The 144,179-nt window shown below is 40.8% G+C and overlaps 4 protein-coding genes, 4 long non-coding RNA genes, 1 other non-coding gene and 1 pseudogene across 9 annotated transcripts; 7 read left to right on the top strand and 3 right to left on the bottom strand.

The window, feature by feature from the left end:
* Window positions 1-1,577: 1,577 nt before the first annotated feature.
* On the top strand, window positions 1,578-2,269 carry LOC134227869 (uncharacterized). The gene is made up of 3 exons (XR_009983781.1): window positions 1,578-1,794; window positions 1,861-2,006; window positions 2,077-2,269. It is a non-coding gene; the product is annotated as an uncharacterized LOC134227869 (long non-coding RNA).
* Window positions 2,270-3,977: 1,708 nt separating this feature from the next.
* On the top strand, window positions 3,978-5,190 carry LOC134222393 (protein gustavus-like; annotated as a pseudogene).
* A 9,698-nt stretch (window positions 5,191-14,888) lies between these two features.
* On the top strand, window positions 14,889-15,446 carry LOC134222467 (uncharacterized). Its single transcript, XR_009982428.1, has 3 exons — window positions 14,889-14,941; window positions 15,006-15,255; window positions 15,320-15,446. It is a non-coding gene; the product is annotated as an uncharacterized LOC134222467 (long non-coding RNA).
* A 3,347-nt stretch (window positions 15,447-18,793) lies between these two features.
* On the bottom strand, window positions 18,794-21,895 carry LOC134227866 (uncharacterized). The gene is given in 5 exon segments (XM_062709552.1): window positions 18,794-19,644; window positions 19,647-19,857; window positions 20,436-20,712; window positions 21,464-21,627; window positions 21,743-21,895. Coding segments are annotated over 5 exon segments (1,251 nt in total). The 3' UTR covers window positions 18,794-19,198.
* A 1,277-nt stretch (window positions 21,896-23,172) lies between these two features.
* Window positions 23,173-23,798, top strand: LOC134227865 (uncharacterized). The gene is made up of 2 exons (XR_009983780.1): window positions 23,173-23,586; window positions 23,653-23,798. It is a non-coding gene; the product is annotated as an uncharacterized LOC134227865 (long non-coding RNA).
* A 5,940-nt stretch (window positions 23,799-29,738) lies between these two features.
* LOC134227864 (uncharacterized) lies at window positions 29,739-30,265 on the top strand. Its single transcript, XR_009983779.1, has 3 exons — window positions 29,739-29,881; window positions 29,991-30,073; window positions 30,149-30,265. It is a non-coding gene; the product is annotated as an uncharacterized LOC134227864 (long non-coding RNA).
* An 8,072-nt stretch (window positions 30,266-38,337) lies between these two features.
* Window positions 38,338-47,223, top strand: LOC134223319 (chromatin-remodeling complex ATPase chain Iswi-like). Its single transcript, XM_062702473.1, has 3 exons — window positions 38,338-38,596; window positions 44,859-45,358; window positions 45,494-47,223. The coding sequence occupies exons 1-3, from the start codon at window positions 38,516-38,518 to the stop codon at window positions 47,064-47,066; spliced, it is 2,154 nt and encodes a 717-aa protein (XP_062558457.1). The 5' UTR covers window positions 38,338-38,515; the 3' UTR covers window positions 47,067-47,223.
* Window positions 47,224-68,580: 21,357 nt separating this feature from the next.
* Window positions 68,581-71,009, bottom strand: LOC134223312 (WD repeat-containing protein 43). The gene is made up of 4 exons (XM_062702468.1): window positions 70,037-71,009; window positions 69,324-69,932; window positions 69,111-69,260; window positions 68,581-69,045 (listed from the first exon to the last, which is right to left on the bottom strand). Exons 1-4 carry the CDS (start codon window positions 70,858-70,860, stop codon window positions 68,667-68,669), a joined length of 1,962 nt encoding a protein of 653 aa, XP_062558452.1. The 5' UTR covers window positions 70,861-71,009; the 3' UTR covers window positions 68,581-68,666.
* An 18,340-nt stretch (window positions 71,010-89,349) lies between these two features.
* On the top strand, window positions 89,350-130,036 carry LOC134223311 (PHD and RING finger domain-containing protein 1-like). The gene is made up of 6 exons (XM_062702467.1): window positions 89,350-90,151; window positions 112,320-114,810; window positions 114,946-117,543; window positions 117,611-117,666; window positions 117,771-117,899; window positions 128,583-130,036. The coding sequence occupies exons 1-6, from the start codon at window positions 89,837-89,839 to the stop codon at window positions 128,748-128,750; spliced, it is 5,757 nt and encodes a 1,918-aa protein (XP_062558451.1). The 5' UTR covers window positions 89,350-89,836; the 3' UTR covers window positions 128,751-130,036.
* Window positions 130,037-131,366: 1,330 nt separating this feature from the next.
* Window positions 131,367-131,442, bottom strand: Trnaa-ugc (transfer RNA alanine (anticodon UGC)). The gene has a single exon. It is a non-coding gene; the product is annotated as a tRNA-Ala (tRNA).
* Window positions 131,443-144,179: the final 12,737 nt, after the last annotated feature.

The raw sequence follows: 144,179 nt of genomic DNA, 5'->3' as shown, positions 1-144,179 counted from the left end.
AATTGCGATGATATTTTTTAATGGTGAAAATCATTTTTTGCATCTCACAAGGAATGTAAATTTTCCCTGTTAATAAAATAAATTGTAAAACAAAAAATTGTACTGTTAAATGTATATAATTTAAAATTACTCAGTCCATAGTTGTAGAGTCCAAAATATTCACGATTTCTTGCCACGATGTGTCTCCATATTTCCTGTACTTATGCTGCTGGCGTTAAAATGGTCCACCAAAAGACGATGTAAGGTATGTAAGGAAGAGGTACCTCACGTAAAATTTACGGCTAGGCATTCATCACGCTCTTGGTCGGAACTACATCCAGTTCGCCATAATTCGATTCTCTGCGTCGATTTCATCCTCCAGTTTGGAACCTCTGGGCAATTTCAAATAAGAGTCCGCTTGAATCATCAACGAGCCGGCTTTCAAGATGGTGGATAGAACATTGGCTTGGAAGACGGATTTTTTTGCAGATAAGGAGTCTTGTCATGATACCTTGTCAATCGGTTGACCAACCCCCAGCTCTGAGCATCCGTGTAAACTCTGAAACGGTAAAAGAATTATAGAGTAAATCACACATACAGTACACTGTTTCTAACGAATTGAATGTGAAATAATCCGATTAACCGATTCGTAAATCGTCGTAAATCAGACTAACCAAAGTTTGCGTAATTCACTGCCATCCCTGACGCAATTCAATAAAAAAATGTTCATAACAGACTCACTGAGTATCAATCAGCCTGAATCCAGTCGAGCCACCGGTTAGCCAAATCCGAATTCAAACCAACTGAAACCAGCCGGCTTATCCACTCCGAAAGACAATTTGTTATTGTTGTTTTTAAACAGAGAGCTCAATAGCTGAAAATAGATTAAGTTGTTAACAAAAACGTTCTCACCTGCTTCGGTGGTGATAATTAAGAATCCTCCGAAAGGGATTTGAAATATCGGCATCAAAATCATCCGGTACATATTATATATGATGATAACACTCAACACTTATACACCATGCCACTTTTTTCGTTTTTTTTTTTCAAAATCATAAACAAACTGTACACGCTCAAATAAATTCACTCTTTCTCCGAGTAAAATGAAAGCAAAAGTTTTAGTTATTTTTTATTTAAAAAAATACGAATTATTCTTAACATGAACATTTCAAGACCCGCAATAAAAAATATAGGGAAAAATTGGAACAACTTTTTTTTCATTAATAATAAAAGCAATTGTTATTTTATTGTTGTCCATTGTTTTTTCATCAATATAATGAATCAATAAAATATTCTAAAATTGTGTTATTTTTTCCTTTATGAAGGATGTGTTTGATATTTCCCAGATAGAATATGTTTATGATTTGTTTAGTTTTTGGATACGCAATACAAAACATAAGCGATCAATGAAAATATAATAGGATGTATCGGTAACATTAAAATTTACTGTGCTTGTAAAGTAAGTACAATAAAGGTTTTTTTCAACCGTGAGAAATCTACAATAAACGTACAATAGATTGTATTATTTATTATACAATCTATTGTATTTTAATGGATTATGCCATACAAGGTACGGTAAATTTTTATCCGGGATCCCAGGCTGGCGAATAGTGTTAAAGTCAACCGAAATATGTGCGCGATAGTGACGTTGATTGTACCAACTTTATCAGAATAAATTGATTTCCGAACAGACGGCGATGTGACAGTTTTGGACTGAATGACGGAGCAGGCAAAATTCAACCAACAAAGTGTATTCCGCGGGACCCTGTATACACCAAGGCAGGCGATACCAGTTCCATGGGAAAAATAATAAATGTAAGTTCGATACCGAGATTCCTATATGTTAGCTTTTCTATTGCTGATAGATAAACATGTTTTTAGGAATGTTGACGGAAGGATGTCGTCAAACAATGTGGATTGCAATTGCAAAAAGAAACGGGACCACATGATGAGATGGTGGCGAGCCACAATAAGACTCCGGGATCAGTGCGACTCTTCTAGTGTTGTGGGCAACGCTATTGCGATCGGTCCGTGTTGCAGTGGAGTGAAAATCGGCTGCAGTATCTGACCAAAATGTTTAATGAATTTTTATTCCAGAACAAAATGATTCGTCCCTATTTAGCCGATAAATTTAATTAATAAAGAATCGTACCCCAAAGACAACATATGATGGATTCAAGATAAGAACAATTAAATGTCTGGATCCACAATTATTCAAGATTAATCTACCCCTATGAAGTAATACATTTAAGTTGGAAATAAAGAATAAAGAACATTATGAAATTAAAAGTAAAATCAGCAGTGATTCAAATCGTTCGGGGCTGTCAGTTTGAATATGAATCTGAAACATTGAATTTCCCAGCAGCTGTTCTAGATTCAGTTTTTATACCAGTCAACTGTCAAAAAAATAAAACTGATATAACGCTCCGTTCTATTTTCTGCAGATTTGAACCACGATTGAATCACGAGATTCAAATATTTTTCAATTGTTTTGGTGTATGGATGCGTCATTTTATCTACGGATCAATCCACTTTGCAATTCTGGCGCCTTTCTTGGCAGTAACATAATGATTTCAATTAATTGAAAATTTAAAAAACATGAATAGAACACTGCTGGGGAAACCAGCGAGTTTGTTCTATTTTGCTCCAGATGCAAACTAGAATAGTGGTCGAAAATTTAGAATCAAACTGAATCACTCCTGATTTCACCCTAACAATAATTATTTATTATAATTGTACACTCAAAGGAAAACGCACATTGCTCATATATGCCACGCACTTAAAAAGTGATCAGTTACTTTCACGCATGAAAACTATGTGCAAAGCTAATGCATTATAGTCGATTCAGTCATGATAAATTTTATGTGCAGTCGTTTTGGTTTATATGCTGCAGCTAATGATTTGTATTTTCTTCGGGCAAATGGATAACATTAATAAAAGTATTGAAAACTAGTATTATGTTCTCTGCTTTATTCGGATCAAGAACAGGAAAATTAGCTAGCAATGCAAATTTGGAAAGTAATTGAACAAATCAATCGTGCTCCGAAAGATACCTGTGTCATTATTTTATTATTTATCGTATTGGGGGGAAATTTTGGTATTATTTATAAATTAAATTAATGTAGGTTTTCCACTGGTATCGTTTATTTTCCCATCTGAAATAGGATCTGTTCGCTCCGTGAACACCTGTAGTTCTATTCAAGTTAAAAGAGTGACTATGATTGTAAACTCATCCCGGATATTTGCTAGCAATGGTCGATCGCTTCTCAGTCATTTTCTGTCCCTCCTTGGACGGCAACAACAGCAAAGCTATACATGTGGAATTACAATGGTTAACTGGAAGCATCGTGGCAGTCCAATGCTCTGCCCCTTTCTAGGACGGACCGAATGGAATCCTATTCAGCTGCAGGTAGTGGCACATATATGTAATAAGATTTAGTCTGCCATCGATTTCACACCAGAAAATAGATCAGGCATCCGGTTTTATATATGTCCTCAGCTAGATATTTAATATACCATCCTAAAATATTAAACATTAAATATTCTTATTTAGTTGACAAAAAATATCAACTATTCAAAAACTTACGGTTATTTTTCATCAGCAGGCAGATGATGCCCGGCAAAAGGGTGTGATTCCGCCGGACGTCCACCGATCGTCATAACGATTGCGCGCTATCGTTCAGTCTGCAAATTAAAAACTTAGAAATGTCTGATAAAACTGGTTGTAGATAATAGCACAAACATACTATACCTAGTTGGCGTTAATAGTTTAGCCGTTTAGCTAGCACGTTGCGTTGGAAACTAATTATGCTGAGAATAAAAGTTCCACCAAGAGTTCCAGCAGGAACTAATAACCGGGACATCGGAGTCCCGAAGAACCGATTTAAAATTCATGCAACCCAGATGAGCTGACGAGACCAGCACCGCCAGAGGCGCTAGTGTATTTTACTCACATTATGGTAAATTTATTTGAAAGTGTTTGCTGTGAGTTTTGACAGATTCCTCACGTCACGTTTTATTTACGTTTTCTGCGTTTTCTGTCCAAAGTAAAAACTGCAATCCATACGGCCATCTCAAGCAAGTATATCAACCTTTCTTAACCTGTGTGTTAATTTGTCTGACGATCTGCGATAGGATGGCAATATTTAAATTAGATCGCTAAAATTCCTACAAAGTTTTTTGTCATTATTTATTACTTTCACGCTAACAAAAATCACTAACAGCATTTCCGTTTTGTTCTCCTTGCAGATACAAAAGTAGCCGGGGTCCGGTGGTAAGGTCAAGCGATCGCCGCCGTCCACAGAGTATATTGTCATCCACCTCAACGTTACTGCCCCGCGTGGTCCTGAACCGCATCGATCCCCGTGAGTTTGAGCGCATTCGAGTTTCGTACAAGGTTGCCATCCGAAGCACCCGCAGCAGTCGTACTAATAGCGGGGCTCACCATGGCATGAACATTGGCCAAAAGATCAGTGGAGGTGTCAAAACGGTCAGCAACCGCGACCAACCATCGCCCTTTATCCCGAAGATCCCGTGGAACTGGCGGCGCACTTCCAGCGTCCGGCCCGACTTGATCTCCTGCTCGATATGCCACCGGCCGCTCGCGAAACGCAGATCAAATATTCCTGGAACTCGGAGGACCGCTCGCTCAATGTGTTTGTGAAGGAGGACGACAAGATGACATTCCACCGGCACCCGGTGGCACAGAGCACAGACTGCATACGGGGCAAGGTGGGCTTCACCAAGGGACTGCACGTGTGGGAAGTGTTCTGGTCGACGCGGCAGCGAGGTACACATGCTGTGATCGGTGTTGCCACATCCGAGGGACTCCGTAGGTTATCAAAGTCTGGTCGGTTCGAACGACCAGAGTTGGGGCTGGGACTTGGGACGCAATATGCTGTACCACAATTCGAAAACCTGCCCCGGTGTCACGTACCCCGCGATACTTAAGCCAGACGAGACCTTCCTAGTGCCGGACAAATTCCTAGTAGCGTTAGACATGGACGAGGGAACGCTCAGTTTCATCGTCGACGGTCAATATGGTGGCATTCCGGGGGCTCAAGGTACGAAAGCTCTACCCGATCGTGTCCGCCGTCTGGGGGCACTGCGAAATCACCATGAAGTACATCGGTGACCTCGATCGTAAGTATCCATTCCCTTTTTATTCAATTGCCGTTGGAAATTTGAAACGACGCGCCATTCGCAGGCTGATGTCAAACCCAAACAACCAACGCGATCCGGCGGAGCGCAGCAGTTTTTCCATTTGTTTTTTTTAATTGAGAGCCGGACTGAACCTTAGCCTTCGCGTCATCCAAGGTTAAGCTTTTGTGGGTAATTGATTTTGCCGATATCGATCAAAACCGAAAACAATCGATACCTTTATGAGCATGTTTACAATCACTTTTTTGCTGCTTCAACGAAAGGGTTTCATTTTGGCGGTCAAGCAACTTTTGGGCGTCGGATAACTTTCTGATTTTTGTTTTTATTTTGTGTTGACCGATCGCAATGTAAACGAATAGGTGGAATAGTTAGGTGGCGTCGTCGGTTGGAATGGTTTGCACGAACGAGTTGTAATCCTTGCGCGGATTTGGGAAAGTGATGCGGATATTTTGGTGAACGGTTACCATTGCTATTGTAATGCATCAATGTCAGCTAAATATATCTCAAATTCTGGTAGTCTGGTAAGTCCTTCAGAAACCGAGTTTTGAAAGTTGTTTTCCGTAACTATAGTTCTGATTGGATATTTCGAATAGTTGGAAAATTTAAATGCGACTTTGAGATTCTTAACGTTTGGAGTGAAAATAAAAAACAATCGAATCCAAATGCATACCATATCAGCTCATAATTAAATAAAATCGGTATAAGGCTCGTGCCGATTTGAGCTGGCCACCGAGTTGTGGATAAGGCGGAACCAAACGGACGAACATCTGCGGTGATGGGAAATTACCGGAGCTACCCGAGAAGATGAGTCTCAATTTCTCCAAATATCAAGAATCCTCGGTTGATGTTTTTGCTTTAGGGATTGCAACGGGAATTTTTTAGGGGTTCCAACGGGGATCCTTTAGGGATTCCAATAGGAATTCTTTTGGGGATTGCAACGGAAATCTTTTAGGGATTCCAAAGGGAATCGTTTAGGGATTCCAACTGAAATTGTTTAAGGGTTCCAATGTGAATCGTTTAGGGGTTCCAACGGGAATCCTTTTAGTACGGGAATTCTGTGGGTTCTTTAGTAAAACCAACGGGAATCCTTTAGGGATTCCAACGGGAATCGTTTAGGGTTTCCAACGGAAATCCTTTTAGTATTGCAACGGGAATCCTTTAGATTCCAACGGGTATTGTTAAGGGATTCCAACGGGAATTCTGTGGGGATTGGAACGGGAATCCTTTAGGGTTTTCAACGGGAATACTTTAGTAAAACCAACGGGAATCCGTTAAGGACTCCAACGGGAATCCTTTAGGAATTCCAACGGGAATAGTTTAAGGATTTCAACGGGAATCGTTTAGGGATTCCAACATCCCCGTTGAATTGCATCCCCTTTAGGGATTGCAACGGGATTCCTTCAGGGATTGTAACAGGTATACCTGTGGGTATACTTTAGGGATTCCAACGGGATTCGTTTAGTGATTTCAACAGGAATTCTGTAGGGATTCCAACGGGAATCGTTTAGGGATTCCAACGGGGATCCTTTAGGGATTGTAACGGGATTCCTTCAGATATTGTAACAGGTATATTTTTGGGATTCCCTATGAGAATCGTTTAGTGATTTCAACGGGAATTCTTTAGGGATTCCAATGGTAATCTTCTAGGGATTCCAACGGGAATCCTTTAGGGATTGCAACGGGAATCCTTTAGGGATTTCAACGGGAATTATGTGGGGATTGTATTGGGAATCCTTTAGGGATTGCAACGGGAATACTTTAGTAAAACCAACGGGAATCCTTTAAGGATTCTGTGGAGAATACGATGAAAAGATTATATCGGTCACCACAGATTCAAACGGGAATCCTTTAGGGATTCCAACGGGAATAGTTTAAAGATTTCAACGGGAATCGTTTAGGGATTCCAACATCCCCGTTGGATTGCATCCCCTTTAGGGATTGCAACGGGATTCCTTCAGATATTGTAACAGGTATACTCTAGGGACTCCAACGGGAATCGTTTAGTGATTTCAACGGAAATTCTTCAGGGATTCCAACGGGGATCCTTTAGGGATTCCAACGGGAATCGTTGAAGGATTTCAACGAGAATCGTTTAAGGATTCCAAAGGGAATCCTTTTGGGATTCCAATGGGAATACTTTAGTGATACCAACAAGAATCCTTTAGTGATACCATCGGGAATCCTTTAGGGATTCCAAAGGGAATCGTTCAGGGATGCCAACGGGAATCGTTTGGGGATTCCAACGGGAAGTGTTTACTGTTTAGGGATTCCAACGGGAGTATTATATTTGGAATCACAGTATCACCACAGGATTACCTTCGAAATCTCGGCAGGATTTCCTTTGAGTTCTCTTTAGAAACTGCGCAGGATTTTTTTCTGAATCTTGGCTGGATTCTGAAAATCCTGTAGGATTCCCTCTAGTAACTCGGACTTTTTCAAGTTCTCGAAGGATTTACTTCGAAATCACGTAAATATTTCCTTTGGAACCCCAGAATGATTTTATTAGGAATCCTGAAAGGATTCTTGTCGGAATCTCGGAAGGATTTCCGTCGGAATCCTGGAAGGATTTGCATTGGAATCTTGGAGGGATTTCCATCGGAGTCTCGAAAGTATTCCCATCGAAGCTCCGCTAAAGTCCTGGAAGATTTCCCTCCGATTTCCCGAAAGGATTCTGTTCAATCTTCCGAAAGAATTCTCTTCGGTCTCTTAGAAGAATTCTCTCCGACCTCTCGGAAGGAAACTTTCCGATATCCTGGACACAGACAGAGAAACAGACGTATCACTCAACACATGTTACGTCGTTCACCTTTTTAACGGTTGATTTAATTTTTCCGGAAGGATTTCCCCTGGAATCTTTAAAACGACTTTGTGAAATCTTCGAAATCCCTTTCGGAATATCGGAAGGATTTCCCGGGAGGATTCCCATAGAAGTCCCAAAAGCTTTCCTATTGTATTCGCAAAAGCATTTTCGTCGGAATTCCGGAAGAATTCTCGTTGGAACCCCGAAAGTATTCCCGTCGAGGGCTGTAAAGATTTTCCTTCGAAAATCGGAAAAATCTCCTCTCGGAACTCCGTGGTTATCTTTGGATACCCAAAAGGATTTCTCTTGGATCCCTAACAAGCGTTTCCAAAGGTTTTTCTCTCAGATATCAAACCAACGCCTCTGGAATTACTCACGTAACCACTCTTCAATCCCAAACGGCATCTAAAACCCTAGACGGATTCCCTTTGACATCCTAGGATTCCTTTTGAAATTCTTGATGCCTTACCTATAACTAACTCTCAGAATGATTCCCTTTGGAATTCCTCTTAAATTTCCTTACGAATTTGGGGACATTTTACTAAACATTTTACATTTGGGGCCAAAATACGGCGGAAAAAAAACCCGAGGTGTGAGGCTACCTTGAGCCAGGAAATCGTTGAAGGATCTTTCAGTGGATCTCATAAGCATCTCCATAGTATCCTAGAATGATTCCATAATTCCAAAATTTCCTTAGGACCTCTTGGACTCCATGTGAAATTCCAGAACAATTTCTTCCAAAGTGCCGGGGTTCTCTACAAGAGACCACAAAGATTCCTTCCGAACGCCTTAAAGATTCTCTGCGAAATCCCCTAGCAATTTCCTTCATAATCGACGAACGATGTTCTGCGAGATACCCGTAAGTAAAATGCATTACGGAAACTCAGTTTCATTTTAAGATCCAAGAAGTTTTTTTGAGAATTCCAGACGAAAACGGTTCTCGAATTTTAGAATGACTGCCTACACCTTCAGAATCCATGGGAAATTCCCTTTTTTTCCAGAAAGATGGCTTTTGGAATCTCGAAAGCTTTACTTTCAGGATCTTAACAAGGTGCGTTCCTAAATTCCAGAAAAAAACAAATTTTGAAAGCCTTAAAGTGATTTCTTTTGTATTCCTTAACAGAAATTCTTACAGCTGGAATCCCACAAAGATTTCAACCTAAACTCAGGAAAATTTCTATCAGAATTCTGAGGAAATTCACATTAGAAACCTAGAAGATTTTCAATTATCAGAGCGAATCCCTTCAGAATTCCATTGGATACCATTCGGAATTTTATAGAAACTCTTTTCAGAGTCAAGTGATTTCCCTAAATATCTATAAGATTTCCTTCAATATCTTTCTTAGTGCATTTAAATAATCCAGAAAATATTTCATAGAAGCATTCTTTTCGGAATCTCCGAATGGAATCCTTCTAGGTGACCTTATTACTGTTTGTAAAGTGTTTGTATTCCAAAGCAGTATTTTGAAAGAATTTCTTGAAAAAAAAATCCTTAAGGAAATTCTTCTTTCTCCGCAAAATCTTTTTAAGAGTTCATGGCATCTCCTAAAATCTTGTGGATTATGGGAAATCCTCTGTTGTGTTCTAGATATTCTCTTGGATCATCTTGGAACTGTTGACCGGAGAAGGGAACCCCCTCACAAAGAATAAACAAATAGAGTTCCCTCTCTACACCACGGCAGGCTACTGACTGATACTTCTGCCAGCAGCTGCAGTTCTCTTTATTCAACAATAGGTATATACAATAATCCATAACAAATTTCCTTAATCTATACCAAAGAGCAACTACAACTAACCGGCGCCCGCTTCTTACCCAAGCAACCAGAAGTTCAGATTTTACTTAAATTTACTCTTAACCGAACTAATTGGTTCACTATGGTTCACATCAAGTTCCAAGCATCCTTAACGGAACTTTAAAGTTCACTTTTACGCTCCCACCATACAAACAATTACTTAAAATGAGAGCTGATTAAGCCGAAATAGCCCTTCTTATCCGAACTTCTGGTTGCTTGGGTATCCATCTTCGATCTACAGCGAAGCGTCGCACACTACCTGATATTCCAACAGGAACAATACGTATTTCAATGAATCATCTTAAAAATCGTTTCTTACCAGCTCAACTAGACTTTTTTTTGTATTTCAGCATCTAATAGACCACCGACCTCCACTTAGTAAAGTTGTTTCTACGGTGGCAACTCATCTAGAATTAATCTGGGTGTTCTAATAAGTAAGAAGCTGCTCACCTTTCGACATGCCATTTCACCGAACAGGAGTTCGTGTTCACGTTAACTTGCGTCCCCCGTCATTACAGCTGGTTGTTCCAGAAAGACCGATAAGGGCAATGAATCCTACGGACCGACTGTGGCTACTCCCAATAACAATCCCTGCCTAGCCTTCCAGTTGACGAACAATGCCACCAGTCTGTAACTGCCAACCATCAGTAGTGAAATTTATTCTAAGAATCTGCCGAATGGCACACTATTACCGCACCTGTGTGGTAATAACCCGATCTGTGGGCATACAATAAATATTCTATGTACTTTCAATATAACAGAGAGAAAAAAAATGATCACAAATAAATATTGTATGTGCAATAACAATAAAAATAAAGTTAATAAGTGATTAATAAGCCGAAAATACCAGTATTGAGAACCTATATGCTCGGACGCTTTTCCATCGTTTCGATTTAGTTTTATTTTTTACATCGATCGAAATTACATCGCCTCCTTTCATTACACAGCAAGCACTCTAGTACATCGCGCAGTGTAATATTCAACAGCCGATGGATTCTACGGGTTGAAGCGATTTCGATGTAATATTCAACAACTATTTTTGCTGTGTGGGAATCCTGGAGGATTTTCTCAAGAATCCTGAAGGTATTTTTTTTGGAAATCGACCGAGAAATAATTTCAAATTTTATAGAGCAATTTTAGAAAATTTCAATTTTTTTTACTATTATACAAGTAATAATAATCTCACACTCATCATATTTTCCATAAATGATGTCTATGCGCGCTTGTTTTGTTGTTGGTGTTACGGATGCGGAATTTGAAGATGCATGGAGTTCAAAAACTGATGGAATGTGAAGTCGGCGAGCAACGAGAGGTGTTAATCATCAGTGTGAGTTCCGGGGTGGTGTCTGACCCAACACTAACAGCCAAAGAGGCAAAAGTCAGCTGCACGTAATCGAACCCCGTCTCCACCACCTGCCAGAAAAGTATCCATCGCTCAAAAGGCATCACCTTCCAGGGCGGCAAAGCGGACATCCCTAGCGAGAAAAGACATCTTCGGCGTAAAAAGTATCAGCTGCGCCACAGCCTCCAACCCGTAAAGTATCTGCTTCAACAGACGCTTCTCCTTCCAGAACGCCGCAGAACAAGAGACCCGCTCGATATTTTGGACGACTAGGCTGCCTCAAGAGAAACTCACTAGAACACCATGCCGAACACGACAGGTCGGAGCCGTATCAGTAGGTCATGGTCTATTAGTGTGGCCAATATGGTCCTTTCGACGTACTTCAACTGTCAAATCGGAAACATATTTCTTCTCCACCTGGGAAATCGCTCAGAATTAGCACTCCCAGTTGGTAAGGCTGTCAAAATAGTTGATTTGTGAGCGGTCAGCAAAGTTACATCTACACCAGATTGTAGTGCGCTGTATTTATGGGACTGGCAGTCTTCGTCGCTGAATACTGCTATGAGAACCCTGCAATCTCAACCAGCAGCAACGGCTATAATCAGCTTTTGGTGATTAGTTAGGTATACGTTCGCAACTGCAGCACTGCCTTTCTTCAAATCTATTTTACGTACCACAAGTAAACAGGAATCCATACGGTGTCTTGAAGTCCGGATGTGTTTAATCAGACTTATTCATCGAACGTGGAATCAATTTTTTTTTATCTCAATTTGATCCACTTTCACATCTTAGGCTGCTCTTCAACTTCATTGTGTAAATTAATTTTCCCAGCTTTTCCTGCAGAACAGCAGGAACTATCGCTTTAAAAAAAACATCACCTGACGCATTCATTCGACATGGCAGAACGAACGATTTCCCTAGCAGCACAATTCTGACATAATAGGTTGCATCAACTTCTACATGACCTTATCTTATCCAGTAGAAGTCAAGGACACTTGTTTGTGACAATTGTATTGCTCGGGTTGGCACTCTGCTGCTGTGCTGCCATAATCTGACAAAGTGTTACAAATGGTGTTAACGAGTAATACGACCTTTTTAACAAGAAAAATGGAAATCATGTTCCTATTCACTTTGACCCGGCTGCCCAAGTGCATTGCCGCCTACAAGTTGGCGGACGTTCTAGTGTGGGAGTGGGAGCTAGCCTTGATTACTGTCATAGTTCCCGAGCGCATGTAAACAATCAGCATAACGCAAATGGCTGCCAGCTAAAAACGTTTACGTTAAATCAACCGAATTAAAAGAAAGCTTCAACGCGCAGATCTTTCATCGATTCCGCAACATCCAGATAACAATCCCCAGCCTCTTCCACATTGATGTTAATAAAAATGTTCTCCACAATCATATCGTAATCGTACAGATGTTCGCAATTCAGGTGAACCAGAACCACGGTCAATTGTGTACGGAAGTCCAGTACCATGTTATTCGGAATGATCACAGAATAAATCGCTTTGTTGGCACTGGAATCATTCTCTTCTACCTCGTTGACCATCTCATGAACCTCTACGTTGGTGTGCGCCATTAGAACATCTAATGCTTTTCGAAAGCATCCGGTTGATCAGTAATTCCAACAATAAATTGATGTCTTCCACACACAACTACGGAAGTGTTCCATAAGCGCGATCCATGGCGTCAATAGCTACTCTTCGTGAAACTTTTTGGCCAGTCTCTTGGCCGTTTCCACCAAAAACTCTCCCCTTCGCTCCTTCGAAATGGACGGCAGCATAGCAAAAAGCATTTGAAAGCTTGCTTCTCTTCACCCTTCTTTTCCAACAACTGAACACGTTTCATTCGTAGATCAAAATTTTTCGGATCCTATTTGATGGTCCGGGCGTAGCACATCAACGCCCGGCTAAGATTACCTAGATTCTCGGATATCTCCGTAATGCGAACCCACTGTTGGATGTTGAAGGTTGCAATGGCCGCGATTAACGAAAACTGTAGGAAATTTTTCGGATCTTTCGTTTCATATATTTAAGCTAACGTGACGAACGGCTCGTGCACTAACGGCATTTGTCGCACAATCTCCAAACATAACTTTTTTAGCCACCTCGGCGTGTCCACGGGAGTAGCAAAAAATGGCTTGTCCCATCGATCCTTGCAAAGCCGGTGGCAAAAACCTTCGGTGTCGTTTCATCGGAGTTTTGCCGTCAACCTTCACCTTGCAAATTTCCCCTCAACGCATCAATCCGCTTTAAAATCTTTTTCGAATCAGGAAGACTTCTTGGCCAACTTGCCGTGTCGCCCATTTTTCTTCTTCCAAGTCCATTTCTCCGCCCTGCTGCATACGGGCTTGATATTCCGCATAGCTGATCTCACCGGCGACAAATTTCTTGATCAATATTTCGTTCCGCTGTGGGTTTTCATCGTCCGTTTCCGACTCCGGGAGGGCTGACGACTGTCGTGTTCGGGCCGTCTCCTCCGTCTCAATCCCTACAACGACGTCGACGCGACCGTGGACCTGCGTGTTCTTCGGGGAGTGGCAGCCATATTTTGGATGTACTCGGTTCACCCGGCAGGGGAATTTCATTGGCTTCGACGAATTGGGCTAGTTCCTGCGGGTCCAGCTGTAACTCGTCCAGTTCCTCAACGACACTTTCCGCCTCGCACTGATCGGTATGCAGCAGATGATATTATTATGAGAAACTAGAGATGTCGCAAATTAATCGATTACTTCGATTAATCGATTCATCGTTGTGATAATCGATTAATTTTGAATCGATTATTACCCAACGATTAATCGATTCAATAATCGAGAGGAATCGTGAGTAATCGATTAGTTACTAATCGATTAATCAGAATTTTACGACATCATAAGGATGTCGAAAATTAATTGATTATTTCGATTAATCGATTCATCGTTGTGATAATCGAATAATTTTGAATCGATTACTGTACAATGATTAATCGATTCAATAATCGACAAGAATCAAGAGTAATCGGTTAGTAACTAATCGATTAATCGGGATTTTACGACATCTCTATGAGAAACGAGAATGACAAGCGAAAAACAAAAACATCAATGCTGTCAGTAAATAATGCACGGTGAGAAAAACATATGGGGAAAACTGATAACTGACAGCGTCTTTAGTGTCTTTTCAGTTGTATACCTAGGACTCCTACACACCGATTTAAGGCTGGTTTACAGTTCGGAAAACGTATCCCGGGATTTGGTCCCCCATGTATTTTCAATGGAGCTCGGGATTTGAAATCCCGAGGCGGAAAACGAGTTCGCAAGAAAATAACTTTTTTCCCGAGGTGTAAACCCAACCGCGGGATTTTATCTGGAAAACAAAAAAAACTCTACACACATTTTTTCCTGCGGGAACAATTCATCTGGAATTGTTTCCGTACGGGTTTTCAAGTTTGAATCGTGGTTCGCTAAGTTGGCATGAAAGAAAATTTAAAAAATGTCTTCCGAAAATAAATATAATCAGGTTTTTCTGGATGTGGACTATTTAGAAGACTTCGGTGATGATGATGTGCAAAATTTTGAGCTATACTCAGAAATAGACGAAGAATATTCGCAAGAGTTGGAAGAACCCAGCGAAGAGCCCCAGGGCAAGAAGAGAAAACGCGCAGCCAAAAAAAAATCAAAACGTGACCAAGAAATTGACATTAAACTGTCTATTTGCGAGGAAATAAAAAAATATGCTTGCGTATACCAGATAACCAACAAAGATTATTCGAATAAAACGCCAAGGATGCCGCTTGGCATCAAATAAGCTCGAATGTGTCAGCCCGTATGGGCAGATCTGTCAAGGTGCACGAGTGCCGGAAGTACTGGGACGCATTGAAAGAATCGACCAGGTAAATATATAAATAAAATTAGCTCTATTTAACAAAATTCAGTAAGTTTTATTCGTATATATAGAATTTATTTGGATAAGGAAAAAGTACGAAAAATATCCGAAAAATCCGGTGCGCCGGCCGACATGCTAGACATGTATACGGAAGACGGATCGCAGCGTTTTGACATTTACCAAGAGCGGTGGCCTTTGTCAGATGCAATGAGCTTCTTTTTACCCTCTTGTGCACGGACCGCGTACACAGTGTCAATTGGAAATCGTTCGGCAGCGACTGCACTTAAAAGACACGGAGATGAGGAAGAGTGCTTGGAAGAGGTAACTGCCTAAAAGTTTGGCATTTTGTCTCATTTTATAATTAAATTTTAAAATCACATTCCAGAGCTTCATAGTTCCGGCGACACCATCAACCTCTCGAAAACGTATGCGTTCTAATGAGCTTTTAGACGAAACGTTGTCTTCTGTGGCTACATCTTTGTCTAATTTGGTGAATGCTCGAACAAATGAAGATCCTATTGAACTTAAGTTCAAAGAGTTCCACGTGGAATTGGACAAAACATTGCGTAAAATGCCATTTTTGCAAGGAATGCAATTTTGTATCGACATGATTAAGCAGGCTAACGAGGTTTTGGAATGCTCGGAAAACTGAATTGAAGGATAGTTGATCATGTCAGTTTTCGCAATTTAGCATAGATAAGTAATTATTTTAACATTAAAAATTACTAGCCACTCGGCATACTTTCAAAAGTGCCTTTAAATGTGCCGAAATGTTCCGAAATTAAAATAATGTTGTTTTTGGCTGCACTGGATTTAATAAATAACATATAATAAATAAATGGCAACACGGTTTATTTGTTTGTCTTTATGCAAAACATTCACGACGGTTTATTATCATCTTCGACAATATCGCACCCATCGCACTGTTTTCGTCGGAAATTGTGGACCACCATCCGGACCTGCAGGAATCACTATACAGGCCCTTTTCTTTCCAATGTAAGTTTCACTAAATCAATTTTCCGTAGAGTGAATATGACTATAATCATCTCCATCCTCCAGGGATTATCATAAATGTATTACCTCTGATCGGAGATGCCGCGCCATGAATGCAAGTCTAAACGGTAGCAAGATCAACGAACCAGCTATCCAGGTCTACAGGAAGTACTGGCGTTCAGTCGCCGGCAAGCCAAAGATATTCAGGTTGAAACGGTCAAATACAAAAGAGAAAACAGTGGAAATCTGTGAACATTTCCTTCGTTCCCACAAGAAGTTGTCAGCAGCTGGACGTGATGGGGAGCGCTCTCGATGACATCGTTTCTGCAGGGATGGCAGCTCTTAAAAGTGGTATCAGCACTACGGAAACTTGGTACGTCCCAGGCAATGTCCCAGTGGGGAATGTAATTCCAATAAGAAGAAGAAGAAGAATTACACCTTAATGATTACTGATGTAATGAAAAACAGGCGTGATTCTATTAGATTAACGAAAGAATGCATCTACCTCAGGAATTGCGATGGCCCTGTTAATTGAAATTAGTGTGGAAGAAAGAGCATTCGTTGATGACATGTCTACTCGTTGATTTCAATGCGTCGCGATGAAGCGGTCGCATTTAACAGGTGCTTCTATCATACAATAATAATAAATTTTCACCACAAATGCCACAAAATTGACGATTTCCATCTAATTGTACAAGAGACGAGATTCGTGCAAGGGAAGTTTTTCACCATTTTTTTTACAAAACATGCACGCACGATTGTCTTTGATAACTGGTGTCTCGTAGAAATAGTCATCGATCGCATCCTGTGGATTATCGATGATGCTTGGTACTCGTTGATCCGGTTCTATGGTCATACCTGCAACATGGTCATACATGCTCATTTCTTCTCCATACCGTTATAGTTACAATGTAGTTCACCAGCCCTGTGTAGTGAGGACACATAATAAGAGGAGAAAGGATCCGCACGGTTATCGGAGCTTGGCGTGCGGTGTTCATTAGTCCAAATGCAGCTGGTTTAACCGTAAAACAAGTTTGAAGAATTGTGACACTTCTTTTCTACTGCTCGATTCCTCATTCATCATGATGTTGCTCTATTTTTGGTAGCCTGACTGCTACGTAAAGATAAAATCAAGAGCTAAGAGTAAAGTGTAAGTGTTTTCCAAGAATGGTTTCTGGTTTATATTTCTCGTATCGGTTAAAAAAAATGAGATTGAGGTGCATCGGTGGAACTATTTCCATTATCCAAATGTACATTACCGCGGGTAATCCGTTCGTTAACATTGACGTGGTGCCATTATAGTCAAGTAGAGTATATTGTATATATTCATTGAATATGTTGAGGACCGACGCCAAAGCCGCCGAGTTGTGATGTTTTCAATAAGTATAGCATAGTGCCGTCTTGTTACCAGACGAACATGACGATCTCTTCTGCCGGCCAAAGTTGTAATCAATGCCGAGATACCGATTTACCTTCCTTGAATTATGAGATATTCCACATGTCACATACGTTTAGGATCGCTGATCTTCTTTCTATAGTAGAAGTAGCTGTAAAATTCTCTGAAACGCCATAAATATATAAAAGTAAGTACACTATCATAGCTTAACAATATATACATTCATGTCCCATCGAAACAGTTTTGTTAAAGCTCCCTGGTTATACGCAATAGCTCTTCTGTTGATAATATTTATCATTGTCAACTCTTCAATTAAATGCAGTTGCATAGGGAGTAGAATTACGAGTATTATTTTGGACTTTTTTTATTCGCGTTTCAACAATGAAAACATATATTCACCATTAGTACATTTTGAAAAATATCAGATCGTTTCCGTGACGATGATTCTGCTTGCATTTTGTTCTAAGTGAGACGTTTGATTCTGTGTTTTTAGTTTTCCAAATTGCTATGGAGTTGAGGTCATTTGATCTACCAGGTCAACTAAGCCTGGTACCTATCCGAAAGCAACCCAACATGCCCATGTAAATCCATAGAGTTCTTGCCAATGTGCCGATATTTAAATAAGTCCAGAGTCGACATTCTAAGTTCTCCAAATTGTTCGTGAGTTGAGGTCAAATGGTCCGGTTATTTAGATACGCTGATTTGCTATCCGTTTGATACTATTTAACACTATTGAGGTCCAGAATCTCCCTAACAACCCTGTCGCTACTTTTACGATGATGTTCCTGTTACATTAAAAATGAGTTGAATAGCTTCCGGATACACCCACAAGGTGAGCGGAACAAAACATGTACAAGTTTGAGAAGATCAAACAATGTTGGAAAATGCTTAGTTCTTCCACTATTAGGTATCATTTACCCAAATAAAGAAATGAATTAAAACGGTACTGCGATCCAATGACGATTGCGAATCGCCGCTTCTTGCTTTTGACTCCTTCCATGTGGTTTTGCACAGCCTTAACAGAATTTGCTAATTTCTGCTACTAGGGGGTTCACTATTGGTCATTTCGGCACCAACGTTTCAAAAAGGCGTAACTTATTTCTATGGCAGTAGCTTCTCACGTTGCTGGTGGGCTAATGTGTGTTCACCCACGCGACCCAGCGCCATTTAACAAAAGATGAGGCTTCGCTGCCATCAGTGGTGTTGGATGGGGTGGTTGGACACAAAATCGCTGGTGGGCTCAGCGATGTGAGAAGCTATTGCCATAAAAAGCAGCTACGCCCTTATGAAATGTTGGTGCCGATTTTACCCTAACCAAATTTTAAAATGAACGTATATGAACTCTATGGACTTGCATGAACGTTAACCGGTATGTACCAGCCTGGTACTACCAGGTGTTGTTACAATACACGTGTGAAAAGAATTGAGAGAATTTTGTTTCCAGAAAAGTGAGTTTTCCATAAAATCCAATATATTATAATAAACAATATATTATCCAATAAATTATAATAAACAGTTCAATTATTCAAGGCCAATTTTTTAGGGTTTTTTTACTAGCACAGTAATGGAGATGAGTTAATTTTGGCTAATCTCGTGTTAGTAATTTATGTGAGCATACGACTATTGGCAATACTCATGTTACTCTTTCGTAAAAAGGCTAATTTATTTTTTTTAAGAACCAAATATTGAAAGCATTGATGAATGGATTAATATCTTAACTACCGACTAACAGAAACTAACACGAACCATATCGTGGTAGTGAGTTAACTTCAAACTTAAGTAAAACCAAATCTCGCGCCTCTAATATGTAGTTGAAAAAAATCGCTGGGTGAATCAGTGCTTCACGTGGAATAACTGTTACTTTGAATTTTGATTTTAAACGCAATTAGCACGTTCAAATTGATAAGGAAGAATGTCGAATTTGTTAAAGTATTCGGTTAATTTGCCCCGAATGAAGCTGCCAGATTCTTGTGGACGTCCTCGTCGTTGCCCATTAATTTGATCCATTTGCTGCATCGTACGCCATTCCCCTTCGATAACTCGTCCGTCTTTTTCATATCGGTCTGCTGCCTTGGCATACGATACATTACGATTTAATAAAAAATTGTGGAGAGCACAACATGCGGCAACTATAATTTTGACCTTATCTGGTCCACACAGAAACTCGGATCTGAGGCATCCCCAGCGCATCGTTAGGATTCCAAAGGCATTTTCAACGGTGCGACGTGCCCGTGACAGTCGGTAATTAAAAATACGCTGATCATTTGTAAAATCGTTGCAGGTTCCATAAGGCTTCATAATTCTGCTTGACAGAGGAAAGCGTCATCTGCTATGAAGAAGAACGGCGTATCGTCACCATTGATTGGAGCGTCATGTGGGAAATCCAAAGATGAGTTGTTTTCTAAAATATTTCTTCCGAATTCGGTCCTTGAGAAAACGTTAACATCACCATCTGCTCCCGGAGACCCAACATCGATGAAAGTAAAACGGTAACTAGCATCACTTGCTGCCATTAATATGATACTATGGTAACGCTGCAATTAAAGAAATATAATATTTCTATAATAAGGAGAAAGAAAATAAATAAGTCTGTACTGGCAGATTAAGAATTTTCCGTAGGATTTCTGAAGAATTTTGCTTGCAAGAATTGTATATGAGTTAATTTCGAAAAATTTCCCGTTCCAACAAACTTTCCGACAAAAAATAAAAAAAAAATCCCGATGAAGATTCAAAGAATTTATAAATTTCCTAAAAATCCTGAGAAAATTCCAGAGGATTAAAAAAAATCAGAAAAATTTGCCGAGGAAAAAGAAATCAAAATTCCTAAGCATTTCACGAGGGAATTCCTAACAATTTTATTTCTCGAGGAAATTCTGAATAATTTTCCGAGGAACTCCGAATAATTTCCCTAGGAAATCCAGACATATTTCCTAGGTAGCTGAACAGGATGAACAATAATGCTACGTTTTGACAGGGCAAGTGAATTGAACAACTCAGTTGAATTCAATTGACTTGCCAAAAGTTGAACATGTTCAACGTCTAAACGGTCTGAACACCAACTCACAACAAACGTAGCATTACCGTTGTGCGATAGAGTACATAGTTCAATTACCTTGTAGTTGTAATATAAGGAACCCGCATTCGCCGGGCACTTGATGCGCACATGTTTACCATCCAACGACCCTAGACAATTAGGCATGTTCCACTTCTTTTCAAATTCATTCGCCACCGCTAACCAGTTTTGTTTCGAATATTCCATGAATTCCGTTTTTGCCAGCTGTTCGTAAATTATTTGGCATGTCTCCTTGATAATGATTGAACTTGACGCCTTGCTGATACGATAGTTACTAGCCGCATATCTTTCAAAAAAGGGTCCACCAGCAAGATATCTAGAAATAAAATAAAATATTTCAAGCTCTATCTGGAATAAGGGCGAATGTCGCAAGAGAGAATTCTCTTCGCCGACTTCCCCTCTTTTAAATTAAAGTGACAAGCAGATGATTTCGTTGCGGTTTTTCCCCTCAGAATGAAAGAAAACAATCAAAACTTGCATTCTGAGGTGATAAACCGCGAAGAAATCCACTGCTTGTCACTTTTATTTAAAAGAGGGGAAGTCGACGAAGAGAATCCTCTCTTGCGACATTCGCCCTTTTACCAGATAGAGCTTGATTTGATTTATTTCAAAATGTACATCTGTTATGCATCATCCATAGACTACGCCAAGAAAAAATATAGTTTTTATTCGTTATATCATATGAAAATAAAATGAGTAAAATAAAATAAAACTTTTAACAATCTAAGCGAAATGCTATCGATAATACGAGCTTTATAACTTATTAAACAGTATTTCAGTATCAATGTTTACAAGAATGTTTATACATACATATTTTTCACGTAATATATCATGTAATAAATATCGTGATTTGAACAAGCTATTTCGTTCGTATACGCTTTCGAACGGAAGTTGGTGCGCAATATCGACTTCGTTTAGCAAAATATAATGGGAAAACAATTTAAGTGAATCGAATTCGTTCGGAAGTTTCTTCCGAAACAATAACAAGAGTATAAGTAGGTAATTCTTAACTTTCGTGACGGTATTTATTGATGAAATTTATTGTGAAACATAAATTAAATACTTACTCTAAAGTGTACACCAATCGTTGTTTCGCGCTGATACCATCTGGACGAGTATTCCTTTTCGGCTCCAAATGAGGTCGTACTATTTCATACAATATATCAAATTCCTTCTGCTCCATGTGGAAATTTTGGCAGAATTCGTCATTCCACTCACGCATATCGTAAAACTAAAATTTTATATTTGAACTTGTATTAATCGAATCATCAAAAATTTAAATAATCAACTAGTGGAAGTTTTGTTTACGAGTTTCTTCCATCTTTTATTAGAGAAATAATACTTACATCTTCTACAAATCTTCCCTTGCTATTCCTCTGTCGCAAGTACGGATTAACCCAGAAACTTCTTTTACTCCGTACATAACGTTTTTTCTTCATTATTAACCCAATGGTCAAAACCGATGCAGCTATTAGAATCAAATCTTCAAAACCAGCCATTTTTTATTTGTTTTTATTTGTTTTACATCATAGAATTGGAAACGTCAAATTAGGGTGTGGAGAAATGTGGAGACAAATTTATCGTGACTTTTTCCGAACCAAATCCCGAAGCAATTTTTTGTGCCAAATCCCGGGGACACGTTTTCCGAACTGTAAACCAGCCTTTAGAATTAAGCGCAACACCGAAAAATTCCGAGTGTCGGGTCCCGGTTATTAGTTCCTGGTTCCAGTTCCACTTAAATATATTATTCCCTCGATTATTCCCCTATATGAAGATTGTTTTTAAAACATATGTGGTTGCACTCCAAATCTATTTTACGCATAATGTAGTTCAAAAACACCATTAATAAACTTTATTATTCGCACATATTTTTTATAACACGCACATAAAATGAGATTTCATCATCATGATCATGTTCTATGCGGCTTGTGCACATAGAATATATCAGTATTTTGGTTTGAGTGTAGAAAATATATTAGGATAAAGCAAAGCAATGTCAAATGCTTGCCTCTCTGTATTGAAAACGTGTTTTCGGATTGTGTGGCATGATTTCAATTTCACAGCTCTACAATTAATTTTGGAAGTTCGAACTTTTCATTTTAGAAGTAGATAATGGGTGACTTTTAAATCGACAGTGAATTGATTTTTTTACTCTTTACTAGATAGTATCAATGGAACTTTTTATTTTGGGAAAATACTGAGTTACTTGCTCTAGTCTGCCATCATATAGGTATGTAAAAGCTAATGACATGATTTTAATAGCATTACCCATTGATTCTTGTTCGGGGACAATGAGCTTCATACAAATCAAAATCAATTGAATTTGTAATTCTTTAAATATTTCACGTTTGATGTCTTTATGTGAATCGATAACTCGATTCATATTGGAACAGAATAGAAAATGACAAACTGACAACAGCTGGCAGGCGGATGACATTTGGCGTGAAAGATTGGTTTGACGCTAGAAGTTTTGCGGCAAATTACCGCTTGTCGTGTGCATTCATAGGGCCGATGTCCACGTAGCGGTTTTGAACTTGCGTGCACGCGGCGTCCACGCATTTGCGGTAGGAAGTACCCAACATCACATACAATCATGCACACGCACATGCGTTAACGCGGCGTCGACTCGCGTCTCATTTGCGGCGAAAGCTACCGCAAAGGCACCGCTTTTCCCCACAGGAACGCAGCGTGCACGCGAGTATTTTTTTGACATTTCTCTATTCTTTTTCTTTCCAACAAGATTTCTAATGGGAAAATCAGGGTTGTCAGAGCGAAATCAAAACAAACAAAAATACTTCGCAAATCAGTTCATTTGGATTTCGCAAATTAGTTTGCAAATAACAAAACGTTTCAAATCTAACTTCATTAAATAATAGTGCTAGTAATAGTTCGGAGCAGCAAGTGTTTCTTTCGCTCCTATGTTAATACCAGCCGTGATCAACACACCTTTGGAAAGAAGTGACAAGCAAACATCCCAGGCTGGTAAATAGTGTTAAAGTCAACCGAAATATGTGCGCGATAGTGACGTTGATTGTACCAACTTTATCAGAATAAATTGATTTCCGAACAGACAGCGATGTGACAGTTTTGGACTGAATGACGGAGCAGGCAAAATTCAACCAACAAAGTGTATTCCGCGGGACCCTACACCAAGGCAGGCGATACCAGTTCCATGGGAAAAATAATAAATGTAAGTTCGATACCGAGATTCCTATATGTTAGCTTTTCTATTGCTGATAGATAAACATGTTTTTAGGAATGTTGACGGAAGGATGTCGTCAAACAATGTGGATTGCAATTGCAAAAAGAAACGGGACCACATGATGAGATGGTGGCGAGCCACAATAAGACTCCGGGATCAGTGCGACTCTTCTAGTGTTGTGGGCAACGCTATTGCGATCGGTCCGTGTTGCAGTGGAGTGAAAATCGGCTGCAGTATCTGACCAAAATGTTTAATGAATTTTTATTCCAGAACAAAATAATGATTCGTCCCTATCTAGCCGATAAATTAAATTAATAAAGAATCGTATCCCAAAGACAACATATAATGGATTCAAGATAAGAACAATTAAATGTCTGGATCCACAATTATTCAAGATTGATCTACCCCTATGAAGTAATAAATTTAAGTTGGAAATAAAGAATAAAGAACATTATGAAATTATAACAATAATTATTTATTATAATTGTAGAAAATACATTGGGATAAAGCAAAGCAATGCCAAATTTTTGCCTCTCTGTATTGAAAACGTGTTTTCGGATTGTGTGGCATGATTTCAATTTCACAGCTCTACAATTAATTTAGGAAGTTCGAACTTTTCATTTTAGAAGTAGATAATGGGTGACTTTTGAATCGACAGTTAATTGATTGTTCTACTCTCTACCAGTGGCGTAGCCAGAAAATTGGTCTGGGTTTCTGAACATTTTTTTTTTCGAAAAAAAAATTTTCTTCCAAAAATGTTGTCTTTGGGGGGGGGTTTTATACCCAAAACCACCCCCGTGGCTACGCCCCAAAACCACCACCCACCAAACCACTGCTCTCTACTATATAGTATCAATGGAACTTTTTATTTTGGGATGATACTGAGTTACTTGCTCTAGTCTGCCATCATATAGGTATGTAAAAGCTAATGACATGATTTTAATAGCATTACCCATTGATTCTTGTTCGGGGGCAATGAGCTTCATACAAATCAAAATCAAACTTTTAAATTTGTAATTCTTTACATATTTCACGTTTGATGTCTTTATGTGAATCGATAACTCGATTCATATTGGAACAGAATGGAAAATGACAAACTGACAACAGCTGGCAGGCGGATGACATTTGGCGTGACAGATTGGTTTGACGTTAGAAGTTTTGCGGCAAATTACCGCTTGTCGTGTGCATTCATAGCCTGATTCAACGCCGAGTAACGCTGCGTCAACGCAGCTTGAAAAACCGCTACGTGGACATCGGCCCATAGCCTGATTCAACGCCGAGTAACGCTGCGTCAACGCAGCTTGAAAAACCGCTACGTGGACATCGGCCCTTATTATTCATTTTTGTTACGCATAATATGCCAGCTGCAGCACCTCCCGCCACACGGTGGACACTTTTTTGTGTTTCTGCAGGATCCAGCCCGTGTCGATGATAAATGTGCGCATCGTAGCCATCTGTAGGCATTGCAGAATAATCCTGCTGGCGGTTATCTATAAAAATAGAAGAGAAAATCTCAATGAGTTTCTGCTAATAACCAACTCCGGTCGAGACTCCGGTACTTCGACGCCTAATTTTGCTCACGCCATTAAAGCATCGGAGCGAGGAACTATGTGAGCTCCAGTATTGGCAATTTTTATATTATTTGTTGAACAATATGACGTACCTGTGTATTCCGGGATGATCGGTGCCAGTTGCCGCTGCCTCGACACCGATTCAGACTGCAAAGACACCGTTCCTTGCACCGCCCGCATAATCATGAACCATAATTGGACCATAACTCAAAACGTTCATAACAATAGAAAACGTTATCCCTACCATTCTGATGTTTGTTCATACTTAAGATAAACTACCCAAGTAACCATGAAGCTATATATGCATGTAAAAAACACAGCACTAAAAGTTGACTTGAAGTGGAAAAGGGCAATTATAAGATCGAATTAATGGTTCATTACTTTGGCATGTTGAAATAAAGCACCAGTAATGCATCGCTGCATTCGTACTGCTGATTTAGAGTATCGTTGTCTGACAGTTGATAAATAAATGCAACAACACATCGTTAAAACAGATCTAATGCAATTAGCATTTAGCATGCCGATTTGTGATTGATATATGTGCAATATTGTAATGCTTGGTGTTACTTGGGTAACCTCATGGTGAATGGTTTTCGCAGTATGGTATACTGTTTTCGACCAATCGACTATATGGGTAATAGGCGGTTAAGTATAATTAACATATAAAAAATGAATTTTTCCAGTACATTATTTTCGGCTCACAGTATGTGGTACGGTCCAGTTACAATCCTTGTTTTAGCTGAGAACAATAAGGGGTGTAATATACGAACCGTAGAATGATATTAAAGAAAAAATCGACATACCGTATCCTTTATCTTCTACTGGAAGGAAGAGCAATTAGCATATTTTTCTATTTATTTTATAAAACACGATCTTTATGTATTATTATTTTTTTACGATTTATTGTTAACATAATGTGAACTTAATGTGACGTCTGCAAACCAAAATCCATATTATGGGTTGTATGGTCTCCAGGAAGGTGCCCCCATTGTGAGGATGTAGTATGAACTGCAAGAAATAGTGGAGAGGAATGCCTATGTCATAAATTTGCAGGCGTTATTACGTATTTACAAAACTTGACTTACCAATTAATTAATAAAAATGATTAAAATTATTCCGAACCAAGTCCTTCCGAGATTGCGATCATCTCGATTATCCTACTCAGGACCTGTTTGGGAACAAAAGCAAAACCAGTCAATAGCATTTTATTTATTAATTCACAATAATAATTATTATTCATTATAATATTTATTATTGTATGAATTCCGATCACTTACCTGTTTTTTTCGTTGCGAGAGAATGCACACGACAACTTTTACGGAAAAATCTGGTTCCATCGCACAGTATTTTTCTGACTATAAACATACACGGAAAATTAATATTTCAGTCCATCAAAAACCAAACGCATACTCAATGCAGAACTTCAACGGTTATTGTGAATTTATCATGAAATGATGCGGTTCTCAAAGTATGTGTGGAAGCGCAACAACTTAAGAAGATACATAATTATTTTATAACCACGTGCTGTATTATTGCAATACCCGAGGCTATACCAGTTATAATTCATTCACAATTTATTACAATTTTGTTTGAAAAGAATGAACGATATGAAATTATGAAAGAATAATAAAGTGTACAATCATTGCAAACGGTATAGTAGATTTAAAATGCTGTACAATACTAGTTTTAGATCAACCTGTAGTTATATTGTAAAACGATTATAATCCAAGTAGTAACAATACTCCTTAATAAATATTATTAGTAACAACAACAGGGCAAACCGTTTTCAACTATGCGGGCGCTCTTATCGGAGATGTAATTATGGAGGCCAACTGGCTAAAAAACATAACTGTGAGAGACATTGACAGCGATAGCAACGTTGAGAGCTTGAGAGGCACTATGATTTTTTTTTCTGAATTAATGGGCAAAAAAGCTTTTTATATGTTTGTTACAACCTATCCAGATTACGCCATTTATTATATGACAAAAAGTAACTTGATACACATAATAATAATACTTGTAACAATATAATTTTTTTTTCGCTACTTTAATCCGTAAGCATATAAGGCATAATATGAATAGGCTATTAAACATAATTTAGGTAAATATAAAAAAATAATATTTTTAAATGTTGTATTTACATATGTTAATTTTAATGTGCATGCGAATGCAGGTCATCTACATTTTAAATAAGGCAATATTGCGCTTTTTGCACTTCATAAGAGTTTTGCGAGATTTTTTTTCTCACAGTCATCTTTTTCTCACACTCAACACGGTTACTGGCTAGAACCCATTAATGGGTACTATGGCACCCATTTTCTCCAAAACCGCCACTACTCATTTAATGAGTAAAACCGGTTTACCCATTAATGGGTAAGTCACGTTTCTGTCAAAAGATGCGTATTATTTTACCCATCAAATCGAAGCGATTTTCCTGCAAAATGGGTAAATAAATACCCATTTTTACCAAAATAATTTTGATTTGCTTTAATACCGATTTTAATGCAGATATTTTGGAAAATAAAAAATCAATTAGACTATACATTTTTTATTGGAAAACATAACTATTATGAACATTGAACATAATGAAAATTATTGCTCCGCATACGAATAATCCATCATGCCCGCCTCCTGAATGGCAATATGGTTCGTCTCAGGATGATTGCTTCCAATGGTGGCCCGCGGCCCGCATTTCAGGTGGTCTTTGAGTTTATCCATACCTGGTCCTTCTTCGTATTAATTAGTCGTGGAATAACCTGTAGTTTAACGAAATTCTAATGAATCTAAAGCAAAGCAGAAGATTTAATTTAAAAAATTACCGTTTCTTGTAATCGTCAGGCAGAAATGCAAAATGGTAGCCTCTATTTTCCTCTGAAATTTTACAAGTGAAGAACTAGAAACAAAATCCTAGCAAATACAAATTTAGCAGTAATGGTAGATATTATTGAGAAAATCGTAACCGTTTACTTACATTTTACGTGAGTTAGTTGATTTCAATTCCCTTTCAATCAAAATAAACGGGTAACAGTTCGAAAATGTTCACAACTATTTTTTCACCCATTAATGGGTAAAAAAATATATTTTTTTTTTCTCCAAATAAAATTTGAACATGGGTACTTTTTCACCCATTTGACAGTTTTTAAAATTACCCCTTTTTTGACAGATCAATGGACCATCAAAAAATGTATACTTTTTTACACATTAATGGGTTTTAGCCAGTAACCGTGAATACACTCAAAAAAGTTTGATTTTCCGTGTATAATATTTGTGTGTGAGTGTTCAATCTGAAAACAAATAGACGTCAAATCATGGCGGGAATCGATTTAGTGTACACGCTTACATGTGACTAACGAGTAATGGGTTATAATTGGGTAAATTTCAGTAACAAAAATCGATCAACCCGAAATGAGAGTGCGTGTGAGAAAAAGAAGCGGGCAGATCACAATCTACACTCTGGAAAAAATCTATACTAAATAGATTAAAAGTCATTCTAAAAGGCTATTCGCCTGGTTGACCCCAAGCTTGTATTAAATCCAAGTATACCATGTTAGTATAACTTTAATAAAATCGTTCGCTAGTATAAATCTAGAGTGCTTTGAGAATAGGTCGTATGTGCAAAAGAGAGTCTCTCTTTGCCTCCATTTTCTTTAGATTATTACAGATCTATAATAAAGTTTACTTCAGATTTCTTGGCAGACATCAGAAGATTTTAGCTTTCTCTAGCGTTCTGAAGTGGAAATGTGGCAAAATATGCAAAACTAGCTTATGTACAAGCAAAAGAGAGCGTAAACAAAGAGAGCCTCTCTTTTTCACATACGACCTATTCTCAAAGCAATCTAGAAATAAGCTTAATGCTTATTTAGCTTATTTTCGATTGGCTTATGATTTATAGGTTATGATTGTTATTGTTTTGTTTTTATAATGCATTAAAGGAAAATCAAAATAAAAGTCTCACTATTTTTATTGAATGCTAACATACAATCGCTTATATTGAATTGGCAGACTTCGATAATATAAAACTTTCAAGGTGAATCGCAACGAATCAAACTCGACCCAGGCCTGGCTTTGGGGTACATTTTCAGCATTCCGTCGTTCTCCTGAGCGGTAGTGGTCGCTAATGCTTGTGATGTTCCGATTTCGTGCGTGCGTTTTCTTGATCCTTTGTTTGGTGGTTCTCACGCAAGGATGACCCGCATAGTTGAAAACGGTTTGCCCTGTTGTTGTTACTAATAATATTTATTAAGGAGTATTGTTACTACTTGGATTATAATCGTTTTACAATATAACTACAGGTTGATCTAAAACTAGTATTGTACAGCATTTTAAATCTACTATACCGTTTGCAATGATTGTACACTTTATTATTCTTTCATAATTTCATATCGTTCATTCTTTTCAAACAAAATTGTAATAAATTGTGAATGAATTATAACTGGTATAGCCTCGGGTATTGCAATAATACAGCACGTGGTTATAAAATAATTATGTATCTTCTTAAGGTGTTGCGCTTCCACACATACTTTGAGAACCGCATCATTTCATGATAAATTCACAATAACCGTTGAAGTTCTGCATTGAGTATGCGTTTGGTTTTTGATGGACTGAAATATTAATTTTCCGTGTTTGTTTATAGTCAGAAAAATACTGTTGCGATGGAACCAGATTTTTCCGTAAAAGTTTTCGTATGCAGTTTCTCGCACCGAAAAAAACAGGTAAGTGATCGGAATTCATATAATAATAAATATTATAATGAATAATAATTATTATTGTGAATTAATAAATATAATGCTCTTTAATGATTTTTCTTTTGTTCCCAAACAGGTCCTGAGTAGGAGAATCGAGATGATCGCAATCTCGAGAGGACTTGGTTCGGAATATTTTTAATCATTTTTATAAATTAATTGGTAAGTCATGTTTCGTAAATTAAATAACGCCTGCAGATTTATGACATAGGAATTTCTCTCCGCTATTTCTTGCAGTCCATACTACATCCTCACAATGGGGGCAGCTTCCTGGAGACCATACATCCCATAATATGGATTTTTGTTTGCAGACGTCACATTAAGTTCACATTATGTTAACAATAAATCGTAAAAAAATAATAATACATAAAGATCGTGTTTTATTAAATAAATAGAAAAATATGCTAATTGCTCTTCCTTCCAGTAGAAGATAAAGGATACGGTATGTCGATTTTTTCTTTAATATCATTCTACGGTTCGTATATTACACCCCTTATTGTTCTCAGCTAAAACAAGGATTGTAACTGGACCGTACCACATACTGTGAGCCGAAAATAATGTACTGGAAAAATTCATTTTTTATATGTTAATTATACTTAACCGCCTATTACCCATATAGTCGATTGGTCGAAAACAGTATACCATACTGCGAAAACCATTCACCATGAGGTTAGTTTATCTTAAGTATGAACAAACATCAGAATGGTAGGGATAACGTTTTCTATTGTTATGAACGTTTTGAGTTATGGTCCAATTATGGTTCATGATTATGCGGGGAGGACTATCTATTTTTTTTCGGGACGTAACACCATGAGAATTATTGTTCCGCACGTAGGATGCCGGTGCTGAATGCTGCAAAGTCTGATGCTCTATAGGTGAGGCATCGGATCCAGTGCTGCGACCCGTCCCCGAATGGACAACGGTAGCGGCAAATAAATTCCTTTGCTCAGAATTTTCCATTTGCGACCGAATGTGCGCCGTGGGCTGTTTGGGACTGAGGCCATGATCTTGGCCGACCTGACTAGTCTGGACGTGTCCACAACTCCGTTTGTGGTGACATTGTTTGTCACGATTTTTTCTTCAAATCTTCTGCGTCTCGCTGAATAGATCGGGATGGAGCTACAAAAAGAATGAATAGTTGGAATAATTGACATCTTGTTTAACATTAATCTTAACCGTTGCTTACATTTTTATCGATGCTGATAGTGAAATTTATTCAATGTTTAGGATGATTATCGGCAGGTATTTGAAAAACGCGGAAACTTAACACAAATGATAAAAAATGGCAAGAACAAGTTTTACCATAGACCAATACATTCGTCATTGGTTTTACTGAAGACAGAATACTAACACAAATATTTTCGCGTTATTCTGTCCAAGTATAATTTATAATTTCGGATAGTATACTTTTTATACTATGTAAAGTATAACTTTCAAAAATGACAAAAAAGGTTAATTTCAAACCCTTCACGGATTTATTTTATTTCTGAGTGTACACATAACTCTTCAAATTGGTGAAATCGGCAATAGATTTAATTTATTTTTTACCATCTAATATTCCATAGTGTCCATGCGAAACGAAGAAAATAATTCTTGGTTTTCATTTTTCTTTTTGCTCAAAGTTAATCGTTGAGTGATTTGGCAGTTCCAAAATTTTGATGTTAAATGGAAGAACTTTTAATTTTTACACTGGAAACACGAAAAAAAACTTTCAAATAAAAAAAATAAATTTGACTTCGAGCAATTAAACTTTTATTTTTAAGAAAACGGAGCACTTTTCAATTGGAAAGTGCAAAACATTCCGTAAAACCATGTTTGTTTTTTGTGTGTATGTGACTAATGCGATGTATAAGTTTTTTCTGATACATATATCATTAAGCGGCTCCCTTAGCAAAAAAAGTATTAGAAGTCTAAATAATAAATAACATTATTTTTTTTTACGTGCGCTGCTAAAGACAACTATACTGCCCTCATACGCATATTTGTCCCATGTTTGCTGAGATTTCCTATGTACATGGGACAATAATTGCATAATTATTATGCGTAGAACGGCAGTATATATTGCCTGATTTTCTCACGGTGTTGAACTTAATCTAGAATTAAAAAAACACCTAAATAAAGAATTAAAAATATAAAAAACGGATTTTCTCAAAATTTCACGCGGCGTACCCTTCAGGAAAGGTACCGCGCAGTGTATCATGTTCAGAAAATCTGACAATATACACTGGATTTTGTTTTTACGCGATTTACATTTTCTCAATTTTCCACTCATCCTAAATGTTTGACGCATATTAATTATCATGTGATTTTTTTTCGATTTATTCTGGATTTTTTGAAACATGTTGCGAAGAGTTTGGTGGTAAATTGAAGTCACACGATCAAAAATACGAGCGAAAAAAAATCGTGTAAAAACAAAATCCTGTGTACTGCCAAAAATAACTATATACAGTATACCCCCTCTGATCCGACAAATGTATGGCCGGACTTCCAGGGTTTCTCTCGTTAATCCGACTGTCAAATCCATACAAATAAATCAAAACAAAATCACAGCACAAATTTGAAAACTGACAGCATAATGTGTTTAAACGGGTGTTAATACTTTTTAATCCGGAAAAAGTCCGAATTAGCGAGATCCGGACTAACGAGTCGTCGGATTAGCGAGGTCCGGATAAGCGGGGGGATACTGTATCTGGGTGCTGCGAATAGTTAGGCTGTGAACCATTCCACCGACTCGTTTAACTTTTGGTTAAAATTTGACAGTTAGATGGTTATTTTCCCATCGTGGTTAAAATTTTACTCCGAAGCCGACCCATTCGAGTTTTGACAGATTGATGGTTATTTTGAGCGAAATGGATTTGGCGCCAATTTCCCCGCGAACAAAGTTTAACTCTAGAGTGCTTTGGAAATAGGTCGTATGTGCAAAAGAGAGTCTCTCTTTGGATCTATTCTCTTTCGATTATTACAAAACTATACAAAAGTTTACTTCGAATTTCTTGGCAGATATTTGAAGATAATAGCTTTGTCTATCATGCTGATGTGAAAATGTAGCAAAACATGCAAAACTAACCGATATATTAGCGAAAGAGAGCGTGATCAAAGAGAATCTCTCGTTTGCACATACGACCTATTCTCAAAGCAATCTAGAACTATCGAACTGTCAAATCTAACCATGCTCCGGAGCAGGGTTATTTTTAACCACGGCGAAATAACCATCGAACTGTCAAATTCTAACAAAAAGTTATACGAATCGGTGGAATGGTTCACAGCCTTAGTAATATAATATTTTGAAAGAAACTTAAAATGGAGTTCTTGCGTAAATTCATTTGTTGTTGAATAATATTGATGTTGAATAAACACAATGGAAGTCATACACTCAGCGAACTGTACTATCGAAATTCATAACTGGCGCCTTATGGATCCTCGACTGATTATTCCACCAACAATGGTTCTTATACCCAGTTACCTTCTTGAGTATTCAAGCGTCGATGGGCGTGTGGTCTACATACCGGCCTCCCGACCTCGACGTCCATGGTTCGAACCCAGTCTGCCGCACTTTCCTTTTTTCTATGAAAATCATCATTCATAAGAGCACCTCCACGGGAGTCCCCATCTGGGTCCCTATCGCTATCTCCGGGCCCTTTATAGGGACTCACTTGTACACCGGAGATATCTAAACGGGAATGTAAAATAAGAACGCAACTCAAAATTAGCCGTGAGTTTCCAAATTTAGCGCCCCATACTGGGTTGCTAAATTTCCATACAGGGTTGCTATTTTGTGAAACGTCACTTTGGTATTGATAAAAAATTGCAGAAAATTTGTTTTTCTTTTTCAGAATCAACTATAAAGAGAAGCGTTTCGCACCAGCGCCCGCCAGAGCCCGAAATATTCATAGATTTTCCTTCTAGGATTCTTCCAGGATTCATAGATTTTCCTTCCAGGAAGACCAGGAGGTCTTCCAGGATTCCATCAGAAAATTCCTTTAGTAATTGTTCTGTATGTCCTTCAAGAAGAAGTAGCTCCTCCAGAAATCTCCAGAAAGTTTTTTTTTGCTGTAGTTCGTTTAAAAATTATTGTATTGGAAATTCATCATTGGATCTCTAGAAGATTTTTCCGGGAGTTCCGCAGCAATCTTTGTGTTCTTTCAAGAATCTTTAGCAGTTCTCCCAGAATAGTTTTAGGCTTAGGCTTTCTTCCAGATTCTTTCGGTTTTTTTTTGGTATTGGAATTGCCCTATAATTTTTGACGTAGGACTTACGTCTTTCTTTACTATACTGGGTGTCATTTAGATTTTTGGAAATCGAGAGCGTTACGCTGGAAGGGAAGATTTCGAACGTTACTAGCGCCTTTATCTTTCGGTGAATTTTGAAGATTTATATATCAATTGACTCGGACACTCTCCAGCAATTTGTTAATTTCATTGAAACTTTGAATTATTAACAATTAGCCATTGAAATTTTCAATTTTTGTCAAAGCCTATAACAATTTCATATATAACCAATCCCGTGCATTCCTAACACGGACATCAGAATGCAGTATCCCACGGGCGTTCAGGTCCACCGCAATAATTGTTTTGTGTATAAAAGAAGCTGTGCCTGCCATGTGTGAGTCATTTCAGTTTGTGACAGCAGCACGTACTGACGAGCTATTTGTCGTGCAATTTTTCTTTTCGCTCGTTCGCTGTGTTTGCATACACTCGCCAGCGGGAGAGCTGCCCTGCTGCTCGGTGTGTCTTCCAGTATTATTTTTGCTCGTTCGTTCGCTGTGTTTACGTACACAGCATGCAGTTGCCAGCAGGAGAATATGCATGAAAGAAGTGGACATACTTTTTTTGTCATTCTATGCTTGATGATGGTCGGATGCAGTGGTGTCGGTTGCGATTGATGCGATCGTTCATCGGAGTTCACAGCTATATATATCTGATACCGTTTTTATTTATTAGTTTTATTTCCTGAAGTTTTGAATACACAAATTGCTAATAATTCTACACAGCTTGTTGTTACCAAAATCAATACCTATTATCAAACCCCAGAAATTCAAAAGTTGAATGTAAATACATTACGTTTATATAAGTCCTACGTATACTCGCGGTTATGTTCAAAACATTACCCATTGCTCGTTTTTTCTCCGGATTCTTCCGGATGCTGTTACAAATGTTTTCCTTCAAAAACTCTGGATGACTTCCTGCAGGTTTTGTCAAGAGAATCCTGTAGGAAAACTGGTGGAAATTTCAGAAGGACTTTTTTTGACTGGAAGTATAAATTCCCGAAATTTTTCAGGATGAAGGAAATCCAGAAGGAATAATAATGAAAAAAAATACGATGACGGGTCTCCAGTTGGCCTTGCGAGCAAAAGCGTAGAATTGCCCTCGGGAGATGGCGAGCTCTATTCTCGATTTGGCCAAAGATGTTTTCGAGTGGTCTCCTTGGGCATAGTTGTTACACAAAATACATACTCAGGCAATTGCGGACTCACGAAAGCTTTCAATTAATAACTAAGGAAATGCTAATATAATACTAAGTTGAGCAGCTAGCCAAGTTCCAGTTGGAATATAGAGCCATTGAAGAAGATGATGACTATACTTTTAGCAACGCCCGGTGAGAACTTGATATGTTTACGAAGTCGCTATACCTAAAACAGAAATCACCGGTGGGAAGATGGGGCGCTATCCTAAAATAGCACTCGAGAAGGAGCGCTATTATAAGATTAGCGATGAGGCCTCCCGTGGAGGTGCTCTAAGGCAACATATTGAAATTCATACCGATTCCTTGTGGCAATTTTTTATAAGGCGTTTGATTGAAAATCATACGTCCATTTTCGTCAGTGTAGGCAGCGTTTGCTTGAACAGAAATTTCAGTTCAGTGTCGGGAAGCAGTTCTTGTCAAATTATTTATAGCATCTGCCATTATGGCAAGCGTCGTCGAGCGAATCTACACTCAACTTATCTTGAATGTAAATTTTACTGGATAATACATATATGTGATATCCAAATTTGTTTATGTATGGAGCATTTGATAAAAATACATCATCTGAAGCAAATCTAGAATGATTAATCTTTGTATTTTCTATTTTCAATGAGAAATATCTTTATTCTATATAAGGTTTAAAAAAAAGATTCACCCAAAAATCCAATAATATTCATATGAAAATCAAGTAAATTCTACGTTGATCATGTACGGTAAATGTTACGTGAAAATCCGGAACATTTTACCTGAATCATATGAACCAAGATTGACATTCTGATTCACGTAGAATTTACCTGAAAAACAGGTGGAAAATATCCTTGTGTCTTTTCAGGTAAATGCTACGTGAATTTTATTTGCAGTGTAATCATTCGTGAAAAATACAATATAGAACTGTGAAAATAATTACCGAACAACAGAACCCTGGCTAAGAGTGAAATCCGTACACTGTTACTTTCAATTATAATTATACCGAAGTCGGTAAATTTTTACTGAGTTTTTGAACAGCTGACTAAAGTCAGTAAAGTTTTCCATTACTGAAAAACTCGGTAACTCGAAATGATCATAAAATGTCAAAATGTACCGATCAATTCAGTAATTTTTTTACTGATTATTTCGGTAAACTTTTTGTTTACTTTTTTATTGCTGAGTTTTTCAGTAAAAATTATAATACAAAAATAGGAAACTAAAATGTTAAATTTTTTTAATCCAAACTTCTTCTCGAATTTCTTATAGTAAGAGATGAGAAAACAATATCATGTCCCTATCACTTAACGTTGCCGTCGTTAAGTTAGTGATGTTTAGTGTTGTGAAATTGGTTGTTCTTGGCCCCAATCAGTAGCCCCGGGTTATGGCTCAACTCCCCCAAAATTCGCTGATTTTTTTTCTAGTGCGCTGTTCTGCCCGAGGTTTTATCCTTAACATGCACTTTATTCTCTGGCTGGTTGGCGGAAATCTAAAATCAGATGAGTTCCGAAATTTATTTGCTCCAACAGCATTGGAAGGATACTGGATTTGAAAAAACTGGAGCACGATGTCAGAATGATAAATTTAATAACCGCGCTAAAAATGATGATCATTTTATTTTGATGAAAACTCAGTAATAACACTGTGAATACTGGAAACTCGGTAACAGCGTTTACTGACTTTTTGTTTAATTTCAGTGAACGCCACATATTACTGAAAAGTCGGTGTTAAACAATACTGTAAACAGTAAATTATGAAAACGTTCACAGCAAATCGGTTATTTCCAATGGAATAACTGACTTTCTCGGTAGTTTTCATGATTTACGGAGCAAAATCGTAAAAAAATTTACCGAACAAGAGAATCGAGAATAAGTGTGTAGTGATTCAGTTTCATCCTAAATTTTCGAATTTGGAGAAAAATAGAACAAACTCGCTGCGATTTCTCCAGCAGTGTTCCATTCATAATTTTTAAATTTTCAATTAAATGAAATCATTATGTTGCTGTCAAGAAAGGCACCGCAATTGCAAAGTGGATTGATCCGTAGATAAAATGAGACATTCATACACTGAGGAAAATGGACGTATGGTTTTCAATCAAACGCCTTATGAAAATTTGCCACAAGGAATCGGTATGAATTTCAATATGTTGCCTTATGAATGATGATTTTCATTTGAAAAAAGTGAAGTGCGGCAGACTGGGTTCGAACCATGGACGTCGGGGTCGGGAGGCCGGTATGTAGACCACACGCCCATCGACGCTTGATTACTCGGGAAGGTAACTGCGTATAAGAAGCACTGTTGGTGGAATATTCAGTCGAAGATTCATAAGGCGCCAATTATGAATTTTGATAGTCAAGTTCGCTGAGTGTACACCAAAACAATAGAAAAATATTTGAATCTAGTGATTCATTCGTGGTTCAAATCTCCAGAAAATAGAACGGAGTGTTATACCAGTTTTATTTTTTTGACAGTTGACTAGTATAAAAAATGAATCTAGGGTTCTGTCTCAATTGGATAATTAAACTGAAATTAAACTTAAAAGTGACATTTCAATAATTATCAAATAACCCTGCTCGCAGAGCAAGATTACTTTTGACAGATATCGAATCATTTTCCATCGATGTCCTGTTGGAATTTCTGGGTAGCACCAGCCATTCTTATAACGGGGTGATTTCTTAATTTTCGAACTGTCACTTTTAAGTTTAATTCTCCAAATGAGACAGACCCAAGAGCTGCTGGAAAAATTAATGGTTCAGATTCATATTCAAACTGACAGCTCCGAACGATTTGAATCACTGCTGATTTTACTCTAACGGTGTGGATGATTTGTTTCAGTGCAGCTATTTAGAAAACTCTACACATCAGAATCAGCGGCACAACCCTATCCGTTGTCATGACAGCATCATCACATCTGATTGCGATGCATGATGATGAATAACGGCGCGCGAGGTGCGGCGAGAAAAAGGAGAACTGCACGAAAACGCCAGTTCGGGTGCTGATCGTGCTCGACGCGCGCGAAGTTCACCGCCGAACCGGGATTTATAAAGCGTGTGTTTTCGCGTTTTTCGATTGTCTGCCGTCTACAGGAATTTTCAAGTCGCAAGTTGATTATGTTTAAATTTTGTTAAAAATCCCGAAAAATACGAATTATACCTCTATAAACAACATAAAATAGTAATGAGTGAATCCGCGGGTGTTATCAGTTCCGATGTACAGCGGACAGTTAATTTGGACATTAAGGAGTCTAACGAAAGAAAGGTAGGCCTACTTACAAGATATACAAATCAAATAATTTAGAATTAATTTTGGTAGGTATTGGCATTGTTTTCTTATATTTTATAATGCTCAATATATTTGGAGAACCAGTCTCTACGTCGTATTATTTTTTAATGGAAATTGCATGAATTAAAAATAAATTCGTCCGGCAGGATTCGTGTTTGGCTGGTGGTGCTACGCCACCCAGCAACTTTTTTTTAAATATGTACTGAACCTGCTGCTGTGAACGCTTTTTGGGGTAACTTCCTGGACCTAAGTTAAAGGTCCTGTAACTGGTAAGGCTAACGTTATAAATACATAACAGAACCCAGTGGTCTTAGACACTAGTCTTTGTTGTCAGATTCAAGGACATCACTACGTACACCAGCGGTTGGAGAAAATGCTTATTGGCATCGCATCTCACAACTGGGATATTGCTGTCCTTGACGTTATTCAAAAAGTTCTTTGACATTCTATTACTTTTCACATTTGCCACGGTCTACTTTGTAGCCTCAATTAAGACTGTCAAGAACAAAAATATCCTAAAAATTATATATATATACACCAAATCAATTTGAATGAGTTATACTCATTTATTTGATTAGAAACTTAACATAGTATTTGATCTACTAATGAAGCAGAACTACACTGCGACGCATCTTCTTAACAATGAGCCTGAGCCGGTATCACGTTCATCACTTGATTGCCACTTAAGCTTCTCCATGCCGGTCTCATCTTCTTATTCAAAGGCTCTACATTCCAACTGGAACTTGGTCTACTTAGCCCAGAGAATCGAGAATGTTTCCAACCCGAAAACATCCTAGACCGGATCGAGAATCTAACTCGCTTTCTCCGGATTTCCATATGCCGAAAATAGTGCAGGATATTTCCTTTGCAATTTTGATTTAAAAGTTGCGTATAATGGGCCCTCCTTAGCGTAAAACGCGCGGCTACAAAGCAAGACCATGCTGAGGGTGGCTGGGTTTGATTCCCGGTGCCGGAAAATCTTTTTGACTTCCCTTGGCATAAAGTTATCATCGTGTACGTGTTAGCATCATGATTTACGAATGCAAAAATGGTAACTTGGCTTCAAAACCTAGCAGTTAATAACTGTAGAAGTGCTTAATGAACACTAAGCTGCGAGGCGGCTCTGTCCCTGTGTGGGGATGTAATGCCAATAAGAAGAAGAAGAAGTATAATGAATCCAATGCGAATCTTTGCGAATAAATGGAAGTTCCTCAAAGATATTTTTCTTAGTTATAAATTGTAACAAAGATTTTTAGAAAGATTTACTAACTACTTCTGTATTACTAAAGCAAGGATTCGGTCGGCAAAAACACAACATTTTCAATTAGTTAAACACCAATTCAAGCAAAATTTTTCATAACGACGTATGTAACAAAAGTAAACAAAACGGGGTTTTCAATACAACGTGACAATCACACGCGGCTTTATATAATACGCATCGATTTTACTGATTTTAGATCTTAAAATTCTTTAATTCGATCTTTTTGCGAATCGACGTATGTAAAAATTTCTATTTTTGAAGTCTCACTGTTACATACGTCGCTTTAACATATGGGAACTGAGAGCGACCTATGTAACAAAAAAAGCAAAACAAAACAAAACTGCAGTTGCGTCAATCGTGCAACTATTGTCGTTTTCGGTTATTGCTGGGTCGAACCTAGTTCTGCCCCGGATCCGCTCTAACAGCTGTCAAAACGTTCGGTTATTCGTTCAGGTTGGATCGCGATCCGCACCAGATCCGACCCAAAACGAACGAGGTTCGCCCTGCCGATTTATCGAGATCGAACCTAGGTTCACCAATACAGTCCAACACAAACTGCCAAACAGGTGTTTATGTTTACGCTAAAGGAAAATGAAAACATGAAAGACACGGAAGGGTGCGGATGGGTATTTGACTTTTAATCGTTTTTGTTTCATTTGTTGAATTTATCAATTTTGTTGCTGTCTTGCACGTAAAAATGGATTATTTTAATTGTGTGTTGTCTTCAAGTTTCTCTGATGGTGAAATGGATTCAGATACCGACATATTTTTTGCTGATTATACTTCAGACGGTAGCTCCGTTATAAACAAAATGATGGTTAAAAATTTTGATGAAAATGTGATTGATAAATGCAATGACGAGAAGGTAGCTGTAGCTGCTATTTATTCACTATTACGTTGTGTATTCGATTATTTTAGGTATAATTGCTCTCTCAATGGGAAAATAGCGTACCGCAGTATCGGATTATTATTTATACCAAAATGTTCATACCATTATTTTATTCGTTATTGCAGGTCTATGAATAATTTGTTTAAGGTTACGGATTTGAAGAATATAAACATAATGTATTAACCCTTTATAAGGCAGTGATAACTATATTGCCATCAACAAATGATACGTTTTTCTGATTATTTACAATAGTTTTATTAATTATTCACCTTGCAGAGGGTATATTTGCTACCTAGTAACACTCCAGATGATACTTGGCCAGAAAATAAATTCAAATGTAAATTTAGGAACAGTTTTATACAAATTGAGCATAATTTTAAAGTCAAAGAAGGATTTTTAGTTGTAATTCGTTAAAAAACCGACAAAGACATATTTTACCCCGTTGATATTTATTATGTTGAATCTCCTGTTATGTAGTGGAAAATTATGTAGAGAAAAATTATTCGCCTTTCTTGTATATTTGGTTTTTGCAGTTTTGGCGAAATCGCGGTTTATCCCAAAGGATCCCCTCTTGGGAGGAAAATACAAAAATGTTAGTCAACTCTTGTGCGATTTGATTCTTTATTTTAAAATAAAAGGCCCCAAATCTCAATAAATTTTCTATTGGATTTTTTGGAAGTGTTTCCATATTTTCTTGTTCTATTACATTTGAATGGCATAATTGATAATTCAAATGTAACACAATCACTGTTATCCAGAACGCCACTTAGAACCAGTATAACAGTTTATCGGGAAACACGGATTGGCATAATTACCGGAAATGTTCCAGAGCGCCAAAATTCCTTCACGGCAATCCACATTGCCGTCGCCATTCATCACAAGCTTCTAATCACATAAATTTATTGATGGATTAACTGTCATTTTTAAAATAAACAAATAACAGAAGAAAAATCTGAATTCCCCATTCAATTTATATAATAAGAAACAAAATAACACTAATAACAAAATTCAAAAGATAAAATCTGTATGAAATCTGATAAAATATTTATATTTCTGCCTATCAGCTGGTAGTGCGAACTGAAAACAAAACAGATGATAGGGCTTGAGATCTCACTAACACCATCATACTGACTCGATCCCGATTCGTTTTTCGTTCGGTTATTCAGAGTCGGGGTCGGACCTGACCCAGGTCTAAAACCGAAAACGACATTAGTTTTAAAACAGTTTTAGAAAAAGTTTTGCCAACTTTCTGCAAAGGATTTCTCGAATCCTCATAATTGTCATTGACGTGTAGCATACCGGTGTATGTATAATTCTATCGTTGTTCACAGTGAATTTGAATGAACTGAGCTTTGATGTGAAGCACACTTATTACGTGTCATGTAATGATGCATGCCAGCTGAAAAAAGTATTGAAAAAAGATTTATGTCGTTTTCGGTTATTGCTGGGTCGAACCTAGTTCTGCCCCGGATCCGCTCTAACAGCTGTCAAAACGTTCGGTTATTCGTTCAGGTTGGATCGCGATCCGCACCAGATCCGACCCAAAACGAATGAGGTTCGCTCTGCCGATTTATCGAGATCGAACCTAGGTTCACCAATACATTCGAACACAAACTGTCAAACAGGTGTTTATGTTTACGCTAAAGGAAAATGAAAACATGAAAGACACGGAAGGGTGCGGATGGGTATTTGACTTTTAATCGTTTTTATTTCATTTGTTGAATTTATCAATTTTGTTGCTATCTTCCACGTAAAAATGGATTATTTTAATAGGAGATCGTCAGTTGCATTCTAGCAAAAATTCCGCTTGAGGCCCTTCCTAAATATTTTAACAACAGCCACTACACCTGACGGTATAATTGCAATATTTCCATTATCAGGCGACAGGTGGTGTTGCTGTGTGTTTGTATCAATGTAATATTGCATATACACTAGTGACATCTGCTGTTCGATATCGTAAGCTTTCAATGTTCCTTCCACACACACGAGGTGGAGAACAGTCTTGAAGAAATTGAAAGTATACAGCTAGAATTTAGTATGGAGGTACAATGAAATCTCTTTTATTGTTTAGAACTGTAAAACAAGTCGTGGGAACAAAAAATCTAAAAATTATTTGTTGCTTTTTGACCTAGGTTTCATATTGATGCGATGCGTAGTTAATGAGAACGGATGATTTGTCCATACAAGGAAATTCATTTTACTTTAAATGTTGTGGCGCCATCTCGTTCAAACAGCACCTTTGTCTTTGCCTTATTGTGTGTTGCCTTCAAGTTTCTCTGATGGTGAAATGGATTCAGATACCGACATATTTTTTGCTGATTACTTCAAACGGTAGCTCCGTTATAAACAAAATGATGGTTAAAAATTTTGATGAAAATGTGATTGATAAATGCAGTGACGAGAAGTTAGCTGTAGCTGCTATTTATTCACTATTACGTTGTGTATTCAATGATATGCTTTAAGTATAATTGCTCTCTCAATGGGAAAATAGCGTACCGGAGTATCGGATTATTATTTATACCAAAATGTTCATACTATTATTTTATTCGTTATTGCAGCTCTGTGAATAATTTGTTTAAGGTGATTATAGAATGAAGTCCGTGGTGAATTTCAAATTCACCACACGTTTATCTCCATACATTTCCTAAAGCCCAAATCTGGCGTAATAGTTTTCGTACAGTGCCGAAAAACAAATTATGATTGTTCAGCATAACTAAGCAAACGATCTACCATAATTTCAGCCCCATACGCGTTATGGTTCTTTCATCTCGTGCTCTTGAAAAAAATATTGGAAAAGCACGTGGTTTACAAAATGGCCGATTTCTGGCTTCATTCTATAATCACCTTAAGGTTACGGATTTAAAGAATATAAACATAATGTATTAACCCTTTATAAGGCAGTGATAACTATATTGCCATCAACAAATGATACGTTTTTCTGATTATTTACAATAGTTTTATTAATTATTCACCTTGTAGAGGGTATATTTGCTACTTAGTAACACTCCAGATGATACTTGGCCAGAAAAAAAATTCAAATGTAAATTTAGAAACAGTTTTATACGAATTGAGCATAATTTTAGAGTGGAAGAAAGATTTTTAGTTGAAATTCGTTAAAAAAACGACAAAGACATATTTTACCTCGTTGATATTTATTATGTTGAATCTCCTGTTATTTAGTGGAAAATTATGTAGAGAAAAATTATTTGCCTTTCTTGTATATTTGGTTTTTGCAGTTTTGACGAAATCGCGGTTTATCCCAAAGGTTCCCCTCTTGGGAGGAAAATACAAAAATGTTAGTCAACTCTTGTGCGATTTGATTCTTTGTTTTAAAATAAAAGGCCCCAAATCTCAATAAATTTTCTATTGGATTTCTTACAAAGTGTTTCCATATTTTCTTGTTCTATTACATTTGAATGGTATAATTGATAATTCAAATGTAACAGAATCACTGTTATCCAGAACGCCACATAGAACCAGTATAACAGTTTATCGGGAAACACGGATTGGCATAATTAACGGAAATGTTCCAGAGCGCCAAAATTGCTTCACGGAAATCCACATTGCCGTCGCCATTCATCACAGCTTCTAATCACATAAATTTATTGATGGATTAACTGTCATTTTTTAAATAAACAATTAACAGAAGAAAAATCTGACTTCCCCATTCAATTTATATAATAAGAAACAAAATAACACTAATAACAAAATTCAAAAGATAAAATCTGTATAAAATCTGATAAAATATTTATATTTCTGCCAGCTGATAAAAGTGCGAACTAAAAACAAAACAGATGATAGGGCTTGCGTTCTCACTAACACCATCATACTGACTCGATCCCGATTCGTTTTTCGTTCGGTTATTCAGAGTCGGGGTCGGACCTGACCCAGGTCTAAAACCGAAAACGACATTAGTTTTAAAACAGTTTTAGAAAAAGTTTTGCCAACTTTCTGCAAAGGATTTCTCTAATCCTCATAATTGTTACATACGTCGTTATGAAAAATTATGCTTGAATTGTGTTTCTGTTTGGATACGTGATTCTTTCGTACAATACGTTGCACAACTCCATAATTTTGTTCATTTTTAGCGCCGTCATTCGTCGACTCCGAGCGATGTTCTCGAAAGTGATGAATCCATCAACCAGTCCTCGGTTGGAATGAGTTCCCTATCAACAGCCGATAGTGAATTTCATGAAGCCATATCTCGCGATCGATTACGGCGACTGGAGTTCCTGGAGAGCCAGTTTTCGACCTTCGCCAAATTCATTGAACAAAGGACTGAGCATCGTTCTCCCACCGAAGCCACAGATGCCAAGGACTCGAATAACAACCGGGCACCAGGGAGGCTGCGGACTCGAAAACTGGAATGGACCGAGTGTAAATCGGACGAAGAACAACAGCCCCAGCTGATGCAGTTCGGCGAGTCGCCAAAGTTTATCTGTGGGCAGCTGCGTGACTACCAGGTCGAGGGCTTGAATTGGTTGATCAAGCTTTTCGAAAACGGTATCAACGGAATCCTGGCGGATGAGATGGGCTTGGGAAAGACATTGCAGGCAATTGCGATTATCGGATATTTGAAGCATTACAAGTGAGTAAGGTCCCTTTATACTTTTCTTTTTCAGCATAGCACGACTTACAATGTTTTAAACTTTGCTTTTGATGCGTAGTTAACAACATTGAAATTGTTCAATAAAAATATGCCGGACAATATTCTCTTCCACAGGCGAATGACCGGACCTCACGTTGTGATAGTTCCATTGTCGACGATCGAAAACTGGAAACGGGAGTTCGAGCGCTTTTTGCCAGGAGTTCGAGTTTTACATGGCCATTGTCGCGGCGATAAAAGACATCTCCATGAAAAGATAACTGCATCGCGCCGTAGTTGGGACGTTGTGGTGACTTCGTACCAGTTTTTCGTAACAGAGCATACGTTCTTCAAGCGCCTGAACTATCAGTACGTAGTGCTGGATGAAGCGCAACGCTGCAAAAATGAAAATTCGCTACTACCGAAGGTGCTTCGCCAGACGAATTTCCGTAATCTGCTATTCATGACCGGAACGCCAATAAACAACAATCTGCACGAATTATGGGCACTGTTGAATCTCCTCCTGCCGGATTTGTTCCGCAATTCCGATGATTTCGATGAATGGTTCAAAGTGGAAGACTGCATTGACCCAAATCACGAACGAGCGGTCAGATTAAAGAACATCCTGCAACCGATCATGTTACGACGCATCAAAGCCGATGTCGAGGCAACCATTCCGCCCAAAATTAAGACGACCTTCTTCATCCCACCGACGAGGCAGATGAACTACTGGTCAAAAAAGGTATTTTGCAAAAATATTGATGTCATGAAGGGAAACGGTAGTTACAGCAAGTTCGCTATGAGAAATATGTTTCCGTATTTGCGTGAGGTAACTTTGCACCCTTACCTGATCCCTGGGGGCGAGAAAGAAGAGACACTTTACGTCACTCAAGACATTGTTGATGTATGTTCCCGAATGATTGTGTTGGACAAATTGCTCACGACGCTGCGCAACCGAGGCGCTCGCATCCTACTGTTCTCCCAGATGGTCATAATGTTGGACATTCTGCAGGATTATTTCGAATGGAAGGGATACAAGTACCATAAAATGACGGGAACTACCAGACAAGAAGAGCGACAAGTAATGATCGACGAGTTCAACGCACCCGGATCGGAAACATTTATCTTCATGATCACGACTCGAACGGGTGGTATCGGAATCAACCTTCAAACCGCCGATACGGTCATATTCTACGATCTCGATTGGAACCCCCAGGCGGATTTCCAAGCGGAGGATCGCGCTCATCGCATTGGACAAACGAAGCAAGTTCACGTGATACGGTTCACAGTGGCTGGTACCGTGGACGAGTACGTGCATAAGACTTCGAATCGCAAACAAGCCCTGGATAAGGCCATCGTTCGGAAGAGTCTGGGAGATAGCACCGAAGATGCTGCGATCATCCACCACCGGAAAAATCTCGAAAAGGTGAACACAATCGACGAGGCGGCCGTTGACGAGCAGTTGGCCGAAATGTTTGCCGAAATCGATCGAGGCGAGAGGAACGCCAAGGACGGTACGCTGCTGAAGAACATCCGCTTCAGGAGCAGGATGACGCGATCGCCGTCGGAGGAGCGAGAACTTGAGAGCATCAAACCAACCCCCAGGGAGTACGTTCCCGAGTTCGATATTAACAGAGTAGGGCCTAAGTTGCGTCCTCGCCCGGCAAAAAGAGTTTGCGTTGATCCAGTGTTTGATTTATATGAGGAATGAGTTTGTTCATGTTTTTATGTGTGTGTTATGTTTTAATCATTCCAGTTACCGTTCTTTATTATAACAAACCGAGCTCATAGAGACTCAGTTAAAACGATATTTTACGTACCTGCTTATGTCAACTGAATTAAATGTTTCACTTTTATGTTTCTCGTAATTTTAACTAGTTTATTTATTCCTGCAACCGGCACTTCACCGGCTCGTACTACGATGCATATACTCATTTTATCACATTAGGCGTTAGGTTTTAGGTATGTAGAAATCCAAGTAGAAATCCTTTCTATTGGTGCTGCACAGGGTTTGCAGAAATCGCTTTTAATAGATAACAAACAACGATAAAAGAGAGGCAAAAACATCTTCAAATCTTAACAAGTTTAACGAACTTGTATACTCAGGGTGGACACTCACCCGGGAATCCGGGAAAACAGGGGAATTTGAAATCACCGGAAAAAACCGGGATTTTTTCCGAATCCATATTCAAATTTATATTCCAAAAGTATATGTTAATTCTTTATGTAAAAACAGCAGATCTGGTAATAACTTTATTTCGAGGCTGCATATTTTAAATGAATTAAAAGACATTTGATTAGACAAATATTGATTTGATTACATTTTTAGTAGTAAAATAATATCAGTATTCCTTTAATGACTTTCTTATCATGCCGCAAGGTATGCATAGATAACCATGGCATCAATAAGGTGACTACACCACCAGGATTAGACAGCAGCCGCAAGGTGGACCCAACAGGAATGATTCTCTCAATTAAACCGAAAAAAGTAGATGGAGGAGCGGTGTCTAGCGGTAAGGAGGACCCTTTCGCTAGACGAAGTGGCCTCAATCGGTCACCCCAAATGTCGCCGGGGGGGGGGGGGGGGCTGCGAAGGTGATGGCCGTAATAGGTCAGACGAGGTGCCGGTTGATTGAGTGAGTGCAGCAAATGGAGCGGAGCAGGCCACTGTCTTGGGGGCAGCAGGGACTTTGTCCAAGGGCTTGACGACCCCTCCCCATGGCCACTGCGAGTTAGACCGGGACCATCGTCCCTAACCCCTAATCCCAAGGCGTCAAGCGACCCGTGCCGAGGGGATGCATGGCCAGGGGGGTGAAATAATAAGCTAGGCCTTTAACGGAGCCTGTGGGGTACCTGGGCACCCTCCACAGTAATTGTCCCTTACCGCGTTATGCTGGGCTCTGGCGTGGTGGACCTCTTTTCCCGAGCAACTCGTGGGACCAAAATGGAAAACCAAGTCAATTCTTCAATGGTAGTAGTGTAGGCGACAACCCCTTCGCAAGAGGTGGGTTGTTCAGGTCTCCGCCTAGGAGGCCAGAGGCAATAGTCGGCAGCTCAGTGCGCAGCGCCAGCGTGGGTCACTCAACATTCCTCTCGGCTATAAAAACGCCGGAAGGGGTTATTGACGGCCCATGGCTTGTGAAGGCGATGAACCGCAAACGCGGTGGGCTTTCGGCCTTCGAGGTGGCGACGGAACAGCTGGACGCCATCATCGACTTTGCGTCATCGAAGCATAATATCAGCAAGGACCTCAAGAGGAGCTTGCAGAAACTTCGAAAGTCGATGCTGGACGCCAAGCTGGAGAGGGCGGTCGGGACGGCCAAGTGTAAACCCGTGAAATCGGTGGAGTCGAGGTCTACCCAGACTGAGGCCCAAGGATTCGCGGACTCGGGCAAGGTCGAGTCGACCGAAGGCGTGCCAGCTAAGACGGTGGTGCCAAAGTCTACCCAGACTGAGGCTCAAGTATTTGCGGGTACGTCGGGGGTGACTACTCCAACGGAGCAGACACAAAAACGGGGGAGACAGTCTCCAGGGGATGAGCTCCCTGGGGGCCGCTCCAAAACGCGGATGGTTACCAGAGCGTTAATGAATAAAGCTTCCAATGAATTATTTAATTTGGTTATGATTAAATCATTTAACTTTATGATTAAAGATTATGATTAATGATTTATTCATTTTTGACAATGATTAATGATTATGATTAACGATTAAACTATTTTTTGACAATGAATAAAGATTATGAATAATGAATAAAACGTTTGAAGTATGATTAATGATTAACGATCGATATGATTAATGAATAATGATTATGAATAATCAAATTGAATGATTTGAATAGTTATCAATAGTCAAGAAACCTTTTTTCCAAATTGAGTTATTAAAAGGTATAAAATTATATGATTATGATTAAAGATTAATGAATAAAAGCGATGTATGCAATGATTAAAATTGATGATTAATGAATAAACTCAAAACAATTATGAATATGATTAGTGATTAATGATTGAATGTAGAATTATATGATTAATGATTAGTGGTTAATGATTAAATCATATTTTTTGTATGATTATGATTAATGAATAATGATTAAATAACCCATTATTCATTAATCATGATTAAATCTATGATTAATCATTAATGCTCTGATGGTTACTACCCCGAACAAGGGTAGTGGGGCTGGGAAGCTGAACCCCGGTCAGGTACCTCCAAAACCGGGGGAGGAAGGACCTGGAAAGGTCCGTCCACTCAGGCAAGACGGTGGTAAGGGGTTACGGCAGGCTGAAAGTTCTCAGCCGCACCAGACCAGGGAAATAGAGGGGAATGACGCCTCCTGGACCCTGGTCAAGAACAAGAGGAAACCGAAGACGTCAAGGGCCGAAAAGAAGGCCCAGGCGAATGAGGGTAGCAAGAAGTCTAGGGTAGGCGCCAATCGCTCCAGGGGCGATGCCCTAGTCATCACGGCGGACGAGGCTAAGTACTCGGATGTTTTGAAGGCGATGAGGAGTGACGTCAAGCTCGGTGAACTCGGCGCCGACGTACGTCGAATAAGACGTACCCGGATGGGCGAGATGATACTCGAGCTGAAGCGGGGCGTCTCGCAAAAGGGCGCCGCCTACAAGAAGTTGGCGGAGGAGGTCCTAGGCGAGACGGTCAAGGTGAGGGCACTCACGACGGAGGTGAATCTAAGGGTTTAAGACCTGGACGAGATCACTGAAGTCGAAGAGCTCGTCACGGCACTGCGGCGACAGTGTGAAGTGGAGACGCCCACCGCAGCCGTTCGGCTACGGAAAGGTCCGGCAGGGACGCAGGTAGCATTGGTTCGGCTATCTGCAGCGGACGCCTCCAAGGTAGTCAAGTTAGGGAGCGTCAAGGTGGGATGGTCGGTATGCCCTGTGCGCATATACGAGCAACCCGAAGTTTCCTTCAAGTGCCTGGAACCGGGGCACAAGCAATGGGACTGCAAAGGCCCTGACAGAAGCAATCTCTGCCGACGCTGCGGATTGGAGGGACATAAGGCACAATGCTGCACGAACCCTCCCAATTGTTTGATTTGTCCCAGCAAAGCTGTGAACAGCAAGCACCCCATGGGGGGCTCGATGTGCCCGGCGTTTAAGCGTGCTGCAAAATCAAAGTGCAGGTAAAGCAGCTGGCTTGCTCGGCTTCGCCCGAGTGTTTGGTGTGCGCAGGTTTAGAGGAAACGGCGGAACACGTGTTGTTCGTGTGCTCACGTTTTCGCGCAATGCGTGACCACATGCTTGCCACATGTGGTCTGGACACTACCCTGACAACCTAGGTTGGAGGATGTGTAAAGACGAAGTTGGCTGGAACGCCGTTTTATCGGCTATCGCCCAAATCGTCTCGGAGCTACACAGAAGGTGGCGAGTGGACTCAAGGATGGCTAGTTCAGGCGCAAATAAGAGGTGGCCCAAGGGATCGGAGTCGGCTTCATGGGTCATACCGGTGGTCATGCTCTGTGGTCGAACTCGATCCTTTTATCGAACAAGTGGCCGCGCGAAGAACAACATGGTATCGTCGCTTTCGCGGCGTCGGTCAACCGGGCGGGTTCCGAGCCCGAGGACGGAAAGGGGTCCTCGTCAAGGCTGGGGCAGGCGTAGGCCTCGCGTCGGCAAGTCCCTCTGTGTGCTGGCGAATAGGCCCTATCGCAGAAAGGTCAATTTGGGGTGCACGCGGCATCATCATTCTTGATACCAGTCGTGCAGAGGGAAGCAGGCGCGAAGTCGACCCTTCCCATCTTCCGTGGACATAGGGCGTGGTAAGGCCACCTGGAAAGCCGGCAACGCGCTGGCACGATACCATGGTGTTCTTCTAAAAAAGCGAGTTACGATGTTCGGTGCTGCAAGGACACGCAGCTAACCTCGAGGGTGCGTCATGCACTGGCCCCCCTTTGAAGCATTACTTTCTGGTTGTACCGAAGGGACGATGGGCTTGGCGGCAATGGAAACGGTTTAGCTGCAGCCCTGCCTCCCTCATTGGAGGTGGCCCCTAACCCAGCACTTCCTGGTCAACCCAGGATGTCTGTTGAGCAGATTCCCCCTCCATTGTTTAGGAAGGAAAAAAAAAAAAAGGCCACTGCTAAGAAGGGTAGAGCCCGTGAGAAAAAGGGTGCGCCTTCCAATGGCAGTGGCAAACGAATAGATAGAGATGAGGCGATTAACGTCAATACTGACGATAAAACCACGCCGACGTCTTGAAGACTATGAGATGCAACGAAAAGCCCTCTAATCTAGGAGGAGATGTTAACTGTATCCGTCGAACGCGGAAAGGCGAGATGATTCTCTTCTTGAAGCGGGATGCTGCTCAGAAGAGTTCTGAGTATAAAAAGTTGACGGAGGTCCTGGGAAATGGGGTTTAAGTTAGAGCCCTATGCCCAGTTTCGAACATGCAGTGCAAGGGCCTGGATGAGATAACCGAGGCCGGAGACAAGGTAGACGTACTGAGAGATCAGTGCAGTGTCGAGATTCAGGAATCCGCGATTCGGTTACGCAAAGGCTATTCGAGAATGCAGGTTGCCTCATTCCAAGTACCTGTGGCTAAAGCCAAGAAGGTGCTGGATAAGGCAAAACTGAAGGTGGGCTGATCGGTGTGTTTGTTGAGCACAAGCCAACCAATTCAGGCCTGTTACAGGTGCCTTGGCCACGATCATAAATCCTATGACTGCAAGGGGCCTGACCGCAGTAAGTTATGTCGTAGGTGTGGAGCTGAAAACCACCAAGCTTGCACCTGTCAGGCTCCACCAAGATGTCTGATCTGTCCTCCGGGCACAGACAACAGGCATCTTGCTGGTGCTCAGGCCTGTCCGTTCTCTAGAACAGCGGTTCTCAACCTTTTTCTTAAGAGGTACCCCTTCGAACTTTTGCAATTATTGAGGTACCCCCTTTTTGCCTTTCTCGTACAACTAAGTTGTACCGAAAGGCTATCATTTCACTCCAAATTCGAACTTTTGATAGAAGTCCCGGAGATCCATAGTGTTATATACCATTCGACTCAGCTCGATGAGCTGAACAAATGTCTGTCTGTCCGTGTGTGCGTGTGTGTGTGTGTATGTGTGTGCGTGTGTGTGTGCACAAAATGCCATAAAAACATTAGCCAAATTTTCACATAGAAACTCTTGACCGATTTTCTTGCAACAAGTTGCATCCGACAGAGACTAAAACGCTGTTGATCACTATTGAATTTCATAATAATTGCAAATTGCAAAAAATATATAATATTAAAATAGTGATGAGACATAGTCACATAGAACAATAATGTGTTATGAAAAATGCCTTGCATCTATGAATATTTTATCCGTGGCTTCCCATTAAGAGTTTCATCGCACTATAAAGATGCTCGTGTTGCACGCATTTAGGCGTAAGTATGCTCTTCGTTCAGTTTCATAGTACTATGAAATTGTCCGAAAGTCAAACTTCGAACATAGGAAATTCGAGAAACTTTTGGCAGCGCCATCTGTCGTCTAGTAGTGTAAATTTTCTATCATAACATTAGACGGTGTAACTGTTTTGCCTTTCTTGTACATCATCGAGGTGTAAGCGTAAAGGCTACATTTATTACCTTTTTGCGCGAGAAAGGCGCCATCACCGTTAGGTGGATTAATCTGGGTTTTTTGGTGTTAATGAAATTAGCCGTGGATAAGATATATGAAAATCGGACTCAAAAATAACGGGATCTATGGCTCTTCATAAAGTTGGCTGAAATTTTCGTGATAAAATTTACGTGAAATTAATTTAATTAATTAAATCAATCAGCATAAATCAAGCTTTCTACAGGATTTATGAATGCGGTTTTGGAGCCACTTAAAAAAGACTTCTGAGTCTCTTGAAAAAAGAACTCTTTCGAGCCTTTTGAAAGGAGACTTACGAGCCTTTTGAAAGGAACCTCTCGAGTCTCTTGAAAGGAACTCTCTGAGCCTCTTGAAAGAGCCTTCCGAGCCACTTAAAAGGAGACTTCTGAGCATTGTAAAAGGACACCTCTTGAAAACAGAACCTTTTGAAGGGTGGATTCCGAGCTTCTTGAATTGAGGCTTCCAAGCCTCTTAAAAAGGGGCTTTCGAGACATATAAAAAGGCCTCTGAGCATCGTGAAACTATTCTGAGCCACTTGAAGAAAAGCTTCTGAGCCTCTTGAAAGGAAACTTCCAAGCCTCTAGAAAGGAAACTTCCAAGCCTCTAGAAAGGAAACGTTCGAGCTTTTTGGGAAGAGCCTTCCGATCCTCTTGAAAGGAGTCTTCCGAGCCTCTTAAAATAGCCTTCTGAGCCTCTTGAAAGGAGGCTTCGGGGTCTCTTGAAAGAAGGCTTCCGGTCATTTCGAAAGGAGTCTTCCGAGTAGGCTTACCAGATGGTATCCTTTGGGAGAACATGTCCTCCTTTTTCAGACAATGTCCTCCTTTTGACGGGAGGACCTCACACATTTATTATGTTTCACAAACGGCTGCTGCAAAACAATCTTCAAATCTTTAGAGTGAACGCATTTATCAGTTTTAGATTCTTGAGGCATTCTGAAACCCATATCTTACAAGTCAACGGATTGCTCAGTTGTATTGACGAGACATTTATTTCAGGACAGCAAGATTGCTAAAAACTTGAGGTGAATCACAACGAAATTCGCCAGAATTTCACAGAGTTTATTATTTTTATTATTTTGTTTCGTTCTCATGAGTTAAAAAATGAAATAAAACGACAATCCGCGGAGTTCCGAAGTAAATTTTAGCCATTACTCCAATTGGTCGTCTGAATGGTTCCGAGTTTGCAATTGTACATTGATTAGACTATTTTAAAATCGCATTGTAAAAGCAAAACCAGTACCGCACCATGCTTTGACTATTTTTTCGCCCATAAAATCAATTGAATTCGTCCTAGAGACTCGCGGCTTCATCCAGGCTATTTACGTCATTCGGAGGGACACGTGGGGACCTTCCGGAGCTAATTTCTAGTCACCTCACAGGCTCTGATCTAGCTCATAGATTTCTGTACTAATGGTTCAAAAAAGGTAGCTTTCTAGGGCCAATAAAAAAAGACACTTTTATGGATGTTCAAGAGCTTCCGGAGGATCAGTTACTGCGTACCTTGGGTCAAATAATGGTCCTTGCGTTGTTCAAAAATATATCGACATTTTGTTTGGTTTTGTTTTCAATCAGCATTCGACATGAAAAAAGTTTGATATTGTGTACCGTTATTGAAGAATACTTTCCAGAAAATCTGACAAATATTGTAAGAAATGGGAAAATATAATGTTGCGACATTTACATAAAATCACACAGTAAAAATCATACTTTTTTATATGTCCTCCTTTTTAACCATCCGTAGAACCAAATGTCCTCTTCCTTGAACCAAATGTCCTCTTCCTTGAACCAAATGTCCTCCTCCTAAAAAGAAGGCTTCCGGGTATCTTGAAAGGAGGCTTCCGAATCTCTCCAATGGAGTTTTCCGAACAACTTGATAGGAATCCTCCGAGCCTCTTGAAAGAAATCCTTTGTGCCTTTTGGAAGAAACCTTCCGAGTCTTTTGAAAAGAAACTTTCGATCTTCTCAAAAGCGCCTTCTGAGCCTTTTTATGGGGAACCTTGAAAGAAGGCTTTCGTCTCTTGAAAGGAGGCTTCCGAATCTCTTCAAAGGAGGTTTCCGAACTTCTTGATAGAAGTCCTCCAAGCCTCTTGAAAGAAATCCTTCGAGCCTCTTGGCAGGAGGCTCACGAGCCTTTTAAAAATAAACTTCCGATCCTCTTGAAAAGAGGCTACCGTGCCTGAATCGTCGAGCTGGCCCGCTACACCGTACGAGTCAGTCGACGTGGTACCGCTAGTGACTAGCGAGAAGCTTATCGTAGCTGCAAGAACATTTAAGCTCAATAAGATACCAGGCCCAGATGGTATTCCAAATTTGGTCCTTAAACACGCCATTCTTGCTGATCCAGATATCTTTTGGAGCTGCCTCCAACGATGCCTGGATGAAGAGAACTTCCCAGACCATTGGAAACGGCAGAAATTGATGCTAGCGCGTGATTTGAATAGGCGAGGTATTAGGTACTGCGCATTGATTACACTTGATGTAAAGAATGCGTTTAACAATGCTAGCTGGAGAGCTATACTTACTGCCGTCATACGCATATTTGTCCCATGTTTGCTGGGATTCCCTATAAACATGGGACAGTTATGTGTATAACGGCAGTATAGCTGACTCCTTGTATTGCTTGAGGATTCCGGATTATCTGTGCAGGATACTAAAAAGTTATTTTCAGAATAGGGTGTTGATATACGACACCGACACCGGTCAGCAGTTGCTAGAAGTGTCAGCGGGTGTTCCACAGGGATCGATGCTCGGACCGGTTCTGTGGAATACATGATACGATGGAGTATTACGCTTGAGTCTCTCGGCCGGTGTATAAATAGAAAGCTTCGCGGATGACGTAATGCTAGAGGTGACGGGTGAAAAGCTGAGCAGAATGGATACGCTTGCGTACGATTTGACAGTTTTCCCGTGGTAAAACTGTCAAAACGCACGCAAACGTATCCATTCTGCTCAGCTCTTGACACTCTCGTTGAAGTCGAACTGAAGGCTTCGTATGCGATTGGCAGAATAGAGGAATGGCTCAACTCGAGGAGGTTATCCCTTGCACATCACAAGACCGAGGTCGTTGAAGTGCATAATCGTCCTTGGTAGGGACCTGCACGCACAGTCAACTCCGTGAGGTCATTAAAGCATCTGGGTGTGATGATCGACAATAAGCTCAATTTCACGAGCCACGTCGATTATGCATGCCAACGAGCATAATTGGCGATAAAGTCGAGCATAATTGGCGATATCATATGGGGCGGTGTGTGTTCTAGCTGGGATGATGCCGATTGACATACTCCTAGAGGAAGATGTGGAGTGCTTTAACGAAAGGAACTCAGTGCAAGTGCGACGTGTCAAGAGAGCAGCCTCGTTGCAGCATGGGACACCGCAGTCAAAGGTCGTTGGACCACCATACTAATTCCGGATGTGTCGAATTGGGTTAGTAGGAAGCATGGTCAGGTCAACTTCCACGTATCACAGGTGTTGTCTGAATATGGCTGCTTTAAAAAAAATCCTGCATAGGTTCGGGTTTGCTGATTCTGCGGAGTGCCCGGAATGTGTAGGTGAGGTAGAATCGACAGAGCATTAGTTGGTCGGGTAAGCCCATCCCCACACTACCTGAGTTAACCTCCTCAGGTGTCTGTTTGCAGATTTCCGTTTCCGCGGTTCAACTCAAGTTGATTACCCTACCACGTGCTCTGGAGTCTCCTCTACGTTGACACACGCCGGGCAGAATGGTGATGACGCATGGCCACACCGCACATAGGAGTAAATAAGCCAATTCTTGGACAAAACTATTTTTTGCGGTTATTTGGGCATGATATTCCTAGAACGAAGTAATAATTGCCAATTATGCAGGAAAATGCAATTTTTCTGATAAATCTATCCACCTAACAGTGTAAAACCAGATAAAAATGTCAAAATACATATGTTTTCAAATAAAACCTCGTGTTTTATGTAAAATATTTTGCTTTCGCTACGCGAACGATTCTAAAATGGCTATATTCCACAAAGTAGCAAGAAACCCGTAGTTAAAGCTCTATCCTTAAATGGATTTTCTAACATTTACAAAGGAAAAAAACATCTAACTTTTTTAAACCCATGTCCAAGATCCCAAAAGAAAAATGGTTGTAGAAATTCGCATGCACAGAAGTAAACACTGTTCTTGCTTGAACACTCTTTTCTCCTTAACTTAAACCTTACTCTTAAAAATTAGGGTCTGAAAAGGTGAAGCCTGTAGTAAAACATATAAATCACCTGCATTCTATATACCATGGCTTGAAACAACAACGATTACCATGTCCGAGTTGAAGCCCACAAGATATCATAGCTAGCCATGACGAAACTATCATAATAAGGCACCGTTCATAAATTATGATCACTTCAATGAAAACGGGTTCATCCTAAATCAAGGTAGTACCAGACTTCTCTACAATGCAGAATTTATAGATAAGCGATTTCAATATAAGGTTTTCAAAAAGATATCAACCAAACTCATGGGAGACCCATTATTCTATTTGTGTCTTGACAAAATGCATACTAAATAGCATGCTTTTTACTTTTTTTTTTCCTGGATTCGTTATATGTGGTAATTTATGAACAAATGTTAAAATTTTGTTTTAAAATTATGAAAAATCGCATTTTATTCATATAGCTTAGAATCTAATTTGCGGACGTTTGCGGACGAGTTTTCACGTGGAATGCTTAGTCCATATCTTGAAGTTACACCCAAGTGATTTACCTTTGCCGGATCTTGCCGTATAGATTAACTTTTTCTCTGAAGAAAAACATAAAAAATGGGAAAAATAGTGATTTTCAAGTGGTCATCACCTGAAACATAAAATTTATAATTTGACCATAAACATGAACAAAATGGAGACATACAACTATAATCTACTCATTGTGTACTAATAATAGCTTGTTGATAACATTTATGTTGTGTAAAAATCAGATTTTCCAAATACTCCACAAATAAAGTAGATAAAATCCTATCCAATACCTCATTTTTGAGGCCTAATTATATTTTTTTATAAAATTTTGGGTCATTTCTGAAATAGCCATAGTACGCAGAATGTTTTTAAGTATCTAAAAAAAATATAAGAATGTATAAATGTTGAAAATTTTTTTTTGGGTTTTGTCCACGAATTTGTTCTAGTTACTCTTCTGTGCACCGGTGCAAATATTGGCGGAAACAACCGTGTCCGGACAGGAACTGAGTGAAGTGAAAGTTCCCCTCACCATGCTTCCTGTTCACCCACGTCGACACATTGGGGATGAGCCGGACCGCATTGTCCCACTCCTGCTGACACTTCACCATAGAGTCCAGGCTCACTATCTTCCTCACATTTCTGGTATCTCTCCGTTGGTAGCACTCGATATCCTCTGCTACACTGCTAAAAAAGTTTACACATAGCATACAGTCGGGATTCGCTGGTTGGGATTTTAATACTTGGGTCACTTTTTAGTTGGGCCATGGCCCAACTAAAAAGCAACCGTACGTCAAAATTCAATGTAAACACGGAAAACGGGATTGGGCGTCACTGGACATCATTTGTGATGTTCAAGTCGAAATACACGTGTTCAAATGGCTGTCAGTTGACCCAACTAAAAAACCGAATTCGTTAGTTGGGCCGAGGTCGTGGCCCAACCAGCGAATCGCGACTGTACTTTAATGTATGCTCTTTTGAATATAAAGTATTCAAATATGACTTCAAAGTACGCTCTTTCGTGGGAGAATGGGACTACACACAAAAAGGAATCAAATCTAGACCAACATTTGAAAAGGGCGTAACAGCCAAAATTTATTCCTTCGGATTCCTCATATACATACATAGCTATATACATAGACAAAATACTGGAGAGATCAAATTTTGGCTGTTACGCCCTTTTCAAATGTTGGACTAGAAATATTATGCACAATTATGACTATGTTTTATTCACAAATGATGTACTTTTATGCATAAAAATAGGAAAATGTGTAAAACTTATGCCTTTTATGCATCAAATTTTACTCCTTTTGTGGGTAGTTCTATTCTCCCGCAAAAGAGCATACTTTCAGCACACTTTTGCGTGTAGGGTTATGCAGATTGGAATCATCCCTGCGATAACGAAAACTGCCTCCGACGAAATGATTCGGTACGCACTCGCGACTCGGATGGCCAATAGATGAAACACGCTATTCAGCTTCCTCCGGTTACGTTTCGTCTTGAGCGCCGCTCCCCAGGCTGGAACTCCGTCCCTTAGTATCGAGAAAGTATCGCTACTGCTGCCTTTCGCTAACGCACTGATCATTTTAACCGCCTTTTCACAGGAATAGTCCACGTGGGTGTTGAAGTTCAACCGGTCTTCAATCATCACACCTAGATGTCTCAGAGTTCGCACTGCTGGATTACTTTGCAGTTGCTGACCAGCATCACTTCCGTTTTGTGGTGATTCAGCTGCAACTTGACTCCATTCATCCAGGTTTCTACTGCGTCGGTCGCTTCCGCCACCAGAATTTACACCTCCTCCAGTGACTCACCGGTTATCGTCAGGACAACATCATCCTCAAATCCGTAAATCTTTACACCTTTGGGCAACTTCAGCATCAGCACCCCGTTGTACATCACATTCCATAATGTCGGGCCTAGTATGGACCCTTGTGGAACGTCCGCCGTAACCCTGATCGATTTCTGCCCCGAGTTCGTGTCGTAAACCAGAATCCGGTTCAGAAGGTAGCTCCTAAGGATCTTACACAGGAAGTCGGGAATTCGCATTCCATGCAGCGCTACGGCGATGGCCTACCAGCTCGCACTATTGAACGCGTTTTTGACGTCAATCGTCACTACCGCGCAGAACCGATGGCCGTTCATCTTCTTCTTGGACACCCTCTCTGCATCTTCAATGACTGTTCTGATTGCATCCACAGTCGATCTGCCTTTTCTGAATCCAAACTGTTTTACCGATAAGCCAGTCTCACCCTCCGTGAACTGTGTAAGCCTATTAAGGATAACCCTTTCCAGAAGCTTCCCCAGTGTATCCAGCAGACATATGGGCCTATACGATGCTGGATTCTCCGGCGGTTTTCCTGGTTTCGGCAGCAGCACCAGTTTCTGGATCTTCCACGTATCCGGAAAATTACCATCTACTAAACACTTCTGCAGCACCATCCTGAACAGGTCCGGAAACGCCAAAATCGCGATTTTAGAGCCACATTTGGAATTCCATCCGGACCCAGAGCTTTCTTCATCTCGTCATTGGAGACTTGCATACCTGCGGCGGTCACTCGGTCTTCATCTTCTTACGGCGTACGCGGTCACGTCGTAGAACCATGCTGCGGGGAAAGACCGTCCACGATGATCTTCAGCTTGTCCGGACACATTTCGGCTGGCGTCGCTGAACCCTTGATCTTCTTTGTTACGACTCGTTATTGCCCCAAGGATCAGCGTCAGCTTCTCGGCACAACTCCTTGAAGCAGTTGGACTTGCTGATTTGGATCGCCCGTTTGAAAGCCGCTCTAGTTTCACGGAAAACTATCTTTCGCTCCTCTCTGACCATTTCAGACCTTGCCCTCTGAAAGTGGCTCCTAGCTCTAAGACAGACAGCGCAAAGGTTGGCAAGATTTTCGTTTCACCAGTAACTTGGCCGTCGGCTGTTCGTTGGCTCTAATTTCCTCGGCATCGTCGCATCGCAAGCCCTAGCTAGCGTTTCCGTCAGCTGGTCTGCGTCAAGGTTTGCAGCTTCGCTGTCCGCTCGAAACTCTCCAGTTTATGTTCCTCGTCATCGACGGACTGCAGAATGTGACATCGATGATGGACTCCCTGCCATCTCTGCGAAATGTACTAACGGTACCTTCGTTGCCAAATCTTATTTCCAGCTTAGCCAGCGCCTCCAGCAAACTGCAACCTCTGGCGTTAGTCAGTCTGCTTCCCCAATCCACTGCCCAAGCATTAAAATCGCCTCCGATGATCACCAGTTTTTGGCCGATCAGCTTCTCCGTGAGTGAGTCCAGCATCCGGTTATACTGTTCCAAAGTCCACCTTGGGGGTGCGTAACAGCTACACACAAAGATCCTGTTAATTTTGGCGATTACGAAACCCTCGCTTGAGCTGTTTACCACTTCTTGGATAGGGAACTGTCCATCACTTGGATAGCCGCAATCCCTGTAGCATCTGCCACCCAGTTGCCGTAGTCAGAAGGTATCCGATACGGTTCAGCAATAATTGCCAGGTCACACATTGCTTCTGTTGTTGACTGCCACAACAGTTGTTGTGCAGTCCCGCAATGATTGAGCTTTAACTGAATGATCTCCATTAATCTCGGCGCGTCATCGCCTTCTTGTAGGCCGGGCATTGGAAGCTACCCGTCATAAGGTCGTTTTGCAGAGAAGGCATCTTGGTTGCTTCATGCAGTCCCTTGCAACATGTCCTTCCCCACTAAATTTCCTACATAGACATGATCTGTCCGGGCCACTGCAGTTTCACTTATAATGGAACTCGGCAACGTTTTTCTTCTATCAGAAGATAGGGCCGTATGACCCAAAAGCCGCGCCCAGGCTTATGTCCCAGTGGGGATAGACAGATTCTTACCGTCAAGTAAACTCCTCGTGGTCGGTAAAGCAAGACGTGCGTGTATGCAAACTGCTGGTTATTTTGTAGGCCAGCGCTTACGTTCATGCGGTCTAGTCGAGATTGTGCGTTCCGATTGACGTATCTTTTCCCACGCATCATGCAACTGTAGTTGTTGGATGGCTGTTTTAAGAGACGGGCTTGTGTTTGGGCTGGATGAGTTACATGACCACAGTATTGAATTCAATTGAAATCACCAGCAAGGATGACGTTTCCGGTGGGGTGACAAAGGTATTAGGCCAGCGTGCCGCTTCTCTTGTTGCTCTCTGCTCAGTGCCGGAGGGAGCGTAGACATTGCAGACGGTCGTGTCATGCACTCTCAGCCGGCTGTCCAGACTTCACTCGACGTGAGCTAGGACGTGAGTAACCTGAATGTGTTCCTTCATTGCAACAGCTCTTCTCGTGTGGTCACTGATGTGGCTACTGATTAAGTTCGGAGTGCGTTCAGTTTTAGTCATTGGCGTAAATAAGGGGGGGCTAGGGGGGGCTTAGCCCTCCCTAGAAAAAAATAGCCCCCCTAGGATTTGATAAGTTAGTTAGCAGTGATATCAGTTTTCAACATATAGCATAATGAATTACCGAAAAGGTTTGAAAACTAAAGAGTTATCTCTCATATTCATTCTATCATACTTAATGAAATGAGTGGAAGAAAAATTAGCTTGTTTCTGAATTCTGAGAAAGATTCCCTTCAGCATCCGAGAACGATTCTCATCAGAATCCGATAAGAATTCTCACTTCAATCTCTAAAGAATTCTTTTCGGATTCATCGAAGTATTCCAATCGTAATCCAGAAGAATTCCTACTGGATTCTTTGCAATATTGTTAAGCAATACCTTTGGGAATCTGTGAAAAATACCCTTTAAAATCCATAGAAGATTTGCTTTAGAATCTCTCGTTGATTTGCTCCGGAATATCTACAGATTCGTTTTAAGATTGGTTTAGGAATTCCTTGACAAATCAGAACCCTTCGGCGATTTGCTTCGTAATCCTTTGAAGATTTAATTCGGAGTCTTTCGACGTTTTGCAAATGATCTGCAAATGATCCGGCTGACGATTAGCTTCGGAATCCCGCGAAGAATTGCTTCAGAATCATTCGACGTTTTGTTTCGGAATACATCGACGCACACTGGGGATTTTCAAAAGCAAAAGGCTCGAAATTCAATTACTCCAGCTGACGCTGCAAAATTTCCAGAAAGTACATGTTTCCTGAAGGAAAAAAGTGCGATGAATCGATTGCGCGGGGTTTCGTGCTGGGCAGACCATTTTGCCCCTATTCCCCTAAAAATCACAATATTTCTACTATGCCTCAGACTGACGCTGATATTTCTTCAATAAATATATGTTTTCTGAAGGGAAAAAGTGCGATGAATCGTTTGCGTAGGGTTTCGTGATGGGCAGACCCTTTTAAAGTGACCATTTTGCCCCAATTCCCCTGAAATCACAAATTGTTTGCTATGCCTCGAGCTGACGCTGATATTTCTTCAATAATTTTAAGTTTGCTGAAAGGAAAAAGTATGATTGATCGATTGCGCGGCGTTCCATGCTGGGCAGACCACTTTAAAGTGCTCATTTTGCCCCAGCTCCACTGAAATCACAATATTTCTGCTATGCCTCGAGCTGACGCTGATATTTTTTCAATAAATATATGTTTCCTGAAGGGGGAAAATGCGATGAATCAATTGCGCGGGGTTTCGTGCTGGACAGACCACTTTGAAGTGACCATTTTGCCCCAATTCCCCTAAAATCACAATATTTCTGCTATGCCTCGAGCAGCCGCTGATATTTCTTCAATAATTTTAAGTTTGTTGAAAGGAAAAAGTACGATTAATCGATTGCGCGGGGTTACATGTTGGGCAGACCACTTTAAAGTGACCATTTTGCCCCAATCTCCCCAAATTCACAATATTTCTGTAATGCCTTGAGCTGACGCTGATATCTCTTCAATAAATATATGTTTCCAGAAGGGAAAAGTGCGATGAATCAATTTTGCAGAGTTTCGTGCTGGACAGACCACTTTAAAGCGACCATTTCGCCCCAATTCCCCTAAAATCACAATATGTCTGCTATGCCTCGAGCTGACGCTGATATTTGTTCAATAATTTTAAGATTGCTGAAAGAAAAAAGTACTATTAATCGATTGCGTGGGGTTTCATGTTGGGCAGACCACTTTAAAGTGACCATTTTCCCCAATCCCCCCAAATTCACAATATTTCTGTAATGCCTCGAGCTGACGCTGATATTTCTTCAATAAATATAAGGTAAAAAGTCTGATGAATCAATTTCGCGAACTTTCATGCTGGACGGGCCACTTTAAAGTGACCAATTCGCCTCAACTCCCCCAAATTCACAATGCCTCGAGCTGACGATGATTTTTCTTCAATAAATATATGTTTCCTGAAGGGAAAAATGGTGATGAACCGATTGCGCAGGGTTTCGTGCTAGTAGTATATATCAATTGAAAGAAGGAATCAAAGTGATTAACTTGTTTGAAATAAATACTTTAATGAAGTGTTTGATAAAAAGGGATTCATATCTTCCTTTTCCATATCGCACTTTTTTGATTGAGGCAAATTGGGGTGAATTGGGGCAAAATGGTCACTTTCAAGTGGTCTGCCCAACATGAAACCCCGTGCAATCGATGATTCGTACTTTTTCTATTCAGCAAACTTCAAATTATTGAAGAAATATTTGCGTCAGCTCGAGGCATTACAGAAATATTGTAATTTAAGGGGAATTGAGTCAAAATGGTAACTTTAAAATAGTCTGTCCAGCACGAAACCCCGCGGAATCGATTCGTCGCACTTTTTACTTTTAGGAAACTTATAATTATTGAAGAAATATCAGCGTCAGCTCGAGGCATAGCAAAACATTTGTGATTTCAAGGGAATTGGGGCAAAATGGTCATTTTAAAAGGATCTGCTTATCACGAAACCCCACGCAAATGATTCATCGCACTTTTTCCCTTCTGGAAACATATTTTAATTGAAGATATATCAGCGTAAGCTCGAGGCATTAGAGAAATATGGTGATTTTAGGGGAATTGGGGCAAAATGGGCACTTTAAAGTAGACTTCCCAGCACGAAACCCCGCGCAATCGATTCATCGCACTTTTTCCCTTCAGGAAACTTATAATTATTGAAGAAATATCAGCGTCAGCTCGAAGCATAGCAAAAAATTTGTGATTCCAGGGGAATTGGGGCAAAATGGTCACTTTAAAGTGGCCTGCCCAGCACGAAACCCCGCGCAATCGTTTAAACGGATTTTTTCGTTTCAGCAAACTTACAATTATTGAAGAAGCACAGCTCGAGGCAAAGCAGAAATATTGTGATCAGGGGAATCGGGGCAAAATGGTCACTTCAAAGTGGACTGTCCAGCACGAAACTCCGCGCAATTGATTCGTCGCACTTTTTCTCTCCAGGAAACTTATTGTTATTGGAGAAATATCAGCGTCAGCTCGAGGCATAACAGAAATATTGTGATATCAGGGGAATTGAAGCAAAATGAGCACTTCAAAGTGGTCTGACCAGCACGAAACCACGCGCAATCGATTCATCGCACTTTTATCTTCATGTAACCTATAATTGTTGAAGAAATATCAGCGTCAGCTCGAGGCATAGCAAACATTTTGTGATTTCAGGGGAATTGGGGCGAAATGGTCACTTTAAACGGGTCTGCCCATCACAAAACCCTACGCAAACGATTCATCGCACTTTTTCCCTTCAGAAAACATATATTTATTGAAGAAATATCAGCGTCAGTCTGAGGCATAGTAGAAATATTGTGATTTTTAGGGGAATTGGGGCAACTTTAAAGTAATCTGCCCAGCACGAAACCTCGCGCAATCGATTCATCGCACTTTTTCCTTCAGGAAACATGTACTTTCTGGAAATTTTGCAGCGTCAGCTGCAGTAATTGAATTTCGAGCCTTTTGCTTTTGAAAATCCCCAGTGTGCGACGGTTTGCTTCAGAATTTCTCATAGATTTTGTTCAGAGTCCCTTAACGAAATTTTTTTTGGAATCATTCGACGATTTGCTTCGGAATCCTTTAATGATTTACATCGGAATCCCTCAACGATTTGCTTCAACATCCTTGGAGGATTCCCTTCAGGATCGCTGGAGGATTCTTTTCAAAATAACTGAAGGATTAATTCGGAGTCGCTCGACGATTTGCTTCGAAGTCCTTCGACGGATTGCTTCGGAATCCTTCGACGATATACGTCTTCATCCCTGGAACATTGCTCATGAAATACCTGGAACCATCATATTGGAATTCCTGGAGGGTTTTCGACGAAATCCCTGAAATATTCCCGTCGAAATTCCTGAAGGGTGAAGGATCCCTGGTACATTCTCGTCGAAATCCTTGATATTTTTCCGTTAGAATTCCTGAAACATTCCCTCCGAAATCTCTGGTCCCTGGAACATTCCAGTCAGGATCACTAAAGGATTCTCATCAGAATTCTTGGAAGATTCTCGGCGGAATCCATGGAAAGTTGCACTATTTTTTTTCATTTGAGATAGATAGAATATTTATGAAGTATGCAAATATATCCACTGCCTGACGCTACTCGAGCGCAATTCTTGGCTACTTATTCAAAAGGACGTATGTGATTTTGTAAACAAAGATTCAAACGTCGATTTGTCCAATCTGATGGCACTCCCACGCAAACCAATACCACCAACAGGTAGCCGAAGGCTTCCCCTACCTGTATGTGGTGATGATTTGCGTGAGAGTGCTATCAGATTGGACAAATTGACGTTTGAATCTTTGTTTACAAAATCACATACGTCCTTTTGAATAAGTACCCGAGAATTAAACATAGACTGTGAGTTGTTGCCCACACGTGCACACGTGCACGTGCTTGAGAAAAGAGAATAATATGAATGAGTGTGATGGATCCGCAATTGCCTTAGGTGGTTGGACTGCATTTGTCACATTACCGCTGATAACTTGATGAGATGTTAAGATGTTCGAGAATTTTCAAAAAGAGGGTCAATTTCGAAAAAAAATATAAAGGGGCTATAGCCCCCCTAGGCATCGGAGGTAGTTACGCCAATGGTTTTAGTTTGATTCGTGATACATAGTTCCGATGTTTATCGACGCGAGGTTGTATAACGTGAGAGCCATTTGGGCTCATTCACAAATTACATAACGCAACAAGGGGTGGGTGGGTACACAATATTGCGTTACACAATGTTACGGTTTGTCCAGGGGGTGGGTGGGTTTGTTCAGTTCTGTTACGGGTAACGTTTATAATAATTAAATAATATGAAACACGAAATTACTTAATTAATTCAAAGTTGAAAGCATTATTATGTACTATGCAGAGTATGATAGAGATCACTAAAAAATACCAATCCAGCTTTCCACGCTCGGTAATGGCGGCTTGTCGGTGTGAAAAAATCAATCGGTCACTGTAGCATTTGACACTAGCTGGAGGAAAGCTCATTGGCGTTCCTGGGAGAGGGGAAGGGAAAAAAGGCCTTTTCGCAGGTGAGTTTTCCTCCAGCTAGTGTCAAACGCTACAGTGACCGATTGATTTTTTTACACCGACAAGCCGCCATTACCGAGCGTGGAAAGCTGGATTTATCATTTTTGTGAAATTTTGGTAAGACGTTATGCGTCACAGATGGGGGTGGGTGGGTATAAAGGAAATGTTACAAACAAGTCACAGAGGGGTGGGTGGGGGTTCAAATTTGTGTTTTTTTGCGTTATGTAATTTGTGAATGAGCCCTTTATGGATTGTCGTTCTCGTCTCGCTCGTTGTCGCATCGTTGTTTCTTTCCCGGCGGGTGGTCTCGGCTTCGGCTACTTCTAGTCGATGTTGACGAATCGTCCGTGTAGTTGCATGGTCCAATGCACCGAATGAACACAATGACGTTTGAGACGGGCGCTGTTTACTAAAAATGAACACTTGCATGAACTCGATGAATGAAAAAGTATTCATTCTTAGTAAACAGCGCCCGTCTCAAACGTCAATGATGAACTCGGTGCATTGGACCATGGCGGCGGTTTGACTCTGCGATCGCATCGCATTTGCAGGGTTTTTTTTTTGAAGATGTCAACCAAGACCACTTTAGCGCTCTGTGGTTGCGTGCGTGACAATGGAACTGCGCGCACTTTGTTTTTGCAACGGGCTGTGGGACACCGGTCGTGTGATGCTCACGGTCGGTTGGCGTGTTGTTTGATTTAGTGAGCCACGCGGTTTGATCTGACACGCCGGCTGTGGCAGCTCGGGAAAAGCATCTAGCTTTTTAGACCAGCAGCTTCTTGTTCTGCACACAAGAAATTCCAGTGTGATTCTGCAGGAAGCAATCTATCCCTTGTATATACGCTTGCTGACTATCGATTGTGACCCTCGAATCGAAGCTGCGTTTTATCAGCATACGAGCCGACCAAATCCCGAGTGGAATTCCACCAAACTTGAATCCTTCGCTCCACGTCATATTTCGCTCAGCGAGATCACTTCCTCGAACGCACAGAGGAACTCGACGATCTTCTCTTCGGAAACGTTTTCCGGCAAATCGTGCACCTTCACTTCAACACTTCCATCTTTCATAATTATTCGCAACTTGTGCTTCTTCCCCGCAATATTTACTTCATGTTTTGTCGTGCTCGTTCGATCATTGACGAACGCACATTGTTCACTGCGGCGGCACTGGAGTCTCACAACATCCGGCCAAGAACTGTGCGGCAAAAGTCATGCACCTTTTCGAAAAACGGCTCAACCGGGAAGTGCGAGTACTTTATACAAAAAGTGTGCGATGCGGCACGAGCGGATGAAAAATAAACCACCGAATTTAATTCGCTTGACTTTCGGAGAGCGCAATCAAAAATACGTCTGCTCTTCTCATAAGCAGAGGTGTGAATCTTTTTTTACCAGGCTATTTTCCGACATTCTGGCCACGTGGCTGGCCCATCATGTTTTCGTGGTCTGGACAACAGATGTGTCTCCCAATAACTCCTGATGCAACTCGTGTTTCATTCGCCTCTTCCATCTGCCCCACCACTTTTCCATGCTAATAGTTCACTCAAATAAAATATATACAGATCGATTTACGTCTACTAAAGTTGTATATTGTAAGTAGAAATACAATAACCATTCTATGACATAACAAAAAAAACTAATCTGAATCCTACACTAATCCGAAATGTCCATTTCTTCGTCGCTCTCGTCTTCCTCATCCTCCTCACCATCGTTGAACTTTTCTTCCTTTACTTTCAGCCTCAACAAGCTCCCGTCGGCCTGTTTTGCTGATCCATTCCGCATTCGGACAAAGCTTCCAGCCATAGCGTCCTGGTCATCCTCGTCGTCGTCGTTGTCTACTTCGTCTTCCAAGCCATCGTCGTACTCTTCACCGGATGAACCTTCCTGGTCCTTACCGATAACCGAATCCACATCCGAGTCGTCTTCCTCTTGATGAATCAGCACCTGCGCGTTCGAAATTTGATTTGAACTCTTATCCAATCGTTCCGTCCGATCGATTTGACTGACTAGCAATTCCAGACGACCACTGAGCCTAAAAACATATACCATATGATGAGTAGCATCAATAGTTTGAAACTGCGGCGCTTTCAAAATTACTTCGATAGGGAGTTGGCGTGGTCCACTCGGTATTCAATTATTCCCAGGCAGGTTCCAAAGTTAGACAACAGATTCTCTGATCCCAGTGCCATTAACTGACTGGTGTGATTGTGTATCAATGCCTTCAGCCAACATACGGCAGTTGCAACACTATAATAGACAAATTATGATTAAACCGTTCGCCCAAATCCTCTTTCAACCGAAGATACTCACTGAACAGTTTTCTTCTGCATCAGACTAGACAGTTCGTTCAATAGGATGCTGACATACTGCGCTGGAAGTCGTTCCGCCGTTCGCTGTATCAGTTCCAAATCGTTCTTACTGAACACACTGCGCAGGATTTCGGCATCCTTACTGTGGAGGCCTTGCACCAACAAGTGCACCATGTTCTTCTGATTGATTCGGCCGGACTTGGAATCACCATCCGAGGTCAGGGCCAAATTCTCCAAACGAGCTTCCATCGGAATTTCAATTGTTTTCAGCGACTTTTTGCTGGCATTGACCGGATTCAAAAACTCGGCCGTGGATATATCGACGGAGGGAGTTTTCATCTTCAAGTTCTTCTCACTCTTATCTTTGTGCAGACCTTTCGTTTGTTCGCGGATGATGACATTTTGCTTGACGTCCTTATCAATGGTGATTTGTTCGAATTTGAGACTCAACTCGGATCCGTAGCCTACCAGAATTTGTTCCTGGTTTGCGGAAAATTCCACACTGGCGGTTACAATTGGTAACCGATCAACGGCTTTCGAACCTGTCCCAGCCACATCCAGCGCCACTTCGTATGTGTAGTTCGCTTTGAGTGGTTTGTTGATGGTGATTCTGAATTCAAAACAGATAAATTAGAATTTTAATTTCTATGGCACTTTATTAATTTGTTTTTGGGGTTTCACACCAAAGTATTTTTTCCACAGATAGCTACTTACTTGTCCAAACTTTTTACAAAGTAATGTGCTACACCGGTCCTGGAAACTGCTACCAGATGCAGCTTATTGCCCACCACTCGGGCAGATAAATACTCTGGAGCGTCATCCAGTGTGAACAATCCAATGGGTGCCCTTTCATCCCCTTCGGTTGACCACAATGAAACATTCCGATCGTTCACCGATCCTGTTAGCACATAAACCTGACCGTCCTCGCTGACTATTTTCCTCGTCAGAATCGTATTCGAAGTATGGCCTACGAATGTTTTTACCGCATGACCATCTTCCAAATCCCATAGCTTCAACTGCTTGGACCCGGACAAAACCGTGGATCCTGCTTCGATCACTGCCAAACAGCTCAATTTTTCTACCCCCAAATTGTGAACCTTCCTTTGCTCGCATTCGCGCAGATTCCATTCGATCACCTTTCCGTCGGAACCGGCTGTGAACAGGCAATCACCCTCGCCGACGCAAATGGCTGCTATCGGGCCCGAATGTCCAGAGCCTTTGAACACCTTCTCGATGTTGGCCGAAGCCAAACCGTAGAGTGCCACTCCTCCCTTACTTGTTCCGAAAACCACACAAGTCTGAGATGGAGTGCCCACTCCTGCTCCACTGCTTCTTTTCTTCTTTTTCTTGGCACTGCTCTGACCACCGATTTCAACCCAAGCGAAGCAGGTGCACGGAACATTCAGGTGCAGGTTCGGAGTATAAATCTGATTCACGTTGCTCGTTTCAACGTCGTAAACGACCAGCTTTCCCTGGCTGTTGATGAAAGCGAAATACTTCCCATCCCGGGAGTACTCACGGGCACACGTTGTAGACATGTCACAAAACTACAGGAACCACTTTTAAAACGGAAAGTAGAATCAAAACCCTTTGAGAAATTATCCGACGGACATCCACCTCAAAAACAGCGTGTTTCACGTTGAAGACGTCTCGCTCGAACACAAACAACCCGCCGCAGTGAAGAAACGTCAAACGCAGCTTTGTTTTGAATAATGAAGTGGTATAAAATAATGACGTTTCGGAATGTGCACGTTCACGTTATATACACTGAAACAAATTCAATATAAATTTTAATTAGGAATATTGCTGTTTCAGAGATAAATTTCCTCTCTCCGGTTCAATTTTCAAACTACCGAAGCTGTCAATTCATACTTTTTCTCTGCTGTTCTCATGGCATCCTGCGATGAAAACGGCAAATATCAGATTTTTGTTTCAGTGTATTGCAGATTTTTAGGCTTGCGGTAGAACTTTCACAGCTGCGGAAGAACTTTGCGGAATCCGCAAAATGGAATAGGGTAGAGAACCATTTGGGCAGCACCCCCTATTCCCGTCAGCAACGTTCATTACTCGAGCGCATTACACCCAAATTACTTGTTTTTTAGTACATGGTAAGTTTCTGTCGATATGTACACAGCAAAAAATAATGTAATGTGCATCGACGTAATCATAACGATTTACTAAAAATCGCGATGTAACCAAAAATATGTTATGCAAAATAATGTTGTTTCAATGTGATATTACATCACTCTTTGAATTACACAGAATCTAAATCATCATTTCTCTTTACGTATAATTTGTGTAATATTAAATGCCGAAATAAATTAAAATTACATACAAACAAATGCAACCCATCGGTTCTATATGTATTTGTGTTATATCACACAGAATTGATGTAATTTCACATTCTTTAAAATTGTAATTTTCAATCTCGCAACACTGCCGAGACTGACGTGCATGCATGCATCAGATAGTTTCTGGCGGTGGTACGCCATGTTTGTTTTCGAGCTCTTTGAGCAAAAGGTTTCTTTTGGTTTTTTCGGTGTCGAATATAAATCGTAAGTATTTATTGCTAAAAAAAATATCATGCGCCAGTTAATCCGTAAACAATATTCTAGATGAATCGTCGAATACATCAACCGTTCCAATTCTGTCTCCATGCAACTCGGCGCCGATGAGTTCGACATCCATTCCGGCTCGTTTACCAACGGCCCGTTCAACAATGCCAACTACATCTACGCCCGAGTCTACGCCATCACGCAGTTTATCGCCACTCGCTCTCGGTCTTCGTCCTCAAACTGTACGGACTGGACCACTTCCTCCAGAGCTACATAATGCAGATAGCCGACGAGCCTTTCACCATTCCAATTTTGTTGTGCTCACCGAAGTGCTCAGCCTGATAATGGATCTGGCCGTGGACAAGGATCTCAATGTGTTCAAGCTGGACAGCTTGGAGGAGGTCGCGCTCAAGCTGGCGAAAATAGCCGAAACACTGGCGATTCGATGTTTCCAAATTGTAGCCGGTTGTTTTGCAGGGATTGAGCAAATCGTGCTGCTGAAAACGGTCCTGGAGATTATATCCGGACCGATGCCGAGGTTGCGAGCGCTCCAAGGAGAATGTAAGTAAATAATCGCGTTGAATTTTTAATCCTTTCTGCTTCCTGACTGGAATCCATCCGGGATTCTGACGAGAATCCATTCGGGATTTTGACAAGATTTCAATGGGAATCCTTTCGAAATTTCGACGGGAATCTTTTCGGGATTCCGATGGGAATGCAATTCCGATTAATAATGCAATTTGAAACTGGAAAAATATCAAATAACCAGCGACAGAGAAAAGAAAAAATATGAGAAAAATATTAAAAAGAATTCCAAGGTAAATTAAATAGAACAATAATCCTTTCCGGAATTCCAATGGGAATCATTTCAGAGCACGAAGGGATTCCTTTCAGGAGTCCGACGGGAAACCTATCAAAAATTCCGACAAACATCCTTACGGGGTCTCTACAGGAATTCTTTCATGATTCCTACGGGAGTCCTTTCAAGATTCCTACGAGAATCCTTTCAAGATTTCGACGGGAAACCTTTCATGATTCCGACGGGAATCCTATCGGGATTCTAACAGGAAACCTTTCGGGATTCCGATGGGAATCCTCTCAGGATTGCGACGGGAATACTTTCGGTATACCGACGAGAATTTTTACGGGACTCCGAAGGGAATTTACGGGATTCTGAATGGAATTCTTTCAGGATTCCGTCGGGAATCCTTTTGGGATTCCGACGGGCATCCTTGGGAGATAATGACGGAATTCCTTTCGGTATTCTGACGGGAATCCTTTCAGGAATATGGGAATATTTTTGGGATTCCTTCGGACATTCTTTCGAAAATATATAGGAAATCGTTTCGAGATATTGACGGGAATCCTGTCGTGTTTCCGACGGGAGTCCTGTCCTGTCAGAAAGGAATCATTTCGGGATTCCCACGGGAATACTTTCAGGATTTTAACGGGAATCCTTTCGAGATTCCGACGAGAGTACTTTCGGGATTCCGACGGGAATCCTTTCGGAATTCCGACGGGAATCCTTTCGGGATTCAATCGGGAATCCTTCCGGGATTCCGATGGAAATTCTTTCGGGATTTCAACGGGAATCCTTTTGGAATTCCGACGGAAATCCTCTTGGGATTCCGACGGGAATCCTCTCGGGATTCCGAAGGGAATACTTTCAGGAATCCGAAGGGAATACTTTCAGAATTCAGATGGGAATTCTTTCAGGATTTCGATGGGAATCATTTCGGTATCCCGACGGGATTTCTTTCTGAATGCCGACGGGAATCCTTTCGGGATTCCGACGGGAATCCTTTCGGGATTCCGACGGGAATCCTTTCGGGATTCCGACGGGAATCCTATCGGGATTCGACGGAATCCTTTCGATTCCGACGGAATCCTTTCGACGGAATCTTTCGATTCCGACGGAATCCTTTCGGGATTCCGACGGGAATCCTTTCGGGATTCCGACGGGAATCTTTTCGGGGTTCCGACGGAGATCGTTTCGAGATTTCGACGGGAATCCATTCGGGATTCCGACGAGAATCTTTTCGATTCCGACGGAATCTTTCGATTCCGACGGAATCTTTTCGGGATTCCGACGGAATCCTTTCGGGATTCCGACGGGAATCCTTTCGATTCCGACGGAATCTTTCGATTCCGACGGGAATCCTTTCGGGATTCCGACGGGAATCCTTTCGGGATTCCGACGGAATCCTTTCGATTCCGACGGAATCCTTTCGGATTCGACGGAATCCTTTCGAGGATTCCGACGGAATCCTTTCGATTCCGACGGAATCCTTTCGGGATTCCGACGGAATCCTTTCGGGATTCCGACGGAATCCTTTCGATTCCGACGGAAATTTTCGGGATTCCGACGGGAATCCTTTCGGGATTCCGACGGAATCCTTTCAATTCCGACGGAATCCTTTCGGGATTCCGACGGGAATCCTTTCGGGATTCCGACGGGAATCCTTTCAGGATTCCGACGGAATCTTTCGGGATTCCGACGGAATCCTTTCGATTCGACGGGAACTTTCGATTCGACGGAATCCTTTCGGGATTCCGACGGGAATCCTTTCGATTCCGACGGGAATCCTTTCGGGATTCCGACGGGAATCCTTTCGGGATTCCGACGGGAATCCTTTCGGGATTCCGACGGAATCCTTTCAGGATTCCGACGGAATCCTTTCGGGATTCCGACGGGAATCCTTTCGGGATTCCGACGGGAATCCTTTCGGGATTCCGACGGAATCCTTTCGGGATTCCGACGGAATCCTTTCGGGATTCCGACGGGAATCCTTTCGGGATTCCGACGGAATCCTTTCGGGATTCCGACGGAATCCTTTCAGGATTCCGACGGGAATCCTTTCGGGATTCCGACGGAATCCTTTCGGGATTCCGACGGAATCCTTTCGGGATTCCGACGGGAATCCTTTCGGGATTCCGACGGGAATCCTTTCGGGATTCCGACGGAATCCTTTCGATTCCGACGGGAATCCTTTCGGGATTCCGACGGAATCCTTTCGGGATTCCGACGGGAATCCTTTCGGGATTCCGACGGAATCCTTTCGGGATTCCGACGGAATCCTTTCGGGATTCCGACGGGAATCGCTTTCCGAGATTCGACGACGGGAATCCTTTCGGGATTCCGACGGGAATCCTTTCGGGATTCCGACGGAATCCTTTCGGGATTCCGACAGGAATCCTTTCGATTCCGACGGAATCCTTTCGATTCCGACGGAATCCTTTCGGGATTCCGACGGGAATCGCTCGGGATTCCGACGGAATCCTTCGGGATTCCGACGGGAATCCTTTCGGGATTCCGACGGGAATCCTTTCGATTCCGACGGGAATCCTTTCGGGATTCCGACGGGAATCCTTTCGGGATTCCGACGGGAATCCTTTCGGGATTCCGACGGGAATCCTTTCGGGATTCCGACGGGAATCCTTTCGGGATTCCGACGGGAATCCTTTCGGGATTCCGACGGGAATACTTTCGGGATTCCGACGGGAATCCTTTCGGGATTCCGACGGGAATCCTTTCGGGATTCCGACGGGAATCCTTTCGGGATTCCGACGGGAATCCTTTCGGGATTCCGACGGGAATCCTTCCGAGATTCCGACGGGAATCCTTTTGGGATTCCGACGGGAATCCTTTCGGGATTCCGACTAGAATCTTTTCGGGATTCCAACGGGAATCCTTTCGGGATTCCGACGGGTATCCTTTCGGGATACCGACGGGTATCCTTTCGGGTTTCCGACTGGCATCCTTCCGGGATTCCGACGGGAATCCTTTCGGGATTCCGACGGGAATCCTTTCGGGATTCCAAGGGGAACCTTTCGGGATTCCTACGGGAATGCTTTTGGGAAGAGAATTCTTTTGGGGTTCTGAAAGAATCCCTCCCGAATTCTGAAGCGAATCCTTTCGGGGTGCTGAAGAGAATTCTTTTGGGGTTCTGAATAGTATCCTTTCGGGATTCTGAAGAGAATCCTTTCGGGATTCTGAAGCGAATCCTTTCGGGGTGCTGAAGAGAATCCTTTTGGGGTTCTGAATAGCATCCTTTCGGGATTCTGAAGCGAATCCTTTCGGGATTCTGAAGAGAATTCTTTTGGGGTTCTGAATAGTATCCTTTCGGGATTCTGAACTGAATTCTTTCGGGATTCCCGGAAGGATGCCCTTTGGAATCCCGGAAAGATTTCCTTTGGAATCCCGGAAGGATTCCCTTTGGAATCCCGGAAGGATTCCCTTTGGAATCCCGGAAGGATTCCCTTTGGAATCCCGGAAGGATTCCCTTTGGAATCCCGGAAGGATTCCCTTTGGAATCCCGGAAGGATTCCCTTTGGAATCGGAAGGATTCCCTTTGGAATCGGAAGGATTCCCTTTGGAATCGGGAAGGATTCCTTTGAATCGGAAGGATTCCTTTGGAATCCCGGAAGGATTCCCTTTGGAATCGGAAGGATTCCCTTTGGAATCCCGGAAGGATTCCTTTGGAATCGGAAGGATTCCTTTGGAATCCCGTAAGGATTCCCTTTGGAATTCCGGAAGGATTCCCTTTGGAATCCCGGAGGGATTCCCTTTGGAATCCCGGAAGGATTCCCTTTGAATCGAAAGGATCCTCGGAAGGATTCCCTGGAATCGGAAGGATTCCCTTTGAATCGGAAGGATTCCTTTGGAATCCCGGAAGGATTCCTTTTGGAATCGGAAGGATTCCTTTGGAATCGGAAGGATTCCTTTGGAATCCCGGAAGGATTCCCTTTGGAATCCCGGAAGGATTCCTTTGGAATCCCGGAAGGATTCCTTTGGAATCCCGGAAGGATTCCTTTGGAATCGGAAGGATTCCTTTGGAATCCGGAAGGATTCCTTTGGAATCCCGGAAGGATTCCTTTGGAATCCCGGAAGGATTCCTTTGGAATCCCGGAAGGATTCCTTTGGAATCCGGAAGGATTCCCTTTGGAATCGGAAGGATTCCTTTGGAATCCCGGAAGGATTCCCTTTGGAATCCCGGAAGGATTCCTTTGGAATCCCGGAAGGATTCCTTTGGAATCGGAAGGATTCCTTTGGAATCCCGGAAGGATTCCTTTGGAATCCCGGAAGGATTCCTTTGGAATCCCGGAAGGATTCCTTTGGAATCCGGAAGGATTCCTTTGGAATCCCGGAAGGATTCCTTTGGAATCCCGGAAGGATTCCTTTGGAATCGGAAGGATTCCTTTGGAATCCCGGAAGGATTCCCTTTGGAATCCCGGAAGGATTCCCTTTGGAATCCGGAAGGATTCCCTTTGGAATCGGAAGGATTCCTTTGGAATCCCGGAAGGATTCCTTTGGAATCCCGGAAGGATTCCTTTGGAATCGGAAGGATTCCTTGAGGAATCCCGGGAGGATTCCATTTGGAATCCCGGGAGGATTCCTTGTGGAATCCCGGGAGGATTCCTTGTGGAATCCCGGGAGGATTCCTTGTGGAATCCCGGGAGGATTCCTTGTGGAATCCCGGGAGGATTCCTTGTGGAATCCCGGGAGGATTCCTTGTGGAATCCCGGGAGGATTCCTTGTGGAATCCCGGGAGGATTCCTTGTGGAATCCCGGGAGGATTCCTATTGGAATCGGAAGGATTCCCTTTGGAATCCCGGAAGGATTCCTTTGGAATCGGAAGGATTCCTTTGGAATCCCGGAAGGATTCCTTTGGAATCGGAAGGATTCCTTTGGAATCCCGGAAGGATTCCTTTGGAATCGGAAGGATTCCCTTTGGAATCCCGGAAGGATTCCTTTGGAATCCGGAAGGATTCCCTTTGGAATCCCGGAAGGATTCCTTTGGAATCCCGGAAGGATTCCTTTGGAATCCCGGAAGGATTCCCTTTGGAATCCGGAAGGATTCCTTTGGAATCCCGGAAGGATTCCTTTGGAATCGGAAGGATTCCTTTGGAATCCCGGAAGGATTCCTTTGGAATCGGAAGGATTCCTTTGGAATCCCGGAAGGATTCCTTTGGAATCCCGGAAGGATTCCTTTGGAATCGGAAGGATTCCTTTGGAATCCCGGAAGGATTCCTTTGGAATCCCGGAAGGATTCCTTTGAATCCGGAAGGATTCCCAATCGGAAGGATTCCCTTTGGAATCCCGGAAGGAATCCTGGAAGGATTCCCTTTGGAATCCTGGAAGGATTCCCTTTGGAATCCCGGAAGGATTCCCTTTGGAATCCCGGAAGGATTCCCTTTGGAATCCCCGAAGGATTCCCTTTGGAATCCCCGAAGGATTCCCTTTGGAATCCCGGAAGGATTCCCTTTGGAATCACGGAAGGATTCCCTTTGGAGTCCCAGAAGTATTCCTTAAGGTATCCCAGAAGGATTCTTTTTGGAGTCTCAGAAGAATTCCTTTTGGTATCCCAGAATGATTATTTTTGGAGTCCCAGTATGATTCTTTTTGTAGTCTCAGAAGGATTTCTTCTGGAATTCTGGAGGATGACTTTTGAAATCCCTGAAAGAATTCCTTTTGGAATGCAAAAGCATTCTTCTTGGATTCCCAGAAGGATTCTCTTTGTAATTCTAGAAGGGTTCTTTTTTTGGAATCCCAAGAGGATTCCTTTCGGTATCCACGAAGGACTCCTTTTGAAATCTCAGAAGGATTTCTTTCGGAATACCAGGATTATTTTTGGTGTCCCAGGATTCTTCTTGGAATCCCAGAAGGTTTCCTTTTTGAGTCCCATAAGGATTATTTTTGGAGTACCACAAGAATTTTTTTAGGAGTCCTAAAAAGATTATTTTTTGAATCCCAGAATGATTATTTTTAGAATCCCGGAAGGATTCGCTTTAGAATCCCGGGAGGATTCGTTTTCGAATACCGGAAGGATTCCCTGTGGAATCCCAGAAGAATTCTTTTTGGAATCCCAGAAGGATTTTTTTTTGAATCCCAGAATTATTCTTTTGGAATCCCAGAAGGATTCTTTTAGGAATCCCAGAAGGATTCTTTTTGGAATCCCAGGAGGATTTTTTTTTGTCCCAGAAGGATTCCTTTAGGAGTACCACAAGGATTCTTTTTGGAGTCCCAGAATGATTCTTTTTGGAATCCCAGAAGGATTCTTTTTGGAATCCCAGAAGGATTCTTTTTGGAATCTCAGAAGGATTCCTTTTGAAATCCCAGAAGGATTCCTTTTGGAATCCCGGAAGGATTCCCTTTGGAAACCCAGAAAGATGCGTCAAAGTGCATTTAAGATTCTCGTCATGTTGGCTTAAGGATTCCCGTCGAAGTCCCTAAAGAATTCCCGTCAAAGTGCCTTAAAAAGTCTCGTTGGAAGTGCCTAAAAGATTCCCGTCCCGTACCCCTGCAGGATTCTTGTTGAAATCCATAAAGGATTTTCGTTGAAATCTCTAAAGGAAACCCGTCAAAATGCTAAAAGGATTCCCGTCTTAGTCCCTAAAGGATTCCCTTCAGAATCCACAAAGGATTCTCGTAAAAATGCCCAAAGAATTCCCGTCGGAATCCCTAAAGGATTTCCGTCAGAATTCGTCGGATTCTCATCGAAACCCCTGAAGGATTGCCATCAATATCTCTAAAGGATTCCCGTCGCAATCTCTGAACGATTCCCGTCAAAATCTAAGAATTCCCGTCGAAGCTCCCTACAAATTCCCGTCGGAACCCCTTCAGGATTCCTGTCGTTGAAAGATTCCCGTCTCAATTCTTGAAGGATCCGCTTTGGAATCCATGAAGGATTCCCGTCGGAATCCCTGAAGGATTCTCATCGAAATGTTCATAGAATTTCCGTCGAAATCCCTGAAGGAATCCCTAAAGAATTCACGTCAGAATCACTAAAAGATTCCCGTTGGAATCCCAAAAAAAGTGCCTAAAAACTCGCCTTCGGTATCCCTACAGGATTCCCGTTGAAATCCATAAAGGATAGCCATAAAAATCTCTATAGTATTTCGGTCGGAATCGCTGAAAGATTCCCGTCTCAATCCTTGAACGATTCTCTTCGGAATCCATGAAAGATTCCCGTCGGAATCCCTGAAGAATTCCCGTTGAAATCCCAAAAGGATTCCCGTCGGAATCCCCAAAGGATTCTCATCGAAATGCTCATAGAATTTCCTTCGAAATCCCTGAAGGATTATCAATCATTGGATTTCCTGAAGGATTCTCATCGAAATCTCAAAAGTTTGCCATCAAAATCTCTAAAGGATTCCCGTCGGAATCGCTGAAAGATTCCCGTCACAATGCCCGAACGATTCCCTCCGGGCTAATTTCTGAAAGATTTCCGTCAGAATCCATGCAGGATTTCCATCGGAATTTCTGGCGGATTCCCGTCGTAATCGCTGAATAGTTCCCGTCAGATTTCTTGAAAAGTTTAACTTTAAAATCCTTGAAGGATTAGCGTCGGAATTCATGAAGGATTAGCGTAGGAATCACTGAAGGAATGCTAATCGAAATCATTGAAGAAAAGCTCACCGGAATCTCTGAAGAATTTCTGTTCGGAATCCTTGAAAGATTCCGTTTGGAAATCCTGAACGATTCCCATCTGAATCCCTGAAAGATCCCGACGGGATATGTAGGACATTAATTACTCATTCATTTCATTGTTATATCTGACAGAAACCGATAATTTTGTTTTTCCTTTTCAAGGTTGATGCATCGCCGTTCTGTAACCCCTCCACGACAATTTCTCCTTGCCGTGGTCTGAGGAAGAAATTGCCACTCGATGGTGAGCAGATCCGTGGGCTAATAGAATCCTTCAAATTCGTTTCGGCGTGATTATTTGGAATCTACTATTTATCCATTTATTGGCAGCGTCGATAACTTTGCCGTTTCGCGACTGGGAAGTAACAACGAAGGAGAGCATAGCATTCCGGTACGAATGGAAACGCCGATGAACATGGTTACCACAGAAAACCACTATCGATGATAACCTTATACAAATGCTTTAAATAAAAACAAAATAAAACATATACTTAAAATTAATAAGAAAATAGAAAAATATGTATAGGTATAATAAAAAAAACCAAGAAAGAAAACTCAATTTATGACATTCATATAATGCCATGTACATTCTACTGGATTACATCACTTTATATTACATCGCTCCGATTACATCGTTTAATTTAGTACGTCGTCGCGAAATTACATCGTTCCTATTTATTACGCAGAATGTTCCCGAGTACATCGTCTTATGTAATATTCAACAACCGATGGATTCAGTTGGTTGCAGCTGTTTCGATGTAATATTCAACAAATTTTTTTGCTGTGTAGTGATGTACAAACAATCAAGCCATTTGGTTGGAACGCGGTCGAGTTATTAACGTCGTGGACGGGAATAGGGGGTGCTGCCCAAATGGTCCCGCTCCCTATTTTGAAAAGATCCGCAATATTTATTGGCAAAAATTCATAGATTTAACTTATGATGTATATCAGCGAACACATAATCATTCTCCACGCGAACTACTAATAAAATATATATCCAAATCAACTTTATGTGTGGTCTCGAATAAGCAATTATTTAATTTATGTGTGGTTCTATATCGATCAGTGATGTCATTTCACTGGGGTTTTACACTAGAGTGTAAGAGATTCTATCGAAATGAGGATAAGAGAATCAAAACGCAGCGCGTAAAATGAACCTTCTGCTGTGAGTGATCTGGTGAGCGCGCGTAAGAGAGCGCTTGCGTAGAGAAATCAAGGCAGCGTACACCCACTCACCACTCTAGAGAATTGAATTTTAGGTGCACTCAAGTTCTCTCACTTCAGTGAGATCCTCAGCGTGCCTCACTCCAGTGTACCACTGCAGTGATATCACCACAGAGTTGCGTTCGAACGATTCTGCTGCTCAGTTATTCGTTCCCTGCTCGATGTTGTGATGAAGGACCGGCATGAGTCGCATGCAAACAGTCCGGATTCCGGAATCAAGGTGAAACGGGTACGCTGTATGAAAGTATTAACAGCAGCAATCGACTGTAACATGGAACTTTACTATTTTAAATTACACGTAGCGATTGCGTAGCGTTGTTAAATAGATTTTATGAAACTTTTTGGTTGTCATTCTTCGTTTTGATCTATCTTTCGGATTGCTAAAGTATAGCGATAAAAGAAATGCTATTGTAAACAAGTACCACATTTATTGCGGGATTTTAATCATTTTAATTTGTGAATCTGAAGGATGAGCAGAGTTGACAGTCATAGCGTGTTAAACAAGGATGTTTTTGATTTTGGTAACTTGGGCTCGAACACTTAGTAGTTTATCAATAACTCATTCCAGAGGCTAAATTTCAAAATGCAATGAATGATGTACTTCTTGCAAAGGTTTTTCTACAACACTGCCGAATTGTTCGTTGTTTAAATTTCACTAATAACGGAGTCAAAGCGCGAGTTGCAGTAACCTAAACCAAATTATTGAAATTTTGTTATCATTTATTATAAGTTACTGAAACTAGCGCGAGGAACTAAGCACGTTCAACTACTATTTCTTTGCCTACTTTATTCCACTACTTTACTCACTACTTATCTTAAGTCTACTTTATTCCACTTATCTTAAGTGTGCATTCAAAAGCTCATCAATTATGTTTCAGACACGGTACACCCACGGCTATCGGAACTATTACCCTTGTTGAATTCAAACAGCGAACTGTTAGTTTGTTGCTTTAGCCAAGCAAGCCGTTGGCATGTCCACGAGTCCCTCCAAGACACGTGGATTCGCAAAGTTAGTTTCAATTTCGGAAACATGTGCGGAAACATGAAACATTTGACTCTTTATCAGCATCACTAACGATATGTAGCATAATATGCCAGATGCTCAATACGATAATTTGGGAAGCTTCATGATCAATTCTTTTTAAAAAGTTGCAGACAGAGAGCACCGGTTCTCATGATGCATTTCAACTTGTTTTACACAGCTGTGCGATCTGTGGCTGAGTGGCGCTGTATAAATTTCTACCGACTTTTTGTGCTGTTCAACAATCTATGAATTTAATGATTTCTTTAGTAAAGATAAGTAAACGTCAAAATAATCATCCAAACGTTGGTTTACTGAAATACTAGAATTTCAGTAAAAAAGAAATTTCGCAGTTGAAACTCGGCAAACAAAATACCGAACATTCAAATGCTGGTTAAGTATGAAGGCATTAATCCCTCTTGATTATTTCATCAATCTCGTTATAGTTTTATAATTAAGCGATCCTAAACGAATTCTACTATTCCAATTAAAAACTGAACGAAAAAAGCTCGTCGAGTTTATGGAATTTAAAGCTTTCCTGTCAACACTACAAGAAATGTAGTATATAATATGAATACTAAAATTAAAAATATGAAGAATTAAAAATTGGCAAACATAATGAGTGATATGAAGCAACTATGATTTGCTCAATCTAGGTAGAACTCTTTTTCCATACAATTTTGAAAAACATATGCATTTTGCATTTCATATAATCCCCTCCCTCCCATAGATCGCATCACTCAACAAAGTGAATCCAGATAAAATATCCTCCCAAGACAATCGTGGAGGTGTTCTCGGTCTCTAGTAGCAACGAGAGTCGAACTAACAATCCTTCCTTTCCTATATGACCGTAATGAAGTAGCCAGCGCCGTTATTGATTTAAAATACGTGAGCTTCTGAAACGTGTACATTGAGAATGGATAGAAAATCCCATGCTCCATTCACATGGTTCTCTGTGCAATTTCACACGTTCCAGTCAATCACGGAGTAGTAACTACGAATTGTACGGTCATAATGCTCATGCTCAATTTTTAAAAACATATGCATTTTGTCCATGTCCATGTTGGTGTGTCGCAAATCCTAAAAGTTTAAGAACCTTTGATCTGTTCTATTTTAATGTCTTTTCAAATGGTTGCTTAATTTGATTGTATTTTGACTATATATCTACTATTTGCAATTTATGTGAAGACTATGGAAAAGCAGCACTTTAAAAAAATATAAAATCCAACATTGAATATAGACAATTCCATAAAAAGTGTTCCTTCCATCGTTCTCAATCCCATCGCATCGTCTTGTGAATCACAAGGCATTTACCTATGCGCTAAACCAGTGATGGCCAAAGAGTGGCCCGCAGGCCGCATGCGGCTCTCGAAACCTTTTTCTGCGGCCCGCGAAGTATTTGAAAATATACACAATATGTGGCCCGTTGATAAACATGAGATGACACGAAAAGCCAGGAAATTTATCATGTTCACAACATTAAGATGTTTAAGCACCCTAAAGCAAAAATTATGTTATCATCATGATTAACTATATCTATCACTTCATAGATATTACGTAAGCCAACAGCAAACAACTTCGGGCTATGAAAATAGCTAATTCGTCCTTTTTTGTTCGCAGATTCAAATGTTGAACTTAAGATCAAAATAATGAAAACATTACCATTACATCGCCCTGAAATAAGAATGCATTCAATATAAGTTAGGCCTTATCAACATTCAATTGAAAAGTAGCTTGATTTCTATCCCAAGAAATTATTGACTATTAACGTACTTTACGCAACGAAAAATATTTCACAAAGTCAAGATGTATTAGTTGATGAACAAAAGGTTTCAGTAAACTTCAATTGTTCGGAAATCTGGAAACACGGTAAATAGTGCGAAATGCAGATTTACTCGATTTCTATTCAACACCGCTGGCAAGTTCACATGGCTTCAAAATCATGTTTCTCGTTATTTCGCGCGACAAATTATAATCAATGAGGTCTCGTAATCTCACTCAATCACTCATCTCAATGTTACATGACACAGAATTGGAAGATTCATTATTGTTGTCTCTAATAACGAGTTTAAATATTTTTCGTCTCATGTCCGCTGCCGCAAAAGTTTCTGTTAGTATGAACGTAAAATCAGTTGGCTATAAAACCAACTGTAAAAATGTTCTTACAAACATATTATTTGAAGAAAACCCAGGGCAACGAATTTGATTCGTTGTGTAATAGGTATAGAATTCATTTTGATTAAACTTAAAATTTCTATGTAAAACACGCTTTAACAGTTCAAAATTGCTGTGCGGCCCTTGGTAGTAATAATGCTGAGGACAACTGCGCTAGACCTAATATCAATGCAGCATGCAAATAATTGCATTGTGCGAAGAAATACGAAGCAAGAAAAAAAAGAAGAAAAAACAACATCGGCAGTCATGCCGCTTCGCCGTCCATCCCAACGATCTCAGCAATCAACTGGTCGGGGTTCAGCCAAACCGCGCCATTTGCAGAAGGTTATCCTCAGTTATGAGGTTGAGGGATATCCGATACGATTTGTGATCAATTAAATCTACTAAATGAAAGTTTGAGTAGAAAAATCGGTAATTTATCATTGGCGCTTGGTGCGATTTGGCTGAACCCCGACCAACTGTTTCGCTCACTTCAGTTCGCACTGCAGTGCGGAATCTTCAGTGCGCACTGGTATAGTTCACTGAATTAGTTGACACTCAATCACTACAGCGCATCCCAGTGCTCTTTGTTCACGCTACAGTTTGGGACAGTGTGGAGTGCTTTAAATAGTGAGCGCAGCTTACTTCATCGCTGCGCGCAGGAAAAGAGTGTAGTGATAATCAATGACGAGTGCGATGCTCTCAATTGTAGAAGAGTGTTGAGAGTAATCTGGCACTCGCTCTTTACTACACAGAGGAGAATGACAACACTGATATCGATTATATTAGGATGGAGCTATTGCAAAAATTTATTACGGCGACACATATATCTTATATAGATATTTTTGGCAGTGTAAGTAACATTTTTTTCATGAATTAATTTAAGTACTGCAATCAAAAGCTTTCATGATTTTCTGTCGATTGCGATATTCAAATTAATTCACGAAAAAAATGTTTCTTAAATCCTTTTGAAAAGTTAAGCGAGAAGTGTTCTCGCACGTGAATTTCACCCAAAAAAAAATCTTGGAATAATTCAAGACAAAATTTTCAAAACGACTTATCTGCTTTTGTAAACAAAGATTCAAACGACGATTTGACGAATCTGATAGCTCTCCCACGCAAACCAACACCATCAATAGGTAGATGAAGGATTCCGCTACCTGTTGATGGTGTTGGTTTGCGTGGGAGAGCTATCAAATTCGTCAAATCGTCGTTTGAATCTTTGTTTACAAAAGCAGATAAGTCGTTTTGAAAATTTTGTCTTGAATTGTAAGACACGACCGATCGACGTAAACTACATAAGGGTCTGTTCACAAATTACGTAACGCTTCTGGGGGGAGGGGGAGGTCTAACTTGCGTTATACTTTGTTACACTAAAAGGTGGGGGAGGGGGGGGCTACTACCAAATGTTACGCATAACGCGAATAAAAATTTATTTGAATGTCTTTTTTTTAATCACTGATTGAAGTAATTGCTGTTTATCGTTATCATATATTAGTCATTATCGAAATCAAGCATGCTAACATAGCGGGACTGATATGCGTAAAAATACCAAGCAAATATTGTATTTCTCAACACCACAGTTCCGCAAAACTATATAAATGGTTATGATCGCAAATTCTATTTTCGTTTCTGCTGACTGCATTCTTGATATCTTGATATCTTGATATTATTAATCATGCGCCGTCCCTATTCTAACGGAAAACGGGATTGAGCATCACTGGACATCATTTGTGATGTTCAAATCGAAATACACGTGTTCAAATGGCTGTCAGTTGACCCAACTAAAAAACCGAATTCGTTAGTTGGGCCGAGGTCGTGGCCCAACCAGCAAATTGTATTACAAATTTCCGTACCAAAGGTATAACTTTGTAAAAAAAAAGTTTATTCATTAGCTTCGGCAGACGACTGGTACGGTGCATTTCTTGTCAAAGGCACACGTAAAAAAATAACCTTATATGTTTTGGCAAAAAACCATTCGAAAATACTTAAGGCTCCGTCAGACGTTGCAAGCAAATCACTCGTGCGAGCGAATGATTTCTGAGAGCACTCGCAATTGCAGTCACACGTAGCAGTTTTTTACTTTAAGCAAATGACAGATTCACTCTCATGCAAATATAAACAAAAACGAAAAACTTGTTTTTCGGCCACAAAATCTAATTTCACTCCTATTTTTGCAGTGCAACACTGCCACCTGAAAACGTTTTCACTTTTGCGAGCGAAAAATTTGCTAGTGCTGCACTAGCAAGTGCAATTTAGTTTCTGCGAGTTGAAAATTTTTAACGCTTAGCAGTCACACATTGCAAGCGAGCGTTTGCTTACGAGTTTTCATTTGTTTGCATGCAATCACTTTCAGTGTAGTCAGACAGGCAAATTGTTGACAGTTGTCACTTTCTGCGAGCAAAATGCTCGTTGCGAGTGATTTGCTTGCAACGTCTGAGGGCACCTTTATACTCTTCATTATGCCACCTTATGAATGATCCCATATCAAAAAGCTAATAACATTCATAAGTTAATGAAAAGTACAAGTTTTGGAATGTATGTGACTAATGCGATGTATAAGTTTTTTCTTATACATATCATTGAGCGCCTGCTTTGGCAAAAAAGTATTAAAAATCTTAATAATAAATAACATTAAATTTTTTTACGTGCAACTTGTCGCGAGTAATAAACCCAATTTGGGTCGTAAAGCCCTACCTTGTTTATGGTTGCAAACGATAGTGCATCGGTCAAGAATACTTGAACCGTTGTTATAAAAATTCTGGTAAAATTCTAAATCAGTAAAAATAATATTTTTGTGTTTAAGACATTTTAAGGCAAATTTTGGGCTGTGCAACATTTCAGAACGAATGAACCATCAGCCCAAAACGTCAGCCCCATATGGTCCAATGCACCGAATGAACACAATGACGTTTGAGACGGGCGCTGTTTACTAAAAAGGAACACTTGCATGAACTCGATGAATGAAAAAGTATTCATTCTTAGTAAACAGCGCCCGTCTCAAACGTCAATGATGAACTCGGTGCATTGGACCATATTAACTGTCATAGGTTGAGTCAAGTGCCCTGCGGTGTTTTGCTAGTGCGTTTGAATCCGTACGTCAAACAAGACCAAAAATGTCGAAGAAGCATTTTTCATCTATTTTTCAATTTCAAATTAAACAATGTTCTTTTCGATTTTTGAGTCGAGAGAAAAACTGACACGTTCAGAATGATTACCTTCATCGTTCCCTGAAAGAAAATCGAATATCGATTCTTCATTTTAGGACCCAATTGTACGAAGTCGTCTTATGACAAGTAAAAAACATTCCACTAATAGCTCAAAATAATTTTCTTATTCTATTCCTAAAATCGCATTAAAAAATAGTGGTAATACCCTATACTATAGGCGGAAAACTTATAGAGCTATCACAACAATACTCCATGTATTCGAAGTATAATCTCGGGGAGGTGACACATCATTAAATCTTATCGTCTTATCAAATCCTCAGATGTTTTATTTAAAACTGGAAAACGTAAAACACAATTGTTACTAATTTCTACAATATTTGGGCTGATACAAGAGCAAATTAATATGATTGAAGTAGCATGAATATCATCAATTCAGGACGACTCCCACATAAATCTCGTAACATGAGCATAACGACGTGATGTTCCTCGTAATATTAGGTATAGTAAAATGGCGAGCGTACCGACAGAACCGGTGAATTTCACGGTTCATTCGTGTAAAAATAGTTAAAACAGACAATTTCAACTGAAATATTCATCGATTATCTCCTCATTCGAGTAGGATCTCGATACACGTAAAATTAGCTCGAACAAAAACGACGGGAGTTTTTGTTAGGTTTCGTTAAATTACAGAAATGTTCATTTGGTAATGGTTACTCATGGCCCATTTAATACTTCGGCCATTTCATATTTCGTTATTAATAATATCTGGAATAAGAGAAACATTAGTAAATTTTAAAACAATTTTTAATTGGAAGATTAGATATCTTTCGCGGATCCTTTTGTTGATGGAAAAATAAACAACATATTGGGTTTCATTGGTAACGACAACATTCAGCGCTTAGTTAGATTATCATCTAAGTTCAGTGTCGGGAAGCAGTTATTGTCAGATTTTTTATAGCATCCGCCATTATGGTGAGCGTGGAAAGCTGGATTGCGTTTGGGGCTTAACGGTCTATCGGCGCACCGTGCCGTGAGCAGGCTCTGGGTCAAACACAATTGATACGTTTGCGTGCGTTTTGACAGTTTTGGAAAATGGAAAAACTGTCAAAACGCACGCAAACGTACTTATTGTGTTTGGCCCATTAATCTTCCTGGAATCAGCGAAAAAAGTCAATGTTTACGTTTGCGACTTTCGCCCTTATGAAACAACAATGTCGAATTCGTGTTCAAACGCAAGTTTTTCAACATCAGGGCTTTTACAGAAACGTCACATGATGGGCTGTGAACGTGCTCCTTTTCCAAACTGGTATAACGTGTGTTAGAACGAAATAGCGTTCATGCACGTCGGTACTCGCACCATTTGCGCAAGCGAGATACCAATATGCGGCTTCGACGCTTTTCAGCTCCGGCACTCGTTCGAGTTGATGATTATTTTTTTTTGGTTCGTGTCGTCGTGTTCTCGACGATTTCGACGGTTCTCTCTCAATCAAAGTCGCCATTTTTGTCCTACCTCTCCGGTTTGTACGTCAAGCCTTTCTTTCACTGGAGTTGGTCCGAGTTTTTCTAGTGTTGAATTTCTGTTGAAAAAGTGATTTTCGGTGGCCGAAAAGTGTACCAAGCGGAAGTTTGGCCCAGGGCGGACATTTTCCGGTCGGCAGAGTGTGGATTCAGAACCGATGTGAGGTGTTTTGTGCGTTTGGAAAAGTTGGCAATTTTCACCCTTCCTAGTTTTCTTCTCACCGTCATTCGCCGAGAGTGGGAGGAGGTGGCGAAGAAAGAAAAGATCCCTCTGTGTTTATTAAACGCAATGGTGGCCGATGGCTAAGCGGGGAGTCAGCCTTTCTTTATTGTGAGGAATTTTTGTTCTTGTTTTATTCTGTGTGGCGATTTGCGACATCCCGACGACAACAAACTGGAACTGCAGCAGCAAGTTCAGCAGGTTGGTATTGGAATCGGTAAGCGATGAGTGACTCCGACGATGACATCATGGCCGGAGGTGGCGGAGTGACCCGCAGTAGCCGTCGGCTACGGCGCAGAACCGGACCTCCGGGGACGCCGTCTGCTGTCGGTGGTCCGGCACCATCAACGTCCAGGGGAACAAGATCAGCGGCCATCAATCGGAGGCGACTGCGGGACGACGATAGCGACGAACAGTCATCGGATGCGGATCGGAACGGAAGCAGCGATAGTGGCAGCGAAATTGAGCAATCCGCACGCAAGAAGAAGGCCAAGAAGTTTGTGGAGGATGACGAAGCGGGTCCGAGTGGAACGCAGCAGGTATGGGTGTCTATGGTGCCATCTGTGGAGGGCGGAATCCGCTACTGGGAAGCTTTTGTACATTTTTTTTTGTGGTGAACGGGTGCAAATTTTAAAGGGCAAAATTGGTTAATGACCTCTCCATATATTGATGTGTTCGGTTTGTGTGCGCGTGAATGGATGTCTGATGAAAGCGCAATTTATGGCTTGGTTCGTTACAATTAACATTTTTTTTTAATGATTATTGAAAAATGCTTTGTTTACGTAAGTACCTAATGTAATTCAATTAGAATGTTGTTTAATCTAAGTCTAAAGGTATTTTGTGAATTTTGTGACAAATCACACTTCAGGTGTTCTATTACATTTTATTGATTATTGCGTGTTCTAACAATGGTTATCATTGATGAAACGAATTGGTTTTCAGCAAAAATCCTTTTTTTAATGATTTGTACACGAATTTACACGATCCGTATTGAAGTTATTTTTTTCCCCAGAAGGTCCATAGGCTCGAGTGTTATGTACTAAATAACTCAAGTAGTAGTTTGTCTCTGTGTTTGTAAGTCTTTATCGCTTGTAATGTAAATGTTTGAAATGCCACATAAAAATTAATTACACAATTTTTGTGTAAAAAAATGAAATTTCATCGCAAAAACAATAAGTTATTTATTTAGTCGAATGATGGATTGTCATATATAGGGGAAAGTGGGCCAAAATCGCCACCCTAAGCTCTGACTCTTGAGAAACACTAAAAATCCTCCGTATACTGCAGATTTGTCTCTTATTGTGTTTTGTCTATACTGTCGTTCTACGCATAACTGTCCCATGTACATAGGATTCCCAGCAAACATGGGACAAATATGCGTATGACGGGCAGTATAATTCAGTCGCCTCTCCACATCTCGATATTGAAGAGATCATCGAGATAGGGAGAGATCGAGGAATGGAAGGGAAATTTAAATGGGTACTAGATTCAAAAAAGCTCGTTGCTGTTGAAAAACTGCAACAAAACAAATGTCATTTCTTATTGTTGATGTGTTTGTAATTATCCAGCCTAGCAGCCTAAAAATTTGAACATATCGTCATAAGAAGAGTCAGTCCTGAATGAAAAATGAGCAGAACACATCGAGATAAAGAGATTATCGAGATATAGAACTGTTGTTAATTTAAGTAGTAAAAAACATATTACTATTGCAGAATTCACCAAAAATTAAATACAAAATTCGCATTTTATGAACCGATGTCTGGTGGCTAATTGTGCGCACCCTTTTACGCATATTCCTAAATGTGCGCATTTTTAGTTCTTTCCGTGTTTCACGTTCTACCAAAACGATTCCTACTGTTATAACCTTCCACACAATCCCAAAAAAAAACCTCCCGTGGCACCTATGAGAGGTCGTAGAGTTCTCTGCATCTTTCTTAAGTAGGTGTCCAACAAACCTTGCTTCCCCTTCCTCAGCATTCGCAAGGACGTGGCCAGGACAGATCTCGACTATTGGAGAGTGCATTGCTTCCATCTAAGAGATAGTGATTAGTCCCAAATCAACATCTGTGGTAACGGATGAAAGTGATGCTACTCTCATACAATAGTCTTGGCTTGTACCACCTACGAATTTGTGCGAAATGCTCAATGCTAATGCTAATGCTAATGCTAATTCCTAAATGTGCGCATTTTTGTTCTTAATTATGCGCAGCTAGAAAATACCAAAAATTTATAAGGTACCCCGGGGCAAGTGGGACCTAAAAAAACGCTAGTTCAGCAAAATCGCTAAAGCATATTTAGAAAACAGGGTATTTCAGGACATTAACCACGGATACATCATTATATGCTTCCGTTGTTGAAGTGTAGACGTGTTGTAAGCCATTTATTCAGTTACAAAAATATTGGTAGTGACATAAATAAATTTACCTGCGGGACCCACTTACCTCTTCAAACGGGGCAAGTGGGACCTATTCTGCTCTATACTGTCGAACGAAACTAATTTGAAAAATGTAGATATAATGCTCATGTAATTTCTGAGTTGTAGTATTTCAGATCATGGATGGAGGTTCATTGCTGGTCAGACTTTTGTTTTTGGCAAAAGAAAGGGATTACAATGTTAGCAGCTATAAAATCAAGACAACATGCGGTTTACCGTTTAATTGTCTGTTGTCTGGCTTTACATTAGCTTACTTTCTTACCGAATGTGTTAGATGGAAGAGATAAGCAAATCTTTGTTCACTTTTAGAATGAATGTTTCTCTGTTTAACACAAATTATTACATAAATTAGAACCTCAAAAGGAACGTTTTCATTCAGGCGGTGTTGTAAATTTGTAATAGAACGAAATGGCCAATTTATGTCTTAAGAACCTAATTTATCTTAAAATCTGTTAATCTGATGCGAAGTTTAAAAATAAACAACACACAAGACAAAACCTGTTGATCTATTGTAGAATAAGTAGATTGTTTGCACTGTAAACGGAAATTTTTGCATAGGGTAGAGAACCATTTGGGCAGTACCCCCTATTCCTGTCCGCAACGTTCATTACTCGATCGCATTACAATCGAATTACTAGTTTTTGAGTACATGGTTAGTTTCTGTCGATATCTAGTTATGAACGTTGTGGACGGGAATAGGGGGTGCTGCCCAAATGGTCCCGCTCCCTAGTTATTACCATTGCTCTCTTCCATGAGAGAGATAATTTTCAGAAAGTATAATACACATTTGGTGAATCAACTGTACACTACTTCTTAACAACTAAACCAACGATATTAACTGCATTTGATTCAGATCCATATGATATATGAGTGTCGAAGTTATTTTTTACTAGACAACAATCTAAAAACAGGTAAAATGACTCTATCAAAAATGTTGTTCAAATATGTCCCACTTGCCCCATGTATGTTAAAAATCAAGGGAAAGTGAAAATTGCAGATTTTGGCTTTAATCAAAACTTTTGAATCGTTTTTGATGTCACACAATTATTTAATTGCTCAAAATATTCACTTTCCACATCAATGATGAATTCAGGAACGACTATTTTGTTGGAAATCCATTGAATTAAAATAAAAGTGATGGATTTTGCCGGTAGTTTAAAGTCATGATTAAACAATAACATTAGTATGGTGCCGCAAATGGTTTTGATTCCAATTTTTTTTGTGTCAGGCGAATTCGTTGATAATTTTGCTTCATCTTTCTAGAACATTGTTACCATTAAAAATGTTCACCGATTAATCGGCAGCCATAGTACCCACTTACCCCGTATTTTCACTTGCCCCGGGGTACCTTAGTTTACTTTATCTTATTTCGATAGCGTGCACATTAGGGTGGCTCAAATTAGCACCGCCCAAACGTTGACCGATTTGGCTGAAATTTTGTCCAGAGCATCCGGGCATCAAATATAAAATAAATCTCTATTACTTTGTAAAAATTGATTAGCTATATTGATTAGTTACACAATACATAGGCTATACGCTTTATGATTGGTTCTTCTCTGTACCCATGTACAAGTGGCATTCATTAAGTGGGATCCAATTCTCACACACTCACGCTTGTGTTCTGAACACCTTTAGGGGTATATAGGGCTAACGTAAAAGATGTCCATCCTTGAGTTTTGGGCACTATTCTGATATCTGTCGACTTCGTTTATTTCTCTGTTAAGGTTTTGTCACCAAGATATCCTAGTTCCGCCCCTGCTACGCTGCCCTACCAGATTCCAGTTCAGCGCTTGCTTGCAGATTTCTTCGTTCTTTCGTGGTGTCGATGAGACTCAGCATTCGGCATCCATCTGTGAGGCAACTAGGCCCAAGATGTAAAACGTAGACATCGGTTTATGAATTCTTGCAAATCTATGTGATCTCTTCTAATACGCACCAAGTCTCACTGGCGTCACAGATTTCACGTTAGAGTTGAGTATTAGAGGTTTGGTGCATTGTCTGGACCGATTGGATCTCCATGTTCTATGTTGATCTTGCTTGGTCCGCCGCCCGACGTTAACTGGCTTCGGTTTTCGACCTTCTCCACTGTTTGCCCGGCTACCGTGGAGTTGGAGTTGTTCACATCCAACGATTTGGTCTTGTTGATGTTGTTGAGTGGGAGCGTATGGCCAGGTCATTCAGTTTACTATATATGGTAGTGCACTGTTGCGTTGGTAGAGCAGTGTCATCATCTGCGTCGAGGTCGTTCGATTGCTATATGGTGGTGGGCTGTGATTTCGTCGATTACGATGGGCAGTAGCAACAGAAATATAATACATCCATCCTTGCCTCGCTCTAGCGATTCCATTGTGCAGGACTCTGGAATTTGTCTAGGCCTCCCTTCCCTCTAGGCACGCCCTACCTACAGTTTTTCGTGATTGAGACGATCGAAGGATTTTCATTGGTCAATCAGTATCAAATAGAGAGACTCTTGTAATTCATTGACCTGCACAAGGATGGTTCAAAGCATGATAGTATGATTCTCACATGATCGTCCGGGTCAGAATCCATCCAGTTACCATCGAAGAATTGTCAACCTTTCCCTATATCCGAATTAGGATAAATCATCAAAACTTAAAAAAGTTGTTCTAAGTGGTCGAGCCAACGTTTCAGCAGATCAGTTGGATCGATGAGTGACTGACATGTCGCGTCTTTCTCTGGCATCCACGGATTTGTCCTTGCTTCAAACAGACGTCGTGAAATATCGCAGAGGAGGTGAATATCGCTGGGTGTTGCGGCTTTGCTCCCATCGTCGGCCCGGGAGTCCACCCGCGTTCGCTTCTCCCGTCTGCAGTCAGCCACTTTTAGTTGGCAGGACTAGTTGAAAATGGAGACTTTGCCTTCTTGGGTCCGTAAAAAATGCAGCGCTGACATCGCGTTTGACTATCTATCATATTCTATTTGGCGAGATACAAAAACGCATTGCTCGGATTCAGCGGCGGGAAAAGAGGCTCGGACGAAGAATCAAAATAGACCGACTAGAAGATCTAGCTGTGAAGAGATCGTTCGTTTATGAACTTGGAAACTCGGATTGGGAATGTTCTGGAAGGTGGCAGCGTTGAAGACAAATGGGCCGCGAAGAATACTTTCATCGAAACCGGCGAGAACAACATGGGTGAGCTGCGCACTTAGCGAAAAGAATGGATTACAGATGTAACCCGACGGAAGATTGAGGAGCGTAGGGAACTAAAGGCTGAGGAACGTGAATAGTCAGAAAATAAAGTACGAGTCCCATCAACGGTATGTATCTCTGTAAGTGGGTGACGGGCGCTGCTGCAGACAGGTAAGGCGGGCATGGGTGGACTTCCTGTCCGATGAAGAAAGGATGGCTGCAACAACCGGAGATTATTGTATCAATAACTCATAGTATCATAGTATGAGACAGCTCAAATGTTGGTTCAAACACTTCGAACAGCTTATTTAAGTCAGTATTCTTCAAAAACACCCATCCGAAGCATGAAATCTAGAGGTCGGCGGAGGTATTCAGGGCTGACCCAATGCTGTCTGTGCGAATGTGTAGTAACTATTATCAAATACCGATAACAGTAGATGTTCGAGAACGTGTATGGAAATGGGTCGGCCACATATTGCAAAGGAGCTTAGACAGAATTTGTAAGCAAAAGTAGCATTCGTTAGCTGATAGGATATAGAATATTTATGCCGATGGGAGTATATGCACGTATTTTCATTTGAAATACTCTTGATGACAAATTGATGGTCTCTAAATGATACATTTTATACCAAGATAAAAGCAGTGATGCATAATGTTCAAAATTTGAAAAAAAAAATTAAAAACCTCCGAAAAGAATAATTTTTTTTTCGCCCCTCCAATAATTTCGAAAAGTTGTAGGGGAGGGGGGGGGGATGTGACATAAAATAAATTTAATATTTGTATCGGCCCAATTTTGAGATTGACATACCGTTTGGTATTCCAAACTACTTGTTTATATACGTGGAGTGCTTATTACAATTGTTTCAGATTTTGAAATGATTCTTGGGTCTTCGGCAAGAATCTGTGCTGTGGTTAATGGACCAATCAATAAGCAAAAACTGCCGCTAAATGAGCAGATCGCGCCACTGTAGACATATTCTGTCAAACACACACGAATAGAAATATGCGTATACAGTGCCGCCGTTGTTTTGATGCGGTGAGTGCAAAATGAGTTACCTTGATTGATCCATTCTTTGCAGTTTTTATAAGAGTCCTTATGGAAAATTATGAGAAGCTTACCAGACTTATCCCTGGGAAGCTTACCAGACTGATCAAAGCAATGGTGGATGGTGTGCAATACTGTGTGAAGATTTCAGGCGAACACTCCACGTTCGAATCGCGCCGGGGACTAAGTCAAGGTGATGGACTTTTGTGCCTGTTGTTCAACATTTCGCTAGAAGGTATCATGCGGAGAGCCGGGTGTAACAGCCGGGGTACGATTTTCCACAGATCCAGTCAATTTATTTGTTTCGCGGATGACATGGACATTGGACATTGTCGGCCGAACAATTGCGAAGGTGGCAGAACTGTACACACGCCTGAAACGCGAAGCAACAAAAGTTGGACTGGTGGTGAATGCATCGAAGGCAAAGTCCATGCTAGTGGGCGGAACTGAGCAGACAGGGCCCGCCTGAGAAGCAGTGTTACGATAGACGGGGATACCTTCGAGGTGGTCGAGAAATTCGTCTACCTTGGATCCTTGCTAACGGCTGATAAAAATGTTAGTCGTGGAATATGAAGGCGCATCATCTGTGGAAGCCGGGCTTAGTACAGGCTCCAGAAGAAACTGCGGTCAAAAAAGATTCACCACCGCACCAAATGTGTCATGTACAAGTCGCTGATAAGACCGGTAGTCCTCTACGGACATAAAACATGGACAATGCTCGAGGAGGACTTGCAAGCACTCGGAGTTTTCGAGAGACGTGTGCTTAGCACCAGCTTGAAGAGGTGTGCAAGAAGACGGTGTGTGGCGGCGAAGAATGAATCACGAGCTCGCCCAGCTCTACGGCGAACCCAGTATTCAGGAGGTAGCTAAAGCCGGAAGGGCAGGGCATGTTGCAAGTACGCCGGATAGCAACCCTGCAAAGATGGTGTTCGCTTTTGATCCGGCAGGTACGAGGTATAGTTTTAAGCAAAGAACGTTATTCCGATAAATTTAACGAAGAAGAACACGCAAAAATCACGCAATGATGCAAATCGCGAGTCGAATCATGGACGATTCTCTGGGCCGTGAGTCGGGTGAGGTTTGGCTCGCGCTTGATTCGAATGGATGGATGCGATTTGAGATTTTGAGTTTTTTCCAACACTGAGTCCAACACTCTTTCAATCACGAAAATAGTATATATAAAAAAACACTCTGTCTTCTACTTTTGTATCTTTCCATATATTTCTCATGTTCTAGCAATTGCTAGAACTAGAAATGGGCTTTTATCAATTCCTTCCCATTCCCGATAGACCGTGAGGACGTGGCCAGTGCCGTTAGAGAGCAAATCCCATGCTTCCGTCCATTGCTTCCCTGTGCAATTGCGATTGTTATGGTCAATCACGACTCCAGCAACCACGAAATGCACGGTCATCATGCCCATGATCAACGAAATCAAATGTGAATCTGGTAGTAATATATTAAATTTGGGAAATATGTATCCAAGAAGCTCCAAGTAAGTATGTAGTGAAAATTGTGAGGTTATTTCCGATTCATGTCAAGGCGAACCTCAAGTAAAGAGTACAGAATTTAGGAGTTTTGTTACCAGAACCACGTCTGCTGGTGAGCGTTAATACCCTCCGGTGACAAAGATAGTGGACAGCTTTAGTTTCATCACATGACAATGATGTTTGATGTTTCTCAACGTCAGGGAGAATGATGAGCGATAAGGGCGTCGATGACAGAAAGTCAACATTATTGGGCTTATTCTACGAGTGGAGTGACGTGAGATTGCTCGAATGACGTGAGAAGAGTCGTATAGCCCTATTTGAATAACATGGTCACCTCACGTGAGAATTGCTAAAATCGACTCACCTCACGTCACTCGACTCGTAGAATAAGCCCATACACGGTGTGTCTATGGGGAAACATTATTTTTCAAAAATCAGTATCTCTGAAACACCCACCACATGAAAGTAGATGATCTCCTCTTTCATATAGTGGGTAAACTGAAATGTTCTATCGGGGGATCTCGAACAACTATTTTTGGTGCAAATTCCTTAGAAATCTCAAATGATAGCTGATTTAACCCCCCCAAAAATGTATGGAAAAATGACCCCCGATAGAACATTTTAAAAATGCACTTACGTGAAAGAGGAAAACCTATACTTTCGTGTAGTGACTGTTTTAGAGATACTGATTTTTTGAAAATAAGCCTCTTCGGACAAATACACCGTGCATATGATTGTTAAATAGTTGTTAAACGAGTTAAATATTGTTAAATAAATGTTGCGACGCTTCGGAATAAGTCTCAAACAAATTGTAGAATTAATTCTGGCACAAGCCACTAAATTCCAAACCTTTTGATTGAAAGACTCCATGATTTTATTGGATTTTCAAAATTTTCCTAAGAATGCCACATCACATTCAAAATCTCAAAAACTAAATCAAAGTTATTTATTTGTTATTAAACCATACACGCAGAGAAATGTTTTTTAAACTCAATGATATTATGTTTAAAAACAACAAAAATAATTATTGTGTCCCGGCTAATAATTTTATTTGTTGAATTCAACAAAAAAACAGATTTGATTAGACGAAAAATATTGTTGTTTCTACAATGTTCCAAAACAGCACTCAAAATAAAAATTGTTGAATTTACAATATATTTTTTTGTTTGTACAAAAAATATTTTTAAACCAAAAAGAAAAATTTTTGCTTTCAACAATATTTTTCTTAAATTCAATAAAACTAAAATATTGTAATCAAAAAAAAATTTTGAATGTTATATTAAATTTCTTGTGATAAGGCGTCGTGTGGAAAATAAAACTACAATAATTATATTCGTAATTTTTTCATATATTTACTTTACAAACTAGTTTATAATTAATTGCATATTATTCGGCAACTCGGCCGTACGAAAACCATTTTTTTGTTAAATATCTTGGCTGTGCATATGCACAGCATATGTTTCGAAATGGACAAATTGATATGAAATTTGCAAAAAAGAATCCACGTGTCTTGGAGGGACTCGAACCCTCAACCTCCTACTCTCTAGATAGGCGTGATAACCCCTACACAACAAGACCACTTAAAGGTCACGTTTGCGGAAAAGCCATCAGAATCCGAGTACCCACCTCCACCGCGGTTGGCTCTCTTTCTTGCAGATTGAATATCTTTCGGATGCTTGATTTGTCCAATCTCCACATGTGCTTTACTATTGTATACCCACAGCCAAGCGAGTGCACATTGTTTATTAAACGAGAGGATCGCACTCCATGCCCCCCCCAGTAACTGTCTGGGCGGGACGGTATAGAATGCGAATTCAATCGCACTCTGCTGTGCCAAAGGCTTGCTTGGCTAAAGCATTTGATGAGTTTGATTGCCTTAACGTAAGTGGTCGCGTGTACTCAGACGACTGACGGTGAAAGACCGACACTTGATTACAATTAATTGCATATTATTCGGCAACTCGGCCGTACGAAAACCATTTTTTTGTTAAATATCTTGGCTGTGCATATGCACAGCATATGTTTCGAAATGGACAAATTGCAAAAAAGAGAGCTAACCGCGGTGGAGGTTGGTACTCGGATTCTGATGGCTTTTCCGCAAACGTGACCTTTAAGTGGTCTTGTTGTGTAGGGGTTATCACGCCTATCTAGAGAGTAGGAGGTTGAGGGTTCGAGTCCCTCCAAGACACGTGGATTCTTTTTCGCAAATTTCATATCAATTTGTCCATTTCGAAACATATGCTGTGCATATGCACAGCCAAGATATTTACCAAAAAAAAAACTAGTTTATAATATATTGTATTATTTATACTGGATTGTAGTAGAAACAACAATTAAATTTTTTGAATTAAATATATTTCAGTTTTGATTTTAAAGATAAAATATTTGAGTTTAAAAAATATTTCAATAATTTTATTTTTTAGTTCAAAAAGGTATATTTTCTCTGCGTGTAATTAAACATAATTTAATAACATGTAAAATCGTACTTTTTAAATTTCCCCAGTATTTTAATTCCTTTATATTTATCAACCAAATGGTCCTACCAAAGATTTATAAGCTTTGCGAGTCCAAATAGTTCACCGTCTAGGAATTAATTAGATAATTTTATATCATTCTTTAGCTGTTATACAGAAAACTTCTAGCCCATATTAAACAACAAATGTTGTTGTAATTATCAACATAATTTTGTGACACAATTTGTAACTCTCTACCCGTTCCCGTGACGCCGGGTAGATACCTTCTCGTGGTGTGCTACTTAATATGAGGTACCATGGTCACATTGCTAGCTTCTGGTTGATCCAACGAATATCATCCTCAATATCCAACTCCGTGGTACTTATAAGAGTGTCGCATTCACTGGCCTCTTGCTTCCATTCTCTTTCTCCTTACGATGAAGATGGGCGTGGTCAGTAGCAGTAATCCTTATGCTTTTATTGTTTTAGCCTTTTATTGATTTCTGATAGCATTCTACATATGGATTTCAAAAATAACACACTAGTTTGCAATCTACGAATTATACCGTAGCAATGCTAATGTTACTTGTAGTTCTATACCCGGTTCAAAACATCATACAAAAGTCACTATTTGGTCACTTTTTCTGCAATTGAATGTCACTATTTGGTCACTTTTTCGTCATCTTTGGTCACTAAAGTCACTATTTTGAACGACATTCATCGCTACCAGACCCGCGTGGAGCACAGCGAGCGAGGTGGGCAAAACGACTTGGCGAGCGTGGGGCGCATTCGAGGATGGAGAGATGCGGCCTCGAACCGTGAATTGTGGCGTCAAATTGTTGATTCAGTGTTATCTGTTTAGATGTAAACTAAATAAATGAATGAATGAGACTGTGAAGGATTGTGATGTTTGTTTAAAAAATTAGAATTTCGTTTGTCGTACAAAGTTTTTGGAATGTATAAAAATGTTTTGTGATTGCTTGTTGTTCATTAGCGTCAAATTTACTTTTTAAATAGCAAACGATACATCCAAGAAAAAAAAAACAGTGAATAACATAAACCATCCTAGTTTCCATCTTAGTTTTTAATGTTGACTATGAAGAAAAAAAAAGGATAAAATATAAATATTTTTTGGCATGATAAGATTTTTAAACATTCCCATTTTTTCATGGATTTTGTAATGAAGCTTATGAGTTTCCTTGGTATTTCCTTGAAATCATAAGAGGGCGAACTCTTTATTATTTACCAAAAATAACTAACATGTTTCGTACAATAGAGTCGATTTTTACGTAGGTGATTGATATTTTTACGTAGGTGATTGCTATTGATATTCGTATGTGATTTATATAAGTTATGTGGAATATACTGCCGTCATACGCATATTTGTCTCATGTTTGCTGGGACTCCATATATACATGGGACAATTATGCGTATAACGGCAGTATAATCCGCGGAAAAACTAGTCTGGCGAAGTTCGGCTCGTGGGAAACATGCGCGTTTGAGAAAAAAAAACTGGAAATAAAACCGCGGAAAACCATTCTGGTTTTATTTTATCGGATTTCCTAAATTTTCCTCGGCTGCTATGCTTCTATGCTTACTAGTTAAGTTGTCGACGAAATTTGTGCTGTATTTGTTTGTGTCGCGATGAAATAAATATATTTTCAGTAAAATGGAAAACGGAACAGTTCCCCTCATAAATATACTTTAAAGTAGAAAGCTTTTTGAAAAGTTATTTTCTAAAATTCTTAATAACGTTGCTAAAGTTTTCCATAGCAGCAGAGATTGCTAATGCAGACTTATAAACTTGATGAGTCGAAATAATTCTATGTCTAAATTTAATTTTTGTCATTGCAACTGAAACTAAAAGTCACTATTTGGTCACTTTTTCTGTAACTGAAAGTCACTATTTGGTCCCTTTTTTCGTCAGTGTTAATAGCTAAAATCTCTATTTTGGACGACATTTGTTGCTACCAGCCCTGGAGAAATGGAAGAAGCATTTTACATGAAACAACCACTTGGATATTCAGAAGCGCATACCAATGCCATATGCTTGTCCTAAAATGTTTGTACGGACTTGGACAAGCCAGATGTATTGGGAACACGAAAATTGATAGTGTAGTCAAGTAGATGGGCTTCGTACAGTCTGCCAACGACAGCATTAAGGCTCTATAAACCGTAATCAATCCGACAATGACGATGATTTTATTGGAATCCGCACTAATACTAATAAAGTTTTGAACTAAATTCAATATTTTGGGGCAATTTACGGACTTACCCTCCATCATAATATATTCATGGCATTTCCATATTAATTTTTCACTGATCAAAACTAGCCGTTACTGAGGAATTGCTGGAAAAACGCTGAAAACTGCGTTTTTCCTAGGCCGATATTCGTATGTTCATCGAACGCATACTAATGTTCAAACGTTCGGATCAAACACATACACATTCACTTAATTTTTCACTTGATTTTTTCCCATTGTTTCCTTGATTTTATCACTCCTAAAACATATTCACCAACTGAGTTTCACGTTTTTCTTCAATGTTGACTACCAATTAATTCACTTCACGCCCAAAAACTGTCGAAAACTGCTTTCCAAAAATCGAAGTGAGAGACAAATTTGACGACCATATTGTGAATGCAATAAAATGCGGAAGACTCAAATTCACTAGCGCAATAAGTGAAATGGTGAGTACAAAATCTACGCGATGCAACTTCATTCAATTCGAGCAATACAACGTATACGCCAGCCAACACGCAAACAAAGATGTGCATACACAAAAGAATAACCATCTCTTCACCGTTGCCAGATTTATTTATTGGAAAAACGAACAGTGGGTAATGTCTGTGACATAACCGCTAAGTGGACGTAGGACTTGACTTGACCATGCCTTTAAGATACATAATATGTCCAAATTTCTCACATCAACTATTTTGGATAAATAATCGGCGTTGCATACCATTCCTTGGCAAAATCTTCTCATCAAACCGACACCGAAATCAAATCTACCTCGAATAACAATCATCAAAAACAATTCAGGAAGTATCTGTCCGGTCACGGAATATTAGCCTCGACAGTGGCAACCTTCCCACTGAAGGACTCCTGAAATAAGCCACAAGTTGGCCCAGCAGGGGATGTAGGGCCTTCTAATCCGTGCGATAGCGACTGAAGGAGAACATTATTTTTAACTCTTAGAGCCTTGAAAAAGGCTGTTTGCTTCGGCTAAGTCCAAAAAGTAAGAAAACGATCTTTTCAAATAATCGCGAATTTCTAGTGGTGCTATAAAAAAGACTGAATGCTCTGCGAGCGAATGCACTTTTCTTTTATAGGGTAAAGTGCCCAATAGTGGACCCCCAACCAATAGTGGACCAGCCATTTTTGCATTGTTACAGCACAATGTCAACATTGTGCTATGAAATTCTATCGGGAGAACCTACCTTACAGTCCTATGATTTGATTACATGCGTTGGAAATGCTATGGAAAGTCAAATTAGATGATTTTTTACTATTCTATAAAAAATAAACACGAGAGTGTCCATTATAGGAATATTTTGGGGGGTCCATAATAGGGAAGAAGAACGTCCCGAAACGAAACATGAAAATCAAATGAAGTGTCGACTATACTGCCCATGATCGCATATTTGTAACAATTGCATTTTTTGCAATTTTGAGTTAGACTCATGAATTGTCTTCAAATTGTTAGTTCTTTCATCTAAGTTGGTGAAATCTGAAAGTTTGTTCTAAAAATCTTGAAAAAACTACCAAGTTGATTTGTAACATCGAGCATAGTGACCGCATAAATGTAACACTGGAAAATTATTTCACCGGTGTGCCATGTTCGTTGAACAAAAATTAGCACAATTGATTTGCACTCAAATATTAAGTGATGCAGATATAGCTGCCGATGATTTTAACTGCAAAAAGTGTTTGTACAATTTTTAGATTTTTTTAAAATAAGCTAGATTTTCATACTAATACATATCACAAACTTCATCGTTCCATTTCTCCCATGCCTACTTTTGTCGATTGTTACAAATATGCGATCATGGGCAGTATAGGGAAGCAATTTCCTATTATGGACCCCCAGGGGGTCTACTATAGGGCGAATTCAGTTAGACATTAAAATGTTAATTGCAACGAATAACGCCGTGTAATTGGGTGTTTTATGTATGAATCGCGAAAAGGGGATGTAGAGCTTGTTGTTAGATATCAAGCAAAGTTAATATGTTGAAATTTTCTATGCCTTATGACAGGAGTAGCAAAATTCCGCTACTAGGGGGTCCACTATTGGGCATTTTACCCTACCTTATTTTGAATCTTCTCTGCTTCCCAATTGGTGGGCCAATCAGCCAGTGTCTTGTCATTGCTTCTTTGTCAGCCAAAGCGTCATCATCATCAACGCGTTCGAGAAGGGCTTCTTCTTTTTTACGCTTGTTGCTCGCTGCTGGCGTCTATTTCCTAACGGGACTTTTCGCTTGATACAGGCCAATAAGCCGGGCAAGCGAGCTTAGAATTGCAGTTCAGGTGAGAAGTACGTGTTCTTTTCTGAGACAACATTGTTAGTAGTATATGGAAGGAAACACCCGGACATGGGATTTCGGGTGATAAGGTTTAGAATTGGTATCATGGGACGATCATTCAGTCACGTTCGCTTTGTGTGCGGTCAGTATCAAACAATGTTTATCTAGATATTTCTTGATCAATGCCAGAAAATCCAACATTTGATAAAAATCGATTGATAGTTTATTAATGTTTGAGCTGTTATCGGTGTTTTTTTTAACCCAAATATCCAAATATTATGTGAGAGATTTGGACATCTTATGTTTTTTTTAGGCATGGTCAAGCGAAGCCCTTCGTCCACTTCGCGGTTAAATCAGAAAAATTATCCACTGTTAGTTTTGACGCTATTTATGAAAATCACGCATAAAATTTTATCACTAGAATATTGGATTTGGCACCCAAGTACAATTTCTATCCCGAAGGGTATTGAAAGCTTTGATATTGATCTCTATGATTGGCTCTCTGAAGAACCGTTTGTTTTTTGGACATACATGCTCGGTAGCGGGCTCGGTAGTCATATGGCTACTGCTTCTGCCTCATACGCAGGAGGTCGTGGGTTCAATCCCAGGTCTGTTCCATTCTCCTACTTTGTATCTTTCTCTTTATTTCTCATGTTCTAGCAATCGCTAGAACTGGAAATGGACTTCCATACCGTTTCCATTACTATTCCTATACCTTCAACTTGAGTATTCTAACAGTAATCTGCTAGAATTGGAAATGAACTATAGAGCTCGTTTCCTACATCCAATTAGAAATTCCATCAGTTACCTTCTCCTATCTATCACATTGGCAGCTCGTTAACCAAGACGGACCTCTGCCTCTCCAACCTAACCCAACAAATTCCGCATGAACTCGTGGCAAGTGCAGAGGTAATTCGGCTTGCAGTGGGCGAGTGATTGCATCATCATTTCCTCCCCCTTCCCTACATTGACTTGCATTCTGACGTGGCAGGCGCCAGTATGACCTAACATATGAGATCACCAGTACTTGTACATTGAAGATGTGTGCTAGTCCCAAGCAAACATCTGTTGGTTCCCTGTGCAAGAACAGCTGATCTGGTCATAATGGAGTAGCAACTACGAGCAGTCAATCAAGCTCAAGCTCAAGCTCATACATGCTGCATTATGTGGCTTTTCTTCAGCCTGTCTCGGCTCATCACCGATGCCGGCCGGTCTCGGCTCGACTCTGCTGCTGCTGCCGGTATCTGCTCAGCATTGCTGCTTTGTCGGGTCTGTAGGGTGGACTGCTGCTGTACTGGCTAGGTTTCGGCTGATGATGGTGGCTTCGATGGTGTCGAGCCGAAAAAGCGTTCGGTGCAGACTTCATCCCCTGCTAAAAGGTGTGAGTGCTGTTCAATCGATGATGCGGATGCTTCGCTTGTCCCGGTCAGAATGAAAGGAAAAAATCGCGTTGCGCTATTTTATGGCTTCTCGGCAGACCCAGCGGCTGCTCATTCGCTGGTGTCTGCACCAATGAGAACGTGGTAATAGAATGATGCAAGAATTATGCGGTACCCATATTTATAGGTTCCCTTGATCTCAATGTTTTTCATTGAAAACAGTTTCATGCCTATTGAAACAAGTTTTTCGGGTCTTATCAAGCATGGACATGAAAGGCATACTTGAAATCTGTCGATTGAGGGGCTTACCGCAGAAATTCGTCCATTGAGACGAACGCTATTAACGTTTAAAATCTTTCAACACAGCGTAACGCGGTCGATTTGAATATTTTGGAATGACACCCGGTATAGTAAAGAGAGACGTAAGTCCTACGTCAAAAATCATTGTTGTTTGTCGGATTGAACAATAAAACCAAAAATAAATATTCAAACATGTTAAGTAAGCTTCTATTACATTCCAAGTGGTGTAAAAACATTTTTAAATCGATAAATACCGATATATTTGATACACCATGAACATGTCTTATGATATGAAATAAACAATTCGTCAAGTCTGGCAACATTATGCATCAGCTGGCATATTTTTACCACCCCATTTCCACCCACCCCAGTTGTAAACAACATTTATTTATCGCTGCTGCACTTTTTCGTGCCAATTGCATCACTATTACAAACAAGTGATACAGTCATTAATTTTCAAAACATTGTGATGGAGTCTTGAGCCTTAAAGGTAACATATACCGTGCTGTGTCCTTATTCCAATCAGCGCCTAATTCCGTTCACGCAAGACAAAATAATAAATAATAAAGAGTTTTTGTCTAAAAACATCAGCAAAATATACTTGTACTTTTCTATGGTTATGTATGCATGAAATGAAATGAAAACCAGCGTCATTTTAGCGATTAATAGTGAAAATTTAAACAAAATTTGTTGGTCGTCACTACGAGCGCCATTTTGACTGTTTTCATTAACCCACTTGCTAAGAACGTCTGTCATAATATTTAAGCATATTTAAGTGGAAATTTGCCCTGGATTTTAGACACAGCAGCATAACAAGACAAACAGGTAACATTATAACGTATTACCAAATTGTTGCCTGTATTTTCCCGATAGAAAATGCTGAGAAGTGAAAAATATCTTGACCGGAATAAGGGTACATCTAAATCTTCTTCTTCTTATTGGCATTACATCCCCACACTGGGACAGAGCCGCCTCGCAGCTTAGTGTTCATTAAGCACTTCCACAGTTATTAACTGCGAGGTTTCTAAGCCAGGTTACCATTTTTGCATTCGTATATCATGAGGCTAACACGATGATACTTTTATGCCCAGGGAAGTCGAGACAATTTCCAATCCGAAAATTGCCTAGACCGGCACCGGGAATCGAACCCAGCCACCCTCAGCATGGTCTTGCTTTGTAGTCGCGCGTCTTACCGCACGGCTAAGGAGGGCCCCGTACATCTAAATCTACTCGTTCCTTATTCCGTTCATTGGGTTTAGAGGATGGATTCCGAAAATTCCGTGTTTGAGAATATAATCTATGAGCAAGAAAAGGTACATCGTACATGAAGCCATATGAATGGTGAACATTTGAAATTCTATCCCGCAAGCAGGCAAACCGAAAGGAATTCCGTTAACGACTCTACTCGAGACCTTGAAAAAGGGAAAATACAGTTTTTCCAGTTAATGATTTATTGATGATTTATAAAGTGAATACTGGACAATGTTAAGAAAGGGTTTCCGGAGAATACGGACAGTTTTAAACAGCACAATCCATATTTGCGGCGTTCTTGTTTAAAAGCTTTATCCGGAAATTTCTTGGCGAATTTCTATTAAATAAACACTGCCCTCTGAGCTGCAAATAAGGTTATGTTTTACCGAAATCCGTGAATACTTCGTAGAAATAGGGTTATCCAGTACTTTAAAGAACCGGAACTTAGAATATTCAATTTGAACGAAATAGTGGTACGAACAATTCCAAACAAACAGAGACATTGTTTTGGAAGGTTCAGGTCAGAATTAAAGGCCTAGTATCCAGGCTCTAGTCAAAACTACGTTGAGGATAAGGTGTAAAACTCCGATAAGGTCTTGTATCTGTCCTTTTCTGTGGTACCTAATGCAACTGGCCAGCTAGCATCAATGTTCATGTTGAATATATCTCGAATGGTAAGTGGAACAAACGAAAAAACTTGGCTATACTAAGGAAATATCATTCATTGTATTTTAAATTTGGAAGGAAATTACATTTTAAGCTTTTTATTTGCAATATTATAATAAATGAAAAGATGGATTTATGAGAAAAATGATGCCTGGTATTAGCATCTCCAAGAAATCAAATGTTTTTCGGGTGATTGGAATTAGGAACACGAATGAACGGAATTAGGAACAATGCCATTTCAGATGATTGGAATTAGGACCACATAATTGGTCAATTTTGTTTTCACTAGTGGAGCCTAAGTCTATGAATGCATCCCAACATATTTTATTTTCAATTGTGTATAGAAAATGACACTATGTAGCGAAATTGCAGCTTCGAAATACTAAACGGCTATTTTTTAGAGCTTTTAGACATAGTGCATTGTCTTAGGTGAACGGAATAAGGGCACAGCACGGTATCTCGTGATTTATATGGATGACATCGTTTTTGCGTTTTACAACGAAGTGGAATGTGATAGCATTATGAGAGACGAACAGGCATTACACCGTTACTTTGAGCAGCATCAAGCATTTCCTCGGCATTCAAGTACAGTGCGATGGTGAGTCGTTTACCCTTAACCAAGAGTCGTGTTTTCAGAAGCTGATACTTAACAAAAACCACGAATGAGGGAGACCCTCGTGGTTGAATGCATGGTGCGTTACCTCTGATCGCTGATGACGATATACGGAAATATGAAATCTATTCCACGGACAACCTCATGCAACAGACGTTGGAAAGTTTGAGCGGCGTTTTATAATCCAAACATCATGTTAGAAAATTCAAATAGCCCATAACGGCGTCGTTTACCTTGTAGAATGGTGATGAAGTCCTGCAGCAGGTACGGCAACGGGTACAGATCTGCTACAGTTTGAGCATTTAAGGAGCGATAGTTCCCACATGAAGGGGCCCTCCTTAGCCGTGTGGTAAGACGCACGGCTACAAAGCAAGACCATGCTGAGGGTGGCTGGGTTCGATTCCCGGTGCCGGTCTAGGCAATTTTCGGATTGGAAATTGTCTCGACTTCCCTGGGCATAAAAGTATCATCGTGCTAGCCTCATGATATACGAATGCAAAAATGGTAACTTGGCTTAGAAACCTCGCTGTTAATAACTGTGGAAGTGCTTAATGAACACTAAGCTGCGAGGCGGTTCTATGCCAGTGTGGGGATGTAATGCCAATAAGAAGAAGAAGAAGAAGAAGAAGAAGTTCCCACATGGCGACAAGAACCATCGGTTTTTTTTATCATATGGAGAGGGAGCAGGACCAGCTACTGCTGGAAAATGGGCAGATTCCTAGCTTCATAAGGTGCTCAAATTCCATTCGAGCTGCTTCAAGTTTGTCCGAGGGAAGGTGTCGTGCTTTAGCGTCGTTTCTTAGCGGTCGTTTCATTACGGTGTATAGTTGACGATTTGTGCTCACTGCATCCAGTTGATTCAAAAGTACATAGGGAATTGCTTATGTCGCTCCTTTTCGCATGACCAACATCTAGTTTGTTTGGGCCTAGCAGCCAAAGTACCGGTACTATAAGTGTCAACCCGATGTGGGTGATGGAGTCAATCATGCCCTACAACATGATGCATAATGCACGGTCAAGTTAAGCTGGTTGCACCATATTTTAGTAAAATACTTTAAATAGCTACAGCGCTACTAGCGCTCTAGTAGGTACTTATGCTTTTACTCTGTACCAGGAGGCGCAAGAGGAGTGATGCTATAGGGAAGGTTGCCCAAATGTTGGCTTTTAAGAAGTACACTGACACTGCAACAAAAGTCTGGATGGAGTATTCGCTGGTTTAAGCAAGGGATCGGTTCGAAGCGCGTGGTGTTGTCAATAAGAGGTTTTCGCTTCAGGTCAATTAGCAAATCAAAATTACACATAAAGTCCGCAATATATATTGCTGACGAACCATCAGCGATGAGGAATGCCTACACTCTGAAAAATCTTCACGTCATGTTTACCTGAAAACAAATGTGGTTCTCATCCACCATACTTTTCACGTAAGAGTGACCTGAATGGCATGTAACCTGAACAAAACTTAGCTTAGGTGAGTTACGTGATTTATCAAGTGAATCTGACTGGATTTTCCAGTACTAATGACGTGAAGTTTGAGAGTAGTTACGTGTTTGATCAGGTGAACCTTACGTGAATTCTACGTACCGGTTACGTGAACTTTTAGTGAAAGCTACATGATATCAGGTATGCTTTGAAATATATTACAAAATTGTTTTGTTTTAAATGAATGCAAAATAAATTAGTAACTGCCAGCAGCCGTAAATAGGAAACCTCTTCGCGTTGCTGATGTGCTTGATGCGGTGAAATGCATTTGCTGCTGTCGAATGAAATTTATCAGATTTGAACAGAAATGTTGAAACTAGATTCTTTCTCAAAAATTGCAGCTATTTCCGATGTTGAACCAATCAAAAGTAGTCCATTCTTGGACGTTAAAATCTGAAATAAAAATTTTATGCCAACGCTACCGAAAAACTGTAGTTCTAGACTTCATGTAGCTTAAACTTCTTCCAAATCACTTTTCTACGAATCTTCTAAATTTCATGAGACTTCCGTTGATATTTTTCAAGGAGTGAACTGCAGGTTCGGAAAATTCTCGCCTAGTTGCACCTAAAATATCCCTTACCTCTGCGAAGCCTAACTATGTTTAGGTTATGTATCATTCATTCTTACGTGATTGTCAAGTCACATCCACGTGAAATGTATGGTGGATGATAACCACGTTTGTTTTCAGGTAAATCTGACGTGAAGATTGTTTACAATGCTGGTTTTCCGTAAATGCCGAAGCTGCAATCACACTAACACAATCTCACTTAAGTTGTTTACGAGTACATACAAACATATTCACCAAGATTTTTAGTAAAAGTTACGTGAATTTCAGGTGAGCATTACTAACGTCACGTAACAATCGTCGTTTGTTCAAGACAGTTCAGTTACGTGATTTTTCACGTGAATATGACGTGATGATTATTTAGAGTGTACAAAAACTCGTGATTATTTACTTTGGGCAACACCATACCGTACACTTTTATCGGAGTCACGTTCGCGGTCAACAGTCTAATTGACAGTACACTACAGTCTAATTTACGGTTGGCGTCAGAAAGCGCGACTGAAATGGTAAATGGTAAATTTTTTCTCCAAGAGAATTGCTCTTTGAACTCCCTAGAAATGGGTGGCACGTTTCTTTTCTCTCGAGTGCTGCCAGTTCAATCGAAAAAAGCGATGAAACAACAATCACTCCGTGAGCGTGTTGTACGGTTCTACGAAACGCATGGTCATCGTGAAAAAAACGAAGATAATGACGAAAAAGCTGAAAAAGCTTAAGCCGAGCGGTTGGACCATCAATCAATAAGTGTACCAAGAGGAGTGTCTTAAAAGATCTTCTACCGTTCTTAAAGGAGCATCATGCGGATGGGAAGTGAGTTTTCTAGCCGGACAAGGCTTCTTTTCATTACACCAAGAAGACGTTGAAGTATCCTGAGCAGAAAAAGATCGTACTTGCCGAAAGAACGGAACTCGACCCTTGCCCCAGTACCGTCGCATTGGGGATTTTTTCGGCTCACTCAGTGCCCTAGTTATTGGCGGGCCAAGGATACGAAGCAGTACACCACGAGGAACCACAATGGTATCCGGAAGATGGACATCAGAGCCGTTTAGCGGTCTTGTGAGAGCATCGCGACTAAGTTGCATCATACAGCTGAACAGCGTTCTCCAATATTCATTGACGTTTTTTTTAAAGAATAAACATTATGGTTTAAATAAAAAATATTGAAATCGTTGACAATTTTTTTTTTACTTTGTGATTGAAAAAAATCTCATTTTTAATTGAACTCCGGTTAGTTACCCCAATGATTTTAATATTAGTTTTTTAGAAATGCGAACAAAAGCTTCCCAAGTTTTCCCTCCTGATAGCTTTCTCCAAAAATCACATGAAGAATAACTCATCTAATAGAAAATCACGTTTAATTTTCAGCCCACCGGCAACGACAGCTCCGAGTGGGAATCCGACTGGAACAGCGACGACGAAAAGGCGCTTCTCAATTCCGGCGGTCAACAGGCAGCCGCGGCCCTGGTTAGCAAACTGGGCTACGCTTCGGACTCGTCCACGAGTAGCAACGACAGCGAAAAGTGTCCTATCTGTTTGCTGTCGTTGAACGACCAGGAGATCGGTGTTCCGGAAGTGTGCGACCACATATTCTGCGCTCCCTGCATCGAAGAGTGGTCCAAAAATGTCACGACCTGTCCAATCGACCGAAAGAATTTCGATGTCATCAACGTCTACAAGAGCGTCGATCGGAAGCAGTTGGTTCGCAAAAATCATGTCCAAGTGAAGGCGGCCGACGAGGTGCCTCTTGTTGAGGACCATGAGCTGACCAATTGCGAAATCTGCCGTCGACCGGATCGAGAGGATACGATGCTCCTGTGCGATTCGTGCAATTTGGGCTATCATATGGACTGCCTGACTCCTCCGCTGGAAGAAGTTCCGTCGGGATCCTGGTACTGCGATTGTTGCTTTGCTTCGGGTTCCGATGAGGACGACGAAGAAGTTGAAGATCTACTGAACGATCTCGACGACATTGGAGGAGTGCGCCAAACTCGACTTCGCATGCGTATGAATAGTCCACCAAGGATCGCTCGCACCAGACAAAGCGAACGCATCCGGGCAACGATTCTCACCCGTACTGCAACTGCCGTTAGATTGAATATAGTGGAAGATGTGGACCAACCTGGCCCATCAACTAGAGCTAGAAGTGGTACTGTTTCGACGCCGGGCAGATCAGCTACGGCACCGTCGAGAACAGTACGCAAGCGTCGGAAGCGTCGAACTCGAAGAAAAATTCTGAAAATGATCATCTCAGAGTATGACGTGGGTAATGATGATGAGAAATTCGCTATTAAGAGAAAGAAAATTTATAATACTTTGAAAAAGCTCAGCAAGAAACGCTCGAAACGCAAGCGAGCTTCCCGCAAGAAAAAGACTGCGGAACTCACATCTGGGTTGAATTCAGAATCGGCTGATGTTCAACGTCAGCGTTTTAGTACCGGCATTCCAACGTTGAAGATTTTTGGAGGAGCAAACGATTTGGATTACTTTTCGGATGAAGACGCTGGAGACGAGTTCCAGGAAGATGCATCGATCGGAGGTCGAGGCGAAACGGCTGTTTCCAGCGTTCGTGAAGTATTGCGTAATCCACTGAGACGCAGACGTGCTATAAAGAGCGGCTTCGAAGCCAGTTCGACTAGTGGATCGGTTGATTTGCTCGGTAGTATTATGGAGAGTCAGGAACGTTGGCATTCCAAAAAGGGATTGGGAGATGTGAAGATTGATAATGGTAAAATTATCTTCAAAAACGATAGTCCTCAAAAAAAGGATTCGAATCCCCCGGGAGCTACCCAAGCTGGAATTGGGAATAACTCTCAGGGAAGTGTTAGCGTATCGGAGTCTAACACCGGGGTGGCCGATTCCACTAGTTCCAATCGTAACGGGCAGTCTGCTGAAGTGGGAGACTCTTCAATTGCTGCCGCAACTGGTTCGGCATCCGGAGCTGGTGGTGGCAATGACGAGAACAATGACAGCGTACCGGATCCGTCAGATATGTCGATCTTTGTGGATTTACCACCCCTAAAGAATCCCGGCGAAGAAGATGATGATGAAAAGAAAAAGAAGAAAGCATCATTTGATATGTTTGGATCGGAACCTATTCCACTGCCTTCTGCTTCGACATCAGGGCAGCCAACCACAGCATCGATTAATCCAGCTCCCGAAAGCACTACTGGTGATGATGGTCTTGCACCAGGTACTTCAAAAGGATTTGGCAAATTCAAGTACACAATGACTTCAGAAGCCAACAACTGCCCTAACTTTTCGGTTTATTCGTCAGAAACTCTTCAGTATGCCAAAACAGGTGGCGAAGAGCCGTACGATCCGTTGGATAGTGAGCAGAAAACAGATGATGAGTTCGAAGAGCGTGATGAAGATTTGGTTCAGTTAGATGACGAAGAGCCGGCAGCCCCAAAGCCTCAGGACGCTCCTGCTGAACCCGATCAAGAGCATATTCCAAATGGAACCGATAAGCTTCCAGCTGGCGATTTGGATCACGATGCTTTTGATTCTGATTCCGATGACGAGCTGAAAAAGATCGAAGAATCGTCTGCTCCAATTGGTCCGGAACCTGAACCTACAAATGAGTTGGAAGCGCTGACACCGCCACTTACTACAACCGTTGCCGCTGCTTTGGCTTCTTCTGGAACGACCGTTACAACAACAGCCGGACTACAGACTGCAACGGTGGTGGTCGGCGAAGCAAGCACGACCACTGCCAGTGCAGCTCCTGCTAACTCGGCTCAGGGAGAAGAGGATCGCAGCTACACTCCTTGCTTGGACGAGAAGTATCAGGAGGCTCGCCGAGAACAGGACAAGAGTGGAACAACACCAACAATGCCACCACCGTCTAGGAAGGAAGGTAAGTCACGTAAAGCAACTAATTTTCAATTAATTTATTGTATTGTCCATATTGGAGCAGTTGTTGACTGCCATTAATATTTCAGGAATAAGCTTTGAAAAAATAAGTTTCCGACAAATTTTATATATTTTTTAGGAATTGATGGCATGGACACCGAAATGATTTCTGACGAGGATGAAAATACGTTCAAAGAAGACGATGCCCGACCAACATCGGCATCTAAACCATCATCCTCGGGTGCACGCAAGAAGGATCTTACCTTCAAGAAGGTAAATAAGAAAGGAAAGGAACGTAATTATCGTGACAAGGAAACCAAGAAACGAGATCGGAACGACAATGACAAGGAGAATCACGAACGCCGCTCACGAGAACGTAACCGGCAACGTCGTCCGAAGAGGAAGGAACTGCAGCGTTACGATGTTCGTACCATGATTGAGAAACGTCCGAGAGTCGTCAAAGATCCCTTCGGAAGGGATGTTACTCCGAGACCGCGTACCAAAACTCGCAGTCGTAGCCGCAGCCGAAGTCGTACTCCGGAACGCCGCAGGGAATTGTCAATTTCACTTAGCCCAGAACCGCCCCGTCGATTCACCAGAAGACGCTCGCCTTCTCCGAGGTTCCGAGCACGAAATCGTTCGCCACTGCCGTTCCGTAGAAACGCTTCAAGATCGCCGTCCAGAGGTCCCAGGTTGCGATCTCTCAGTAGACAGCGGTCTAGGTCTCCAATAGTTGCACGACCACGAATAATTGCAAGATCCATCACCAGATCACCTTCCCCTCCCCCTCGTGTGCGGCTTCCACGATCGTTATCGAGAACACCGAAGTCACGCTCTCGCACGCCGGATCTGCGCGGAGCGAAGACAAAGAAAACCAAGAAAAAGAAACGTCTACCATCGGCGGCAAGCAGAAGTCGCAGTCCTAGTGTTGATCGTGGCAAGAAAAATAAAAAGAAGGGTCGAAAGAAGAAGAACAAGCACCGCAGTAGATCTCCTGGTGGCAAAAAGAAAAAGACAAGAAGGAGATCCGCATCACCGATGATGTCACGCTCCCGCTCTAGGTCTACGTCGATTCTTCCGGCTCAAACAACTGGAGTCCTTACGGAGCGATTCGCCAAGGTACGACAGCAGAATTCATGGACTCCTCCGCCACCGGTCAGGCCAAAAACAAACGGCACCAATCTGACGGTGATTTTAACTAACGAGGAAGCACTAGCAAAACAAGCTAAGGAACGTGAGCGGAAGCGAAAAGAAGCCAGACGCCGAGATCGGGCACGTGACAAAAACCTACCCTCGAAGGAAGTATTTACATCAGGTGATAATATATTAGTTAGTGTTAGTTTTAACGACAAGAATTTGAATAAGGAAAACGAAACAGCTGCCGAGGGTGAGGCCGCTGCGATTACACAAAAGAGATTGAAAGACCTGGCCAAGAAGCGAGCAGAAGCAGAAAAAGCCAAACGAAGGCGTTTGGAGCGGTTGAAGAAGACTCGCGGGGAGGCTCCCAAACCGGTAGTTATCATCGACCTGGACAGATCACCGTTCCGAGTGATGACGCCTTCTCCCAGGGCGGTCATTGTGCTCAGTGACAGCGACAACGATAAGGACAAAGATCGCAGGGAAGTTGATACGAGTAGAGCCGGTGCAGCTGGTAATCAGCAAGTTAACGCAGAGTCCAGTACTAATGGGCCATCCTCGACGATGCGCAAGTCACCTGCCGAACGACATGAAGAGGACATGTTTGGCCCGAAAACACCTCCCGGCTTCCCCAGTCAACCACAACCCTCGCAGAGTAAACCTCAGGCGCCAAAGTTTTCGATGCAAGTCAAATCGAAAGCGTCCAATATTCGTCCTATGAATCTCCTGTACGAGCCAGGTGAGTTAGACGAAGGCAAAACTCCCGAGCGAATGGATAATGCCGAAAGCTCTTACAATATGGTCGGTCCCAATACACCCCCCGAACCGGCTCCACAATCTCCTTCACCGGATGTGTACGATCCGTTCGAACCAACGAAATCTCCTTCTCCGTCACCTCCACGGCGGGACAACGTTTCCATCGAGCGTCTTTCTGACCTGGACGATGCCGTTCTTCCATCCAGCAGTAGCAAACCAGACGGTCCTGATTCCGGTACCGTAGGTGATCCAAAGGCTGACTCTCAGAATGCAGACGAGGCAATTAATGGTGAATCAGATGGCCCAAGGGGCAACAAAATTACAATCCTCAGCAACATAGTCATAAGTCAGCCGACAAATAGCGTTTCTGGCGTTGTCAGCGGATCCGGTGTCGTTTCGGCAAGTCAAAACAATGGCGGCGACGATTCGGATGTGATCTTCGACGACTTCGTGTCGTCTTCGGCACCCGTTCCGAGCAGTAACGTCGGCTACAGCAGCAACGCCAACCAGTCAAACCCCATCAAGTCGTACAGTACGGCTGCGAACTCGTCGAGCCTGATCTCGAAACTACCACTGCCACCGGGAGCCTCTGCCGGTCAGAAGTTCAACGACTTCATCAACCCAACCGATTCGCCGTACTCACCCGGAGCGAGCGATTTCGACGATCTGTTCGAAGCGGGTGGCGATTTGGATTCGCCCCCGCCGGCACCGGTGAAGCAGTCCTACAAACCGACCAAGATCGTTTCGAAAGGAGCCAAAAAGGGCGGAAACTTCGATACGCTGTTTGGCGGTTCGCCGGTGAATAACTTCAAGCGTGGCAAGAAGGGAGGTCATAAGCGAAAAGGTAACCGATCTGAGTGTTATGGAAGCAACTTCATTTAACTTGATACTATTTTTTTTTGTAATTTTAGCCAAGGCGAAGGGCGATGATGAGGAGGATCTGTCCAAGTTGTCAACGAAGGATAGGGTACGGCACGGTTTCAATTTTCAGTTCTTTTGGGACATTTCGTTAAACTTATTAATGGATTTGTATTTTCTTGGATCTGGTTTTGTTTTTCTTTTCATTTGCAGTTCCTTAAGAAATTGAATCGATTAGAGAGAGTAGTAGAGGAAGTCAAACTGGTCATTAAACCGTTCTACAATAAGAAACAAATCAACAAGGATGAGTACAAAGACATTATGCGACGTGCTGTCCCTAAGGTGAGTAATGTTCAGTATTTCAGATTTATGTATACATATGTTGTTTTGGGTGAAATTTTGTACATGGATCCCTTGTACAGGAGGTTACTAAGTAACCCTGTAAACCCTGTTATAGCATGTGGATTCCAAGATGGCTTCATAAATCAAGAAACTTAAAAGCGGTAAATGCTTACAGAGTTCAAGGCAGGCAGAACTGAAATTGCAGAAATCTAGTGAGAATAGATAAGCCCTTATGGAGCAAAGAGATTAAGCTGAATTTTCCATGCTTCAAGTGAAGCTGAGAATGTGATATTCTCTAACCGCCAATTAAAGGTGTCAAGCCACTCGTGCTAAAAAATGTATTGTCTGTGGCGTAACAAATGACAAGCCGCTAACGGAGCCTGTATGGTACCTCAGCACTACCCCCACAGTAAGCTTTCTCGAAGGAATCAAGAGCATGTACAAAATTTATAAGAAAAAATATGTGAGGTTGGGAGAAAAGCCCTTAACAGTCCAAGTCCCTGCGGGAGTCCAGTTAGGAGGCGGAAAGAAAAATCCGTCACTTTAACGACGAAAGGGAGTTGGCAGTGAGCCAGGCTGAGAAGCCTGTCAAGGATGAGAAGATCCGTCTCGTTAAAGAAGAAAAACAGTTAGCGGAAAGCCACACCGAGAAGTTGCGTGGACGAATAGCCGTCAGTGGTGCAACTCTCAAATTGAGTAAGGTCAGGCAGGCTGCCAAACCGAAAAATATTATTAAATCAGTACCTTCGCAACGGAAGGTGACCGTATAACGTAAGAAGAAGGTCGTACAAGTTGCCGACCCTAAAGAAAAGCGTGAAATAGCACCTCCAAAGAGGAGCGTAATTGGATTGAATTATCTTTATTTACGAGATTTTCGGCCCTAGGCCTGTTCATCTCCTAAAAGAGGAGCGTAGCTGAAGTTTACCGGAAGGAAGGCCTACCTTGGGTGGAGGTTGTGAATCCCAAAAAGGTGTAAGCAAAGGCTAGGGAAGCCGCAAGAAGTGTGGCAGTCCAAAAAGGGGAGTGCCCGTAGAGAAAAGTCAGTACCTTCCAACGGTCATGGCGAACGATTAAGAATGTATATCAAGGGGAGTTATTTATTGCAGAAAAATATTGTAACAAAATTTGTTATAAATTTGGCTGGTTAGTTGTTAAAATTACAAAAATTACAACAAAAACCCCTCTAGTCGTAACACAACTGTAACAGAGGCTGATACCTTTATATCAACATTATAACAAGCGTTGATATAATTATTCGGTTCAAAAATCTACATCAAGGGTAATTGTTTACATTACGGGTAAAAATCCGGTACGTTACAAACGACGGATTCTTATTCATAATGTAGACAATTAACTTTGTTCCAACTATTTATAATGAACGTGATATAAAAGATGATTACCTCCGATTTTTTCCCCAATATTTCTGTACAACAAAATGCAGGCAATTTTGATAGAAACATACATAACTAATGTTATACTTTTGATATGAAATTAAACTGGTAGAAGGTACATTTTCATCGATTTATCTAACACACGTTGTGCTTAATAACAACCATGGATATCTCGTTTATTTTTTTGCAAAGAACCTTTCATGAATTAATTCGAATAGCGCAATCAACAGAACGACATGAAAGCTATTGATTGCAGTATTCAAATTAATTCATGAAAAAAATGTTACTTAGGTCCTTTTGAAAAGTTAAGCGAGATATAATTGAGTTGAAGTTTTGATATGCCTTGATGATCGGGAAGGGACAGAGATGAGGCAATTGTCGTCAAGACTGACTGTGAAAGTTACGCCAGGACGAAGGCCATGCGAAGGGTTTAAGAACTCTCTGATCTAGGTGGGGACGTCAACTGCATCCGAAGAACGCAGAATGGGAAGATAATTCTTGTACTGAAGCGGAATGTTGCGCGGAGGAGTCAAATAGTTGTCAGAAGTGATGTGGTTCAAGAGAGAGCCCTATATACAGGAGGGAACGACAAGTTTTTTCAAGCCACAATATCCCGAAATAGACTGTGGGGTTCGTCGTCTTAGGCAGAGATGCATTCTGAACAACATGAGCCAAGAGCTTGCCTAGGTGTTCATAGTTTTGAACTTTGAACATAGCTCAGTGAGCACTTGGTTGGTACGCAAGCAAAAACGATCATTGTAACGAAGGTTCCCTAGATTTGAAACTATGCAAAAACATACGACCATGGTTGATTTATATCCGTTAGATGCCCACGTGTTCCATTACTAGTCGAAAAATATGTATTATGCCGCCGCTTCAATTTGTTTTCCTAGGATACAAGTTGCTATGTTAGGAGCTCTTGAACAATGAACAGTGTGCTGTGTTCAGAACGTTTTGAATTCGAACACGCGTTCTCGTGTTCAGGATGCATCTCTGGTCTTAGGTACTGGTTAAGGCTAAGCTAGGTTGGTCGGTATGCCGGGTAAGAACAAACCAACTACATCAGGACTGTTTCACCCAAGTAACAATTTTAGTTTTATAACGGCCATGAAAACCATTATTTACTCATCATAACTTCTATAAAACCAGCATAAAAATAAAATGGGGCTACCCCAAATGGCATAAGTCCATTTGGCATAATGCCATTTGGCATAACGAGTTGAATAGACAGGGGCCATTTGGCATAAAGACCATTTGGCATAACGACCGTTTGGCATAATAAAGAAAAATAGTCAATGATTTTAGGGTTATTAGGTTAGGGTTAGGTTTCTTTTGCCTTATTCCGGGTAAATGCGTACTTTTAAAGAAGGAGTCATCTCCTCTTTTGCATTATTCCGGGCAAATGCGAACTTTCAAGAGTTATCTACTCTTTTGCTTCATCCCGAGCAAATGCGTACTTTGAAAGAAGAATCATCTACTCTTTTGGCTTCATCCCGGGCAAATGCGTACTTTTAAAGAAGGAGTCATCTACTCTTTTGCATTATTCCGGGCAAATGCGTACTTTTAAAGGAGTCATCTTCTGTTTTGCTTCATCCCGGGCAAATGCGCACTTTTAAAGAAGGAGTCATCTACTCTTTTGCCTTATTCCGGTCAAATGCGTACTTTTAAAGAAGGAGTCATCTTCTTTTTAGCTTCATCCCGGGCAAATGCATACTCGCAAACGTAAACAATGCCTTTTCCTGCAAATGTCTCTACAACTAGGACCGCTCGCAGCTAACAAGAGAAGCAGAAGCAGAAGAAGTCAATGTCGATATATTCCTACGATTAACCTTTTTTGAGCCAAATGGTAGTTTTGCTGAACAACCCGTTGTATTTAATACAGTTTTCGAGGATTATGCCAAATGGTCATTATGCCAAACGGTCGTTATGTCAAATGGCCTCGAGGTACCCAACAAATTATGCCAAATGGTCGTTATGCCAAATGGTCTTTATGCCAAATGACCTTTTGACATTTAAATCGTTATGCCAAATGGCATTATGCCATATGGGCTTCCCCCAAATAAAATGTTATAGGGGCACACTCTTCGGCTATGGTCATTGTTAACTGTCAACAACCGCTACTAACGTTATAACAAGGTGGACTATAATCGAGGTAGATATCACTGTTAAGGAATAAGAAACTTTCGTAATAATCTGATAAAATGTTGTAAGTTAGTCTCAACTCTTGATCAAATCCACCATACGTTCAGGACACTTTACCAAACAGTTTTTTTTAACTATTCCAACAACATTTTAGGTTCAAAGGAGAACACATTCTCTGAAGGAAACTTTATATAGTTGATTAAGAAAAGGTTTATTTGGTCTTCTATACATAATAAACTTGTCTTGTCATCTTAAAGAAACTTCTTTTACACATCTTTGGCTTCTCCGGTCATCCTCTTATATACTTTGACTCTGACCATCCTTTGATACCTTGATGTTCTAAAAAGCTAATAAATTCGTTAGATTTAAAAGGTGGTCTTCCATCTATGACTACCACATCTGGTAGGCCGAATCTAGCGAATATTTTTGCATAAATTCTATTTCCAGCAACTTTAAGTGGCATTTTTTTAGACTTTATTAATGTGTTTTTTAAATTCTAGGATTAAGTTCAACACAGATTTGAGTGGCTTGCCCTCTACCCTCTTTCCGATGAGAGGCTTGTGATCCGTACACTGCTGTGAATCGCATATTTGTCCCATATGAATAGGAATCCCAGTAAAGATGGGCAGATATGCGATTCGCGGTAATATACACCAGGGTGGTCACCGAACCGGGAAAAACGGGAAAAGCGGGAAAAAGACGGGAAATTGAAGTCATCGGGAGAAAAGCGGGAAAAACCGGGAATTCAGAACATGAACCGGGAAAAAATATAATTTTGATAACTTACATTCAAAATTCTTCAAAGTTTTCAATGAATTTTTCAAAAAAGGAAAGATTTTCTCTTTGATGTTCATTCTTCAATCGCATTCTAATTGAGTTATTTGATTTTAGTACATAATGTGTAAGGTATTAAAAATAAGTCGTTTTTTTCTAGATCCAATTGTCTCTAGGTCATTTCGATTCCAATTTCGAGTAAGCGGCTTTTTGACTGATTTATGATATTTTGTACGTAAAAGGAAAACGGAAATTAATTTAAATAAATTCATGCGTATTTTTGTTGTAGGATATCCTGATAGATATCCTATAGTATAGGACCTATACGATTTGTGATCAATTAAATCTGTTAAAAAAACTTGGGCAAAAATATGAGTAATTTTTTGGCGCTTCGTGTGATTTGGTAGAACCCCGGCCATATATCATAAATATTATGTTATAAGGCATAAAAGCATAGAATCGAATATCGAAATATTCATTCTTCCGAATGAATGTTTTCATCTTCAAGTTATTCATCTAATATCCAAGTTTGCCTTTGTACTTCTGTTATCTGTATGTAATTTCCAATTACACACAATTCGAAAAAAATAAATGTGATAAATAATATATTTTAACACATGTTCATGAGTTGTTTGAAATTATATTTCAAAATTCTATAAATCATTAAAAAAAAATTAATATTTCGTGAATATGTCTGTAACATTCTAAAGAGTAAAATATATTTAGTTTAGGGTATGATGGGGCAAGATGGGTCACCTATAGCGAACCCTCAATGCCTCAAAATAGAAACATTTTAATTTAGCTTTTCAACGTGGATCCATAAGAATAGCTCATAATCTGTAAGCCAAGGGTATGAAATAACAAAAACTCCACTTTTTATTCCATTTCAAGTCATTAAAGTAGAAGTCTATTTTTCTGTCAATCAAAAAATGCCGGGGCAAGATGGGTCAAACAGCGGGGCAAGATGGGTCACCTTTAAATTTTGCAATTATAATATATATTATTGTTTTTATTCACAATATTAAATTACACACAGATAGATAAGTTTATTATTATCAATTATTTTATTCAATAACAAAAGGATTTTAAAGCTTTGGATTGAGAAATGACACTACATTTAAAAATTTCTGCAATTTACTATGAAAACAAGCCGTCCGTGTATTGCTTTCTGAAAGATAAAAATATACATTTTTAATTAACAAATTAACATCATTATGCTCAAAAGTAGCCTTAAAATGATTAAAATAGCAATGGAAGATATGTTTTGGATACGAACTATGCCCTTTGGTATGTGCTGACCCATATTGCCCCATTTGCAAGTTCAAGTTAGAATGTCTAATTTTCGATAAAATTTATTTATTTCGAAGCAGGTAGTACAACATCGCCTACATTACTTATGATACTTCTACTTTATTATTAAAAATGTGAGAGATTTCACGTTTTATAGAAAATGTGTTTCGCATAAGAAACAATGCTGAAAAATATTTTACCTTGTCATACTCTACCAAAATGAAATTTTATCATCAAATCGAGTGACAATAAAGTAGAACCAAATTATTCCTCCTACAAAGTCATAATCTCCACATTAAAATGTATACGATGCTTAAAAACGGCCCTGACCCATCTTACCCCGTGACCCATCTTGCCCCGCCTAACCCTACTATTTTTTCACAACTAACCTAATAATATAAAAGGTTATGATGGTGAAAAAGCTACTCTAAGATAGTTTTCTAATTTGTAACACGGAATAATAAATAGATTCCCAAGCTAAGAACATCTCAATATACTAATATTGAATGAGGACGTTCAAAGTTTTCAATACAAAATCCAAGATTTACTTTCTAGACATAATTCTAGAAATTAAGAAAGTAAAGTTTAATTAATTACGAATCGAATATGTTTTGATTGCCTTAAAATGTGTTTAAATCTTTTTTAGAAAACTGAATAACTGTTGTTTAATATTTTTTTAAATTTTTAGAAAAGTGAAACCAATCACCACGATGAAGTTAGCGCATTACATATTTCATTGCTAAGTTCCTAAGTTTAAAAATGTAATTGATTTTAATTTACTTTATAAGAAAGAATTGTGTCTTTCCTCACTTAATTTCGCGATAATTTAAAAAAGCTCCATCAGTTACTCAGGGAGGTATTCTTTGAAATAGTCTGATTAAGATCAAACCGAGAGCTGAACATTAAAAATATGTCGGCTATACGTGGCTATACTATAACTATAACTTTATGCTTTCTGTGAACATTATGCTCTAACAAGGAAGAACCACTTGGCACTATCAGAAACTAACGAAAGTTGTACATCCTAGAAAAAAATACGAATGTTTTGCAACTAAGAAAAAAATTGACCTGAACTTTTGACCGAAAAGGAACTTGTGGAACTTTTTGATTGCGCAAACAAGTGCCAAAGCCTCTAGATGCAATATAGGATAGTTTTTTTTATTTCTTTATTAGGGAGACTTTCAGCCCAAGGCTGGCTCGTCTCCTTTTTAGGATACTTTTTCTGTGCCTTATTTGGGGAAAATGAAGTGAAGCAGATTGGGTTTTCAGTTCCATTTGTTATTTGTGCTAAAACGCCTCTCATGTCATATGAAGAAGCATCTGTAACTACTACTAGTGGTTTAGTCGGATCATAAAAATCAAGAATTTTGGCAGATAATAAATTTCTTTTGCTTTGCTGAAAGGATTCTCCACGTTCCCTTGTCCAAATGAATTTTTGATCCTTTTTCAAAAGATTGTATAAGCATCTCAATTTTGTAGACATATTGGGTATGAACTTATTGTAATAATTCATGAACCCTAAGTATGCTTTAGGTTCAGTCTCATTATTTGATGTTTTTGCTTTTTCATTAGAAGACGCTCCTTGCGGACTTGTTGCCCCAATGCGTTCAAATTTTCTCCGCCCCTAATATGAAAAACAGACGCTCATGCAGGTTTGATTGTAGTCCCCCACGCCAGGACTAGGCCAGTGCTTTGAGCGGTCGCTTTGGTGTAGGGCCTGCATGCGCATTGTACACTTTTATGTAGTGAAATTCACCAGAGCCTACTTTTAAACTTCACTACATTCTAAATATGACGCACCAGTGACGGAAAATGTCAAATCGATGTCATGGGACTAATTAGCTGATACCGTGGACCCTCGGTTATTTGAACGGTACCTCATTCATATTAACGGGGTTTATTTTTAATTTAAACTTCTGGTTATTCTATGAGCAACAGAAAAACTGTTTTCTGGCTGCTCTCTTTGCTGGTTTGGTTTGATTCTGCGTTTCGTTTTACGGTGCTCCATTTCTCTTTTCGCGATTCCACGTGCTAAATGACGAACGGGGTTCAAACGAACGAACGGGGTTCAAATTAAAAAGTGTTTCAGATTAAAAACGATCAAATTACCGGGGGTCCACGGTAACTTTTTTCACAAGTTATTTACAATTGTGTTTTTCATATAAAAATGTAGCCCTTAAAGTACTCTATAACTTTTTATAATAGGTCTTTAAACCTAATATTGACGCTTTTAGAGCTTAATTAGTGTCAAATGACATTAATGTTATGACATTCCGTGACATTTTTGATTATCGGTTTCATGGCTCACACTGTTTGACAAAGTTAAGCATTAATGTACAGTGTTCTGAGAACTCAGATGTGAATATGTACATTATAAGGTACCCCGGGGCAAGTGAAAATGCGGGGTAAGTGGGTACTATGGCTGCCGATTAATCGGTGAACATTTTTAATGGTAACAATGTTCTAGAAAGATGAAGCAGAATTATCAACGAATTCGCCTGACACAAAAAAATTGGAATCAAAACCATTTGCGGCACCATACTAATGTTATTGTTTAATCATGACTTTAAACTACCGGCAAAATCCATCACTTTTATTTTAATTCAATGGATTTCCAACAAAATAGTCGCTTCTGAATTCATCATTGATGTGGAAAGTGAATATTTTGAGCAATTAAATAATTGTGTGACATCAAAAACGATTTAAAAGTTTTGATTAAAGCCAAAATCTGCAATTTTCATTTTTCCTTGATTTTTAACATACATGGGGCAAGTGGGACATATTTGAACAACATTTTTGATAGAGCCATTTTACCTGTTTTTAGATTGTTGTCTAGTGAAAAATAACTTCGACACTCATATATCATATGGATCTGAATCAAATGCAGTTAATTCGTTGGTTTAGTTGTTAAGAAGTAGTGTACAGTTGATTTACCAAATGTGTATTATACTTTCTGAAAATTATCTCCCTCATGGAAAAGAGCAATAGTAATAGCTATGCATTTTTTTCCGTTTACAGTGCAAACAATCTACTTATTCTACAATAGATCAACAGGTTTTGTCTTGTGTTTTGTTATTTTTAAACTTCGCATCAGATTTACAGATTTTAAGATAAATTAGGTTCTTAAGACATAAATTGGCCATTTCGTTCTATTACAAATTTACAACACCGCCTGAATCAAAACGTTCCTTTTGAAGTTCTAATGTATGTAATAATTTGTGTTAAACAGAGAAACATTCATTCGAAAAGTGAACAAAGATTTGCTAATCTCTTCCTTCTAACACACTTGGTAAGAAAGTAAGCTAATGTAAAGCCAGACAACAGACAATTAAACGGTAAACCGGCTGTTGTCTTGATTTTATATCTGCTAACATTGTAATCCCTTTCTTTTGCCAAAAACAAAAGTCTGACAAGCAATGAACCTCCATCCATGATCTGAAATACTACAACTCAGAAATTACATGAGCATTATATCTACATTTTTCAAAAAAAATATATTAAGCTCGTTTAGTGGAATGTATTAAACCGTCTAAGACGAATTAAGTACTGTCCATTTAATTCCACCAGTTAATTTTCGTTATCTTTGCAGATACGTATTTCGACCACAACTGTGTGGTCGTCTTCAGTGTCTTGTACTTGACTCGACTTGAAGAAAACAATCGCAACTTACACTATTTATACTACGCTAGGTACCTAATCTAATCTTATTTGCCTACTTTATTTACCTATACAGTAAATTACTTTATTGTTTAGGTAGAAACTTGAAGAGCCAAGAGCTGCCATTTCCCTGATCCTTATTCAACAGCGCTGTTTGTACCTGTCGGTGGATTTCCAAACTCTCAGTTACATCGAGTTTCCATGGGGAAGAGACATTTCTTAAGATTTTAATATTTGATGCCGTAATTGGGTGATTTTCCTTATACACATGCTCTGCTACCTTAGATCTAAATTCGTAATGTAATCCCTTATCGTTTTCTCTTTTCGCCTTACTCACTTCCGCCATATGTTTCTTGAACCTTATATCTAATGATCTTTTTGTTTGGCCTACATAGATTTTTTCACATTGGGAACAACTTATCTTATAAACGCCTGCCTTATTCAACATTTCTACTTTATCCTTCGTTGAACCCAATAGAGACTTGAGTTGGTTGCTTCTACTGGAGAATACTAGATCGATGCCGAATTTCCTTAGTCGAGGGCGTAGTTACATTTTTCAAATTAGTTTCGTTCGACAGTATAGAGTAGAATAGGTCCAACTTGCCCCGTTTGAAGAAGTAAGTGGGTCCCACAGGTAAATTTATTTATGTCACTACCAATATTTTTGTAACTGAATAAATGGCTTACAACACGTCTACACTTCAACAACGGAAGCATATAATGATGTATCCGTGGTTAATGTCCTGAAATACCCTGTTTTCTAAGTATGCTTTAGCGATTTTGCTGAACTAGCGTTTTTTTAGGTCCCACTTGCCCCGGGGTACCTTATAGAAGATTTTGATTTGAAAAATGTATTGGAGCTAACTACTTTCATTCGATGGGACTCGAACCCACGACCATCAGTACGCTAGACTGGTGCTTTAACCAACTAAGCTACGAAGGACCTCCGTCGGCCTTCCCAACTTAGTGGCTACTGAATGAGCCCGAGATTGGACGCATAGACGAATCACTTACAGTCCATCTGTCAAGCTGACACTACTACATGTGTCCCATCGAAGGTAAGTAGTTAGCTCCAATACATTTTTCAAAATTAATTAATCTTCCACATAATGTACATATTCACATCTGAGTTTTCAGAACATTGTAAATTGAAGTTGGGTGGTCTAATACCCGGAAAATAATCAATACCTAATTAACTTTGATTGAACCAAAGTTAAGCAGTTAGTGTAAAAGCTTCATATGTGATCAGTGACTGGCTTAACGTAAAGAACCACAAAAATGTATAAAACGCACTAATCGAATTTTCAAACAGAGTAATTAATTTTCACCCCGATTAAGGGTTTTTTATGTCTTTGTGGCTTTTTTAGTCCCACATGCTTAGCACATTTATTAGAAGCTTCTAATCCATTTCTTTTCATTTCTCTCCTAGATTTGCCACAGCCGTACAGGGGAAATCAACCCGATCAAGATCCAGAAGCTCATCAAGGCGTACGTGCGCAAGGTTCGAGCTAGACGGCGTTTGGCAAAGAAGGGGAATCTTAGCAGTGGACCCGGTCCGCTTCTAGCTCCCGGCGCGACAAATGCAATAATCATCTAAGCGTGATTGTTGACCGCTGCCGACTGTTCCTTCACCAGTACACGGCCGAGATAACGTCATCCGGAACATCAGCAATACACGCAGCTTCCCTACACAATTACAAACATACCCTTACAGATGTACACAACAACACACATACTGCATTCCCGTACTGACTCCACGGGATGGATTGCATGGCAGTAGTGCAAGCAAGTGAAAATTTGGTAAACGTTTTTGTTTTTGCTTAGGTTTTTACTGTTTCTCCCAGGATCAATATTTACGCAAGGCGTATTTTTTAAAACAAGGGAAGTGTACCGCTTGTTGGCAATACTTACTGCGCAATGGAACGCGTTTTAATCAGTTCGACGACAGATTGCTTAAGATCTTGTGAACCGGTTTTCCTTTCTTGGAAGAATATTTTTTTAAATTAAGGCAAGAAGACAAGAATGCGAATGATTGTAAAAAAATGATTGAGCAAATTTATTAAGTAAAGCAAAGTGGAAAACACACATCTATTTGAAGCGTAAGGATTCCTTAACGAATGAAACGATTAGTTTTTTTTGTTGTTGTCTAGAGTTAAGTAAAATTAGAACTCACGATCACGCATCAAATTTATTCGTAATTGTGGTAGAATGTTTCTACACATGAAAGTCTAGTAAAAGGGTATTTATAACAATTATCGTAATAAAATATTTATTGAATATACAACAATTACTAGAAGTTAGTGTAAGTTGATTAGATTGTGCTAACAGTAGAGACTATTCTCTTATTAAGGTACATTATTCAGTGTAAAATTTGTCCAATTACAATCTAGCTATTGTCTGAAGCTAACTAAGTTCACAAAGCCCTGTTTGTTATTCTTTCGACACGATCTTCTGAACATCAAACGCTTCCGAGGAAGAACTGCAAGCCTGCAATCTGACAAAAGTACCGGCTGGATTGTGCTGTTCCTGAGGGCCACACGTGCAAATATAGAAACAACCTCGATCAACTCGATGATCAACACAAATTTATCCTGACCCGCAATCACAGAGTTCTCATCAGTAAACCGCAGGCAGACGAACGGTTGAACTGTCGAAACTATTCTACTTATCGCAGTGGAGAGTAAAAGGCTATCTAATCACATCCCATGCAAACGCGTTCGTTAGATATGCCCGTCGTAAGGGTGGTCTAATACTTCTACCTACTACAATTAAAAGTGAGTAATTTTAAATTTGTGGTATTGCCTATGAGGAAAATATGAATTCATCTAAATACACAACAGAGAAAATGCTAACTAAAAATAAATAGTTTAAGAATAAATAAAACAGTAATTGTACTTTCAATACGAAAGAAAATTCTCTATTCCTATTTTTGCGTTGACTAAGAATCAATCTCTCCCAGGTTTCCTACAGAATCACAATTCGATGTCTTTTTCCATAGTTAATGGCATCCTTATGGATTATTCCTCCAGCCGGATTGCTTACTTTTGGTTTTGACGCCAAACAGCAAAAAACCACGATGAATGTCCCGAACGAAATGGACAAAATGACCCATTGTCAGGGTTTGAATCCAAAGGAGAATGACAAAATCTCTCACTTATCATGTTTGTATACACTCTCGATAGGTAGCATACCGTGAGAGACGTTTTTCGGTAGCTGTTACGATAATGAACTGATCCGGGGGGCTAAAACCCATGATAAATTTCTTTCTATAAGCCCCAATTGCGGCACCGGTTTTGATTATGCATTTCAACTTGTTTTACACAGCTGTGCGAAAAAAGATATGGTCCCCAACATGAAATGAGCGAGAACAAGTGATTGTTGAATTCGAACATACGAAAAATAGCGTTGAATAAAGGCAGCATGCAAAATGGAATGGAAAAATCAAAACATATTATTGAGCGTGGATTCTGATTTGGTTACATGTAAGATATGTACTACCACACTGACTGTGAGAGTGCGTTCTAGATTCTCCCAATAGCACGCTTATTAGGAACATGCTTCCAAAAATCCTATAATACGATTAAATTATTTTCCAAATATTTACCACATTGGCAAGTGAAGAAGTTTAGAAAAATGCTGATGCAGCAAAGCTTACCCTCGACCATCGCCCTCCAAGAGGTCACCCGTGTGTCCGACACAATCATGGAATGTACCGTAGGATGCAAATATCGTTGGACCAGCAAGGTCCTCTTCAATGTCCTCGATATAAATGAAGACTTACCGGTTACCGGTGTCTGACTATATGGAAGTATGCCGATCACCATCATAAATGTTTACATCCCTTGTGGCGTCTTCCCCGCCATCAGTAGGAAGGTAAGCAATTTGATTTAGAACGCTACTCCGCCCGGCCCCTCCTTGAAGATATGAAGGCTCATCATCCTATGTGGGGAGGGTGCAGGGCCGACCCTCGAAGCACTGCTTTAGTCGAAGCGTTCGTGGAAGGTGACCTCGTCACTCTCATTGGCGGGTCACCCACTTTTCTCAACGGGCACTCTGCCGCATCCATTGATGTCCATGCGGTAAGTAGATCCGGTTCAATCAAAGTTAATTGCCTATTTCCGGGGATTAAACCACAATGTTATGAAAACTCATATGTGAATATGTACGTTATGTGGAAGATATTGATTTGGAAAATGTATTGGAGGTAACCATTTTCCTTTCGATGGGACTCGAACCCATGACCCTACAGTACGCAAGACTGGTGCTTTAACCAACTAAGCTACGAAGGACCTCCGTCGGCCTTCGCAACCTAGCGGCTACTGAACGAGCTCGAGATTCCCAAATTGGACGCATAGTCAAATTACTCGCAATCCATTTCTCAAGCCAATACTTCCACATGTGTATAATACACGTCCACATTAGAGGAGCGTGAGTATTTAGAATGTCTGGCCACGGTGCCCCGGTAGACCGTTATTATAAAATAAAAATGTCCATCAAAACCTAGTACAGGGCTCGATTCCTGTGGTAATTCTGCAGCTCGGGCCCAATTTTTAAAAAAATCCCTAGGAGGAATCTCGAGAAATCTTGATTTGAAGTTTAAAGTTAAGAAATTTCAAAAGAATCCATATAAGAATCCAAAAATATCACCAAAAACCTTGATTAATCCACCTAGATAGATGTCCTTCAATTCTTCTTGTACCTGCCGGTCGAAAGTAACCACCAGCTTTGCAGGGTTGCTGTCCGGCATTCTTAAAATATGCCCTGCCCATCGTACCCTTCCAGCTTTAGCTACCTTCTGGGTACTGGGTTCGCCGTAGAGCTGGGCGAGCTCTTGTTTCATCCTTCGCCGCCACACACCATTCTCTTGCACAACGCCAAAGATGGCCCTAAGCACGCGTTGCCGTTATTAGAACTATAAATATTTACAACTGACTTATCTTACCAAACTGACTTAAGTATGTTTTTATATGGCTAACTTGCTCGAGTTTAGTATAAGTGTTGTTTTCAATGTATAATAGAATGAAAGGTAAAAATTAATTTTAATTTAGTGTTTATGTTCATAATGGAGAGAAGTAAGACCAGAGTTCGTGTAGAATAATAGTAGTTAGAAGCTGTTATACTCGATCACAGCACTTATGAATCGATCTTTGCTGCCAAATCTCGTCAAAGTTCTTATCAACGGACAAGAAAAAGCATGTTTGATATGTAAGCCAAAACCTATTCCGGTACCTCTGCAGAACTCTGAAACATGATAATTCAAGATATGGTACTTTGACGTGAATGGAAGCTGCGGCTTTTACCAGCTGCTAGCAAAGCCATCAATTGCTTCCTCAAAACCATGCTTGAGTTTTAAAGAGCTGTATCTTGCGTGTACTTTTTTTGAAATTATTCAGAACCTGCTGATTGAAATATTAATTAGAAAATTTTTAATGTTTAAGCAGAGTAATGACGTAATCCGAAAGATCGGGATTCTATAGTGAACTCTATGTAATTTGTTGATGCCTCATCTGTACTTGGCTCAACATGGCGCTTCTCGAGCAACTTTAAAATCGTATTAACAATTCCGAACTAGATGTGTAGTGACGGAGATAAGCAAAGGTTCATTTTGTTTCTTTATTAAAGTGTTTTTAAAAGTTCAAAAATTTAATATTTTATCTTCGTCGTAACCGAAAACCCAAAAAGAATATGCACGAAGTTTATAATTTTTTTTCTTTCTCTTGTGCATTTTTCCTGATGTTTTCCTTGGTTCTCGAGATCTCATTCTATATGCCGAGCTCACACTTGAAAATCGTAGCTTTTCCTTACCGCCATCTTTGGAGTTATTACCAGTCCGATGATCCTTTTGCGGGGAAATCTCAGAATATGATAAAGCTCCGTCAATTCAATTGTTACAGCATCTGACGAAGATCTAACCTGTTATATAAAGGCTCCCCCAGACCTAAGCGATTTCATCGCCGCGACGGCGACAACTAGTCGCCGCGATTCTATCGCTGGGTCGCTGCAGGCAATGTTCCATTTATCCTTCCATACCAACGACGACAGAATCGCAGTCGCAAGGCGATAGAATCGCGTCGCGACTGTCGCGTCGCGTGTGTTTGGGGGAACCTTAATGCTTAACAACTACACTACTTTGAACAAATCTGTAAGGTGTTGGTTTTTTCATCATTTTTTTCCGTACTCCAAACTTTACTTCTGATGCTCGAATACATTTGTGAATACAGTAAAAAAATACAAACTTTAATCTGAATGGCATTCAACAAAGAATCTGCAGCCTGCACCAGTGTTGCCACATGTAATTCTGTATTTCGGAGTTAAAAAATCTTTTTCATCTGTATTATAATTCAAAAATCTGTATGTAAAATCTGTATGATAAAAATTTGCAAAAAATACAAAAAAAATATCCATGGGTTTAAATAGGGTAAAATGCCCGATAGTGGACCCCCTAGTAGCGAAATTTTGCTCTTCCTGGCATAAGGAGTGGAAATTTTCAAAATATTAATTTTGCGTGATATCTAATATCAAGCTCTGTATCTCCTCTTCACGGTACATACATGAAACACTCAAATACTCGAAGTTATTCGTTGAAATTAACATTTCAAAGTCTGACTGAATTCGCCCTATAGTAGACCCCCTGGGGGTCCATAATAGGAAATTGCTTCCCTATAGTCGACACTTCATTTGATTTTTATGTTCCGTTTCGAAACGTTCTTCTTCCCTATTATGGACCCCCCAAAATATTCCTATAATGGACACTCTCGTGTTTATTTTTTATAGAATTGTAAAAAATCATCTAATTTTAGTTTCCATAGCATTTCCAATGCATGTAATCAAATCATAAGACTGTAAGGTAGGTTCTCCCGATGGAATTTCATAGCAAAATGTTTACATTGTGCTGTAATAATGCAAAAATGGCTGGAGGGTCCACTATTGGTTGGGGGTCCACTATTGGGCACTTTACCCTATGTTTTTTTTTCTTTATTTGTAAACTTATTCATATTTCTATCAATTTCAAACAATCACATCAATCTTTTCTTCGATTATGTTATGGTGGTTGTACATACTTTTACATAATTTTTCATGATGACAAATCAGTTGTACGAAAAAGCATTATCTACAAAGTTTGACGTGAGATTTGATTCTCGATATTATTTTTAGAAACCATTATGTTGCTCGGTGATTCCTCGTTGGGTTTAAAATTGTCTGCAATAAAATGTGCTCTACAACCGCTGATGAATGAGAAATATAAATGGAAAATTGGAGCATAAATTTCCTTAAAAAACGGATTGCGACATAAGATGCTTTCGGTACGGTAGAGAAACATTCTTGGCTCTCTAGGCATAGTGTATCCATTGTACTTGCTACACAAGATACATTTTCATGCAATTGATGGGCATATACACGTCTTTAAATATTAACTGTAGAAATGTTAAACCATCTAAGACGAATTAAGTACTGTCCATTTAATTCCACCAGTTAATTTTCGTTATCTTTGCAGATACGTATTTCGACCACAACTGTGTGGTCGTCTTCAGTATCTTGTACTTGACTCGACTTGAAGAAAACAATCGCAACTTACACTATTTATACTACGCTAGGTACCTAATCTAATCTTATTTGCCTACTTTATTTACCTATACAGTAAATTACTTTATTGTTTAGGTAGAAACTTGAAGAGCCAAGAGCTGCCATTTCCCTGATCCTTATTCAACAGCGCTGTTTGGGTGGCACCCAATTACGGCATCAAATATTAAAATCTTAAGAAATGTCTCTTCCCCATGGAAACTCGATGTAGCTGAGAGTTTGGAAATCCACCGACAGGTACAAACAGCGCTGTTGAATAAGGATCAGGGAAATGGCAGCTCTTGGCTCTTCAAGTTTCTACCTAAACAATAAAGTAATTTACTGTATAGGTAAATAAAGTAGGCAAATAAGATTAGATTAGGTACCTAGCGTAGTATAAATAGTGTAAGTTGCGATTGTTTTCTTCAAGTCGAGTCAAGTACAAGACACTGAAGACGACCACACAGTTGTGGTCGGAATACGTATCTGCAAAGATAACGAAAATTTACTGGTGGAATTAAATGGACAGTACTTAATTCGTCTTAGACGGTTTAATACATTCCACTAAACGAGCTTAATATATTTTTCGTAGAAATGTTAATAGAACATTAACGTGGAAAGTAGGCCACGTTACAGTTGGAATGTAGAACCATTTGAGAAAACGAAGTTTTTGTGAGAAATGAATTTTATTCTGCAATATTCAAAATCTGTTGATATCTGAAGAATCTGTAATCTGATTCACAGATTCTTGGTTCAAAATTGCCTAAAAAAATCTGTATCATTACAGAAAAATCTGTATATGTGGCATCACTGGCCTGCACGTGAATTCATGAATGGTTCTGAACGAGAGGTAGCACTCTTGAAGATAGACGGCTTCAAGCCATACAAAAAACATACCTAAGTCAGCTTGGTGAGCTTAATCAGTTGTAAAAATTTATAATTGTAATAAAGGCAACAAATGCAAACTTGTTGAAAACAACTTGGACCACTTTTTGGACGGCTTTGAAGGTATTTTTGGGATATTATTGAATTAAAATATTTCATTTCATTTATTTAGTTTACATCTAAACAGATAACACTGAATCAACAATTTGACGCCACAATACACGGTTCGAGGCCGCATCTCTCCATCATCGGATACGCCCCACGCTCGCCAAGTCGTTTTGCACCTGGTCTGCCCATCTCGCTCGCTGCGCTCCACGCCGTCTCGTACCTGCCGGATCAGAAACGAACACCATCTTTGCAGGGTTGCTGTCCGGCATTCTTGCAACATGTCCTGCCCATCGTACCCTTCCGGCTTTAGCTACCTTCTGGATACTGGGTTCGCCGTAGAGTTGGGCGAGCTCATGGTTCATTCTTCGCCGCCACACACCGTCTTCTTGCACACCGCCAAAGATGGTCCTAAGCACCCGTCTCTCGAATACTCCGAGTGCTTGCAAGTCCTCCTCGAGCATTGTCCATGTTTCATGTCCGTAGAGGACAACCGGTCTTATAAACGTCTTGTACATGACACATTTGGTGCGGTGGCGAATCTTTTTCGACCGCAGTTTTTTCTGGAGCCCGTAGTAGGCCCGACTTCCACAGATGATGCGCCTTCGTATTTCACGACTAACGTTGTTGTCAGCCGTTAGCAAGGATCCGAGGTAGACGAATTCCTCGACCACCTCGAAGGTATCCCCGTCTATCGTAACATTGCTTCCCAGGCGGGCTCTGTCGCGCTCGGTTCCGCCCACAAGCATGTACTTTGGCTTTGACGCATTCACCACCAGTCCAACTTTTGTTGCTTCACGTTTCAGGCGGGTGTACAGTTCTGCCACCTTTGCAAATGTTCGGCCGACAATGTCCATGTCATCCGCGAAGCAAATAAATTGACTGCATCTGTTGAAATTCGTACCCCGGCTGTTACACCCGGCTCTCCGCATGACACCTTCTAGCGCAATGTTGAACAACAGGCACGAAAGTCCATCACCTTGCCTTAGTCCCCGGCGCGATTCGAACGAACTGGAGTGTTCGCCCGAAATCTTCACACAGTTTTGCACACCATCCACCGTTGCTTTGATCAGTCTGGTAAGCTTCCCAGGGAAGCTGTTCTTGTCCATAATTTTCCATAGCTCTACGCGGTCTATGACAAGGTATGCCGCCTTGAAATCAACGAACAGATGGTACGTTGGGACCTGGTATTCACGGCATTTTTGAAGGATTTGCCGTACAGTAAAGATCTGGTCCGTTGTCGAGCGGCCGTCAACGAAGCCGGCTTGATAACCCACGAACTCGTTCACTAATGGTGACAGACGACGGAAGATGATCTGGGATATCACTTTGTAGGCGGCATTAAGGATGGTGATCGCTCGAAAGTTTTCACACTCCAGTTTGTCGCCTTTCTTGTAGATGGGGCATATAACCCCTTCCTTCCACTCCTCCGGTAGCTGTTCGGTTTCCCAGATTCTGACTATCAGTTTGTGCAGGCAAGTGGCCAGCTTTTCCGGGGCCATCTTGATGAGCTCAGCTCCGATACCATCCTTACCAGCTGCTTTATTGGTCTTTAGCTGTTGAATGGCATCCTTAACTTCCCTCAAGGTGGGGGCTGGTTGGCTTCCATCGTCCGCTGAACTGACGTAGTCATCTCCTCCGCTGCCTTGACTTTCACTGCCTGTACTCTCAGCGCCATTCAGATGTTCCTCGTAGTGCTGCTTCCACCTTTCGATCACCACACGTTCGTCCGTCAATTATTTATAAATTCTTATAGAATTAAAATATAGATTCTTTTAAAATTTCTTAATAAAAACTTCAAATCAAGATTTCTCGAGATTCCTCCTAGGGATTTTTTTAAAAATTGGTCCAGAGGTGCAGAATTACCACAGGAATCGAGCCCTGTACTTGGTTTTGTTGGACATTTTTATTTTATAATAACGGTCTACCGGGGCGCCGTGCTGGCGGCTGTACACATTCTTCATCAGCAACTGTACTGATCAAGTGAGGTTGTGTAAGCTATTTGCCAGTCGGTCGTCAAGCTCAGACCCGACCGCATTGCGTAGACAAGAGCACGCAACTCAGGTTCAGTTCAATCAAAGTTAATTGCCTATTTCCGGGGATTAAACCTTAACTTGAACGTTAATTTACAGTGTTATGAAAACTCGTCGAGAGGGAGGTCAACCGGCGACAACCGGGGGAAATTGGAAGCCGACGTCACCGTCAACACGCTTTTCGTCCTGGCTATATCACCAGCACATATTTTGCCAACCTGGGCTGGGCAGTGTGCTACAAAAAGCGTATGAGGAAGACATGCATGTTGACCTTGTATCACTTGATATTGCCAAGGCTTTAAGCAGAACCTGGACTTCAAGAGTGGAGTATCACAGGCAATATGCTTGCTTTCGTTGAAATCATCCTCACCCGACAAACTTTTCAAGTGCTCATTGATGGCACTGCATCAGACGAGTTCTCCGAAGAAACCGGCGTTCGGTCCTAGCGGTAACACCAGTAACACTCTTCCTCTTAGATATGGACGGAGGTTTCAGCGTTCTACCTGCGAATGTGTACGTATTCGTATATGCCGACGACATTCTCTTGGTCGTGGTTGGCAGGACACCTGGAAGGAGAAGGATCAAAACTCAGGCGGCAGTAAGTACCATTTACCGTCGGTTTTGTAATGAACGCCAGTAAGTGTGTCCGGGGGCACATCTGCAGTGCCCTGAATAGATGTTAGCTTGACCACCTCAGTACGGAAGCCATCCCCAACCGGAAGATTGGAAATGTTAAGAACACGGCTCCGGAACCATGTGATCCGATACACCGACGGATCCGTCTCCAGCCGCGGGGTCGGAGATTTTAAACATAAACCCAAGCTGGCGATTGGCTCTATACTTTAGTCAAATTGGATGAAATTAGTCGTTCGTCGGAAACTTATGACACAGCATTTCGTAATGCTCAGAACCATCATATTCCGAGTCAGTGGCGTAGCCACGGGGGTGGTTTTGGACATAAACACCCCCCCCCCCAGAGACAAAATATTTATAAGAAATTTTTTTTTCGAAAAAAAAATGTTCGGAAAACCCCCCCCCAGACCAATTTTCTGGCTACGCCACTGTTCCGAGTACACCAGTGATTTCGAGAAGGTTCTGTAGCTCATAGCAGTCAGTGAGGTCTCGGACAACTACATACATTTTAAGGTCATCAGCAAACATCAGCAGCATATATGGTATACCTCCACGTCGCAGAATAAGGGTTACATCGTTTATGAAAAGCGAGAATAGCAATGGTCCAAGGGTGCTACCTTGTGGAACTCCGGAAAGGTTCGAGAAACAGTCGGACGAATTATTTCCAATACTGACCGACATTTGGCGTCCAACCAGATTTGATCTGAGCAAGGTGCATAAAGCAAAAAACAGCCCATTTTTTCTTGTTTTGCAAGCAGCAAGCCATGGTTAACTTTGTCGAAAGCAGATTTAAGATCGGTGTAAACGGCTTCTTTTTGGATTTTTTTACACACGTTATCCATGAAAATCGAGAACAGCTACCCTGGGAAGCTTACCAGACTGCAACGGTGGTCTGGTGGATGGTATGTAAAACTGTGTGAAAATTTCGGGAGAACACTCCAGTTCGTTCGAATCGCGCTGGGGACTAAGACAAGATGATGGACTTTCGTACCTGTTGTTCAACATTGTGCTAGAAGGCATTATGTGGAGAGCCGGGTGTATCAGCCGGGGTACGATTTCTAACAAATCCAGTCAATTTATTTGTTTCGCGGATGACATGGACATTGTCGGTCGAACATTTGCAAAGGTGGCAGAGCTGTACACCCGCCTGAAACGCGAAGCAACAAAAGTTGGACTGCTGGTTAATGCGTCAAAGACAAAGTACATGCTTGTGGGCGGAACCGTGCGCAACAGGAGCTGCCTGGGAAGCAGTGTTACGATAGACGGGGATACCTTCGAGGTGGTCGAGGAATTCGTCTACCTTGGATCCTTGCTAACGGCTGATAACAATGTTACTTGTGAAATACGATGGCGCATCATCTGTGGAAGTCGGGCCTACTACGCGCTCCAGAAGAAACTGCGGTCAAAAAAGATTCGCCACCGCACCAAATGTGTCATGTACAAGACGCTGATAACACCGGTAGTCCTCTAGTCACACTGGACATGAAACATGGACAATGCTCGACTTGCAAGCACTCGGAGTATTCAAGAGACGGGTGCTTAGGTGTAACCTGGGGTTTCATTTTTGTATTTGCTGGCTCCACCGCAAGTAACATTTCCCCTCCACTAAGCCCACTGTGCTTCTCACTGTTTTGAACCGGTAAGGGTTATCACCTTGCCAGTGAGAAATGTGAGTACCACTTTACACTTACACCACCAACGACAGGAATGGACTTACAGTGGTTTGAGTGCAAGAAAAAACAATTTAAAAAAAAAACTTGCCAAACGTAAAAAGCTTGCCCACAGGGACCGCTAGGTGGAAGGGTTGCCAGGCTGATTTGGAACCATTAGGGTTCGGGTTTTGTCGGGTTGGTCGTGCCCTAGTTAAAACAGCTCAGCTACAGTATCAAGCGATCTATTCTGTCCTGGACTCCACCAAGAGTCGAAGTGCGCGGCGGTTTTTTCTCCTAGAAAGTATTTGAACATAAAGTTATTCGTGAAAGTTTCTATTTTAAAGTTTCTAGTTCGTGAGCCAAAAGTAGGTACCTGAAAGTGAAAAAGTTATTAGTGAAATAGTTTTGTTGTAAGCAAACCGATTAATTGTCTTTGGTTTATTGTTGTATTGTATCCTAGATTTTATAAAAGGCAATTGTAAATAGCTTAACAAAAGGGCACGTAGAGAAGACATGGTAATCGTGTTTAAACCATTCAAGAAAAAGGTAAATTGTTCTTTGAGTAGCCCATGTGTACGGAAGAGAATACCAGTGACGTCTAAAGGGTACTAATGTTAGGGGTAGGCCCAGAAAGCGGGCCTTTTTCTGTTCTTTTCGTTTTTCTTCGAATCGCAGAGCCGGAGCAAAGTGGTACGGTGATAGAAGTGGCCAATTACCAGTGGTTCTCGAATTCGCTGGATTCCGGCAACAACGGGTGTGTAGAGCAGCAGTGGTTTTTGTGAAGTGGCAGTTTTTCGCAGTCCGGGAATTTCCCGCATTCCCGATGAAAACGTAACCGCCATCGCCCTGGAGGTCGGCAATTATCCGTCGCGTTGAAAACTCGCCGGCGGTATTCCATCGAGACGCCATCGCAATCGTTGCTCGCACCTGGATCGCATCCTCGCTGGTAGGGTTCACTGCCAGCTGCTGCTGGCCATCGCAATTGTGGCTCGCACCGTGATCGCAACCACGCCACCGACCTCGCCTGTAGTATCCACTGCCAAGCTGCTATCGACCATTACCACCACGCCACAAAGCCACCAGCGGAGCCCGGTGTCGACCATTGTTACCACGCCAAGCCACCAACAAAGCCGGTGTTGGCCATTGCCAACACGCCACCAACCGGGCCCTGTAGCGGCCATTCGCGAGCTGCCATCGACCACTACCAGCGTCGCCTGATTCGCTTCTGCAAGCACGTTATCGTCCCTGCCCGGGAGAAGCCAAAGCTCTTGATCATCGTTAGTCGAAGACCATCATCGTAGCCATCACGGGTCTGCCAGCGCCGGCGATTAATTAGTTCGTTGGGTCAGCAGAGAGACCCTCCCCGTGCGTCACACATCAATGCTTCGTGGTGTGAAGAACCAGTTGGCGGAACCTGCATCATCGTCGCCGAGAGTGAGAGAATGTTAAATCGCAAGTACCCTACCCCAGTATCCAGAAGGTAGCTATTGTAGGGTACTGTCAATACGATACACCGCGCGGCTGTTGTAATGTTTCCAAAAGCGCATTTGCACAAGATTCCACACGGCGTTTCCTATTCGAAAGGAACAACCACACCCTAGGAAACGCCGCAATGTTACCTCCCCATAAGAATCGAGTTACGGGCAGCAAAAAGCGCGGTGCGTCGTTTCCTCTGGGGAGCGCCGCGTACTTTTGGGCAAATGCGTTAATAATGCCGGAAGGTTACGATGGGCACGACATATTGCAAGAATGCCGGACAGCAACCCAGCAAAGATGGTGTTCGCTTCCGATCCGGCAGGTACGACACGGCGTGGAGCGCAGCGAGCGAGGTGGGCTGACCAGGTGCAAAACGTTTTGGCGAGCGTGGGGCGTATTCGAGGATGGAGAGATGCGGCCTCGAGCCGTGTATTGTGGCCTCAAATTTTTGATTCAGTGTTATCTGTTTAGATGTAAACAAAATAAATGGATTCATGCAAAACGAAGTAAAACCACCGACGAACCGACGTGTCACCTAATGGAAAATAATTCAAATTTGCTGCGCCACGACGCCATGATGAAAAATCATTGAACACTACCGCCACCCCCATAATGGCTCGCGAAGTTTTCGTAGCTCAGCCACCAACCTACGTGTATTAACATTACAGCGGAGTTGTGTCTTAGCTCATTTGACAGGAGCGATCGCCCGCAAAAGCGAATGGCCGTTAAAAAGTGTGAGACAATCGGAGAGCGCCAGTGACACGTCGGTTCGTCGGTGGTAAAACTGGTAAGATTCGTTTCCACAGAACGGCCGGGAAAGAAACCATGCTGATAGGAGCTGATGTAATTCTTGCTGGAAGCGAACATTCTATCGTTCATCAGCGTCTCGAACACTTTCGACTCCACTCTGAGTGATGTAATGCCACGGTAGTTTCTCACATCACGTTTGTTGCCTTTCTTGAAAACTGGGAACATAGTAGAGCATTTCCACTGCACAGGAAATTTACTCTACTGGAGTGATAGGTTGAATAGTAGACAAAGTGAAACAGCTAGAATATCAGAATATAGAATATCACATCCGATGGTAAGGCTAAAGCGGAGGCAAATTCTGTAGCACCAAGGTGAAGTTGTATTAGGGCTCATTCACAAATTTCATAAAATTAAAAAACACGGATTTGAACCCCCACCCACCCCTCTGTGACTTGTTTGTAACATTTCCTTTACACCCACCCACCCCCGTCTGTGACGCATAACGTCTTACAAAAATTTCACAAAAAATATAAATTAATTTTTTCAGTGAACTCTACCTTAACTATCTACATAGTACATAATAATACAGTCGAAATTGAATTTAATTAATAATTTCGTTTCTTATATTATTTAATTATCACAAATGTTACCCGTAACAGAACTGAACAAACCCACCCACCCCCTAGACCAACCGTAACGATTTGTAACGCAATATTGTGTACCCACCCACCCCTTAAAGCGTTATGTAATTTGTGAATGAGCCCTTACACTGCAATCATGTCGTCGGTCGGGAGGAATATACGAGGCACCGATGAAAACGCTGCGTCTAGAGAGCTTTATTTTGGCCCAAACAGTCTCAATTAAATTGAATTGTCTGACGGCGATCTGGCAGGAAACAAGCTCATTGGAAACAGCAACTAGAACACCGCCACCACGCACGCGAGAGCTATTAGATATACTGCGGTCCACTCTATAAACGACGAAGTTGTCACCGAAAAGTTGGAGTGAGTTGATTCTCCCATCAAGCCAGGTTTCGGTGGACACATAAATACCATAGTCGCCGTCAAGCACAGCCATATAAACGTCGTCCAATTTGATAGAAAGTCCTCTAGTATTTTGGTAATACACTCGTAGACTTCTAGTGGGATCGGTGTCCATGACGGAAGTTGAAACCGAACTGAAAAGCGGCAAATTTTCAGGCAGCGACAGATCATAACCGTGATTATACTCGCCTGGTGAAGCAGATCGGAAGTCCTGTATACCATCATCGACCACAGGACCGGGACGACGACGATGGCGGTGGCATTGGAAGGCACAACTGGGTAGGGAGACTCAGGGACTTCCTTAGTACTTGTTACAGGGTGTCTGGGGCAGCAGGGACTTTGTGCAATGGCTTGACGACCCCTCCCCATGGCCACTGCGAGTTAGACCGGGACCATCGTCCCTAACCCCTAATCCCAAGGCGTCAAGCGACCCGTGCCGAGGGGATGCATGGCCAGGGGGGGGTGAAATAATAAGCTAGGCCTTTAACGGAGCCTGTGGGGTACCTGGGCACCCTCCACAGTAATTGTCCCTTACCGCGTCATGCTGGGCTCTGGCGTGGTAGACCTCTTTTCCCGAGCAACTCGTGGGACCAAAATGGAAATGGTGGGTTGTTCAGGTCTCCGCCTAGGAGGCCAGAGGCAATAGTCGGCAGCTCAGTGCGCAGCGCCAGCGTAGGTCACTCAACCTTCCTCTCGGCTAAAAAAACGCCGGTAGGGGTTATTGACGGCCCATGGCTTGTGAAGGCGATGAACCGCAAACGCGATGGGCTTTCGGCCTTCGAGGTGGCGACGGAACAGCTGGACGCCATCATCGACTTTGCGTCATCGAAGCATAACATCAGCAAGGACCTCAAGAGGGGCTTGCAGAAACTTCGAAAGTCGATGCTGG

The sequence above is a fragment of the Armigeres subalbatus genome, chromosome 3 (assembly GCF_024139115.2).
Source record: "Armigeres subalbatus isolate Guangzhou_Male chromosome 3, GZ_Asu_2, whole genome shotgun sequence".
In the NCBI taxonomy this organism is placed as follows: Eukaryota; Metazoa; Arthropoda; class Insecta; order Diptera; family Culicidae; genus Armigeres; species Armigeres subalbatus.
This window is presented reverse-complemented; position numbering and strand designations above follow the sequence as displayed.

Excerpts from the sequence above, each read along its gene's own strand:
- LOC134223319 (XM_062702473.1), top strand. The coding sequence starts at position 38,516 with ATGAGTGAATCCGCGGGTGTTATCAGTTCCGATGTACAGCGGACAGTT. Across the intron at positions 38,597-44,858 it reads AGGAGTCTAACGAAAGAAAG|CGCCGTCATTCGTCGACTCC; the intron begins GTAGGCCTACTT and ends GTTCATTTTTAG. Across the intron at positions 45,359-45,493 it reads GGATATTTGAAGCATTACAA|GCGAATGACCGGACCTCACG; the intron begins GTGAGTAAGGTC and ends TCTCTTCCACAG.
- LOC134223311 (XM_062702467.1), top strand. The coding sequence starts at position 89,837 with ATGAGTGACTCCGACGATGACATCATGGCCGGAGGTGGCGGAGTGACC. Across the intron at positions 117,544-117,610 it reads GGGAGGTCATAAGCGAAAAG|CCAAGGCGAAGGGCGATGAT; the intron begins GTAACCGATCTG and ends TTGTAATTTTAG. Across the intron at positions 117,900-128,582 it reads TGCGACGTGCTGTCCCTAAG|ATTTGCCACAGCCGTACAGG; the intron begins GTGAGTAATGTT and ends TTTCTCTCCTAG.
- LOC134223312 (XM_062702468.1), bottom strand. The coding sequence starts at position 70,860 with ATGTCTACAACGTGTGCCCGTGAGTACTCCCGGGATGGGAAGTATTTC. Across the intron at positions 69,933-70,036 it reads TTTGTAAAAAGTTTGGACAA|AATCACCATCAACAAACCAC; the intron begins GTAAGTAGCTAT and ends TTTTGAATTCAG. Across the intron at positions 69,046-69,110 it reads CACGCCAACTCCCTATCGAA|GCTCAGTGGTCGTCTGGAAT; the intron begins GTAATTTTGAAA and ends ATATGTTTTTAG.